Source organism: Phyllobates terribilis, unplaced genomic scaffold (genome assembly GCF_046119375.1).
Source record: "Phyllobates terribilis strain yellow unplaced genomic scaffold, ASM4611937v1 Scaffold_5__5_contigs__length_657084704, whole genome shotgun sequence".
Lineage (NCBI taxonomy): Eukaryota > Metazoa > Chordata > Amphibia > Anura > Dendrobatidae > Phyllobates > Phyllobates terribilis.
This window is the reverse complement of record NW_027362765.1, coordinates 632962713-633106891: the sequence shown is the minus strand read 5'-3', so window position 1 is coordinate 633106891 and position 144179 is coordinate 632962713. Positions and strand designations below refer to the sequence as shown.

At 45.3% G+C, this 144179-nt stretch overlaps 1 protein-coding gene and 1 long non-coding RNA gene across 2 annotated transcripts; one reads left to right on the top strand and one right to left on the bottom strand.

Moving 5' to 3' along the window:
• Nucleotides 1-73460: 73460 nt before the first annotated feature.
• NDUFS8 (NADH:ubiquinone oxidoreductase core subunit S8) lies at nt 73461-112802 on the top strand. Its single transcript, XM_073681471.1, has 7 exons — nt 73461-73562; nt 77758-77811; nt 93002-93064; nt 94322-94411; nt 94505-94677; nt 98069-98197; nt 112046-112802. Exons 2-7 carry the CDS (start codon nt 77763-77765, stop codon nt 112175-112177), a joined length of 636 nt encoding a protein of 211 aa, XP_073537572.1. The 5' UTR covers nt 73461-73562; nt 77758-77762; the 3' UTR covers nt 112178-112802.
• A 21097-nt stretch (nt 112803-133899) lies between these two features.
• LOC141271374 (uncharacterized) lies at nt 133900-135947 on the bottom strand. The gene is made up of 3 exons (XR_012321924.1): nt 135547-135947; nt 135159-135283; nt 133900-134618 (listed from the first exon to the last, which is right to left on the bottom strand). It is a non-coding gene; the product is annotated as an uncharacterized lncRNA (long non-coding RNA).
• Between the last annotated feature and the right edge of the window lie 8232 nt (nt 135948-144179).

Genomic DNA, 144179 nt, shown 5'->3' with positions numbered 1-144179 from the left:
CCGGGTTTCTCAGGATAAGAGGTGTGGAATGAGAGAACCAATCTGGGAGCATTCACCTCTGACGCTGAAACCCACATCCTTTCCTCTGGACCATAGCCTTTCTAGTGCACCAAGTATTGTAGAGAACGACGTTGGAGACGAGAATCTACAATCCTCAAAATCTGGAACTCCAGATTACCATCAACCATTACTGGGGGCGGTGGTAGAGGTGAGGGCTTAAGAGGTTCCACATACTTTTTGAGTAAGGACCTGTGGAACACATTGTGGACCTTAAGGGCCTGAGGAAGTTCAAGATGAAACGCTGCTGAGTTAATCACAGCGGTTATTTTATAGGGACCAATAAACCTAGGTTCCAGCTTCCAAGAAGATGTCTGTAATGCCAAACGTAGAGATCTCCTGCAACCAACTGCAGGACGACTGTCTGTCACCTCTGACACACTCGTGACAGGTATACATGGTTCCCCATCCTGGTATTTATGGCTCCCCCTTCCTGTTATACATGGCCCCCAACCCTATTCTGGTATACATGGTCCCCCATCCTGGTATGCATGGCACCCCTATCCCCATCCTGGTATGCATGGCACCCCCATATTCATCCTGGTATGCATGACACCCCCATCCCCATCTTGGTATGCATGGTCCCGTCATCCCCATCCTGGTATGCATGGCACTCCCATCCCCATCACTCTTCACACATAAAAAAAAAAAGGATTCTTCTCATCTTCCTTCTGCTCCAGCGCTGTGTCCTTTTCTGATGCCAGCTGTTGATCTCAGCTTGTGAGCAGCGCATGACGTCACTGTCATGCGCCCTCACATGCTGAGGTCAGCTGCTCCTCATGCCCGGGACTATGGAAGTGGGGAGCAGTGAATATTCATTCTCCTTAATAGTACGCAAAGTGTCAGCCGCAGCCGCCGGCTCCGGCAGCGGCTCGGCAATCATGTGTGCCAGCTGTTAAAGAGAATAAATATTCATTACTCCCCACGCTTATGGGCGTGGGTAGCAGTGAATATTAATTTTCTTTAACAAGGGGCACAGTGTTAGCTGCAGCAGGCGGATTCTGCCTCCTGTGACCCGCTCCTCTGCCGCTCACCCACTCCCTTCCATCCACAGCTGGACCGTACATCATGACTATAAAACGCACCCCCACTTTCTTCCAAAATTTTGGAGGAAAAAAGTGTCTTATAGTCCGAAAAATACGGTATGTTTAAAAAATGATGCAGATGTAAAGTGGACATGTGGGAAATGTTAATTATTAACTAATTGTATGATATAACTCTCTTGTTTAAAGGCATAAAAATTCATAGTTTGAAAATTGGGAATTTTTAAAATTTTTGCCAAAATTCTTATTTTCATAAATAAACGTAAAATATATCAGCTTAAATTTACCAATAACATGATGAAATATAACATGAAAAAAAAAAAAATCTCAGAACCACTGGGATACATTGAAACATTCCAGAGTTATTACCACATAAAGTGACACTGGTCACAATTGTAAAATTTGGCCTGGTCAGGAAGGTGAAAACAGGCTTTGGGGCAAAGGGGTTAAAGGACGTTTATATTTTCTAGATTAAAACTTATCATTTTTTATTGGATAAATTGGGATTTTTAGCAGGGTGATTTAACTTTTTTTTTAACACTTTTTTACATTTATTAATCCCAAAAAAGAACTTGAACATGCAATCTTATGATCCAGTGCCGTTCTGCTCCTCTTCTGAGTGACATCACAGCTCTGCAGACTCTTCAGGTCACACTGCTCTGCGTGACCGGTAAGTGTCTTTTACAATGTAAGTCTAGTAACCGGTAAGTGTCTTTTACAATGTTAAGTCTATGGAGCGTCAGAACAAAGCTCTATAGGTTTAAAGTGTAAAAGAGACTTCCGGCTCATATATAGAGGAAGCTGGCTAGTTGCAATTTCGGTGAGAAGAGAAGCAGAACGGCGCTGAATCTCCAGGAAAGTAACAGTAGATGAGTATACTAACATACTGACACTACATTAGATGCATGCAGCGCTGGGGTCCTGGGTTCAAATCCCACCAAGGACAACAACTGTATGTTCTCCCCGTGTTTGCGTCGGTTTCCTCTGGGTTCTCCAGTTTCCTCCCACACTCCAAAGACATACTGATAGGAAATCTAGGATTGTGAGCCCCAATGGGGACAGTGCCCATAATGTCTGTAAAGCGCTGTGGAATTAGTGGCGCTATATAAATGAGTAATATAAATAAATAAATACACATTTAATAAAAAAATATATACACTGGAGTGCTGCTTTAGTGAAGCAGCTCTGCCTTCCATATATGGAAATAATATCACATGGTTAAACTACATGACCTAGTTCTAGGCCTAGCACTGAAGGGGAGGAAGCATTATACAGAGAGTCACCCTAGAGAAGCTGAGGAAGCAAGTAGGAGAGCAGCCATTGTGAGGAATCCAATCAAGGTCTCCTCTGCAGACAGTTGGAGGGAGACTGGCAGCTTGTCAATTAGTATAAGTGGGTGTAGTCTGTTTTTCAGAAAGGAGTATACAGACATTTTAATGTGAATTTTTAACCCCTTTCCGCCATGGTCAATTTTCATTTTGCATTTTATTTTTTTCTCTCTCTTCCAAAAGTTATAACTTTTTTATTGTTCCGTCCACATAGACATATGAGAGCTTGTTTTTCGTGGAGGATTGGTTGTACTTTTGAATGACACCATTCATTTTACCACACAATGTACTGGAAAACAAAAAAATATTATAAATGAGGTGAATTTACAAAATAGACAAAAAAAGCAATTCTGACATTTGTTTAGTTTTAATCACATTCATTTTGCAGTAAAAATGAACAGGCATCAGGATTTTTGAGGTCAGTACGATTACGGATACTTCAAACTTGTCCAGTTATTTTAAATTACTTTAGCGATGAAAATAAAAATTTGTAAGAAAAATTTTGTCGCCGTTTTCCAAGACCCATGACGATTTTAGTTCTTGGTCTATGGAGCTGTGTGAGACTTGTATTTTGCAGGGTGAGCAGGGGTTTTTATTGATACCATTTTGATCGCTTCTTATTTCATTTTTTTACAGTATTCCATGGACCAAAAAAACGCAATTTTGTGGTTTTGAACTTTTTTCTGTTTAGGGTGTTTACCATTTGGGTTACCGTAATTAATTTTACATTTTCATAAATTGAACTTTCTGGACACGGTAATGCCATATTTTGTAATACCTTTTGATTTTTATTTTTATGTTTTTTATTATTTTTTTTACATTTTTTTTACTTTTTAGGGTATTCATTAGTCACAGTGTGCTGACACATTGTGTATGTATATGTTTGAACCTGTGATTGTCTGATTGCCTATACTGTATTCAGCAATACTTCAGTATTGCTGGATGTAGTAAATATCAGTCTCTTTTAAATGCTATTCACAGGCTGGGTGTTACGGGTCCGGGTGGTGGAACCTCTGTGCTGTGGTGCAAGGAGGGACCCAGAGGGGCGTGACTAAGTATCAACCCGGACCGACCCTGGTCGTACGGCGGCTAACGACTCCATGACCAGGGAGGGACCGAGCAGAGGGACCAGGTGCTACTCTGGGGACGACCTTGTAAGAGAGCAGGTGACTCCCACGGGTCAGAAGGCAGGGACTGACCGGTATAGCAGATGACACAGCAGGCAGGCTGACGAGTGGTACTGGAGGATGGACTGGTAGGCACGGCAGGTGACAGGCGGGAGCCTCCGGGTAGGCTGTCAGGTGGTCACGGCAAGTAACAGGCAGAAGTCTCTAGATGGACGGTCTGGTAACAGGCAGGTAACAGGCGAGTGCTCCCAGGTGAGCGGGCTGACAGACACGGCAGGTAACAGGTGAGCGCTCCCAGGTGAGCGGGCTGACGGACACGGCAGGTAACAGGCGGGTGCTCCCAGGTGAGCAGGCTGACAGACAAGGCAGGTAACAGGCAGGTAACAGGTGAGCAGGCTGGCAGACTCGGCAGGTAACGGGCAGATAACAGGCTGGCAGGCAGGACGAGGAGTCAGGCTAGCAGTGGAACCTGAGGGCTGAAGCAGAGATAAGTAACTGTGCAACAACTTTGCTCGGGCACCTCCATTTTGGAGGAGGTGCCCTATATATGGGAGGACCCTTGGCTATTGGCCGGGGCCTACTTAGGATGGCGCAGGAAGAGAAGGAGAGCCGGGAGCGCGGGGAGAGAGGAGGTGAGAGGGACGGCGTCTCTGCCTGGCAGGAGGCAGAGACGCCGATGCTACAGGACTGCGCGCGCCGACAGCAGGATGAGAAGGGGAGCGCGGGGAGAGAGGAGGTGAGAGGGACGGCGTCTCTGCCTGGCAGGAGGCAGAGACGCCGATGCTACAGTACCCTCCCCTTTACGCCCCCTCTTTTTTAGGCCAGAAAGGAATTTTTCAAGGAGAAGTGGGGCATGAATGTTCTCCCTGGGTTCCCAAGTTCTCTCCTCTGGGCCAAACCCCTTCCAATCCACAAGAAAAAGGGTCTTTCCTCTTACCCTCTTAGTGGCCAGAATGTTCTCTACCTCAAAAATGTCCTCAGCGGAAACCGGAGCAGGAGGAGTACCTGGATTGTTGGAAAAAGAGTTAAACACAACTGGTTTGAGGAGAGATACATGGAAGGAGTTGGGAATCCGTAAGGTGGCCGGGAGTTTTAACTTGTAGGCCACTGGATTGATCTGTTTGAGAATTTCGAATGGACCGATGAACCGAGGACCCAACTTATAGGAGGGTATTTTGAGTCGGACATGTTTGGAAGAGAGCCAGACTTTATCTCCCGGGCAGAATTGAGGCGGCTCCAGACGTCTCTTGTCAGCATGTTTCTTCATCGCTCGGAGGACTGAAGAAGTGCGGACCTGGTATTCTCCCAAATGGTGGAGAATTCGCTGACAAGAGCCTCCGCGGCAGGGTTGTCCACCGAGGCGGAGATGGGAAACGGAATCCGAGGAAGTTGACCGTAGACCACGAAGAACGGGGATTTTGAAGTGGATTCGCTCTCATGGTTGTTGTAGGAGAATTCGGCCCAAGGTAGGAGCTCCACCCAGTCGGTATGGTGAGCGTTAACAAAGTGCCGGGGGTAGCTGGTAAGGATTTGGTTGATTCGCTCCACTTGGCCATTGGACTGTGGATGGTAGGCGGAGGAGAAATCCAGGGCGACATCCAGTAGCTTACAGGTAGAGATGAGCGTTGTTCGACTCGAACTGTTCGCCAATCTCAAATTCGAGCTGTTTTGGGCGGTGTTCGAGCCGTTCGGCGAACACGAACGATTTGAGAAAAATTCGGCTGTTCGAGGTTATGTTCAATAACTGTTCGTGCACCAAAATCATAACCTTATTTTTTCTCAGTAATGATGAAAATTAATGTTAATACGCAGTTTGAGTGTACAGCGGGGTGGGGAGAGGGGCAGGGGATGGATCTCTACAGGAATAATGAAGATCTCCATTTTTTTTTCTCTTTCCCACATTTACAGTGGGGAGGTGCAATCTGTCAGCCTATCAGCAGCGCACACACGGAGCGAAGTGCTTTTTTTCACACAAGCAAGGGCATGTGTCATTGGCAGTGTATGTCACATGTCCTTGCCCTATAAGACCAAGCCATTTTCCCCGTCGCCACCATTTTCTCAATGCTGCAGCTGCGTGTTAGACGGCACCGCTGTTGCTGTGTGCGCTATACCTTGTTAATTTCAAGCCAATTTTCGCACAAATCTACAGATAGCTTGGGAGTAAAGACTAATTGTAATTGCAGTCCTTTTCAGGACTAGGTTACATCAGTTCCTATCAGTTTTTGCCAGGCAAGTCTGTGCCAGTGCTGTGCAAGTTTTTTTCACAGCATTTGTCTGAATCTAGCAAAGCTAATCCTTTTTGGCCTATTGCAGAGTGTGTTAGTCAGTGGAGTAGCCTATCTGTGTTGCAAGATATACCACCTGTGTATAGAATACCAATTTTTTTACTGCACCTAGTGAAGTAAAATCTTTTGGGCATAGCATCATTCTATTAGTCCATCTATACTGACCTCCATCAGGTTGCAAATTAAATATAATTTTTTTCTGCATCTAGCTCTGAAAAAATATTTGGGCTTCTAGCAGTGTGTGGGACTTGTTCTATTAGTCCATCTATACTGACCTCCATCAGGTTGCAAACTGAATATAATTTTTTTCTGCATCTAGCTCTGAAAAAATATTTGGCCTTCTAGCAGTGTGTGGGACTTTCTCTATTAGTCCATCTATACTGACCTCCATCAGGTTGCAAATTAAAAATAATTTTTTGTCTGCATCTAGCTCTGAAAAAATATTTGGCCTTCTAGCAGTGTGTGGGACTTTCTCTATTAGTCCATCTATACTGACCTCCATCAGGTTGCAAACTGAATATATATTTTTTCTGCATCTACCTCTGAAAAAATATTGTGCTTCTAGCTGTGTGTGGGACTTGTTCTATTAATCCATCTATACAGACCTCCATCAGGTTGCAAACTGAATATAATTTTTTCTGCATCTACCTCTGAAAAAATATTTGGCCTTCTAGCTGTGTGTGGGACTTGTTCTATTAGTCCATCTATACTGACCTCCATCAGGTTGCAAACTGAATATAATTTTTTTCTGCATCTAGCTCTGAAAAAATATTTGGCCTTCTAGCAGTGTGTGGGACTTTCTCTATTAGTCCATCTATACTGACCTCCATCAGGTTGCAAATTAAAAATAATTTTTTGTCTGCATCTAGCTCTGAAAAAATATTTGGCCTTCTAGCAGTGTGTGGGACTTTCTCTATTAGTCCATCTATACTGACCTCCATCAGGTTGCAAACTGAATATATTTTTTTTCTGCATCTACCTCTGAAAAAATATTGGGCTTCTAGCTGTGTGTGGGACTTGTTCTATTAATCCATCTATACAGACCTCCATCAGGTTGCAAACTGAATATAATTTTTTTCTGCATCTACCTCTGAAAAAATATTTGGCCTTCTAGCAGTGTGTGGGACTTTCTCTATTAGTCCATCTATACTGACCTCCATCAGGTTGCAAATTAAAAATAATTTATATCTGCATCTAGCTCTGAAAAAATATTTGGCCTTCTAGCAGTGTGTGGGACTTTCTCTATTAGTCCATCTATACTGACCTCCATCAGGTTGCAAATTCAAAATAATTTTTTGTCTGCATCTAGCTCTGAAAAAATATTTGGCCTTCTAGCAGTGTGTGGGACTTTCTCTATTAGTCCATCTATACTGACCTCCATCAGGTTGCAAACTGAATATATATTTTTTCTGCATCTACCTCTGAAAAAATATTGTGCTTCTAGCTGTGTGTGGGACTTGTTCTATTAATCCATCTATACAGACCTCCATCAGGTTGCAAACTGAATATAATTTTTTTCTGCATCTACCTCTGAAAAAATATTTGGGCTTCTAGCTGTGTGTGGGACTTGTTCTATTAGTCCATCTATACTGACCTCCATCAGGCTGCAAATTAAAAATAATTTTTATCTGCATCTACCTCTGAAAAAATATTTGGCCTTCTAGCTGTGTGTGGGACTTTCTCTATTAGTCCATCTATACTGACCTCCATCAGGTTGCAAACTGAATATATTTTTTTTCTGCATCTACCTCTGAAAAAATATTTGGGCTTCTAGCTGTGTGTGGGACTTGTTCTATTAGTCCATCTATACTGACCTCCATCAGGTTGCAAATTGAATATAATTTTTTTCTGCATCCAACCCAGCCAATAGTTTTGGCCTAATACCACAGTTTGGCCACTCAGCTCTGCTCGGTTCCCATCCATTGTTTTTTTGTGCAAACAACTCCAGAGTTGTGAATTAGTTAACCACCAAAATGAGTGGAAAAAGGCCTGCTGCTGGTGGAAAGGGGAATAGGCGTGTTGGGAAGGGGAAAAAAGGTTGTGTCCGTGGGGTAGGTGTTAAAGCAACAGTAACATCTGCAGAAGAAAGACCATCTTCCAGCCAAACTAAAATGTCTACTTCTTTTAGCGGACAATGTGATAAGATCCCTTTCTTACGGCCACGCCAATCGCTACAAATTCCAGATGAGGCACAAAAACAGCAGGTGCTTTAACGGATATCAAGTAACAAAGAGAATGACGGCACTTCCACTACAAAAACTAGGTGTGAACAGGTGCTTACTAAGAGCAGCTACCTCCATGTATAATGAACAAATAAAGTAGCACACTGTAACACTGAGTATATAGATGTGAAATATGAAATATGAATAGCATAACTGCTGTAAAAAATAGAAATAAATGAAAAATTTTTGAAAAAAATTTTTAGCGCATGAAATATGAAGTATGGAAAATGAATAGCATTACTGTTGTAAATAAATGAGAAATCTTAGCGCATAAATTGGCCAATTCATGTGTACCTGACAGCCGCGGTAAGGCGTTTCTCGATGTCAGGACCTACCAATGTGAATACCTCTCTAAGAGACCTCCGTCTGCTTATGTGTGGGAAAGACAGATCCTGATGCATTTAAAACCACCTGCGGCATGGGGGTGGGGGTGCAGTGCTCAGTCAACGCTAAATCTAGTAACAAAGAGAATGACGGCACTTCCACTACAAAAACTAGGTGTGAACAGGTGCTTACTAAGAGCAGCTACCTCCATGTATAATGAACAAATAAAGTAGCACACTGTAACACTGAGTATATAGATGTGAAATATTAAATATGAATAGCATAACTGCTGTAAAAAATAGAAATAAATGAAAAATTTTTGAAAAATTTTTTTAGCGCATGAAATATGAAGTATGGAAAATGAATAGCATTACTGCTGTAAATAAATGAGAAATCTTAGCGCATAAATTGGCCAATTCATGTGTACCTGACAGCCGCGGTAAGGCGTTTCTCGATGTCAGGACCTACCAATGTGAATACCTCTCTAAGAGACCTCCGTCTGCTTATGTGTGGGAAAGACAGATCCTGATGCATTTAAAACCACCTGCGGCATGGGGGTGGGGGTGGAGTGCTCAGTCAACGCTAAATCTAGTAACAAAGAGAATGACGGCACTTCCACTACAAAAACTAGATGTGAACAGGTGCTTACTAAGAGCAGCTACCTCCATGTATAATGAACAAATAAAGTAGCACACTGTAACACTGAGTATATAGATGTGAAATATGAAATATGAATAGCATAACTGCTGTAAAAAATAGAAATAAATGAAAAAATTTAGAAAATTTTTTTTAGCGCATGAAATATGAAGTATGGAAAATGAATAGCATTACTGGTGTAAATAAATGAGAAATCTTAGCGCATAAATTGGCCAATTCATGTGTACCTGACAGCCGCGGTAAGGCGTTTCTCGATGTCAGGACCTACCAATGTGAATACCTCTCTAAGAGACCTCCGTCTGCTTATGTGTGGGAAAGACAGATCCTGATGCATTTAAAACCACCTGCGGCATGGGGGTGGGGGTGGAGTGCTCAGTCAACGCTAAATCTAGTAACAAAGAGAATGACGGCACTTCCACTACAAAAACTAGGTGTGAACAGGTGCTTACTAAGAGCAGCTACCTCCATGTATAATGAAGAAATAAAGTAGCACACTGTAACACTGAGTATATAGATGTGAAATATGAAATATGAATAGCATAACTGCTGTAAAAAATAGAAATAAATGAAAAATTTTTGAAAATTTTTTTTAGCGCATGAAATATGAAGTATGGAAAATGAATAGCATTACTGCTGTAAATAAATGAGAAATCTTAGCGCATAAATTGGCCAATTCATGTGTACCTGACAGCCGCGGTAAGGCGTTTCTCGATGTCAGGACCTACCAATGTGAATACCTCTCTAAGAGACCTCCGTCTGCTTATGTGTGGGAAAGACAGATCCTGATGCATTTAAAACCACCTGCGGCATGGGGGTGGGGGTGGAGTGCTCAGTCAACGCTAAATCTAGTAACAAAGAGAATGACGGCACTTCCACTACAAAAACTAGATGTGAACAGGTGCTTACTAAGAGCAGCTACCTCCATGTATAATGAACAAATAAAGTAGCACACTGTAACACTGAGTATATAGATGTGAAATATGAAATATGAATAGCATAACTGCTGTAAAAAATAGAAATAAATGAAAAAATTTTGAAAATTTTTTTTAGCGCATGAAATATGAAGTATGGAAAATGAATAGCATTACTGGTGTAAATAAATGAGAAATCTTAGCGCATAAATTGGCCAATTCATGTGTACCTGACAGCCGCGGTAAGACGTTTCTCGATGTCAGGACCTACCAATGTGAATACCTCTCTAAGAGACCTCCCTCTGCTTATGTGTGGGAAAGACAGATCCTGATGCATTTAAAACCACCTGCGGCATGGGGGTGGGGGTGGAAAATTTTTGAAAATTTTTTTTAGCGCATGAAATATGAAGTCAGGACCTACCAATGTGATCTGTCTTTCCCACACATAAGCAGACGGAGGTCTCTTAGAGAGGTATTCACATTGGTAGGTCCTGACATCGAGAAACGCCTTACCGCGGCTGTCAGGTACACATGAATTGGCCAATTTATGCGCTAAGATTTCTCATTTATTTACAGCAGTAATGCTATTCATTTTCCATACTTCATATTTCATGCGCTAAAAAAAATTTTCAAAAATTTTTCATTTATTTCTATTTTTTACAGCAGTTATGCTATTCATATTTCATATTTCACATCTATATACTCAGTGTTACAGTGTGCTACTTTATTTGTTCATTATACATGGAGGTAGCTGCTCTTAGTAAGCACCTGTTCACACCTAGTTTTTGTAGTGGAAGTGCCGTCATTCTCTTTGTTACTAGATTTAGCGTTGACTGAGCACTGCACCCCCACCCCCATGCCGCAGGTGGTTTTAAATGCATCAGGATCTGTCTTTCCCACACATAAGCAGACGGAGGTCTCTTAGAGAGGTATTCACATTGGTAGGTCCTGACATCGAGAAACGCCTTACCGCGGCTATCAGGTACACATGAATTGGCCAATTTATGCGCTAAGATTTCTCATTTATTTACAGCAGTAATGCTATTCATTTTCCATACTTCATATTTCATGCGCTAAAAAAATTTTTCAAAAATTTTTCATTTATTTCTATTTTTTACAGCAGTTATGCTATTCATATTTCATATTTCACATCTATATACTCAGTGTTACAGTGTGCTACTTTATTTGTTCATTATACATGGAGGTAGCTGCTCTTAGTAAGCACCTGTTCACACCTAGTTTTTGTAGTGGAAGTGCCGTCATTCTCTTTGTTACTAGATTTAGCGTTGACTGAGCACTCCACCCCCACCCCCATGCCGCAGGTGGTTTTAAATGCATCAGGATCTGTCTTTCCCACACATAAGCAGACGGAGGTCTCTTAGAGAGGTATTCACATTGGTAGGTCCTGACATCGAGAAACGCCTTACCGCGGCTGTCAGGTACACATGAATTGGCCAATTTATGCGCTAAGATTTCTCATTTATTTACAGCAGTAATGCTATTCATTTTCCATACTTCATATTTCATGCGCTAAAAAAATTTTTCAAAAATTTTTCATTTATTTCTATTTTTTACAGCAGTTATGCTATTCATATTTCATATTTCACATCTATATACTCAGTGTTACAGTGTGCTACTTTATTTGTTCAACGGATATCAAGTGCTCCTTTAAGTGGGCTCTCCTCCACATCAACTTCAACATCACAAATACTCTAGTCCTCAAAGGTGTCACCCCAATCGCACTTGCTTCCTCACAGCTCCCAAATCTCCAGCTGCCCGTCTGAGTATGAGGTAGAACAGATGGTTGAGTCTGCAGAGCTGTTTACTCATACTATAGCCTGGGAATCAGAGGTCGACTCCAGCGCTTCTGTGAATCCAGAAGAGGAAATGATCTGCACTGATGCCCAGAATCTTTATGAGTCGGATCCAGGACCAGACGCAGAAGGTTCTGACCATAATGTAGACCCTCATTCCCAAACTGTAACTCCTGTTGCTGGAGACAATGAGGAAGACGATGATGAGACTCAAATACCTGATTGGAGCGACAACTTTAGTTTTTTGTCAGGGCAGGAACAGGTTGGCTCTGAGGACGACGGGTGTGATAACGCACAGGGTGATGATGATGAGGTTGGAGATCCCACTTACTGTCAACCCACAGTCAGCCAAGAGATGAGGTCAGCAGAGGAGGTGGAGGAAGATGCTAGTGACGACGAGGTCAGGTTGCGCCTTCCTGGACAGAGACGTAGTACTGGAAGCACGTCAACAACTGCATCCTCAAACACAACTCTGCCTCTCACCACAAGTCGTGGTGGCTCTTCAGGTCGCATGGGTGCTAAGCCTTGCATAGCCTGGGCATTTTTTCAGATCGATAAAGATGACCCAACTCGTGTTATCTGTAACATTTGTCAGCAAAAGCTAAGTAGAGGCCAAAAAATACATAGTTTGAGTACTTCATGCATGAACCGGCACATGGACATGAAGCATAAGTTGCAGTGGGAAGCTCAGTGTGCTACAATGCGACCTAGCCGGCCGGGCCAACCACCGTCTGCCATATCTTGTGCATCCGCGGCCTCTTCATCCTCTGTGACTGGGGGGACAGCAGTCACACCTGTTTTGGGGCGCAGACCTGCCACCTCTTTACCCGCAACAGCCAGCGTGATTGGCAGGTCATCATTTTCTTTGGAGGTGGTAACACCAGCTGGTGTTGAGCGCTGTCTGACATCGATAGCACCACCTTTGGATCAAGGCAACCTAACATGTCCGCCTGCATCTTCCTCACAGACCGGCAGTTTGCCGGGGACACCCTTATCAACCCCGTCTAAGCACAATAGCCAGCCCTCGGTCCCTCAGATGTGGACAAGTAAAAGACCATTTCCTCCTAGCCATGAGAAAGCTAAGAGGTTGAATTTCACCATCTGCAGGCTCTTGGCTACAGAAATGCTGCCTTTCCGCCTGGTGGACACAGAGGATTTTCGAGACCTTATGTCCGTCGCAGTGCTCCAGTACCAGATGCCCAGTCGGCACTACTTCTCAAAGAAAGGTGTGCCTGCGCTCCACCAGCATGTCGCACACAACATCACCGCTTCTTTGAGAAACTCTGTGTGACAGGGTGCATTTCACCACAGACACTTGGACGAGTAGGCATGGACAGGGGCGTTACATGTCGCTGACTGGGCACTGGGTAACTATGGTGACAGCAGGACAAGGGGCTGCTGTCCAAGTCTTGCCGTCCCCACGAGTTGTGGGTCAATCCTCTTTATGTCAAAGTTCCTCCACTGCTTCTGCCTCCTCAACCTCCTCTCGGTCTTCCACCTGCACCCAAAGCCTGTCTGGTCATGCCACAAGCTGTCTAACTGCGCAGAAGGGATCCTGCACACCTGCTTACTATGCTGGCAGTAGGGCTCAACGTCATCAGGCGGTTTTTACTTTGAAATGTCAAGGAAATGTGAGTCACACAGCTGAGGAGTTGTGGTCAGCTCTGGAGAACCAATTTCATGAATGGTCATCTCCACTGGACCTGAAACCAGGGAAGGCCGTGTGCGACAATGCTGCAAACCTGGGTGCGGCCCTTCGCCGGGGCAATGTCACACACGTGCCTTGTATGGCTCACGTGTTGAACCTGGTTGTCCAGCAATTTTTAGCCCACTATCCCAGACTAGATGGCCTTCTGCAGAGGGCACGGTCGCTGTGTGCTCACTTCCGCCGTTCGCATCCCGCAGCTCAGCGACTTACATCTCTACAGAAGTCGTTGGGCCTGCCACTTCACCGGCTAAAATGCGATGTGCCTACCCGGTGGAATTCAACTCTGCACATGTTGCAGCGACTGTGGCAGCACCGACAAGCCCTGGTGCAATACGTTCTGACGTATAGCCTGGGCCAACGAGATCCAGAGGTGGGGCAAATCACGCTGGAGGAGTGGTCTCAGATCAGGGACCTATGCACCCTTCTGCACAGTTTTGAAATGGCGACGAAGATGTTTAGTGCTGACGATGCCATTATCAGCATGACTATTCCGGTGATTTACATGCTGGAGCACATGTTAAACAGAATTCGGAGTCAGGTGGTGGCACAAGAGGAGGTGGAGGAAGTAGAGGAGGAGGAGTTGTATGCGGAAGGGCTAACATCTGCAAGGTCCAGACGGTCGGCAGCACCAAGGCGGCAGGCATGTGAGGGTGGGGGAGATGGTTTTACCAGGGCGCATGGTAGCAGCCAAACTAGTGAGGAAGGTGCAGGAGCACAGGAAGAAGTGGAGGACGAACTGATGGAAGACTCATCAGATGAGGGAGACCTTGATCACATTTCTGTTGTGCGAGGTTGGGGGGAGAGGACAGAGGAAGGAAGCATGATTATTACCTCGCCACCAACACAACAGGGACTTGGTGCTCCTGGATGCGCAACACACATGAGTGCCTTCTTGCTGCACTACCTGCAACATGACCCTCGAATTGTGAGAATTAGAAATAATCCTGACTACTGGGTTGCCACACTGTTAGATCCCCGGTACAAAAGTAAATTTGCAGAAATTATTCCTGCCATAGAAAGGGATGCACGCATGCAGGAGTATCAGCAGAGACTGTTGCAGAATCTTACATGTGCTTTTCCACAAAACACCAGTGGTGCACGTAGTGAATCTCACAGTTCCAACTTGCCAACCGTGGGACCGTCAAGTGTTCAGCACTCAAACCGTAACAGAACCACAGTATCTGCTGGTAACATCAATTTTGCGGAATCATTTCACCACTTTTTTAGCCCATCCTTTGCAAGGCCACAGGAGACAAGAAGTCTGACACATAGTCAACGCCTAGAGACGATGGTACAGGAGTATCTCCAAGTAAACATTGAAGCCATGACTGTGTCACTGGACCCTTGCTCTTTTTGGGCTTCCAATCTGGATAAATGGCCGGAGCTAGCCACTTACGCCTTGGAGATCTTGTCATGCCCCGCAGCCAGCGTTCTGTCTGAACGTGTGTTCAGCGCTGCTGGTGGTGTGCTGACAGATAAGCGCACGCGGCTCTCCACTGATAATGTAGACAGACTCACGTTCATAAAGATGAACAAATCATGGATCCGAAACGACTTTTCTACCCCTGTGTCATCCTGGGGAGAGTAAAAGCTTGATGATTGGTTAAAATCACCCTACCAACCGTTTTAAGCTTTCAAATTACTAATCATGTTTATCTGTATCTTGGCTGGAAAATAATTTGGGCTTTGTAGCAGTGTGCAGCACTGATCTAATTAGGCCATCTATACTAAGCTCCACCAGATTTAAAATTAATAATAATTTTTAGCTGCATCTAGCCCGGAAAATAATTTTGGGGCTCCGAGATGCGCAAGACACATAAGTGCCTTCTTGCTGCACTACCTGCAACATGACCCTCATATTGTCAGAATTCGAAGTAATCATGACTACTGGGTTGCCACACTCTTAGATCCCCCAAACTTTTCGATCAACCTTTTCATTTTAATAAAGACCAAAAAAATGGTCATTTTTGAAATTATAAGCATTAGCAGGTTATTAGAAACTGAAATCAAACAGTTTTCAACTCAAAACTTTATTCTAGGTGATGTTACATTTTTCACATAGGACCCCTTGTTCGAAAGGAGCTTCTGAACTCTCTCGTCCATTGAATTTGTCAGGTTTTGGATGGTTTCTGCTTCAATTGTTTTGCATGAGGACAGAATACCCTCCCAGAGCTGTTGCTTAGATGTGAACTGCCTCCCGCCATCATAGACACTCCTTTTGATGATGCTCCAGAGGTTCTGAATGTGGTAGAGGTCAGGGGAGCATGGGGGTCACACCATAAGTTTGTCCCCTTTTATGCCCATATCAGCCAGAGATGCAGATGTTTTATGTGCAGCATGAGATGGTGCATTATCATGCAAAAAAATGATCTTGCTGTGAAATACACGGTTCTTCTTCTTGAACCATGGCAGGAAGTGCTGTTTGAGAAAATCCACATACATTATGGAGTTCATCTTTAGCGCCTTCAGGGATCCTAAAGGGGCCGACAATCTCTCTCCCCATGATTCCAGCCCAAAACATTACTCCACCTCCTCCTTGTTGGCGCTGTAGCCGTATTTGCGTGGGGTGTCCATCAACCAGCCATCCTCCACTCCATCCATCTGGACCATCGAGCGCTGCACGGCACTCATCCGTGAACAAAACAGTTTTGAAATCAGTCTTCATGTAATGTTTGGCCCACTGGAGCCGTTTCTGCTTGTGTGAAGTGGATAGAGGAGGTCGACAGGATGGCGTATGCACAGCTGCAAACCTCTGAAGGACCCTGCATCTTGTTGTTCGGGGGACGTTGGAGGCACCAGCAGCTTCAAAAACTTGTCTGCTGCTATGACAAGGCTTTTTTGCCGTTGCTCTTTTAACCTGACGTAATTGCCTGTAGGAAAGAGTCCTCAATTTGCCCTTATCAGCACGCACACGTGTGTACTGTGAATCAGCTACATACTTCTTGATTGCCAAGACACTTCATCCTGATCATCGCACAATGTTGATTGTAGTCATGCCTTGACCTAAACACTCCACAATTTGTTGCTTCTCAGCAGCCGACCCATCCTTTTTCTTTCCCATTTTGGCAGAAAATGTAGGCTGCTTAATAATGTGAGACAGCCTTCTTAAGTAGTCTTGCCTTTCATTGGACACACCTGCCAAACTAATTAGCACAGGTGTCTGCAATTGCTTACAGTGATATAAAGAGCCCTGACACACATCACCATCAATGAGTTTAACTGACAAACAAACAAATTCTTCCCTTATCACTCCTAAACACTTTTTGCATAATAATTTGGAACACAGTGTACATGTGCTTTTCCACAAAACACCAGTGGTTCACGTAGTGAATCTTACAGTTCTAACTTGCCAACCGTGGTCTGTATGGAGCTGTTCAATAAAGGGCCCAAAATTAAGATAACATAGATGGGAGAGGTCTCTATGAATAGGAATTCCTAAGTATTTGATACCCTGTGAGGGCCAGGCAAAGGGAAAGTTGGACTGGATGGAATCCTATATGGATTTGGGGAGGGAGACATCGAGGGCCTCAGACTTCGCTGCATTGATTTTAAAATTTGACCATGTAACAAAGTGATCTATTTCAGCCATAACAGCATGGATGGATATATGTGATTGAGTGATATATACTAGGACATCATCAGCAAATAGAGAGCACTTGTACTCGGTGCCTCCCACCTCAATCCACCTAATATTGGGGTTATGGCGAATTGATGAGAGCAGGTGCTCCGTCACTAGGATGTATAAGAGAGGGGACAGAGGACATCCCTGCCTTGTCCCATTGGTGATTGTGAAAGGTGATGAAAATGTTCTGATGCACCCCCTGGGCCTTGGGACACCCGGAGCCGGACCCTTTTTGGTGGATGCTGGTGGTTGTAGTCTTCGTGGCGGCAACCCGGTTCCGTGGCTCAGGGTGGTCAAACCAGTGGCGGAACTATTTATGTGGTTTTGATGTTTAAATGTCCGACTACGCCACCCGTGGATTGCTGTCAGAGTGAACCGCCGCTGCAGGGCAGACCGCTGAGGCTGGTGTTGTGGGTGCAGCAGAGCGTAGCATAACTCCCCACGGGAGGAGTATAGCCTCAGAGCAGTGTATGCGGAGGATGGGGGTGATGGTGCAGGGCAGCAGCAGTAACGACTTGGAGTCAGTGATGCAGTCCAGGGCCTTTACTCACAGTTCTTATTATCCAGACCACGTCTGCAGGTAACGGCTGCCCACGTCGTACTGTGCTCACCAGGTGAGGGGCTCAGACAACTCCCAGATAACTTTGGAGCGCTTCACAGGACCCCCTTTGTGTGTCCTTTGTCTGGCCTTTCTTACCAACCCTTCTGTCCGGCTGCCTCGGGCCTCCTCTTGGTAAACTTGGCGCCAGTTTCCCTGACCCTATGTGGTGCCTTCCTAGCGGGTGTAGCGAGGGGCTGCGCCACATAAAATGTCACAGCCTCCGGTTTCTAGCTGAGGGTCATTTCCTGCCTCCACTAGTTTCGGGGACCGGTCTCCCCCTTTGGCCTGACCCCTCCACGCAGGTGGATTCGGGCGTGCGGTGGCGACTCGCCCGTCCGCACCCCTGGGATCCCTTCATTCCTCGTTCCTGGAGCCTTCTCCGCTCCTCTTCCTTCCTTCTCCCTCTTCCAGGCCTGGGCCTCTGTTACTAGGCTCGCCTCCGGAGCAGAGCTCATGCAGAGCCCCTGCTCCCTGCCACTTCTGCTCAGACTTCTCTGCACTGAACTAAGATGGTGCCCACCTTTTATACTCCCTTCTCAATGCACCCAGGAACTGCTTCCTCCCTGCTCCTGCACTACAGGGTTCCCCTTCCTCAGTGTTCCCTCCCCCCACTCCAGCCAGGGACAGGGACTTTCGTGCCCATCTCAGAGGCATATTGGTCGCCCTGCCCCACGGCAATGTGGTGTAATGCATGCAGGTGTCGGGTCCTGATCCACACTCCATCCTTACCTGAGAGTGAGATATCACACCTCTGGGTGAGGTGCAATACCTCTGTAGCAACCGAGCCCTCAGGGTGCTACAGTTCCATTTATCTTCAGCCTAGGTGACGTATTGTGATACAGGGCCGTGATTTTGGCTATAAAAGGGTCCCCTAGACCCCTACCCCAAGCTTTTTAAGAGAATCATATATGGCGTGCCAGGAGACTCTATGGAATGCTTTCGCAGCATCCAACGAGAGTATCTAATTACAAATTTTTAACTGCATCTAGCCCAGGAAATACTTTGTGCCTAGTAGCAGTGTCTGCTAGTCAGCGGATTATCCCGGCTGTTAAGCAAGCTACACCACCTGTAGTTTGGACACTTATTTTTTTCAAAGGAAATGCTTCGGGACCACGGGATACTCAGTGAAGAGCATCAGGAGGCACCCCAAGGCATAGGGGCTGGGACTGGCACTAGGATGCCTTGCGGTGGACAGCCGAGCTCGATCCTTATAAAAGCATTTTAACCGCAGCAGCTTTAGTGGACGCTACTGGAGCTGGAATTACGCGGCTGCTGGCATGAGACTTGCCCTCCAATAGATCCTTGTAAATGGATTTAAAGTGTATTCATTCAAATTAGAGAGAAAATTTAAATTAAAAAGCTTAGAGCTGCCTCCACCACAGGGGGGCTCGCTCGACCCACCAGCGTACAGGCACCAGTATTGGGAGAGGGGGGCTGGCCGTCAGGGTTCACCGCGGCTCTGGCACAAACCCGGCGACACGGAGGTGGCACGGGCAGGAGCGGACTGAACGTGTCGGCTTCTCACTTTTTGGATTTTAGAAGGGCATGACATGCCTATATCTGTGTCTCCCCCTCCTTTTACTCCTCCACCTCTTTTCTTTTCGCATGACTATATGTACTTGTCACTTTTCCATGTGTTAGTTGTGTCTTCTGAGCAGTTTGTCAGCTTTTGGACACCTTTGAAGGTGTTTTCTATGTGTTTCTATGTGTTTTGTTTGCCTGCCATTGGTTTTAACGGTGTTCGAAGGTGTTCGACAAACAGTTCGACGAACAGTTCGGCGAACACACGGGTGTTCGACGAACCGAACCGAACTCGAACACTACGGGGGTGGCTCAACACTACTTACAGGTAGCTCTCCAGAAACGTGAGGTGAACTGAACCCCTCAATCCGACACAATGTGGAGAGGTAGACCATGGAGACGGAAAATATGAAGGAAGAAATCCTTGGCCAACTGAGATGCAGACGGGAGACCAGGCAGAGGGATGAAGTGGGCCATTTTAGAGAAGCAGTCTGCGACCACCCAAATGACTGTACAACCGGCAGAAGCTGGGAGATCAGTAATAAAGTCCATGGCAATGTGCTGCCACGGGGCAGCAGGTACAGGAAGAGGCAGGAGGCGACCGGCTGGAAGATGTCTGGGAACTTTGTTGCGGGCACAGGATGAACAGGCCGAGACAAAGTCTACCACATCCTTGCGCAGGGTAGGCCACTAGTAATGCCGGGTAATGAGCAGGAAGGTCTTCTTTTGGTCGGCTAGTTTAGATGAATGACACCAGTGAAGAACCTTCTCACGATCTGGTACTGCTACAAACGTCTTACCGGGCGGAAGACGAGCAAGATCCAAGGGGGCCACATGCATCACTTTGGAGGGGTCAATGATGTGCATAGGCTCCTCCTCTTGATCAGAGGACAGGAAGGATCAGGACAAAGCGTCGGCTTTGACATTCTTGTCCGCCGGGCGGAAATGTAGGACGAAGTCGAAGTGGGCGAAGAACAAAGACCACCGGGGCTGACGCGGATTGAGTCTTTGGGCATTTTGGAGATATGCCAGATTTTTGTGATCCGTATAGATGATCACTGGGTATAGAGCCCCTTCAAGCAGATAGCGCCACTCCTCCAGCGCCAATTTAACGGCTAACAGTTCTCGATTTGCAATGGAGTAGTTGCGCTCAGACGAGGAGAAGAGTTTGGAGAAGAAACCGCAGGTTACCATTCTCCCGGATGAAGACTTTTGAGTGAGCACCGCTCCGGCTCCGGAGGAGGAAGCATCAACCTCCAGGTAGAATTGTTTGTTGCAGTCCGGACGATGCAGTACTGGGGCAGAGGAGAAGGCTTGCTTTAAGGAAAGGAACGCCTCCTCAGCTTCGGGCGACCATACCTTGGGATTTGCTCCCTTACGGGTGAGCGCAGATATGGGAGCTGTCCGGGAAGAGGAGTGCGGGATGAAGAGACTATAGTAATTGGCGAAGCCCAGGAATCGCTGAATCGCCTTCAATCCCTCCGGACGGGGCCACTTTAGGACAGCAGAGAGTTTCTCAGGATCCCTTCGCAAGCCTGTCTGGGAGATAACATAGCCCAGGAATGGAAGAGAGGTCTGCTCGAAGAGGCCTGAGCCTAAGCAGGACCTGATGAACATCCCTCCGGTGTGTGGGAAGATCCGGAGAGAAGACCAAGATATCGTCCAGGTACACCACCACGCAGGAGTAAAGAAGATCACGGAAGATGTCGTTGACCAATTCTTGGAAGACAGCGGGAGCATTGCAGAGGCCGAAGGGCATCACACGGTATTCGTAGTGACCGTCCCAGGTATTGAATGCCGTCTTCCACTCGTCTCCTTGACGGATCCGGACCAGGTTATACGCCCCACGTAGATCCAGCTTGGAAAAGATCCTAGCGCCCTTAAGATGGTCAAACAACTCGGAGATGAAAGGCAGGGGGTATTTATTTTTGACCGTGTTCTGATTGAGTCCTCTATAGTCTATACAGGGACGTAGCGAGCCATCCTTCTTTTTGACAAAGAAGAATCCGGCTCTGGCCGGGGAGGTAGATTTCCAGATGAATCCCCTAGCCAAATTCTCCTCGATGTACTCCGACATGGCCCGGGTTTCGTCCGATGACAACGGGTAAATACGCCCACGGGGCGGAGTGGCTCCGGGTACCAGGTCGATCGGGCAATCATATGGCCTATGACGTGGCAGTGTCTCTGCTTCCTTTTTATCGAAGACATCTGCATAGGACCAGTAAGGTGCCGGTAAACCGGGGAGATTAGCTGGGGTGAGTGGAGGGCGGACAGGGACCAGGCAGGTCCCATGGCACTCCTGCCCCCAACGGAGAACTTCGCCGGATTGCCAATTCAGCATGGGTTCATCTCTCTGCAGCCAGGGTAGACCCAGCAATAAGGAGTGAGAGAGACCGGAAAGTACATGGCAGGAGATCCTCTCAGAGTACAGCATTCCCACCTGCAGGGTTATAGGCTCAGTGACGAGCAGGATGGATACCGGAAGAAGTCCTCCATCCACGGCGGCGACAGCCTAAGGTTCAGCCAGAGGTTTGGTGGGGATGTGATATCTCTCTACCAGGGACTGGGAGATGAGGTTCCCAGCAGCTCCGGAATCTAGGTGTGCAAGTTCAAAATAGCGGTTCTCTCCCCAGGAGACAGAGACAGACAAAGTCAGGGAAGGGAGAGGATTTACTTTTGCCTAGGATGACCTCTCCGAGCGGTCCTAGACACTGGCATTTCCCGGCCTCACCGGGCAGGAACGGATGAAGTGCTCCTTACTGCCACAGTAAAAACAGTTCCCCTCGGCTCGGCGAGACTCTTGGCGAGATTCGACCATCTTGGTCTGGTCGACCTGCATAGGTTTGGGTGAGCGTGCCCGGGAAGTGGCTGATTGAGAGACAGGTCTCTAGAAGGTAGGGGCCAGACGAGGAAATCTTCGCTCCCGGGTAGTCTCTTTAGCACGCTCCAGGAAACGGATATCAATCCGGGTAGCTAGCGACACCAGGTCATCCAGGGTGGTAGGTATGTCCCGTCCGGCTAACTCGTCCTTAATCCAACCGGAAAGGCCATCCTAGAAAATGGACACCAGGGCCTCGTTGTCCCAGGCGAGCTTAGAAGCGAGGGTACAGAACCGTATGGCATATTGGCCCACGGTGAGACTCCCTTGGCGGATACGAAGCAGAGAAGAGGCTGAAGAGGTTTTTCGTCCAGGTTCTTCGAAGACTTTCCGGAAAGCAGCGAGGAAAGACGACAGATCGGACACCAGGGGATCCCCTCTCTCCCACAGGGGATTCAGCCATGCCAGTGCTTCTCCAGAGAGGTGGGAAATGATGAAGGTCACCTTGGCACGATCGGAGGGAAACTGGTGTGCCAAAAGTTCAAAGTGCAGGGTGCACTGATTTATGAAACCCCGAGCTAGCGCGGGGTCGCCTCCGAAACGAGGAGGTGCAGAAAGCCGTGGACCGGGGCTGGATGCCATGGCACTGGTGGGCAGCGGCACTGCCGGAGTGGGAGTCGTACGAGTCGCGGCAGACGTAGGTGGAACATTCAGTGTGTCCAGGCGGGAGTTGACACTCCGCAGGTAGTTTAGGATGGTTTCCTGTTGGGATCTCTGACGGGAAACCTCCTGGAATAGGTCAGAGAGCGAGGGAACTTGGGTGCCACCGGGTTCCATTGCCCGAGCAAACTGTTACGGGTCCGGGTGGTGGAACCTCTGTGCTGTGGTGCAAGGAGGGACCCAGAGGGGCGTGACTAAGTATCAACCCGGACCAACCCTGGTCGTACGGTGGCTAACGACTCCGTGACCAGGGAGGGACCGAGCAGAGGGACCAGGTGCTACTCTGGGGACGACCTTGTAAGAGAGCAGATGACTCCCACGGGTCAGAAGGCAGGGACTGACCGGTATAGCAGATGACACAGCAGGCAGGCTGACGAGTGGTACTGGAGGATGGACTGGTAGGCACGGCAGGTGACAGGTGGGAGCCTCCGGGTAGGCAGCCAGGTGGTCACGGCAAGTGACAGGCAGAAGTCTCTAGATGGACGGTCTGGTAACAGGCAGGTAACAGGCGAGCGCTCCCAGGTGAGCGGGCTGACAGACAAGGCAGGTAACAGGTGAGTAGAGATGAGCGTTGTTCTACTCGAACTGTTCGCCAATCTCAAATTCGAGCTGTTTTGGGCGGTGTTCGAGCCGGTCGGCGAACACGAACAATTTGAGAAAAATTCGGCTGTTCGAGGTTATGTTCGAAAACTGTTCGTGCACCAAAATCATAACTGGATTTTTTCTCAGTAATGATGAAAATTAATGTTAATACGCAGTTTGAGTGTACAGCGGGGCGGGGGGAGGGGCAGGGGATGGATCTCTGCAGGAACAATGAAGATCTCCATTTTTTTTTCTCTTTCCCGCATTTGCAGTGGGGAGGTGCAATCTGTCAGCCTATCAGCAGCGCACACATGGAGCGAAGTGCTTTTTTTCACACAAGCAAGGGCATGTGTGATTGGCAGTGTATGTCACATGTCCTTGCCCTATAAGACCAAGCCATTTTCCCCATCGCCACCATTTTCTCACTGCTGCAGCTGCGTGTTAGACGGCACCGCTGTTGCTGTGTGCGCTATACCTTGTTAATTTCAAGCCAATTTTCGCACAAATATACAGATAGCTTGGGTGTAGGGAATAGTTGTGATTGCAGTCCTTTTAAGGACTAGGTTACAGCATTTCCTACGACTTTTATCAGGCAGGTCTGTGCTCTTAAATAGATAGATTGTGGGAGTAAAGACTAATTGTAATTGGAGTCCTTTTCAGGACTAGGTTACATCAGTTCCTATCAGTTTTTGCCAGGCAGGTCTGTGCCAGTGCTGTGCAAGTTTTTTTCACAGCATTTGGCTGAATCTAGCAAAGCTAATCCTTTTTGGCCTATTGCAGAGTGTGTTAGTCAGTGGAGTAGCCTATCTGTGTTGCAAGATATACCACCTGTGTATAGAATACCAATTTTTTTACTGCACCTAGTGAAGTAAAATCTTTTGGGCATAGCATCATTCTATTAGTCCATCTATACTGACCTCCATCAGGTTGCAAACTGAATATCATTTTTTTCTGCATCTAGCTCTGAAAAAATATTTGGGCTTCTAGCAGTGTGTGGGACTTGGTCTATTAGTCCATCTATACTGACCTCCATCAGGTTGCAAATTAAAAATAATTTTTTTCTTCATTTAGCTCTGAAAAAATATTTGGGCTTCTAGCAGTGTGTGGGACTTGTTCTATTAGTCCTTCTATACTGACCTCCAGCAGGTTGCAAATTGAATATAATTTTTTTCTGCATCTAGCTCTGAAAAAATATTTGGGCTTCTAGCGGTGTGTGGGACTTGGTCTATTAGTCCATCTATACTGACCTCCATCAGGTTGCAAATTAAAAATAATTTTTTTCTGCATCTAGCTCTGAAAAAATATTTGGGCTTCTAGCAGTGTGTGGGACTTGGTCTATTAGTCCATCTATACTGACCTCCATCAGGTTGCAAATTAAAAATAATTTTTTTCTTCATTTATCTCTGAAAAAATATTTGGGCTTCTAGCAGCGTGTGGGACTTGTTCTATTAGTCCATCTATACTGACCTCCATCAGGTTGCAAATTAAAAATAATTTTTTTCTGCATCTAGCTCTGAAAAAATATTTGGGCTTCTAGCAGTGTGTGGGACTTGGTCTATTAGTCCATCTATACTGACCTCCATCAGGTTGCAAATTAAAAATAATTTTTTTCTGCATCTAGCTCTGAAAAAATATTTGGGCTTCTAGCAGTGTGTGGGACTTGGTCTATTAGTCCATCTATACTGACCTCCATCAGGTTGCAAATTGAATAAAAAAATTTTCTGCATCTAGCTCTGAAAAAATATTTGGGCTTCTAGCGGTGTGTGGGACTTGGTCTATTAGTCCATCTATACTGACCTCCATCAGGTTGCAAATTAAAAATAATTTTTTTCTGCATCTAACCCAGCCAATAGTTTTGGCCTAATACCACAGTTTGGCCACTCAGCTCTGCTCGGTTACCATCCATTGTTTTTTTGTGCAAACAACTCCAGAGTTGTGAATTAGTTAACCACCAAAATGAGTGGAAAAAGGCCTGCTGCTGGTGGAAAGGGGAATAGGCGTGTTGGGAAGGGGAAAAAAGGTTGTGTCCGTGGGGTAGGTGCAGAAGAAAGACCATCTTCCAGCCAAACTAAAATGTCTACTTCTTTTAGCGGACAATGTGATAAGATCCCTTTCTTACGGCCACGCCAATCGCTACAAATTCCAGATGAGGCACAAAAACAGCAGGTGCTTCTACGGATATCAAGTGCTCCTTTAAGTGGGCTCTCCTCCACATCAACTTCAACATCACAAATACTCCAGTCCTCAAAGGTGTCACCCAAATCGCACTTGCTTCCTCACAGCTCCCAAATCTCCAGCTGCCCGTCTGAGTATGAGGTAGAACAGATGGTTGAGTCTGCAGAGCTGTTTACTCATACTATAGCCTGGGAATCAGAGGTCGACTCCAGCGCTTCTGTGAATCCAGACGAGGAAATGATCTGCACTGATGCCCAGAATCTTTATGAGTCGGATCCAGGACCAGACGCAGAAGGTTCTGACCATAATGTAGACCCTCATTCCCAAACTGTAACTCCTGTTGGTGGAGACAATGAGGAAGACGATGATAAGACTCAAATACCTGATTGGAGCGACAACTTTAGTTTTTTGTCAGGGCAGGAACAGGTTGGCTCTGAGGACGACGGGTGTGATAACGCACAGGGTGATGATGATGAGGTCGGAGATCCCACTTACTGTCAACCCACAGTCAGCCAAGAGATGAGGTCAGCAGAGGAGGTGGAGGAAGATGCTAGTGACGACGAGGTCAGGTTGCGCCTTCCTGGACAGAGACGTAGTACTGGAAGCACGTCAACAACTGCATCCTCAAACACAACTCTGCCTCTCACCACAAGTCGTGGTGGCTCTTCAGGTCGCATGGGTGCTAAGCCTTGCATAGCCTGGGCATTTTTTCAGATCGATAAAGATGACCCAACTCGTGTTATCTGTAACATTTGTCAGCAAAAGCTAAGTAGAGGCCAAAAAATACATAGTTTGAGTACTTCATGCATGAACCGGCACATGGACATGAAGCATAAGTTGCAGTGGGAAGCTCAGTGTGCTACAATGCGGTCTAGCCGGCCGGGCCAACCACCGTCTGCCATATCTTGTGCATCCGCGGCCTCTTCATCCTCTGTGACTGGGGGGACAGCAGTCACACCTGTTTTGGGGCGCAGACCTGCCACCTCTTTACCCGCAACAGCCAGCGTGATTGGCAGGTTATCATTTTCTTTGGAGGTGGTAACACCAGCTGGTCTTGAGCGCTGTCCGACATCGATAGCACCACCTTTGGATCAAGGCAACCTAACATGTCCGCCTGCATCTTCCTCACAGACCGGCAGTTTGCCGGGGACACCCTTATCAACCCCGTCTAAGCACAATAGCCAGCCCTCGGTCCCTCAGATGTGGACAAGTAAAAGACCATTTCCTCCTAGCCATGAGAAAGCTAAGAGGTTGAATTTCACCATCTGCAAGCTCTTGGCTACAGAAATGCTGCCTTTCCGCCTGGTGGACACAGAGGATTTTCGAGACCTTATGTCCGTCGCAGTGCCCCAGTACCAGATGCCCAGTCGGCACTACTTCTCAAAGAAAGGTGTGCCTGCGCTCCACCAGCATGTCGCACACAACATCACCGCTTCTTTGAGAAACTCTGTGTGTGACAGGGTGCATTTCACCACAGACACTTGGACGAGTAGGCATGGACAGGGGCGTTACATGTCGCTGACTGGGCACTGGGTAACTATGGTGACAGCAGGACAAGGGGCTGCTGTCCAAGTCTTGCCGTCCCCACGAGTTGTGCGTCAATCCTCTTTATGTCATTTTTCCTCCACTGCTTCTGCCTCCTCAACCTCCTCTCGGTCTTCCACCTGCACCCAAAGCCTGTCTGGTCATGCCACAAGCTTTCTAACTGCGCAGAAGGGATCCTGCACACCTCCTTACTATGGTGGCAGTAGGGCTCAACATCATCAGGCGGTTTTTACATTGAAATGTCTGGGAAATGTGAGTCACACAGCTGAGGAGTTGTGGTCAGCTCTGGAGAACCAATTTCATGAATGGTTGTCTCCACTGGACCTGAAACCAGGGAAGGCCGTGTGCGACAATGCTGCAAACCTGGGTGCGGCCCTTCGCCGGGGCAATGTCACACAGGTGCCTTGTATGGCTCACGTGTTGAACCTGGTTGTCCAGCAATTTTTAGCCCACTATCCCAGACTAGATGGCCTTCTGCAGAGGGCACGGTCGCTGTGTGCTCACTTCCGCCGTTCGCATCCCGCAGCTCAGCGACTTACATCTCTACAGAAGTCGTTGGGCCTGCCACTTCACCGGCTAAAATGCGATGTGCCTACCCGGTGGAATTCAACTCTGCACATGTTGCAGCGACTGTGGCAGCACCGACAAGCCCTGGTGCAATACGTTCTGACGTATAGCCTGGGCCAACGAGATTCAGAGGTGGGGCAAATCACGCTGGAGGAGTGGTCTCAGATCAGGGACCTATGCACCCTTCTGCACAGTTTTGAAATGGCGACGAAGATGTTTAGTGCTGACGATGCCATTATCAGCATGACTATTCCGGTGATTTACATGCTGGAGCACATGTTAAACAGAATTCGGAGTCAGGTGGTGGCACAAGAGGAGGTGGAGGAAGTAGAGGAGGAGGAGTTGTATGCGGAAGGGCTAACATCTGCAAGGTCCAGACGGTCGGCAGCACCAAGGCGGCAGGCATGTGAGGGTGGGGGAGATGATTTTACCAGGGCGCATGGTAGCAGCCAAACTAGTGAGGAAGGTGCAGGAGCCCAGGAAGAAGTGGAGGACGAACTGATGGAAGACTCATCAGATGAGGGAGACCTTGATCACATTTCTGTTGTGCGAGGTTGGGGGGAGAGGACAGAGGAAGGAAGCATGATTGCTACCTCGCCACCAACACAACAGGGACTTGGTGCTCCTGGATGCGCAACACACATGAGTGCCTTCTTGCTGCACTACCTGCAACATGACCCTCGAATTGTGAGAATTAGAAATAATCCTGACTACTCGGTTGCCACACTGTTAGATCCCCGGTACAAAAGTAAATTTGCAGAAATTATTCCTGCCATAGAAAGGGATGCACGCATGCAGGAGTATCAGCAGAGACTGTTGCAGAATCTTACATGTGCTTTTCCACAAAATACCAGTGGTGCACGTAGTGAATCTCACAGTTCCAACTTGCCAACCGTGGGACCGTCAAGTGTTCAGCACTCAAACCGTAACAGAACCACAGTATCTGCTGGTAACATCAATTTTGCGGAATCATTTCACCACTTTTTTAGCCCATCCTTTGCAAGGCCACAGGAGACAAGAAGTCTGACACATAGTCAACGCCTAGAGACGATGGTACAGGAGTATCTCCAAGTAAACATTGAAGCCACGACTGTGTCACTGGACCCTTGCTCTTTTTGGGCTTCCAATCTGGATAAATGGCCGGAGCTAGCCACTTACGCCTTGGAGATCTTGTCATGCCCCGCAGCCAGCGTTCTGTCTGAACGTGTGTTCAGCGCTGCTGGTGGTGTGCTGACAGATAAGCGCACGCGGCTCTCCACTGATAATGTAGACAGACTCACGTTCATAAAGATGAACAAATCATGGATCCGAAACGACTTTTCTACCCCTGTGTCATCCTGGGGAGAGTAAAAGCTTGATGATTGGTTAAAATCACCCTACCAACCGTTTTAAGCTTTCAAATTACTAATCATGTTTATCTGTATCTTGACTGGAAAATAATTTGGGCTTTGTAGCAGTGTGCAGCACTGATCCTATTAGGCCATCTATAATAAGCTTCACCAGATTTAAAATTAAAAATAATTTTTAGCTGCATCTAGCCCGGAAAATAATTTTGGGGCTCCGAGATGCGCAAGACACATAAGTGCCTTCTTGCTGCACTACCTGCAGCATGACCCTCATATTGTCAGAATTCGAAGTAATCATGACTACTGGGTTGCCACACTCTTAGATCCCCCAAACTTTTCGATCAACCTTTTCATTTTAATAAAGACCAAAAAAATGGTCATTTTTGAAATTATAAGCATTAGCAGGTTGTTAGAAACTGAAATCAAACAGTTTTCAACTCAAAACTTTATTCTAGGTGATGTTACATTTTCACATAGGACCCCTTGTTCGAAAGGAGCTTCTGAACTCTCTCGTCCATTGAATTTGTCAGGTTTTGGATGGTTTCTGCTTCAATTGTTTTGCATGAGGACAGAATACCCTCCCAGAGCTGTTGCTTAGATGTGAACTGCCTCCCGCCATCATAGACACTCCTTTTAATGATGCTCCAAAGGTTCTGAATGGGGTAGAGGTCAGGGGAGCATGGGGGTCACACCATAAGTTTGTCCCCTTTTATGCCCATATCAGCCAGAGATGCAGATGTTTTATGTGCAGCATGAGATGGTGCATTATCATGCAGAAAAATGATCTTGCTGTGAAATACACGGTTCTTCTTCTTGAACCATGGCAGGAAGTGCTGTTTGAGAAAATCCACATACATTATGGAGTTCATCTTTAGCGCCTTCAGGGATCCTAAAGGGGCCGACAATCTCTCTCCCCATGATTCCAGCCCAAAACATTACTCCACCTCCTCCTTGTTGGCGCTGTAGCCGTGTTTGCGTGGGGTGTCCATCAACCAGCCATCCTCCACTCCATTCATCTGGACCATCGAGCGCTGCACGGCACTCATCCGTGAACAAAACAGTTTTGAAATCAGTCTTCATGTAATGTTTGGCCCACTGGAGCCGTTTCTGCTTGTGTGAAGTGGATAGAGGAGGTCGACAGGATGGCATATGCACAGCTGCAAACCTCTGAAGGACCCTGCATCTTGTTGTTCGGGGGACGTTGGAGGCACAAGCAGCTTCAAAAACTTGTCTGCTGCTATGACAAGGCTTTTTTGCCGCTGCTGTTTCAACCTGACGTAATTGCCTGTAGGAAAGAGTCCTCAATTTGCCCTTATCAGCACGCACACGTGTGTACTGTGAATCAGCTACATACTTCTTGATTGCCAAGACACTTCATCCTGATCATCGCACAATGTTGATTGTAGTCATGCCTTGACCTAAACACTCCACAATTTGTTGCTTCTCAGCAGCCGACACATCCTTTTTCTTTCCCATTTTGGCAGAAAATGTAGGCTGCTTAATAATGTGAGAGAGCCTTCTTAAGTAGTCTTGCCTTTCATTGGACACACCTGCCAAACTAATTAGCACAGGTGTCTGCAATTGCTTACAGTGATATAAAGAGCCCTGACACACATCACCATCAATGAGTTTAACTGACAAACAAACAAATTCTTCCCTTATCACTCCTAAACACTTTTTGCATAATAATTTGGAACGCGGTGTACATGTGCTTTTCCACAAAACACCAGTGGTTCACGTAGTGAATCTTACAGTTCTAACTTGCCAACCGTGGTCTGTATGGAATTGTTCAATAAAGGGCCCAAAATTAAGATAACATAGATGGGAGAGGTCTCTATGAATAGGAATTCCTAAGTATTTGATACCCTGTGAGGGCCAGGCAAAGGGAAAGTTGGACTGGATGGAATCCTATATGGATTTAGGGAGGGAGACATCGAGGGCCTCAGACTTCGCTGCATTGATTTTAAAATTTTACCATGTAACAAAGTGATCTATTTCAGCCATAACAGCAGGGATGGATATATGTGATTGAGTGATATATACTAGGACATCATCAGCAAATAGAGAGCACTTGTACTCGGTGCCTCCCACCTCAATCCACCTAATATTGGGGTTATGGCGAATTGATGAGAGCAGGTGCTCCGTCACTAGGATGTATAAGAGAGGGGACAGAGGACATCCCTGCCTTGTCCCATTGGTGATTGTGAAAGGTGATGAAAATGTTCTGACGCACCCCCTGGGCCTTGGGACACCCGGAGCCGGACCCTTTTTGGTGGATGCTGGTGGTTGTAGTCTTCGTGGCGGCGATCCAGTTCCGTGGCTCAGGGCGGTCAAACCAGTGGCGGAACTATTTATGTGGTTTTGATGTTTAAATGTCCGACTACGCCACCCGTGGATTGCGGTCAGAGTGAACCGCCGCTACAGGGCAGACCGCTAAGGCTGGTGTTGTGGGTGCAGCAGAGCGTAGCATAACTCCCCACGGGAGGAGTATAGCCTCAGGGCAGTGTATGCGGAGGATGGGGGTGATGGTGCAGGGCAGCAGCAGTAACGACACGGAGTCAGTGATGCAGTTCAGGGCCTTTACTCACAGTTCTTATTATCCAGACCACGTCTGCAGGTAACGGCTGCCCACGTCGTACTGTGCTCACCAGGTGAGGGGCTCAGACAACTCCCAGATAACTTTGGAGCGCTTCACAGGACCCCCTTTGTGTGTCCTTTGTCTGGCCTTTCTTACCAACACTTCTGTCCGGCTGCCTCGGGCCTCCTCTTGGTAAACTTGGCGCCAGTTTCCCTGACCCTATGTGGTGCCTTCCTAGCGGGTGGAGCAAGGGGCTGCGCCACATAAAATGTCAGAGCCTCCGGTTTCTAGCTGAGGGTCGTTTCCTGCCTCCACTAGTTCGGGGACCGGTCTCCCCCTTTGGCCTGACCCCTCCACGCAGGTGGATTCGGGCGTGCGGTGGCGACTCGCCCGTCCGCACCCCTGGGATCCCTTCATTCCTCGTTCCTGGAGCCTTCTCCGCTCCTCTTCCTTCCTTCTCCCTCTTGCAGGCCTGGGCCTCTGTTACTAGGCCCGCCTCCGGAGCAGAGCTCATGCAGAGCCCCTGCTCCCTGCCACTTCTGCTCAGACTTCTCTGCACTGAACTAAGATGGTGCCCACCTTTTATACTCCCTTCTCAATGCACCCAGGAACTGCTTCCTCCCTGCTCCTGCACTGCAGGGTTCCCCTTCCTCAGTGTTCCCTCCCCCCACTCCAGCCAGGGACAGGGACTGTCGTGCCCATCTCAGGGGCATATTGGTCGCCCTGCCCCACGGCAATGTGGTGTAATGCATGCAGGTGTCGGGTCCTGATCCACACTCCATCCTTATCTGAGAGTGAGATATCACACCTCTGGGTGAGGTGCAATACGTCTGTAGCAACCGAGCCCTCGGTGCTACAGTTCCATTTATCTTCAGCCTAGGTGACGTATTGTGATACAGGGCCGTGATTTTGGCTATAAAAGGGTCCCCTAGACCCCTACCCCAAGCTTTTTAAGAGAATCATATATGGCGTGCCAGGAGACTCTATGGAATGCTTTCTCAGCATCCAACGAGAGTATCTACTTACAAATTTTTAACTGCATCTAGCCCAGGAAATACTTTGTGCCTAGTAGCAGTGTCTGCTAGTCAGCGGATTATCCCGGCTGTTAAGCAAGCTACACCACCTGTAGTTTGGACACTTAATTTTTTCAAAGGAAATGCTTCGGGACCACGGGATACTTAGTGAAGAGCATCAGGAGGCACCCCAAGGCATAGGGGCTGGGACTGGCACTAGGATGCCTTGCGGTGGACAGCCGAGCTCGATCCTTATAAAAGCTTTTTAACTGCAGCAGCTTTAGTGGACGCTACTGGAGCTGGAATTACGCGGCTGCTGGCATGAGACTTGCCCTCCAATAGATCCTTGTAAATGGATTTAAAGTGTATTCATTCAAATTAGAGGGACAATTTAAATTAAAAAGCTTAGAGCTGCCTCCACCACAGGGGGGCTCTCTCGACCCACCAGCGGACAGGCACCAGTATTGGGAGAGGGGGGCTGGCCGTCAGGGTTCACCGCGGCTCTGGCACAGACCCGGCGACACGGAGGTGCCACGGGCAGGAGCGGACTGGCCGTCTCGGCTTCTCACTTTTTGGATTTTAGAAGGGCATGACATGCCTATATCTGTGTCTCCCCCTCCTTTTACTCCTCCACCTCTTTTCTTTTCGCATGACTATATGTACTTGTCACTTTTCCATGTGTTAGTTGTGTCTTCTGAGCAGTTTGTCAGCTTTTGGACACCTTTGAAGGTGTTTTCTATGTGTTTCTATGTGTTTTTGTTTGCCTGCCATTGGTTTTAACGGTGTTCGAAGGTGTTCGACGAACAGTTCGACGAACAGTTCGGCGAACACACGGGTGTTCGACGAACCGAACCGAACTCGAACACTACGGGGGTGGCTCAACACTACAGGTGAGCGCTCCCAGGTGAGCGGGCTGACGGACACGGCAGGTAACAGGCGGGTGCTCCCACGTGAGCGGGCTGACAGACAAGGCAGGTAACAGGCAGGTAACAGGTGAGCGCTCCAGGTGAGCGGGCTGGCAGACTCGGCAGGTAATGGGCAGATAACAGGCTGGCAGGCAGGACGAGGAGTCAGGCTAGCAGCGGAACCTGAGGGCTGAAGCAGAGATAAGTAACTGTGCAACAACTTTGCTCGGGCACCTCCATTTTGGAGGAGGTGCCCTATATATGGGAGGACCCTCGGCTATTGGCCGGCGACTCCTTAGGACAGCGTGCGGCCCCTTTAAGAGGGAGGGAGCGCGCGCGCGCGCACGCGCCCTAAGCACAGGGCCCGCGCCGACAGCAGGAAGAGAAGGAGAGCCGGGAGAGAGGAGGTGAGAGGGACGGCGTCTCTGCCTGGCAGGAGGCAGAGACGCCGATGCTACAGGACTGCGCGCGCCGACAGCAGGATGAGAAGGGGAGTGGGGAGCGCGGGGAGAGAGGAGGTGAGAGGGACGGCGTCTCTGCCTGGCAGGAGGCAGAGACGCCGATGCTACACTGGGTTTCAACGGAGCACTGTGATAGCATACATCCGTGTGCCATAACAACCCATTGGTTCGCAGGGAACGTCACGCCCCCGTGCTAGCGCACTGTAAGTGCCGCTGTCAATCTACTTCATTTAACAAATGTGAGCAAAGCTGTTAGGCTGAGTGCCCACGATGAAAATTTAATGCGTTTGCGAAATGCATTAAAATCGCTTGTTAAGAGGTCTGGGATGTATCCCAATGATAATCCTCATGTGCTGTGCACATGCTGTGGAAATTTCCACTGCGGATTATCACTGCGTAAAAAATCTGCAGCACAACCAACTTGGGTGCGATTTCGCGGCGAAATTGCGCCCATTGACTTGCATTGAACCGCATAACATCATGCGGATGTTATGCGGTTCAATGCGCGGATGGTACCCGGGTCTGGAGAAGAGGAGACTGTCATACGACGGGTACCATGGTATCTGCAAGTTAAAAAAGAATTATAAAGTAAAAAATGCCGGTTGCATGGATTTTTATTGTGTGACCAACTTGTCAAGCTCTTTTCCAAGTGATGCTCAAAATCGCTTGAAAAAAACCGCATGCATAAACGCGTGTAAAAATGATGAAAAACCGCATGTAAAATCTGCATGCGTTTTTTTTTGCCAAGGAGATGCAGAAATGCTCAGGAAATTTCTGCTTCAAATCTGCATCATGGGCACATAGCCTTAGACTCACAGTCATTATCTGCCAGGTATGGTGCCGGATCAACCTCTGACCCCGCTCCATACACCCACTTCTGACTTCCGCTGTACTTGTACTGTGGATGTCAGGAAAGGGTTACAGTAAGTAAACTAATCTGAAAAATTGCATCATGACTGAGAAATTTATTTAACCCCTTCATGTCGCTGCCCTTCTCTGTTTTTGTTTTTTTCTCCTCTTCTTCCCAGAGCCATAACTTTTTTATTTTTCCATCAATATGGCCATGTGAGGGCTTGTTTTTTGCGGGACGAGTTGTACTTTTGGTTTACCATATCATGTACTAGAAAATGGGAAAAAAATTCAAAGTGCGGTGAGATTGCAAAAACAAGTGCAATTGTACAATTTTTTTTTTACCATCTTCACTAAATGCTAAAACTGACCTGCCATTATGATTCTCCAGGTCATTATGAGTTTGTAGATACCAAACTTGTATAGGTTCTTTTTTATTTAAGTGGTGAAAAAAAGTTTGTTAAAAAAATTAAAAAAGGCGCCATTTTCCGAGACCCATAGCGTCTCTATTTTTTGGGAGAGGGCTCATTTTTGCGCACCGAGCTGACATTTTTATTGATACCATTTTGGAGTAGATAAGATGTGTTGGAGAAAACTACTGTTTGGGCACATGTCAGGGCTCGGAAGGGAAAGAGTGATGCTTTTGAATGCAGACTTTGATGGAATGGTCTGCGGGTGTCATGTCACGTTCTCAGAGCCCCTGATGTGCCTAAACAGGGGAAATGCCCAATAAGTGCCCCCTTTTTGGAAACTAGATCCCTAATGAATTTATCTAGATGTGTGGTGAGCCCATTGAACCCCCAGGTGCTTCACAGAAAATTATAATGTTGACTTGTGAAAAAAAAACAAAAAACATTTTTTCCACAAAAATGCCCCAAAAAATATTTTCACAAGGGTACCAGGAGAAACTGAAAAAATAAAGAAATGTGGGATCCTCGCCCTCGCTGTCAGTGTTGGAGGCAAGAAAAGCGTATGCTTATATGAGTTGTATGAATAGCGAGTTTGGGATGAGCGGGACATGTTTTGTTTGTGGTGCGTGTGTGTCAGTATTTTATTTAGAGTGTGTGTGTCAGTACTTTATTTAGCGTGTGTGGAAAAAGGAAATACTGTATGTGGTGCAAATAGCGAGCACGAGTGTGGATTGGTGAACTATGTCACCGATCAACACTCGGCGGCTGCTGGATGTGCGCACGGATGTGTGGGGAGTGGGAAGAGGGGAATTGAGGTGGATGAGGGGAGATCAGAGATGGACTTACCAAAGTCTTCTCTGTTCTTCTTTCAGCAGCAGGACCGGCGCAGGAGACCGGGAGCCCAGCGCTGGTGACTGGGAGCCTGGCGCTGGTGACCAGAAACCCGAAGCAGGAGCCTGGCGCTGGTGACCGGAAGCCCAGAGCAGGAGCCCGGGAGCAAGAGCCCGGGAGCCCGGCGCTGGTGACTGGGAGCCCGGGAGCAGGTGACCGGGAGCAGGAGCCCGGAGCAGGAGACGGAGACCAGGAGACGGAGCCCGGAGCAGGAGACTTGGAGCCCGGAGCAGGAGACCGGTACTGGAGCTGGAGATCAGAACCAAGAGAATTAACAGGGACACTGGGGTGAGGGGGATTGGGGTGGGAAGGGGGGTAAAATACAGAGGAATGGGGAGAGGGGGATTGGGGTGGATGAGGGGAGATCAGAGCTGGACTTACCAAAGGGTCAGCAGGATCAGCAGCAGGACCGGAACAGAAGGCCCAGAGCAGGACACCGGGAGCCTGGAGCAGGAGACCAGGAGCAGGAGACCAGGAGCCTGGAGCAGGAGACCGGGAGCATGGAGCAGGAGACCGGGAGCCAGACGCTGGAGACCGGGAGCGGCGCTGGAGACCGGGAGCCCGGAGCAGGAGACCGGTACTAGAGCTGGAGACCAGAACCGAGAGAATTAACAGGGACACTGAGGTGGGAAGGGGGGTAAAAAGATGGGGGAGTGGGGAGAGGGGGATTGGGGTGGATGAGGGGAGATCAGAGATGGACTTACCAAAGGATCAGCAGAAGGACCGGAACAGAAGAACCAGACAGGAGACGGAGCCCGGTGCAGGAGACCGGCGCTGGTAACCGGGAGCCCGGAGCAGGAGACCGGGAGCCCAGAGCGAGAGCCTGCCGCCAGTGACCGGGAGCCCGGAGCGGGATCCCAGCGCTGGTGACTGGGAGCCCGGAGCGGGAGTTCGGCGCTGGTGACCGGGAGCCCGGAGCAGGAACCCGGCGCTGGTGACCGGGAGCTCAGAGCAAGAGCCCGGCGCTGGTGACCTGGAGCGGAGCTGCAGACCGCTGCAGGACGCACAAAAAAAATGGTGGTAAGGGGGGTAAAAAGAGGGGGGGAGGAGGGATTGGGGTGGATGAGGGGAGAACAGACTTACCAAAGTCTTTTCTGTTCTTCAGCAGGATCAGCAACAGGCTCTGGAGCAGGATCAGATTTGAATAGCCAATCACAGTGATCACTGGTGCGGGGGGGGCGGCGACACCCCCAGGGATGACGGCGGCGCCATCTACCCATAGGTAAGATGGAGCCGGAAATTTAATGTGATCACCGCGACTTTGGTCGCGGTGCCGCATTGAAGATTTGACGTATTAATACGTGTCAGGCTCTTAAGTCCCAGGGCACAGATACGTATTAATACTTCTTGGGCTTTAAAGGGGTTAAAATCATCTAAAATCTGATGAAATTTTGAAAAATGTGTAATTTTGTAGAACAACTTGTGTCATTTAGGTCATTCTCTTGATGCATGACCTACAGATGCTGTGACAGTGTCTCTGGAGGGGGCTGTGTACGTATGAGTGGTTGATGATAGAAGTAAGGGGCAGACCTAGCACCACACTAAATTTTAATTATATATTCGTGCCAATGTCCCCATAAATGCAAGCGGGCATGAGGAAAAGAAAAAAGGAGGATTGGGACACATCCAAGGCACCAAATACAATTAATAATTAGATATCTATAGAATTTATATCTAATTTTTAATTGTATTTGGTGCCTTGGATGTGTCCCAATCCTCCTTTTTTCTTTTCCTCATGCCTGGTTGATGTATGAGAGAGAGACTGTCTGTCTTTGTGTCTGTCTCTATGATGAGGAACATACTCATACTTGTGCTTCGGGGCAGGCGTTGGGCAGGCCTTTTCTTGCTGATCTGGCCTAGAGCACCAGGATAAGACCCTGCCTACAGTCCCGCCCCGGAGCACGAGAATCTCATTAACTCACAACTGCAAACACTGATTACGCAAGAACTACAAGATGGATTTCTTCACCTCAGGTATCATTTTAATCAGTGTAACAGCCCCAACATGACACTGCCTGTAGTTTACGTAACAAAATCCTGCTGACAGGTTCCCTTTAAGAGTCAGCTCATGGACAGGGGTCCTGGCATTTTTCTTTAGAATTAGCTGCTATTTATTATTATTTATTAAGCATTGCTTATTTAGTGCTATCATATTCCTCAGGGCTTTACAGACATTATCATCACTGTTCCCAATGGGGCTCACAACCTAAATTCCCTATCAGTATGTCTTTCGAGTGTGGGAGGAAACCGCAGAACCCGGAGGAAACCCACACAAACATGGGGGGAACATACAAACTCTTTGCAGAAGTTGTTCTTGGTGAGATTTGAACACAAGACCCCAGCGCTGCAAGGCTGCAGTGCTAACAACTGAGCCATTCAGAATTCATTATTCCATGAATGCTGCCTGCCATTCTGGCCCAGATGCAGCAAAGCAGGCCAAAACCATGATGCTACCACCACTGTATTTCACAGATGGTATATTTTGGTTTCATCCATTCAAAAAACAGTGACCTTTAGTAAACTGCAGATGAACAGCAATGTTCTCTTTGGATAACAGTGGCTTTTTTCTTGCAATCCTGCCATGCACAATATTGTTGTGTAGTGTCTTTCTGATGGTGGATTCTTGGATTCTTGAACACTAACATTAGCTAATGTGAGAGAAACATCTAGTTACCTTTACAGGTTCCTTTGGGTTCCTTTGTGACCTTGCAGACTATTATACACCTTGTCCTTGGACTAATCTTTGTTGGTTGACCAGTAGAGAGGATAATACATGTAATTCATTTTTGTCATTTGTACACAAACTGTCTGACTGTGGATATTGGGAGTGAAAACTTTTTAGAGATGGTTTTGTAATCTTTTTCCAACTTGATGACCATCGACATCTCTTCTTTTGGAGGTTCTCATAAATATCCTTTTTTCATGCCACAATACACTTCCACATATGTTGTAAAGATCAGACTGTGATAGATGCCTTTTCTTTGAATAAAACAGGTCTCCCACTTAGATTGATTGAAGACACTAAACTCTAATTTTACATTCAAACTGACTTCTAACCCTAAAGGTTCTTCAGCAGATGAAAAAACTTTGACACTCCTATTGAAATAAAGCATAATATTTTATTAACGTATGAACGAACCAAACGAAAACAGATAAGAATTAGTGATGAGCGAGTGTGCTCGTCAGTGCTCAGTACTTGCCGGAGCATCTCACTGCTCGAGATGCTCGGCGAGAATTTCTGGGTTACTCGGGCGGGAGCTCGGGTCCCCACCCTGCATGTTTGGCGCTCTTTAGAGAACCAATAAACATGCAGGAATTGTCTGCCACTCACTGTAATAGAAAAGCAATAGAGTCCAACATTTTACTGCTCCATTTGCTTGTTAGCACTGCAGAATACAGCCAGATCTTTTTCATCATAAGACGTGATCCCATATTACTGCTGTACAAATCCAGAAATTTGTAGAGAACATATAAAATATTCTACTCCATTTAAAGTTTAGCAAAAGTGTGTTGGTGAAGCTATTCACAAGTGGTCGCTGCCAATAATAGTAAACTACAAGGTCGATATTTAAAACAGTGGGCGTCCGTCAGACGTATCCCATATTACTGCGGTACAAATCCAGCAATTTGTAGAGACCGTCCAAAATATTATCCTCCATTTACAGATTGGCAGCAGTGTGGCAGTGAAGCTATTCACATGTGGTTGCTGCCAATAATAGTAAACTACAAGGCCGTTATTTAAAACTGTGAGCGCCCGTCAGGCGTATCACATATTACTGCGGTACAAATTCAGCAAGGACTGTGCAAAATATTATCCTCCATTTAAAATGGACAATTCGTGTGGCAAGGGACGGGGAAGTGCACGTGATCGTGATGGTGCATGCAGAGGCTGAGGCCATGGGCAAGCTAACATTGGGCCACAACAAGCACCCACATCTTGTTGACCTACTTGCCTGTCCCATTTACTAGGGGACTGCAGCACACCACTATTGAACCCAGAGCAGTGTCTAAAGGTTGTTGGTTGGATAGTAGATAATGCTTCCAGTCACTTTGCTGCCACCACCACCCCATCTTGTTGACCTACTTGCCTGTCCCATTTACTAGGGGACTGCAGCACACCACTATTGAACCCAGAGCAGTGTCAAAAGGTTGTTGGTTGGATAGTAGATAATGCTTCCAGTCACTTTGCTGCCACCACCACCCCTCTTTTTCCACTTGGTCAAGTCTCTGTAGACGTGAGTCTGGACCGTGTATTCCTCACCCTGATCCTCCTTCCTCCCATCATACCGTGTGCCCGGAGACAACTGATCCCACACTCGGACACTCCGAAGAGCTGTTCACTTTTCTATTTATAGATTTGGGTCTCTCACCTGGCCAGCTTCAAGCAGGGCAAGAGGAGATTGCATGTAGCGATGTTTAAATATTTGAGCAGCCACGGTCACACAAATGTTATGGTGGGAAAGTTCAATTACTGTTGCAAGAAGTGGATGATGATGAGACACAATTGCAAAAAAGCAACACGTCCTCCCGACGCCAAGGACTGCGGGTCCTGGGTCAGTCAGGGTTGCCCCTATATTCTACAGCTCCTGCACCTCCTCCTCTTCAGCCTCCATCTCTGAAATGACCACATTAGTCAGAAGCTTGAAGCACTGCAGCACTGCCTCGGCCAAGCGGCAACAGGCTGTGATGAAGCTAATATGCTCAGGTGACAAACTGTACACCGATGAAGAGTTGTTGACAGTTCTAAAAGAGCAGGCAGATCTGTAGATGTCACAGCTGAACCTACAGCCAGGCATGGTCGTGTGTGACAATGGCCGAAACCTGGTGGCGGCTCTGAAGTGAGGCAAGCTCACACATGTACAATGCCTGGCCCATGTGCTCAACCTAGTGGTTCATCGGTTTATCAAAACCTACTCGGATTTGTTAAATCTGCTTATCAAAGTACGACGCGTGTGTGCTCATTTTAGAAAGTCAGCTACAGTTTCCACTGCCCATGCCGTGCTTCCAGCTTAACGACTGGTGTGCGATGTCCCCACGCGGTGGAACTCAATGTTGCATATGTCGGGAAGGATTTGTGAGCAGCATAGGGCAGTTGTTGAGTACTAGCTTCAAAACGCCCATCGGTATTCAGATCTCTGAAACGATCGCTGCTCACAATTAAAGAAGAGGCATTGCAGGCGGAGTGCAATGAGATGGAGCAAGGAACCATACAGGGTGATTCCACATAGCCCAGCCTCATCTCATCCCAACGTGGACTGGGTGACAATGAGGAAAAGGAGGAGTAAGAACAGGAGCTAGTTTCCTGAGCGATAGATGGTACTACCCACACAACTGTCATAGTGTCTGTTCAGCATGGATGGCGTGATGAGAGGGAGGAGGATGAGGAGGAGAGCATGGTCAGTCAACCTCTTGGTGAGGACACGGAAGTCTTCCCTGTTAGCAGTCTGGAACACATGGCTGAGTTTATGTTAAGCTGCCTTTCCCGTGACCCTCGCGTTCTCCAAATTTTGGGTGACTGTCATTACTGTTTGGTGACACTTCTAGACCCACGCTACAAGGAGAACTTTTTTATCTCTCATTCCCGCGGCGGACAGGTCTACTAAAATGGTGCAGTACCAGAAGGTACTTGTTGTGGAATTATTAAAAAAATTCCCATGTGAAAACGCTGGCGGCAGAGGTCACAGTTCATTGGACAACCAAAGAGTACAGGCAAGAGAGACACAAATACGATCCAGCAGAGGCAGGGGAACACTGTCAAAGGTCTGGGAGAGTTTTCTCAGACCCTCTCATCGCACAGGCCCTGATGCGCGGGGAAGTCTCACAAGAAGGGATCATTTTTCGAAGATGCTGGAGGAGTACTTTGCCGACCGTACCAAAGTCTTATGGGTATGCAAGCTGGACACGTGGCATGAACTGGCTCTCTATGCCTTGGAGGTCCTGGCCTGCCCTGCCGCAAGCGTTTTGTCAGGGCGGGTTTTTAATGCCGCCGCGGGCATTATAACTGATAGGCGCATCCGTCTGGCAACTGAAAATGCTGACAGGCTGACTCTTATAAAAATGAGCAAGGGCTGGATTGGGCCAGACTTCTCAACACCACCGAATGATAGCAGCGGAACATAAACTCAAATCCAGTGTCTTTTTTTTTGGGAGGTCTATTCCCATGCACCTCTTCACACCCAGACATGGGTATACGCTTCCTGATTTTGTCTATTTTCTGTTGTCCTCCTCCTTATCATTCACCTCATCCTCCACCAACACATCACCAGGGTGACCGTGATGCAACACCCACATAATTTTTTTTAAGGGTGTTTATGATGCCTATAGGGAATTTTTTTTAGAGGCCTACCTCTAACATTCTGTATGATATACAGTATGTTCATGTATACCCCCCAGGGGTAAATGCATGGGCATTACCAGTATAGGAGAGCCACTCCTTAACAATGGTAACAATTTTTTGAATGAGGACCTCCTCTACATGTCTTCAAAGGGGTATTGGAGTGCATCCAATTTTTTGGCAGCCTTTGCATTCACTGCCTGGGCACTACCACTATAGGAGACCCACTCCTTTATAATGGGAACATTTTTTTTTACTGAGGCCCTCTTCTAAGGGGTATTGGGATGCTCCAAAATTTTTAGCAGCCCTTGCATTCACTGCATAGGCAATAACAGTATAGAAGACACACTTCCTAATAATGGGATATTTTTTTTTTACTGAGGCTCTCCTCTATGTCTCTTTAAAGAGCTATTGGGATGCATCCAAATTTTTGGCAGCCCTTGCAGTCACTGCATAGGCAATAACAGTATAGGAGACACCCTTCCTAATAATAGTAATATTTTTTTTACTGAGGCATTCCTCTGTCTCTTCAGAGGGGTATTGGGATTCGTCTAAATTTTTGGCAGCCCTTGCATTACTGCATAGGTAATAACAGTATAGGAGATCCATTTCCTAATAATGGAAACATTTTTTTTACTGAGGCCCTCCCCTATGTCTCTTCAAAGGGGTATTGGAGTGAGTCCTAATTTTTGGCAGCCCTTGCAGTCACTGCATACGCAATACCAGTATAGGAGACCCGCTCCTTTAGAATGGGAACATTTTGTTACTGACGCCCTCCTCTATGTGTCTTTAAATTGGTATTGGGGTTTTTCCTAAATTTAGGCAAGCGTTGCAGTCAGTGAATATGCAATAACTGTATAGCAGAACTGCTCTTTTATAATGGGAACATTTTGTTACTGAGGCCCTTCTCTATGTGTCTTTAAATGGGTATTGGGATGTGTCCAAAATTTAGGCAGCCATTGTAGTTACTGCAAACACAATAACTGTATAGCAGAACCGCTCCTTTATAATGGGAACATTTTTTTTTCAGAGGTCCTCCTATAGATCTTTTCAAAGGGGTATTGGAGTGCGTCTTAATTTTTGGCAGCCCTTGAAGTCACTGCATACGCAATACCAGTATAGGAGACTCGCTCCTTAGTAATGGGAACATCAAAGCATAGCCAGCTGATGGCTCTCTAACAATAGTGAGGGCCGACTGCTGGCCCTTTAAGAATAGTAAGGGCCGCCTGATGGCCCTATAAAAAAATGCTTTGTGACTTTCAGAGTCCCTCCTTCATAAATGAAACAGGATGTGTCTGATCGTGTCTCACACACCACATGGCCAGATAAGGTAGTAAAATGTTAAAATTACATTTACTGGTAAATGTTCCTTAACATTTTTCCCAGAAAAATCCATTTTGGTTTCAATTTTGCAAGTATTTTTGTAAGCTTGTAAAAGTGGCGTCATACTCTTACAACATTGTTCACAGCAGTGACCTGGGAGTCAGAGATGCTTCCAGGGGTCTTCCCCATGCTGTTTCCATGTCATTTGTGCACTGTTCCCATAGATTTCAGCAATTTTTAGGCCCCCAGCAGACCTACGGGGGGGAGCGATGTGACGGAAAAATGCTCAAGTTTCCCGTAGACTTACGTTAGGCTCGTTACTCGGGTTGAGCACCCGAGCATTCCCAATTGCTCAACTCAAGCAAGGAGCACCCAAACATTTTAGTGCTCGCTCATCACTAATAATAATCAACCAACATTTCGGCCATATATGGCTTTTTTAAAGGTACATCTGTGCAGACAGGAAATAAGAAAAAAAATAATTAGGGTCATTTATCAGATAAATTTAATTAAATACTTGAAGATTGTGAGCCCTCGCGGGCAGGGTCCTCTCTCTTCCTGTACCAGTCACTGACTTGCTTTTTGTTCAAGATTATTGTAATTGCTAAACTAAGCAGAGCTTTATGGGCGAAGGCCAAGGAAGAAACCATTGCTGAAGAAAAGACCTAAAAAGGAACGACTGATCTTTGCCAAATAGTACCTTGACAAACCACAATCCTTCTGGGAAAATGTTCTGTGGACAGATGAAACAAAAATAGAGCTTTTTGGCAGTGCAGAGCAACAGTTTGTTTAGAGATGGCACAATGAAGCTTATAAAGAAAAGAACATCTTACCAATAGGCATGAGTGAACATTTCAATGTTTGGTTCGGAAAAGTTCGCCGGACAAATTGATATTTGCAGAATTTATTCGCCGAATGTTCGTCGAACATTTTCGAATCCCATAGGAGTCAATGGGGGGACCAAAAAAATGCATATACAACACATAGAAACGGGACCAAAAGCTGACAAAACACATCAAATTAGGTATAGACACCAAGGAAGTGCCATCAATTCACCCAGAGTACAAGCACTATAATTATTATTACTGTGACAGCAACATTTATTCAGTTGCGCTTTACATGTCAAAAGGGGTCACTGACTGGTACAACAGGAGAGAGGACCCTGCCTGTGAGGGCACACAGTCACAGACGTGGTTTGTGGAACCACTGTGCCACGGACCCCGGAGAGCCTGGAGAGGCGTGACTACGCGAGCACCGGACTGTTCACTACAGCCTCTGATGGTGAGGTTAGACTTGGCTGCTGATGAACGCCAGGTGTCACTCCAGGACAGACCAACGGATGTGCAGCAGCTGGACCCAGTAGGACAGATGGTGCAGCAGGCAGAGCCTGTATCAGGAGTGCAGCAGGCAGAGCCTGTATCAGGAGTGCAGCAGGCAGAGCCTGTATCAGGAGTGCAGCAGGCAGAGCCTGTATCAGGAGTGCAGCAGGCAGAGTCTGTATCAGGAGTGCAGCAGGCAGAGTCTGTATCAGGAGTGCAGCAGGCCTAGTCTGTATCAGGAGTGCAGCAGGCAGAGTCTGTATCAGGAGTGCAGCAGGCAGAGTCTGTATCAGGAGTATAGGAGGCAGAGTCTGTATCAGGAGTGCAGCAGGCAGAGTCTGTATCAGAGTGCAGCAGTCAGAGTCTGTATCAGGAGTGCAGCAGTCAGAGTCTGTATCAGGAGTGCAGCAGGCAGAGTCTGTATCAGGAGTGCAGCAGGCAGAGTCTGTATCAGGAGTGCAGCAGGCAGAGTCTGTATTAGGAGTATATAAGGCAGAGTCTGTATCAGGAGTGCAGCAGGTAGAGTCTGTATCAGAGTGCAGCAGGCAGAGTCTGTATCAGGAGTGCAGCAGGCAGAGTCTGCATCAGGAGTGCAGCAAGGACTGGTACGCAACTTTTCACAACTTAGACTGCACAACAGGAAGGTTCCACTACAGCCAACCCAATAGATGGAGACCCAATCAGGATTCTTCACATTTAAAAAAAATTGTGGCAGACGCCAGCAAAGTGGCATCAATTTCACTACTGTACAAATAGTGTAAATAAGACCCACACCTCTTCCAGTACAGCCAACCCAGGAGATGGAGACCTAACCAGGAGTGTTCACATTTCCCTAAATGAGGGCCTAACACCAGTGAAGTGGCATCAATGTCATCAGACTACAAGTAGTTTAACGCAGATGGAGACAAAATCAGAATTCTCCACATTTCCCCAAATTAGGGCCTAAAACCTGCAGCAGCAGCAAGAGCAGGCACAGAAGCCATATCACAGACTGCGATTTCTAGAGACCAATGCAGCACATGCAAAACGACAACATCACCTACTCTGTACAGTCTGCAATTGGGGTGCAAAAGTCCTTGGAGATCCATGACTTGTTCATTTTGATGAAAGTTAGGCGGTCTACTCTTTCAGGGGACAGCCGGGGTGCGCTTATCCGTCAAGACACTACCTGCAGTGCTGAAAACACATTCAGTGAGAACGCTGACTGTCGGGCATGATAAAACCTCCAAAGCGTGAGAGGCGAGCTCAGGCTATTCATCCATTTTTGAAGACCAAAATGTAAAAGAGTCCAAATCCTCCCTGATGGTATTGATATTCAACTCTAGATACTCCTGCACCATCCTCTCCAGTCGTTCAGCTTGTGTGAGACTTGTACTCTGTTGTACTCGTGCATGAGCTGGTGCAAAAAATGTCTGAAAGGACTCACAGAAATTGCTTCTGCCACTTATTCTGCTGCTGCTAATGTTTTGGTGTTGAGGAACTAACGTGCTCGAGGTTGAAAGACTACAGCTGCGATCCACACTATGTGCCTCACTGTTATCTAAGGGAAAACCTCTATTAAGGTTTCTTAAAAGCTTTTTTCGATACTCCAACATAAGCGGGTCCCTTTCCAGGGCGGGAAGCATCTGGCAAAAATGACTCTTATAACGTGGATCTAACAGAGTGGCAACCCAGTAGTCAGCATTATTTTGAATCCTAACTATACGGGGATCATGTTGCAGATAGTGCATCAAGAAGGCACTCATATGTCGGGCTCTTCCAGGAGGTCCAAAGCCAGGCTGTATTGTGGGCTGCGTAACACTGATGCTTGTTTTCTCCGTCCCCTCCTGCCAACCACGTTCAAACGAGAAGGGATGATTATCCTCTTCATCCTCTGACAGCTGCTCGCCCATCACCTCTTCCTCCTCCATTAGTTCCTCAGCTCTTGCACCTTCACTAACAGTTTGCCTGGTATCACCAAACCCCCTCGATCGCTGTAATCCACCGTCACTTGGAATCCGCCTGTGTGACGACTGTCTAGAAATTTGAGACATTGGTATCCCTTCCGCATCCTCCTCTTCTTCTGGGGCCACCACCTCCTGACGCAGGTTATTCAAAGTTTGCTCCAGCATGTATATGACTGGAATAGTGATGCTGATGACGGCATCGTCAGCGCTAACCAGTTTAGTAGCCATTTCAAAACCGTGCAGAGGTCCTTAATCTGTTCCCACTCCACAAACATGATATGCCCCAAGTCCGTACTGCATTGCCCCAAGCTATACATCATGACATACTGCATCAGAGCTCGTTGCTGCTGGCACAGTTGCTGCAACATGTGCAGAGTGGAATTCCACCGCGTCGGCACATCGCAGATCAACCTGTTAACTGGCAGGGACAAAGACCTCTGTATCGATGCAAGTCGATGACATGAGGGGTGCGAACGGCGGAAGTGAGCACACAGCGTATGTACTTTGTGAAGCAGCTCATCCAGGCCAGGAGAGTGAAGGAGAAATCGCTGTACTACCAGGTTGAGGACGTGAGCCATGCAAGGCATGTGTGCAAGATTGCCTCGGCCTAGGGCCGCTAACAGATTCGCACCATTATTGCACACGGCCTTCCCTGGCTCTAGGTTCAGCGGAGACAGCCATTGCTCAAACTGAGCCTGAAGCGCTGCCCACAACTCTTCACCTGTATGACTGCGATCTCCAAGGCATATTCATTTGAAGACTGCCTGATTACGGTGAGCCCTGACTGCGCAATACGGAGGTGGTGTGTATTCGCTCAACACCCTTGGAACGCGTGTTTGGTTAAGGCAGAGGTTAAGTGCGCAGGTGGAGGCCCTAGAGGAGGTGGAGGACGCAGAAGCAGCGGAGGAAATGGGAAATACAGAGGTTTCTTCTGCAAGCCTTGGGGATTCCAAGATTTGTGGAATAGCCCCTTCCTTGCCTGCCCCCACAGCCACCAGAGTCACCCAGTGCCCAGTCAGCGAGATGTAATGCTCTTGGCCATGCTTACTCGTCCAGGTGTCTGTGGTGAAATGCACCCTGGCACAAGTAGATTTAGACAAGGAAAGGGTGATCTTGTCTGCGACATGCTAGTGTAGTGCAGGCACAGCTTTCTTAGAGAAGTAATGGCGACTGGGTAACTGGTACAGGGGGACTGCGACGGCCATCAGTTTTCTGAAACCGTCTGTATCTACCAGGCAGATAGGCAGCCTTTCTGTGGCCAACAGATTGGAGATGGTGGAGTTCAACCTCTTAGCTTTGTCATGCGTAGGATGAAACAATCCTTTACGTGACCACAACTGCGGGACCGTGGGCTGGCTAAGGTGCTGAGAGGGTGGAGTATGGTGAAACATGCGGTGTTCTCGGTGAAACAAACACAGGCATGTCCAATTCCGTTACAGCTGACGGGCTGTCACTCAGCCTGACTGGAGCGGGTAGAGAACCGCAGTTTCTGCGATGGGAGACCTATGTGACAATACTTGACACAGTAACAGAGGAGGAGGAAGTAGCAGCGGATGCGTTTGATGGGGCAGCTGATGGTTGTTGAGGTGCACTGGTCCGCATTTCAGCGCGGTAAGATTCCCAGCGTAAAGAATGTTGTTTGAGCATGTGAACGTTCATGCATGTAGTAGTCAAATTATTGCAGTTTTTCCCTCTACTGAGTTTTTTATCACAAAGTTTGCAGATAACGTGAGTTGACTCATCCTTTGCAGTGACAAACAAGGCACATGCTAGGCAACCGATGCTGCCCCTGCGAGATGCAGACCCCTGACCGTTGCTGGCCACGGCTGTGGCTAAGGATGCAGTGCTCCTCGTGCTTGCATCACTCCGTGTCGGCGCCGTAGGACAAAATGTAACCTCCTCGTCTTCCTCCTCCACCTCCTCAGATGAGCTACTCGGCTGCGTGACTCTGGGTTCACACCAAGTAGGATCTTCAACCTCGTCATCATCCAATGTGTTATCCCATTCCTCGCCCTCAGAGTGACCCCTCTCCTCTTGTTGCCCTGACAGAACAGTACAATCCGCATGAGCCTCAGGTATCTGAGTCTCATCAGGATCAGCTCCCTCCCCTTTGGTTAACGTCTGGTGATGAGGGTCAGGAACCTGCTCAAACCCTACTTCGTCCTGCCCCGAATCCAAGCTAAAAAAATTTTGGGGATCGGTGCAGATGCTTTCCTGTCCTTGACTCTGTGACTGTTTGGAGTGCACTTCTGATGCTCATGGTGTAGAATGGGTGAAGAGTTCTACAGACTCGCCCATCTGTGGTTCGCTACAGTCAGTTGGGCAGTTGGCCAGTTGTGAAGCATGGGTAATTGGGGTGCCACCTCTGTGGACTGTACTGCGTGTGATGTTGAGGTGGAGGAAGAAGAGGAGAGGCCACTGGAAGCAGAGCTTGCCATCCACTGGAGCACCTGCTCTTTCTGGGCCTTATCAACAAGGCGTATCACTGTGCAGCTGCCAAAGGAAGGGAGTGCAGTAGGCTGTCCACTACCATAAGTTGTCAGTTGTCTTTGGATAGGACCTGTTTGTGTTGGTTCACTAGTGCTTTCACTAACATTACCTCGTACCCCACGTACACCTTGAACACCAAGCCTATTGCCCCTTACACCACGCTCTCTCTTTTTCCCACTCATGTTGGTCAGATACAGTGGTAGAAGCATGCAATTAACTAAAGAAAAATATGTTTTTTTCATGTGCAATAGCTTAGCACACACCTGAATTTCAGCGACACTAAATGACAAGGTAAGATATGACCTGCCGTATAACGTTACTAACAGACAAAAGAAATTTGTTAGTGAGCATGAGGCCGATAAAACCTACGAGATATTCTCCAAACAATTTCAAACTGAGATGTCCCCTGCTGTATTATTTTAGAAACAGAAGAATTTTTTTTTTTGAATGTGGATGAGGCCAGTATGACATAGAATATGTGCTCCAAAATATTTCAAACTCAGATCTAGCCAGCTGTATCACTTTACTCAGAGCAAAAAAGATTTTTGGGTTACTCTCCATAAGCTCCACGTCCAGCTGACTTTGACCGCCACTGACGTAGTAGCTGGCTTATAGCACTGTATGACTTTTGGCATAGGAAAAAATATTTTTTGGACTGGGCCTAGTAGAAGTTTTTTTATTTTTACTGTGAAACCAGGACAAGTTCAACGCCACTAAAATAGGATCTGCCTTTTAGCAGACTGGATCAACTTTGCCACAGTAAAAAACCTTTGGTCGACTCTGCCTGCCAACCAAAAATATTATATAGGTTTGACTGTGCGTACATGCTGAATTTGACCGCCACTGACGTAGTACCTGGCTTATAACACTGTATGACTTTTGGCACAGGAAAAATATTTTTTGGACTGGGCATAGCAAGAGAAAAAATGTATTTTTCACTCTGAAACCACCTGAAGTTCAACGCCACTAAAATAGCATCTGACACTAAAAAAACTTTAGAGCACACAGCTTTCAATATCACAATAGCAACAGGAAAAAAAACAAACAGATTTTGTGCTCTGCAATAAGATGCTCTGCAGACTGGGCAGAGCACAATTTCAACCCCACTAAATGAAAAGGTGCACTAATCACATTAGCAAGTGCAAAAAAAGATTAAAGGTATACTGAGACATGGAGCTCAATACCAGCGGTGCACAGCACTATTGTATGGCATGAGCCCTCTGTTTCTGTCAGAATCTCAGTACTTGCACAAGAACACCAAAAATGTGCTGCACTAGCGGTTGCAGAGGTACACAGGCCAGAAATTATCTACACTATCTGACTACCACACAAGCGCCCATTTATCTAGCTAATATCTCTCATTACACAGGAGAACACTGAGCTGCGTCTGTCTCCAGCAGTGACATGGATATAATGGCGCTGAGGGAACATGGCCACTTTTTATATTGAGAGGACATGTGATTTCTGCAGCCAATTGCAGAAGCCCTTATGTCTGGACAGTGTAGATGCTTCCTGCGCTATGATTGGCTGGCCGAGCTTTCCTCAGTTAAAGTTACCCCTCAAAAAAAACAAAACAGTGCGCTGATGATCTGACCTATTCTAAGCTCTCCTCACACTCACCTGGCACATGTCACCGCTCATCATACACTTGTACTATGCTAACAAAACTGTTCAAAACGCCGTGGTTGCCCAGTATTCGCGGTCCCGCGCAAATTCGTCTAACTTTTCAGATTTTAAGAAAATTTGTTCGCCTTTGTGATCCTGAATCTGAATGTGCCATATTCGTGCCGAATTTGAAACTTTCGAACATTCACTGAACAAATTCGCTCAACACTACTTACCAACAGTTAAGCTTAGTGGAGGATCCATAATGCTGTGGGGTTGCTTTGCTGCATCTGGTACTGGAGGCCTTGACTGTAGCTCAGGAATCAGAAATCAGAGAAACAAAATGGAAGGGAAATAGCTAAGAGAGGAATAAGAAAGAAAAAGACAGGAAGGGTGTGGGGGGAATACAAGTGTTGGCACCCTTAAAATTGTTCAGAAAATGAAGCATTTCTCCCAGAAAATAATTGCAATTGCACATGTTTTTTTATACACGTTTTTTTTTTCTTGTGTGTGTGTATTTGGAACAACACAAAAAAAAACCTGAGAAAAAAAAGGCAAATTGGACATAATTTCACACAAAACCCCAACAATGGGCCATACAAAATTGTTGGCAACCTAAACTTAATATTTTGATGCACACCCTTTGGAATAAATAACTGCAATCAATCGCTTAATATAACCATTAACAAGCTTCTTACACCTCTCAACTGTAACTTTGGACCATTCTTCTTTTGCAAACTGCACAAGGTCTCTCATATTTGACGGGTGCCTTCTCCCAATTTTAAGATCTCTCCACTCTCCAGCGCTTTGTTTCCATCCATTTCTAGGTGCTTCTTGAAGTATTTTTGGCATCATTGTCCTGCTGGAAGATCCATGACCTAGCTTTCTGATACTGGGCACTACATTGCGACCCAAAATCATTTGGTAATCTTCAGATTTCATGATGCCTTGCACACAGTCAAGGCACCCAGTACCAGAGGCAGCAAATCATCCCCAAAACATCTTTGAACCTCCACCATATTTGACTGTAGGTACTGTGTCATTTTCTTTGTAGGCTTCATTCCGTTTTTGGTGCGTTACCAAAAAGCTGTATCTTGGTCTCATCTGTCCACAAGATACTTTCCCAGAAGGATTTTGGCTTACTCACTGTGAGGATCTGAGTTTGTGGGTTTTAATAATCACCTAGACAGGTTAACGATGCAACAATATTTTATTCCTTACATCCATGGTGATACAGTAATTTCAGGTAAATGTCTAAAATACAATTGTCTTAGTCCACAATCCTCCATATGACAGATAAAATGATAAAAGCACAGGTATCCAGTAGCAACAGTCCTTTAAGAAAGTTTAAATCCCAATGACATATCCCACAACTGTAGCCCATATCCAGCCCAGTCGGTACTGATCTCCATATGCCATCAATCCATACATGGTCGAGGTCCTCAGATTAGATCCTCTCCCTTTAACATCATTCCACCAACTCCCCACTAAACATGTGTTTTCTTTTCTCCTTCACTGGGATCAGGCACCTGAATGGGCAGAACTGCTTTCACCTTCACCTTCCAAAGCTAAGTGTGTATTGGTGGAGGTATTTTTCTCAGGTCAAACCCATCACCTGGGTCTGCATGTGAAACTCCCATTGGTGACGGCTCCACTGGATCTACATTCAACACTCACACAAAGGTCCTAGTCGCTGTTTGAACAATGGTTAGAGGCTCCTGAGATACTAATGAGATTACTGGAATGCTGGACACTTTACAAGTGAAATTAGTGCACATACTGGCGAACAAGCAGAACAATAAAACTCTCCTGGTAGTTTTTTTCTATTATGCTGGTCACATGACCGTTTTTGCCTATTTAATCCTGCTCCACCCTTCTGGCCTTGCTGAACTTCATTGTAATTTCTACTCTTAAGAAAGCCAGGTGCTTTGTTTCCTTTCTCAGTCAGTTTAGCTAGGTGTTTTGACCTCTATGTTCTATATTGTTTGTTTGTCTTTTTACTGCTACAATTTCTGCTAGGAGGTGTCCATCTTTCTCCCAGTCCCTAGTTCTTGTAGGGATCCCTCCCTCACATCTATAGGTCTTCGTTCAGACTAGCTGAGGACTTTAGCGGGTCTGATCGCAGGATCAGGTTCCCCGTTACATCATAGGGATCTAGCTTAGTTCTATTGTAGGGACAGATCTCCTGTCTTTCCTTAGTGCTTGTAGCAGATTATAACAGTAAGTCCAGCCTAAAAAAAATTTCTCTAAGGAAAGACCTCCAGTTTCCATCATGGTGTCGGTTCAGGATTTGGCTCAACGCCTGCAGTGACTCTCTCTGGAGGTGGCTGAGCTCCAACAACACGTGAGTAGCTGTTCTGGAGCGCATTTTGTGGAGCCAAAGGTACGATTGCCTGATTTATTTTTCGGTGAACAACAAGATTTTTTTTCCCTTAAAAATGCTTGTTTATTGTATTTTCGTTTGAGACCCAGATCCTCTGGTGATGAATCACAGCGCATAGGGTTCATAATGTCACTTTTGCGCAAAGAACCTCAGGGATGGGCCTTTTCTCTCCAACCTAGTGATCCGTGCTTTAGATCCGTGGATAGTTTTTTTTCTGCTTTGGGGTTGTTGTATGATGATCCTGATCGTGTCTCATCAGCTGAGACGGAATTGAGACATTTGAGGCAGGGATCAGGTAATGTGGAAAATTATTGTACTCACTTCCGTCGGTGGTCTGCTCAGTTGGGGTGGAACGATTCATCTCTGAAAAGTTTGTTTCTTGCTGGGCTAGGTGAAAGGGTTAAGGATCTGCTGATTGCTTATCCTACACCTGGAAACTTGCAGGAGGCAATGCAATTAGCTATACGGGTGGACAGGAGACTGCGTGCAAGGGTTAATGAGAGTAAATCCTCTGCCATGTCAGCTCCGAGTCTTGAGAGGGTCTGTACTGACACTGGAGAGCAAATGGAGATTGGGGCGATGTCACCCCGCTCTCCGGAAAAAGACCGCAGGTTTTCTGAAGGTTTGTGCTTTTATTGCGGCAAATCTGACCATTTCATTAAGAACTGTGTGCTTCGTATGAACAAAGAAAAAAAAAAAAAAGAGGTCACTTACGCCCGTATAGCCTGTTTAAACACTAAGGGTGTATTTCTTTCTGCTACTACTGCAGCTCAGGAAGAATTAATTGAATTTCGGGTATTTGTGGATTGTGGTTCAACTCTGAATGTGATTGATGGGGGATTCTTGGAAAAACTTAATTTAAAACCCAAACCTTTGTCATCCCCTATTGCCGTGGTTTCTGTCGATGGCTCTCCCTTGAAATGTGTTACTCACAAGGTTTATGAATTTCCCCTCACTATTAATGGTAGTCACCAAGAAAATTTGGATTTGGTGGTATTAAATAATTTGCCTTCTCCAGTAGTTTTGGGGTTGCCCTGGTTAAAATTGCACAATCCTGTACTGGATTGGTCTACCAATGAAATTAAGTCCAGGAGCCCTAAGTGTTATGACAAGTGTTGTAACGGGCGCATTGCTGCTGTGGATAAAGGGGAATTACCTGTACCTATTCAGGATTTTTGGAAAGTTTTTTCTGAGGAGGAGTCGCAAATTTTGCCTTCCCATAGAGACTACGATTGTACCATTGAATTTGTCCCTGGAGCGACTCTTCCTAAAAGTCGTTTATTTAATCTGACTATTCCTGAGAGGAATACATACAGACGAGCTTGGCCGCCGGTCATATCAGACCCTCTAAGTCACCTGTGGCTGTTGGATTTTTTTTTGTTAAAAAAAAGGACGGCGGTTTACGTCCTTGTTTGGACTTTCGCGAGATTAATAAAATTACTGTACGCAATCCCTACCCACTGCCATTGACTCCTGATTTGTTTAACCAGTTAGTGGGGGCCAAGTGGTTCTCTAAAATTGATCTCCGGGGGGCATACAATTTGTTGCGCATGAAGGAGGGTGATGAATGGAAGACTGCTTTTAACACTCCTGTGGGTCATTTTGAGAATTTGGTTATGCCTTTTGGTCTTACCAATGCACCAGCATTTTTTCAGAATCTTATTAATGACATCCTTAGACCTTTGATCGGCAAAAATGTGGTTGTGTATTTGGATGACATTTTGATTTATTCGTCTGACCTGGAGTCTCATTGGCGGAGCGTACGTGAGGTATTGCAGTTATTGATTGACAATTCGCTTTTTGCTAAGCTGGAGAAATGTGAGTTCGCTGTACAGAGAATTAGTTTTTTGGGCTACATTATCTCCAGCGAGGGCTTTGAGATGGACCCGGTGAAAGTTCAAGCTGTGCAGGAATGGCCTAGGCCTATTGGTTTGAAATCGATACAGAGGTTTTTGGGTTTCGCCAATTATTACAGAAAATTCATTAAAAAATTTTCTATTATTGTTAAACCACTGACCGATCTCACCAGGAAAGGTTCTAATACGGTTCAGTGGACTACTGAGGCCATTGAAGCTTTTGTGTTTCTAAAGGAGAGGTTCAGCTCTGCCCCCATCCTTATGCAGCTTGATGTGACTAAGCCATTTTTGGTTGAGGGTGATGCTTCTTCTGTGGGGGTCGGTGCGGTGTTGTCTCAGGAAAACAAGGATGGAGTACATCCCTGTGCTTTTTTTTTAAAAAAATTTTTCTAAGACTGAACTTAATTACGATATTGGTAATCAGGAATTGCTGGCTATTAAACTCGCATTTGAACACTGGCGTCATCTCTTGGAAGGTGCTGATTTTCCCATTCAGGTTTTCACTAATCATAAAAATCTGATCTATCTTGATGCTGCCAAGCGCTTGAATGCCCGTCAGGCTAGGTGGGCACTTTTTTTTTCGCGGTTTAATTTTTCCGTTACTCACATCCCGGGTACCAAGAATGTTAAAGCTGATGCTTTGTCTCGCAGCTTTTCTCCCATGGTCGGTGCTGAGGAGGAAGAGAGCATTTTACAAGAAGGTGTTGTGATTGCTGCATTGGACTCCGTTTTGGAGGATGAGATTCTTAAAGCTCAGGAGAATGCCCCATCTAACACTCCCCATGGGAGGTTGTTTGTGCCTAGGACCTTTAGGAGAGATTTGTTTGTTGAGTGTCATGAGTCTCGGTTGGCAGGTCATCCTGGAATTTCTGAGACCAAGAGACTTGTGGGTCGCAGTTTTTGGTGGCCTGGATGGCAGAAGGAGGTCATTAAGTGGGTGCGTCAATGTACTGTGTGTGCTAGATCTAAGTCTTCACATACTCCTGCTGCAGGGTTGCTTTGCCCTCTGGAGGTTCCTAGTGCACCTTGGACACATCTGGCTATGGACTTTATTACTGACCATCCCCCCTCTGAGGGTTTCACGGTCATCTGGGTGGTCGTGGACCGTTTTAGCAAGATGTGTCACTTGGTTCCCTTCATCAAACTGCCCTGCGCTAAGACACTCGCTAAGGCTTTTGTCAAGGAGATTGTCAGACTCCATGGTGTTCCTACTGACATTGTTTCTGATAGGGGACCTCAGTTCTTGGCTCGTTTTTGGCGTGCCTTTTGTGACAGGTTGGGAGTTCATTTGTCATTTTCATCTGGATATCATCCTGAGTCTAATGGCCAGACAGAAAGGAAGAACCAGGATGTTGAGCAGTTCTTGCGTTGTTTTGTGGCAGACAATCAAGAGGGGTGGTCTGAGTTTCTGCCGCTTGCTGAATTTGCTCTTAACAACCATACATCCTCTTCTGCTGGGTGTTCGCCTTTTTTTTGTTGTTCTGGGAGACATCCGTCTTTTGGGTCATTCTCCAAATTGGTATCGGCTGTGCCTGAGGAGGAGAGTTTTTCCGGTGATTTGGAAAGAGTTTGGACGGATGTGCGTGGTAATCTTCAGGAGGCTAACAAAAAATCTAAGAGGTACTTTAACAGGAAACGTCAAGAGGTTTTGTTTATGGTTGGTGACATGGTTTGGTTGTCCTCTAAGGCTCTGCGGTTGAGGATTCCTTCTAAAAATTGGGTCCCAAGTTTGTAGGGCCCTTTAAGGTGCTTCAGGTAGTTAACCAATCTGCTGTTAGGTTGGAGGTTCCTACCTCCTGGAAGATTAATCCGGTGTTTCATGTTTCTCTATTGAAAAAAGCTGGTGTATCAGATAGAGACGCCACTGCCACTGTTCCTCCGGTGGTGGAGGACGGGGAATATGAAATTTCCCGCATCCTTAATTCTAGACGGTATAGAGGGAGTTTGCAGCATCTCGTCGCTTGGAAGGGTTTCGGTCCCGAGGATAACTCATGGGTGAGGGCAGATGATGTTTCTGCTTCCAGACTTGTCAGAGCGTTTCACAAGAGGTTTCCTGATAAGCCTGGGCCTAGGGGATCCGGAGGATCCTCATAGAAGAGGGGGTACTCTTAGAACTCTCCTGTTAGTTTTTTTCTATTATGCTGGTCACATGACCGTTTTTGCCTATTTAATCCTGCTCCGCCCTTCTGGCCTTGCTGGACTTCATTGTAATTTCTACTCTTAAGCTAGCCAGGTGCTTTGTTTCCTTTCTCAGTCAGTTTAGCTAGGTCTTTTGACCTCTATGTTCTATGTTGTTTGTTTGTCTTTTTACTGCTACAATTTCTGCTAGGAGGTGTCCATCTTTCTCCCAGTCCCTAGTTCTTGTAGGGATCCCTCCCTCACATCTATAGGTCTTCGTTCAGACTAGCTGAGGACTTTAGCGGGTCTGATCGCAGGATCAGGTTCCCCGTTACATCGTAGGGATCTAGCTTAGTTCTATTGTAGGGACAGATCTCCTGTCTTTCTTTAGTGCTTGTAGCAGATCATAAAAAAAACACAGCAAGAAATCACTAATAAAACACAACAATATGATCGACGAAAATCAGTGCTACGTGCTGGAAAAGTCTTTAGTAAATGGGCAGCTCTTCATAATCACATACATTTTGGCAAACTGCAATCTAGCTTTTTTGTCTTTGTCAGCAATGGGGTCCTCCTGGGTCTCCTGCCATAGCATTTCATTTCAATTAAGTATCAACAGAGTGTGCGCTGACACTGATGCAACCTGAGCCTGCAGGACAACTTGAACTTCTTTGGAACTTGATTGGGCCTGCTTATTCACCATCCAGACTATCCTGCGTTGCAACCTTTCATCAGTTTTTCTCTGTTGTCCATGTCCAGGGAGATTAGCTATAGTGCCATGGACAAAGGAACATCGATCTCTGGAGAGGGACTTGTAAGTTTGAGATTGTTGATATTGTTCAACAGTTTTGATTCTGAAGTCCTCAGACAGTTCTCTTCTCTTTTTTTCTGTCATTCATGCTTAGTGTGGCACACACACACAATGCAAAGTTTGAGTCAACTTCTCCCCTTTTATATGGTTTCAGGTATGACTTTCATATCGCCCACACCTGTTACTTGCCACAGGTGAGTTTGAACGAATATTACATGCTTGAAACAAAGCTGTTTACCTGCAATTTGGGAAAGATGCCAACAATTTTGTCCGGCCCATTTTTGGGGATTTGTGTAAAATTATGTCCAGTTTGTCATTTTCTTCTGTTTTTTTTTTTTTTTTGTTCCAATACACACAGAGGAAATAAACCTGTGTATAACAAAACATGTGTAATTGAATAATTTTCTGGGAGAAATACTTCATTTTCTGGAACAATTTCATGGGTGTCAACACTTTCGGCCATGACTGTATATACACATGCATTGCACACATACATACAGTTGAAAGCAGAAGTTTACATACACTATATAAAAAGACACATATGCATGGTTTTTCTCAATATCTGACATGAAATCAGAATAAACCTTTCCTGTTTTAGGTCAATTAGGATTACCATAATTTTTAATATTTGCCAAATGGCAGAATAATGAGAGGGACAGAATGTTTTAAGGCATTTTTATTACTTACTGCAAAGTCAAAAGTTTACATACACTAAGATTACTATATACACTAAGATTACTATGCCTTTAAACAATTATGGACTGCTCATATGATGATGTGATGTGTTTAGAAGCTTCTGATAGTTTTTTTTTTGCAACATCTAAGTTAATTAGAGACACACCTGTGGATGTATTTTAATGCACACCTGAAACACACTGCTTCTTTGTGTAGCATCATGGTAAAGTCTAAAGAAATCATCCAAAATATCAGGAAGAGAATTGTGGACTTGCACACGTCTGGCTCATCCTTGGGTACAATTTCAAGATACCTGAAGGTGCCTCGTTCATATGTACAAACAATTATACACAAGTACAAACAAGATGGGAATGTCCAGCCATCATACCGCTCAGGAAGGAGACTGGTTCTGTGTCCCAGATATTAATGTGCTTTGGTCCAACGTGTGCACATTAACCCAAGGACAAAAGCAAAAGACCTTGTGAAGATGATGGCGGAAGCTGGTAAGATTGTGTCAATATCCACAGTGAAACGAGTACTGTATCAACATGGACTGAAAGGCCACTCTGCCAGGAAGAAGCCATTACTCCAAAAGAAACATAAAAAAGCCAGATTAATGTTTCCAAATGCACACAGGAACTAAGACCTTAATTTTTGGAGACATGTCCTGTGGTCTGATGAAACTAAAATTGAACTTTTTGGGCATAATGACCATAGTTACGTTTGGAGGAAAAAGGGAGAAGCTTGGAAGCCTAAGAACACCATCCCAACTGTGAAACACAGGGGTGGCAGCATCATGTTGTGGGGTTGTTTTGCTGCAGAAGGGACTGGTGCACTTCAAAAGATAGATGGCATCATTAGAAAACAAGATTATGTGGCAATACTGAAGCAACATCTCAAGACATCAGCCAGGAAGTTAAAGCTTGGGCGGAAATGGGTCTTCCAAATGGACAATGACCCAAAGCATGCTGCCACAATGGTAACAAAGTGGCTTAAGAATAACAAAGTCAGTGTTTTGGAGTGGCCATCCCAAAGCCCTGATCTCAATCCTATTAAAAATTTATGGGCAGAGTTGAAAAGGCAGGGGCGGGCAAGGAGACTTCCAAACCTGGATCAGTTACACCAGGTTTGTCAGGAGGAATGGGCCCAAATTCCGACCAACTATTGTGAGAAGCTTGTGGAAGGATATCCCAAATGTTTGACCCAAGTCATTTAGTTTAAGGGCAATGGAACCAAATACTAATGAAATGTATGTAAACTTTTGACTTTGCAGTAAGTAATAAAAATGACTTAAAACATTCTCTCTCTCTCTCTTTATTTTAGCATTTGGCAAATATTAAATATTATGATAATCCTAATTGACCTAAAAAGGGAAAGGTTTATTCTGATTTCTTGTCAGATATTGAGAAAAACATGTATATGTGTCTTTTTACATAGTGTATGTAAACTTCTGGTTTCAACTGTATATATAAATAAACAGAGAGCACTATATATACAAGTATACATGTATTATATAGACAGAGAGGCTCAATCATATATCTCTCTCTCTATACTGTATATATACATACATACACATTTATGGAAATTAACAGGGATATGAATATGTTTCAGTGTATATTTATTTGTGTATGTATGTTTGTGCATAGAGAGAGAAATATCCGGCTGTTCCTCGTCCGATTCTCTGCGCTGCTCCCTCCTTTCTTTCATAACTGCACACATAGTGAATCTTCACTCAGCACTGGGGCTTCCAGCGTGAAGTATGCCTCCTGTGTCACAATATGCATTGCCCAAGGAGAAGGCAACTAGATATTTGGTGACCTAGTAGTCACACATATATACAGTATCTCTCTGATTTAAGGGCATAAAAATTGAAAGTTTGAAAATTTTACAATTTTCACCAAAGTTCCGATATTGTCAGAAATAAACGCAAGTCATATCGAAGAAATGTTACCACTATCATGAAGTACAATATGTCACGAACAGAGGCGTATCTAGGGTTTTGGTTCGGGGGGGGGGGACTTCTGAGTGGGCCCCTGACCAGGTAACACTGATTACAACTATGGTGGAGGAATAGTGGACATAGGAGAACCTCAGCAGATGAAAATAACCTCTATACAAAGACCAACACTGATATTACTGCTATATGGTGACCATATAGTGGTAGATACCAGTCCTGCAGAACATACAGTGAAGGAAATAATTATTTGATCCTTTGCTGTTTTTGTAGGTTTGTCCACTGACAAAGACATGAACAGTCTATAATTTTAAGGATAGGTTAATTTTAATATTGAAAGATAGAATATCCCCCCAAAAAATCAAGAAAATCACATTGTATAAATTAGATATTTTTTTTTACATTTTGCAGTGAGAAATAAGTATTTGATCCTCTACAAACCATTACGAGTTCTAGCTCCTACAGACCAGTTAGACGCTCCTAATCAACTCGCTACCTGCATTAAAGATAGCTGTCTTACATAGTCACCTGTATAAAAGATTCCTGTCCACAGACTCAATTAATCAGTCAAACTCTAACCTCTGCAACATGGGCAAGACCAAAGAGCTTTTTAAGGATGTCAGGGACAGGATCATAGACCTGCACAAAGCTGGAATGAGCTACAAAACCATAAGTAAGTCGCTGGCTGAGAAGGAGACAACTGTTGGTGCAATAGTAAGAAAATGGAAGAAATACAAAATGACTGTCAATCGACATCGATCTGGGGCACCATGCAAAACCTCACCTCGTGGGGTATCCTTGATCATGAGGATGGTGAGAGATCAGCCTAAAACTACAAGGGGGGAACTTGTTAATGATCTCAAGGCAGCTGGGACCACAGTCACCAAGAAAACCATTGGTAACACATGACGCCTTAAAGGTTTAAAATCCTGCAGTGCCCGCAAGGTCCCCCTGCTCAAGAAGGCACATGTGCAGGCCTGTCTGAAGTTTGCCAATGAACACCTGGATGATTCTGTGAGTTATTGGGAGAAGGTGTTGTGGTCAGATGAGTCAAAAATTGAGCTCTTTAGCATTAACTCAACTCGCCGTGTTTGGAGGAGGAAGAAGGATGAGTACAACCCTAAGAACATCGTCCCAACCGTGAAGCATGGTGGGGAAAACATTATACTTTGGGGGTGCTTTTCGCAAAGGGGACATGACAACTGCACCGTACTGAAGGGAAGATGGATGTGGTCATGTATCGCGAGATTTTGGCCAACAACCTCCTTCTGTCAGTAAGAGCATTGATTCGTGGCTGGGTCTTCCAGCAAGACAATGACCCAAAACATACAGCTAAGGCAACAAAGGAGTGGCTCAAAAAGAAGCGTATTAAGGTCATGGAGTGGCCTAGCCAGGAACCAGACCTTAATCCAATAGAAAACTTATGGAGGGAGTTGAGGCTCCGAGTTGCCAAGCGACAGCCTCAAAATCTTAATGATTAGAGATGATCTGCAAAGAGGAGTGGACCAAAATTCCTCCCGACATGTGTGCAAACCTCATCCTCAACTACAAACGTATGACTGCTGTGCTTGCCAACAAGGGTTTTGCCACCAAATATTAAGTGCTGTTTGCCAGAGGAATCAAATACTTATTTCTCACTGCAAAAACATTTATCTAATTTATACAATGTGATTTTCTTGATTTTTTGGGGGGATATTCTAGCTTTCAATGTTAAAATTAACCTACCCTTCAAATTATAGACTGTTCATGTCTTTGTTAGTGGGCAAACTTACAAAAACAGCAAGGGTTCAAATAATTATTTCTTTCACTGTATAAGAGATTACAGTACAGTTATAGATGGTGACTTACAGATGATGTTCTTTCTGATGAAATTGTTCACTTTTCCCATATTTTCCACCTGGCCCAGACCGACACGACAACTTCTCCATCCAGGACTCGTCTGCAGAGATTACAACAAAGACACATTTGCGCTATGATGCTACGGTAATATATACCTATAGGGCATAGCCCGCGGTGTCCGCAACTAGGCAAAAATGTATTGAAAAGTGAAACAAAAAATCTATTGCAGTGGTCCTCTTAGGGCTTGTCCCAATCACTCTTATACAAACAAATTAGAAAGCTGAATAACAGCTGTACAAACGTATACCATAGGCTGAGTACTCAGAGCCTGTAAAGGTCTACTACCAGACTGGTTGCGCTACTATCAATAAATTGGTGTACATAGCAAAAAAAAAAGGATTAGTCCGGATCTACTGTCACACGCTGCTGCCATTCTCCTGCACTTGGTTGCATAGCGGCGGGTTTGCAACTGGCCGGGGCTACCCGCATGCCTGGACTAATCCTCGGTGCAGTGAGTGTTTGGAGTCCTTCTCCTCCTGTCTCACTTAATAATAATGCTGTTTTATTGGGACTTTGAATAAGAGAACTCTTGGACTGAATAGCTAGCCTATGTATCTGTACTGTGTTATAGCGGTCATGATTGTTTTATGTGTCTTGCCTTCAGTTATATTCAAATTATTAGTGCTTCATGCACACCGTACTGGTTGGTTAGTTATATAAGTTTTTTCTGCTATATACACTATATGCACCAATTTATTGATGGTAGCACAACCAGTCTGGTAGTAGACCTTTAGGCTAAGTGCCCAAGTAGCAGAAATGCTCCGGATTTTTTCTGCATCTCCCTGGCAGGAAAAATGCATGCAGATTTTACATGCGTTTTTCCTGTCAGGTAGAAGCGTTCTTCACATGCATTTCCGCATGCGGGTTGTAAAGCGCTTTTCCAAGTGATTTTAGCATCACTTGGAAAGTGCTTGACAACTTGGTCACACTATATAAATCCATGCAACTGGCATGGATTTATATAGTGTGACCAAGTTACGATGCTGCAAATGCAGCATCAATAGTAAAAAAAAAGAATAAAATGGTGAAAAAAAAACAAAAAAACATTACTGTATACTCACCTTCCGATGGCCCCTGGTCTCCTTCTCCGGTGTCTTCGACGGCTCGTGGTGGTGTAAAAGGACCTTCTATGAAGTCATTTAGTCACGTGACAGGTCACGCGACAGCCAACGTCAGCGATCGTGTGAACTGTCACATGACTAAATGACGTCATGGAAGGTCTTTTTACACCACCGCGAGCCGCCGAAGACACCGGACGCACCGTACAGAAGACCGGGGCCCATCAGAAGGTGAGTATGTTTTTTTTTATTTTAATTCTTTTTTAACTACAGGTACTATGGTACCCGGGTCTGGATGAGAGTCTCCTCTTCTCCAGACCCCGGTACCATCCGCGCATTTAATCGCTTAATATCCGCATGTGCACGTGTAGTCATGCGGATATTATGCGATTCAATGCAAGTCAATGGCGGCAATTATGCCTCGTTTCCGCAAAATGAATGGACGTGATGTGGATTTTTCCGCAATGATAATCCTCAGCGGAAATTTCCGTAGCATGTGCACAGCACATGCAGATTATCATTGGGGAACATGGCAGGCCTTCTACCAAGCGTTTAAGTGTTTCTGCGGCGGAATTGCCGCTGCAGAAACGCTTAAAAAACGCATAGTGGGCACACAGCCTTACAGGCTCTGGGTACTCAGCCTATGGTATATATTTGTACAGCTGCTATTCAGCTTTCTAATTTGTTTTCTATATAGGGTCTGATAAGAGTGATTGGGACAAGCCCTAAGGGGACCACTGCAATAGATTTTTTGTTTCACTTTTCAATAAAATTTTGCTTAGTTGCTGACCCTGTGGGCTATGCCCTATAGCTATATATTACTGCAGCATCATAGCGCAGTGGTATATTCATTTATGGTTATATCTAGTTCATATTTCACCAAACCAGGGGTGTTGTCACTATTTGCTGCTTTGAGGCTTTTTTTGGGTCATGACACACTAGCTAACGCGGGTGTTTTTTAGCTTTAAAGACACATTTGACTCCTTACATTTCAGGCACCATACCCATCTATTCCCAACCTGCACAAATGCCTCATCATGCTGATACCCCAATACTGAGCCGTTGCTGCCGTGTCCCTATTACTGCACCAGCTGTGTGGTACTGTGCGCCCTCTAAATTGTAAAACAAACCTCTAGACCAGGGGTCCTCAAACTACGGCCCGCGGGCCACATGCGGCCCGCGGAGGACTTTTATCCGGCCCGCCGAGCTGTGGGCAGAGGAGAGCTGTGTCAGCGCCCGCCCTTCCCCCCGCTTGCTCAGGGCCCCGGCAGCCCGATACTTACCTCTCCCCTTGCCTTCGCAGATCCGCTGTCTTCCTGGTCTGCGCTCCCTGTGACGTCTCAGGTCAGAGGGTGCGGTGACGTCTTTCCACCGCGCCCTCCCCTGAGCCGTCACAGGCAGCGCAGAGCGGGACAACGCCGGAGACGCTGGAGTCTGGACCAGAGTAGAGCAGCAGCAGCAGGCAAGGAGGGAGGTGAGTATTGGATATTTTTTTTTTAATGTATGGAGGCATGGGACATAATATTAGGGGTGAGATCCTGCATGTGGCATTATATGGACGGGGGGTGGCATCCTGAATGGGGCATTATATGGGGGGGGGGGGAGGGTGACATCCTGAATGGGGCATTATATGGGGGGGTGACATGCTGCATGGGGCATTATATGGGGGTGACATCCAGCATGGGGCATTATATGGGGGGGTGACATCCTGAATGGGGCATTATAAAGACAGGGGAGTGATATCCTGCATGGGTCATTATATGGGGGGGGTGACATCCTGAATGGGGCATTATATGGGGGGGTGACATGCTGCATGGGGCATTATATGGGGGGTGACATCCAGCATGGGGCATTATATGGGGGGGGGTGACGTGCTGCAATAGGGCATTATAAAGACAGGGGAGTGATATCCTGCATGTGTCATTATATGGGGGGGGGGGTGACATCCTGAATGGGGCATTATATGGGGGGTGACATCCTGAATGGGGCATTATAAAGACAGGGGAGTGATATCCTGATAGGGTCATTATATGGGGGGGGGGGGTGACATCCTGAATGGGGCATTATATGGGGGGGTGACATCCTGAATGGGGCATTATAAAGACAGGGGAGTGATATCTTGCACGGGGCATTATATGGTGGGAGAAAGAGAAATCCTGCATGGGGCATAATAAGGGGGGAACAGCCTGCATAGGGCATTATAAGGGGGAAACAGCCTGCCTATTGAGGACCTATGCTGCCTATTGGGGACATTTACCTGCCTATTGGGGACATTTACTTGCCTATTGGGGATATTTACCTGCCTATTGGGGACCTATGCTGCCTATTTGGGACATTTACCTGCCTATTGGGGACCTATGCTGCCTATTGGGAACATTTACCTGCCTATTGGGGACCTATGCTGCCTATTGGGTACATTTACCTGCCTATTGGGGACCTATGCTGCCTATTGGGTACATTTACCTGCCTATTGGGGACCTATGCTGCCTATTGGGTACATTTACCTGCCTATTGGGGACCTATGCTGCCTATTGGGTACATTTACCTGCCTATTGGGGACCTATGCTGCCTATTGGGTACATTTACCTGCCTATTGGGGACCTATGCTGCCTATTGGGTACATTTACCTGCCTATTGGGGACCTATGCTGCCTATTGGGGATATTTACCTGCCTATTGGGGACATTTACCTGCCTATTGGGGATATTTACCTGCCTATTGAGGACCTATGCTGCCTTTTGGGGACATTTACCTGCCTATTGAGGACCTATGCTGCCTATTGGGTACAGTTACCTACCTATTGAAATACCAGTTGATTTAACTTTACTTGTTCTTCATTTTAAATATTGTATTTGTTCCTGTATTGTTTTTTTTACTACAAAATAAGATATGTGCAGTGTGCATAGTAATTTGTTCATAGTTTTTTTTAAAAACTATATTCCGGCCCTCCAATGGTCTGAGGGACCGTGAACTGGCCCCCTGTTTAAAAAGTTTGAGGACCCCTGCTCTAGACTATAGAAATGCCCTAAAAAACAAAGCCCACATTTTGCCCCCTAGAAAGTAATAGTTCCCTCTGTGTGCCCCTTTGACAGTCACAATAACCTGAGTTCCCCTATAACAATAAGTGCCCACTTAACATTTACTAATGTCCTGAGTCTCCCCCCCATGTACAGCTCCCCTCTACACAGTATTATACTCTCTTATATATAGTATAATGCCTCATCACTGTATAGTACCCTCCACACTGTATACTGACCCTTAGTAGCCTCCAAACTGATGGCTCCAACACTGTAGGCCCCCACACTATACAAAGACCCCACATTATCTCCCACACTGTATGATGGCCCCCTAAATAACCTATATATAGTATAATGTACCAGAAAGTACCCAATATAGTATAATGCACTCCCCATAGGCCTCTATAGAATTATACACTCCCCATAGGCAGACTCTATATAGTAAAATGCACCCCATAGGCCTCCATATACTATAATGCACCCCCTTAGCCAGAGTCTATAGTAAAATGTACCCCCATAGGCAGAATGTATAGTATGATGCACCCCCATAGGCATTCTATATAGTATAATGCACCCCCATAGGCAGTCTACATAGTATAATGCACCCCCATAGGCAGAGTCTATAGTATAATTCACCCCCATAGGCAGTCTATATAATATGATGCACCTCCATAGGCAGAGTCTATATAGTATGATGCACCTCCATAGGCAGAGTCTATATAGTATGATGCACCCCCATAGGCAGAGTATATATAGTATGATGCACCTCCATGGGCCTCCATACAGTATAATGTACTCCCTATAGGCAGACTTTATATAGTATAATGCACCCCATAGGACTTCATACAGTATAATGTACTCCCTATAGGCAGACTCTATATAGTATAATGCACCACCATAGGCAGACTCTATATAGTAAAATGCACCCTCTATACCTCTATAGTATAATGCACCCCCATAGGCCTCCATATAGTATAATGCACCCCCATAGGCAGAGTCTATAGTATAATGTACCCCCATAGGCAGAGTCTATAGTAAAATGTACCTTCATAGGCATAGTATATAGTATAATGCACCCCATAGGCAGTCTGTATAGTATAATGTACCCCCCTAGGCAGTCTATAGTAAAATGTACCCCCATAGGCAGCGTATATAGCATGATGCACCCCCATAGGCAGTCTATATAGTATGGTGCACCCCATAAGCAGAGTCTATGGTATAATGCACCCCCACAGGCAGAGTATATAGTATAATGCACTCCCATAGGCAGTCTATATAGTATGATCCACCCCCATAGGCAAAGTCTATAGTATAATGCACTCCCATAGGCAGAGTATATAGTATAATGCACCCCCATAGGCAGAGTATATATTATGATGCACCCCCATAGACAGAGTCTATAGTATAATGCACTCCCATAGGCAGAGTATATAGTATAATGCACCCCCATAGGCAGAGTATATAGTATGATGCACTCCCATAGGCGGAGTCTATAGTATGATGCACTCCCATAGGCGGAGTCTATAGTATGATGCACTCCCATAGGCAGAGTCTATAGTATAATGCACTCCCATAGGCAGAGTCTATAGTATAATGCACTCCCATAGGCAGAGTCTATAGTATAATGCACTCCCATAGGCAGAGTCTATAGTATAATGCACTCCCATAGGCAGAGTCTATAGTATAATGCACTCTCTTAGGTAGAGTCTATAGTATAATGCACTCCCATAGGCAGAGTATATAGTATAATGTACCCAGGGCCGGCTCCAGGTTTTTGTGGGCCCTGGGCGAAAGAGTCTCAGTGGGCCCCTTTAACACATACCACGATTCATGATGCACAGATACCGCAGAGAAATATATATATAGTACAATGCAAAGATTTCACTTCTTACATTACATGAGCGATATCTATTGTAAATTCCACAATAGCTCTGAAAGCGGCGAATCGCTCCACACAGTATACTGGCCCCCATATAACGCTCCATACAGAATACTGACCCCCATATAACTCTCCATGCAGGCTGTGCCCTCACAAAATGCTCCATGCAGGCTGTTCCCCCCACATAATGCCTCATGCCAGCTGTTCCCCCCACATAATGCCCCACGCAGGCTGTTCCCCCCACATAATGCCCCACACAGGCTGTTCCCCCCACATAAGGCCCCACACAGGCTGTTCCCCCCACATAATGCCCCATGCAGGCTGTTCCCCCCATATAATTATAATACCCCATGCTGGATGTCACACCCCGATCCCTTATAATGCCCCATGCAGGATGTCACCCCCCCTTATAATGCCACATGCAGGATGTCACGCCCCCCTTATAATGCCCCATGCAGGATGTCACACCCCCCTCCCTTATAATGCCACATGCAGGATGTCACACCCCCCCTCCCTTATAATGCCACATGCAGGATGTCAAACACCCCCCTCCCTTATAATGCCACATGCAGGATGTCACCCCCCCTCCCTTATAATGCCCCATGCAGGATGTCACACACACCCCCTCCCTTATAATGCCCCATGCAGGATGTCACCCCCCCTCCCTTATAATGCCCCATGCAGGATGTCACACACACACCCTCCCTTATAATGCCCCATGCAGGATGTCACACACACCCCCTCACTTATAATGCCCCATGCAGGATGTCACCCCCCCTTCCTTATAATGCCCCATGCAGGATGTCACACACCACCTCCCTTATAATGCCCCATGCAGGATGTCACACCCCCCTCACTTATAATGCCCCATGCAGGATGTCACACCCCCCACCCTTATAATGCCCCATGCAGGATGTCACCTCCCCTTCCCTTATAATGCCCCATGCAGGATGTCACCCCCCCTCCCTTATAATGCCCCATACAGGATGTCACACACCCCCACCCCACCATATAATGCCCCATGCCCCCATACAATAAAAAAAAAATCAAATACTCACCTCACTTCTCCTCACCTGCTGCCGCTGCTCTGGACTCCACGCGCCGAGGCGTCTTCCCGCTCTGCGCTGTAACGGCTCAGGAGAGAGTGTGGTGGAAAGACGTCACCGCGCCCTCTGATCTGAGACGTCACAGTGCAGCAGCCGCGGAAGAGACAGGACCTGCTGCGGACGCACGGGGAGAGGTAAGTATTGTGCCGGGGCCCTGAGCAAGCGGGGGGGAGCGGGCGCTGGCACCGCTCTCCTCCACTCTCGGGTCCCATAGGGCGGCGGGGTGCCCGACAGTGAGTGGGCCCCCCACCTGCTCAGGGCCCCGGCACTTGCCCGGGTGCTGACGCCTGCCCTGAATGTAGCCCCATAGGCAGAGTATATAGTATAATGCACTCCCATAGGCAGAGTATATAGTATAATGTACCCCCATAGGCAGAGTCTATAGTATAATGCACCCCCATAGGCAGAGTATATAGTATAATGTACCCCCATAGGCAGAGTCTATAGTATAATGCACCCCCATAAAAAAATAAATACCTCTCCTCGTTCCCCGCACATCTCAGAACAGCGGGCGCCAAATGACGTCAACGAGCCTGGTCAGTGTCTGCGTCATGGGACTGATGGGAGAGGGAGCGTCACGCTCCCTTTCTCATCACTGAACTTGCGGTGAAGGGCGGGGGGCATGGGCGTACCCACCGTGGGGCGGGGGGGAAGCTGCCCCCCCCCCTAGATGCAGGCATGCAAGCCGCACACCAGGGTCGGCGTCAGCACCTGGGCAAATGCCGGGGCCCTGAGCAGGCGAGGGGGCCCCTCACCATCAGCGCCCGCTCCCCCCCGCTTGCTCAGGGCCCTGGCACCCGGCACAATACTTACCCCTCCCCGTGTCTCCGCAGCAGTTCCTGCATCCTCCGCGGCTGCAGCACTGTGATGTCTTTACACCACGCTCTCTCCTGAGGAGTCACAGCGCAGAGCGGGATGAGGCCGGCGACGCTGGAGTCCGGAGCAGCGGCAGCAGGTGAGATGCGAGGTGAGTATTTGATTTTTTTTTTTTTCTATATGGAGGCCTGTGGCAATATAAGGGAGTGGGGTGAGGTGGGGGTGTGTGACATCCTGCATGGGGCATTATAAGGGGGGTGTGTGACATCCTGCATGGGGCATTATAAGGGGGGGTGACATCCTGCATGGGGCATTATAAGGGGGGGTGACATCCTGCATGGGGCATTATAAGGGGGGGTGTGACATCCTGCATGGGGCATTATAAGGGAGGGGGGGTGTGACATCCTGCATGGGACATTATAAGGGAGGGGGTGTGTGTGACATCCTGCATGGGGCATTATAAGGGAGGGGGTGTGTGTGACATCCTGCATAGGGCATTAAAAGGGAGGGGGGGTGTGACATCCTGCATGGGGCATTATAAGGAAAGGGGGGGTGTCATCCTGCATGGGGCATTATAAGGTGGGGTGACATCCTACATGGGGCATTATATCGGGGGGAACAGCCTGCATGGGGCATTATGTGGGGGGAACAGCCTGCGTGGGGCATTATGTGGGGGGGAACAGCCTGCGTGGGGCATTATGTGGGGGGGGGACAGCCTGCATGAGGCATTATGTGTGGGGAACAGCCTGCATGGAGCGTTATATGGGGGCCAGTATTCTGTATGGAGCGTTATATAGGGGCCAGTATCCTGCATGGAGCGTTATATGGGGGCCAGTATTCTGTATGGAGCGTTATATGGGGGCCAGTATCCTGCATGGAGCGTTATATGGGGGCCAGTATCCTGCATGGAGCATTATATGGGGGCCAGTATTCTGTATGGAGCGTTATATGGGGGCCAGTATCCTGTATGGAGCATTATATGGGAGTCAGTATTCTGTATGGAGCGTTACATGGGGGCCAGTATTCTGTATGGAGCGTTATATGGGGGCCAGTATCCTGCATGGAGCGTTATATGGGGGCCAGTATTCTGTATGGAGCGTTATATGGGGGCCAGTATCCTGCATGGAGCGTTATATGGGGGCCAGTATCCTGCATGGAGCATTATATGGGGGCCAGTATTCTGTATGGAGCGTTATATGGGGGCCAGTATCCTGTATGGAGCATTATATGGGAGTCAGTATTCTGTATGGAGCGTTACATGGGGGCCAGTATTCTGTATGGAGCGTTATATGGGGGCCAGTATCCTGCATGGAGCGTTATATGGGGGCCAGTATTCTGTATGGAGCGTTATATGGGGGCCAGTATCCTGCATGGAGCGTTATATGGGGGCCAGTATCCTGCCTGGAGCGTTATATGGGGGCCAGTGTTCTGTATGGAGCGTTATATGGGGGCCAGTATCCTGTATGGAACATTATATGGGAGCCAGTATTCTGTATGTAGCGTTATATGGGGGCCAGTATTCTGTATGGAGCGTTATATGGGGACCAGTATCCTGTATGGGGCATTTTATGGCGGCCAGTATCCTGTATGGAGCATTATATGGGGGCCAGTATTCTGTATGGAGCGTTATATGGGGGCCAGTATCCTGCATGGAGCGTTATATGGGGGCCAGTATTCTGTATGGCGCGTTATATGGGGGCCAGTATCCTGCATGGAGCGTTATATGGGGGCCAGTATTCTGTATGAAGCGTTATATGGGGGCCAGTATTCTGTATGGAGCGTTATATGGGGGCCAGTATTCTGTATGGAGCGTTATATGGGGACCAGTATCCTGTATGGGGCATTTTATGAGGGCCAGTATTCTGTATGGAGAGATTTGCCGGTTTCTGAGCTATTGTGGAATTTACAATAGATATCACTCATGTAATGTAAGAAGTGAAATCTTTGCATTGTACTATATATATATATTTCTCTTCGGTATCTGTGACCATGGCTTGCCCCCCCCCCCTAGTTTTGATCCTGGGTACGCCCATGGCGGGGGGGCCTGACGCTGGCACCGGGGGCCCCCCTCCTGCTCAAGGGCCACATATCAGCCGCCTAGCAGTGCAGGGACATTGAGTCTCCCTGCTCGGCCCCATAGTGTAACTATATCAGCAGCACGCCCATACAGTTGCACTGGCGTAGCTCCTGGTGAGCCCATGAGAGCGCGGGGCCCGGGACCATCGCCCTGGCTACCGGTCACGAATCACTGGGATCCGTTGAAGCGTTCCAGAGTAATTACCTCATAAAGTGACAGTGGTCAGAATTGTAAAATTTGGCCTGGTCATGAAGGGGAAAACAGGCTTTGGGGTAAAGGGGTTAAGCAGTGCTGCCCAATCCTCGCCCCATTTTTAGTCTTTGTTGTGTCCTCACGGTTACAGAATAGCAGCACTCCTATAGTTTGCGTCCATAGGTTTAATACGTTTCCCTTAGCTAGCTCTCACCCATGGACATAGCTTAGTGATACCACACGGAATTAGTGCCATACACTGTATACACAAACGTATGTATGCTTTCTGTATACACACACCCACGTGATCTCACGCTGCCATCCAATGATCTGTAAGCTATGTGTACCGCCTCTTTTCAGACACGCAATCACGATAGGTTAAATCCTATGACAGACAGCTGCATTGACCAATCTCTTATAAGTGATTAGGTCTGATGGACAAGGAAGCTATTCTGTTTCTCAGCGGTTTGGCCGTGATAGGGCGTGGCTTGGGGATGCTAATGAGAGTGCCGGAAAAGAGGGGTCAAAACCGCCTTTCCGTTTGATTGACAGTAGCCTCGACCAATAGCTGCATTCCTAGCGGCCCCAGCAGCTCACTTGCAGCAAGGTCAGCGGCAGCTGTCAGGTACGTATAGTGGGGATTTGCTTGTAGTAGAAAGTGCTATAACGCATAACGGGCAGTGTCTAGGGCCCGGGGAATCTGCAGGCGGCCACTGCTTGTCTGAATTCAGTCTTTCCTCAGCCTTGGTCCTAATTGTGTCATGACTTGTGGAACGCAAAGACGATTGCCACTGCGCATGCTCCTTCACGCTGGATTGTATACTGCGCATGCGTTAGTGGTCTTTTTAAGCCAAATGTGCCTGGTGTTCGGTTTAGTGTTGTGAAGTCTGCCTTCTTATATAAAGTGTGTAAGAAGTGTGTTCTGCAGACAGAGCAGGCACAGGTGGCACTGTGCTGCCAGTCACTCGGTCAGGGCGCTCACCTACTGTGGCTTGTGTGTGGCCTTCAGAGTTCTGATTAGATTTTCCCTTACATGTGGCTCTGAGATGACAGGATTCATGAACCCTAAGTAAGTTGTCCCAATGTCCAGCATCCCGCGCTGTTCCGACGTTCTGTGCCATGTTGTGGCAGCAGTGAGCGTCACTATTGGTCTCTATTCAGGATTGGTCGGAATACGTTTTTTTTGGACATTAATTATTCATCAATTGAAAAAATGAGTTTGAGTTTACACTGTGAGCATTTGTGAGAATCAAATAACAGGGAAATGTCTGCGGTAAGGGCAGGATCGCGGGGCCAAATCACAGGGGAAATGTCTGCGGCACGGGCAGGATCACGGGGCCAAATCACAGGGGAAATGTCTGCGGCACGGGCAGGATCGCGGGGCCAAATCACAGGGGAAATGTCTGCGGCACGGGCAGGATCACGGGGCCAAATCACAGGGGAAATGTCTGCGGCACGGGCAGGATCGCGGGGCCAAATCACAGGGGAAATGTCTGCGGCACGGGCAGGATCGCGGGGCCAAATCACAGGGGAAATGTCTGCGGCACGGGCAGGATCGCGGGGCCAAATCACAGGGGAAATGTCTGCGGCACGGGCAGGATCGCGGGGCCAAATCACAGGGGAAATGTCTGCGGCACGGGCAGGATCGCGGGGTCAAATCACAGGGGAAATGTCTGCGGCACGGGCAGGATCGCGGGGTCAAATCACAGGGGAAATGTCTGCGGCACGGGCAGGATCGCGGGGTCAAATCACAGGGGAAATGTCTGCGGCACGGGCAGGATCGCGGGGCCAAATCACAGGGGAAATGTCTGCGGCAAGGGCAGGATCGCGGGGTCAAATCACAGGGGAAATGTCTGCGGCACGGGCAGGATCGCGGGGTCAAATCACATGGGAAATGTCTGCGGCACGGGCAGGATCGCGGGGTCAAATCACATGGGAAATGTCTGCGGCAGGATCGCGGGGTCAAATCACATGGGAAATGTCTGCGGTAAGGGCAGGATCGCGGGGTCAAATCACAGGGGAAATGTCTGCGGTAAGGGCAGGATCGCGGGGTCAAATCACAGGGGAAATGTCTGCGGTAAGGGCAGGATCGCGGGGTCAAATCACAGAGGAAATGTCTGCGGTAAGGGCTGCCTCGCGGGGTCAAATCACAGGGGAAATGTCTGTGGTAAGGGCAGGATTGTGGGATCGCTAGATGGGAGCCGCAATTTTCCCTTTCCCTGTTGGCCTCTGCAGGGTGATGCACTCATGATTTGACTGCATCATGGCTGAGTGATGCACACAAGTGTCGTGTCAGCTCAGCTAATCAAAAGAAGAGCTGCGGATGCCGTCAAGTAAGAGACGGTTATCAGGGATCCTGTCCAGCAGTCACTGTACACTGACCTGGCTGTGGACTTGTTCCTGCAAATCAAATCTCCCCGCTCGAATTGAAACCTTAGTGCCGAGTTGTCAGCACAATTGTACATGTGTAAACAGTGGTATGTGTCTGTAGTTGCTCCCCCCTCACCCAATCAATAACAATACTTTTTTTGCCGAAATTCAAGGTGCCAGCCATGAGTAATCAGAATTCTGATGCAAATGTGGCCAGAAGTGCATTATTGCATTTGGAAGGAGCAGTCCAAGGGCTTTCCCTCACCTTTAGTGCACTTCCAGCCTGATTTCTCCAGACATGGAATCCACATTTATCCCTTGATGACAAATCATGTAAATATACCATTAATGTCTGAGATTTAGTATCCCTTAAAAGTGAGTGTGCACCTCTATAGCATGCCTCCACCCATGGTTGGAAAGCTAAAGTTTTAGGATAGTACTTCATTATTGTGTTTCCGTAAAATCACCCACCCCATAGGTCCAAGAAGGAGATATCTGGAGATTTATGCTGCTGTATGTAGGTTTAGACAAAGAAATATGATGGCTTTTACCTGCCTCCCCGAATCCAGTTCTGCAGTGTCAGATTGTGTACATGACAGGCCACATCTCAGGCACCCTAGGAAAGGAGAGAGAAAACACTTATTGTAAAATACCAAGGTCCATTTAGGCACATTGTATGTATAAATGGTAAATCTGTATCTGCTTTTTGTGCTATAGACTTTTCTGTATACAGTTATATGAAAAAGTTTGGGCACCCCTATTAATCTTAAGCTTAATGTTTTATAAGAATTGGTGTTTTTGCAACAGCTATTTCAGTTTGATATATGTAATAACTGTTGGACACAGTAATGTTTCTGCCTTGAAATGAGGTTTATTATACTAACAGAAAATGTGCAATCTGCATTCAAACAAAATTTGACAGGTGCATAAGTATGGGCACCCTTATAATTTTCTTGTTTTAAATACTCCTACCTACTTTTTACTGACTTACTAAAGCACTTTTTTTGGTTTTGTAACCTCATTGAGCTTTGAACTTCATAGCCAGGTGTATGCAATCATGAGAAAAGCTACTTAAAGTGGCCACTTGCAAGTTGTTATACTGTTTGAATCTCCTCTGAAGAGTGGCATCATGGGCTCCTCAAAACAACTGTCAAATGATCTGAAAACTTAGATTATTCAACATAGTTGTTCAGGGGAAGGATACAAAAAGCTGTCTCAGAGATTTAACCTGTCAGTTTCCACTGTGAGGAACATAGTAAGGAAATGAAAGAACACAGGGACAGTTCTTGTTAAGGCCAGAAGTGGCAGGCCAAGAAAAACATCAGAAAGGCAGAGAAGAAGAATGGTGAGATCAGTCAAGGACAATCCTCAGACCACCTCCAGAGAGCTGCAGCATCAACTTGCTGCAGATGGTGTCACTGTGCATCGGTCAACTATACAACGCACTTTACACAAGGAGAAGCTGTATGGGAGAGTGATGCGAAAGAAGCCGTTTCTGCAAGCACGCCATAAACAGAGTCGGCTGAGGTATGCAAAAGCACATTTCGAGAAGCCAATTTATTTTTGGAAGAAGGTCCTGTGGACTGATGAAACCAAGATTGAGTTGTTTGGTCATACAAAAAGGCGTTATGCATGGCGGAAAAAAAACACAGCATTCCAAGAAAAACACTTGCTACCCACAGTAAAATTTGGTGGAGGTTCCATCATGCTTTGGCGCTGTGTGGCCAATGCTGGCACCGGGAATCTTGTTAAAGTTGAGGGACGCATGGATTCCACTCAGTATCAGCAGATTCTTGACAATAATGTTCAAGGATCAGTGACAAAGTTGAAGTTACGCAGGGGATGGATCTTTCAGCAAGACAATGATCCAAAACACCGCTCCAAATCTACTCAGGTATTCATGCAGAGGAACAATTACAATGTTCTGGAATGGCCATCCCAGTCCCCAGACCTGAATATCATTGAACATCTGTGGGATCATTTGAAGAGGGCTGTCCATGCTCGGCGACCATCAAACTTAACTGAACTGGAATTGTTTTGTAAAGAGGAATGGTCAAAAATACCTTCATCCAGGAAATCATTAAAAGCTACAGGAAGCGACTAGAGGCTGTTATTTTTGCAAAAGGAGGATCTACTAAATACTAATGTCACTTTTCTGGTGAGGTGCCCATTCTTATGCACCTGTTAAATTTTGTTTGAATGCAGATTGCACGTTTTCTGTTAGTACAATAAACCTCATTTCAAGGCAGAAACATTACTGTGTCCAACAGTTATTACATATATCAAACTGAAATAGCTGTTGCAAAAACACCAATTTTTATAAAACATTAAGCTTAAGATAAATAGGGGTGCCCAAACTTTTTCATATAGCTGTATTAGTCTTTGGCCTTTATATGATACCATTTGAATTTGTGCCTCCTATAATATGTTATTCATTCTTATTTCTGTAGAGAACATGAGCATGTTGGGAACTCGACTCCTCTACAATGCTGTCAAGCAAGCAGGTATGATTGTAATCTCATTGTGTGACTTACGGAAGAAGGTGGGGTAAATGTAACCTACAGTGGGGAAATAAGTATTTGATACACTGACGAATTTTCAAGTTTTCCCATCTAAAAAGAATGGCGAGGTCTGTAATTTTTATCGTAGATACACTTCACCTGTGAGAGACAGAATCTAAAAATAAAAATCAGAAAATCACATTGCATGATTTTTTAAATAATTTAATTGCATTTTATTGAATGAAATAAGTATAAGGATAATCATGCACTAAGGTTACTAAGGTAACTGCGACCTTTAGGGTAATCTTGGGGTAAATTTACCGGAATGTCCACCTCGAGGGAGATTTTCAACTGACTTGACTCTTGTTTCACTGCAGAATGGACTTAATAGTTTGAAAATGGCCTTATAACTTTTTCTTAGATTGATGGGGTGCAACAATTGCTTTTCTAAGATCCTTGCTTATGTCTTTCCTTTTGGCTTCTTAAAGGGTTTGGCCACTGATGGCCTGTCCTAAGGTGATTGATAGGTGTCTCCCTATGTAGACACATTTGAGAGACCTGTCAATCACGAGAAGCAGAGCTGGGACAATCCAGCTGGGGGTGGCTCCTAACTAGTCTTGCCTATTACTATAGACCCTGATTCAATTCAACAGGGGCATAGCGAACATGGTCTCAGAGGTCGTGACCGGGCCTGTGCGGGTGGCGACCCTCCGACTCCAGCATAAGCTCAATTGGATGTGTGTCATCAGACACACAACCAGTTGAAGTGCATAGCGGCACACAGACACATCGGGTCCATGCACGGCAATATACGCTGCCTATGGGCTATGCACTATATTATATGGAGGACTATGGTGGTTGCATTATACTATGGGGAGTGCATTATACTTCAGCTATGGGACCCCTTGACTTCTATGTACTCCCCTAGTGAGTATAATGGTTTATTTTTTTTCTATGCTTTAAAGAAAAGCGGCAGAACTGGGGACATATGCCAGAATGAAGGCCATATATACCATAATGAGTGACATGTATACCAGGATGGAAGATTACATATATTACAGTCCTGCTCATCATTATTGACACCCATGAAGTTTAAGTACATAATAGTAACATGGTTTTTAAGGTTGAAGGAAGACTAAGTCCATCTAGTTCAACCCATAGCCTAACATGTTGATCCAGAGGAAGGCCAAAAAAAACCCATGTGGCAATCACTAAGCTCCACATTGGGGAAAAAAATTCCTTCCCGACTCCATACGACAATCAGACTAGTTCCCTGGATCAACGCCCTATCAAGGAATCTAGTATATATAACCTGTAATATTATACTTTTCAAGAAAGACATCCATGCCCTTCTTAAATTTTAATAGTGAATCACTCATTACAACATCATGCGGCAGAGAGATCCATAGTCTCACTGCTCTTACAGTAAAGAATCCCCGTCTGTGATTATGATTAAACCTTCTTTCCTCCTGACGTAGAAGATGCCCCCTTGTCCCCGTCTCTGGCCTCAGAGTAAAAAGATCAGTAGAAAGGTCTTTGTTCTGTCCCCTTATATACTTGTACATAGTAATAAGATCACCCGTAAGCCTTCTTTTTTCCACAGTAAATAACCCCAAGTGTAATAAGAGACCAGAACTGTACACAGTATTCTAAGTGTGGTCGCACTAGTGACTTGTATAGAGGTAAAATTATGTTCTCCTCATGAGCATCTATACCTCTTTTAATGCATCCCATTATTTTATTTGCCTTTGCAGCAGCTGCCTGACACTGGTCACTAAACGTGAGCTTGTCGTCCACCAATACACCCAGGTCTTTTTCAGTTACAGTTTTGCCCAGTGTTGTACAATTAAGCATATAATTATACATTTTATTTCCTCTGCCCAAGTGCATTACCTTACATTTATCCCCATTAAAGCTCATTTGCCATTTATCAGCCCAACTTCTAGTTTACATAGATCCTCCTGTAATATAAAATTGTCCTCCTCTGTATTAATTACCCTGCAGAGTTTAGTGTCATCTGCAAATATTGAAATATTACTCTGTATGCCCCCTACAAGGTCATTAATAAATATGTTAAAAAGAAGGGGGCCCAATACTGACCCCTGTGGTACCCCACTGTTAACTGTGATCCAGTCTGTGTGTTTTCCATTAATAACCACCCTTTTGTTTCCTATCACTGAGCCAGTTCTTAACCCACATACATATATTTTCCCCTATCCCCATTGTTCTCATTTTATGTATCAACCTTTTGTGTGGAACCGTATCAAAAGCTTTTGAAAAGTCCATATACACAACATCCACTGCATTTCCTTGGTCCAGTCCAGAACTTGCCTCCTCATAAAAACTGATCAGATTAGTTTGACAGGAACGGTCCCTCGTAAACCCATGTTGATATTGGGTCATGAGGTTATTCTTCTTCAGACACTCTAGCATAGCATCTCTTAGGAAACCCTCCAGGATTTTACCCACAGTAGAGGTTAAGCTTACTGGCCTATAATTTCCAAGTTCAGTTTTTGTCCCCTTTTTGAATATTGGCACCACATTTGCTATACGCCAGTCGTGTGGTACAGACCCTGTTATTATGGAATCTTTAAAGATTAAAAATAATGGTCTATCTATGACGTTTCTTAATTCCTGCAGTACTCGCGGGTGTATCCCATCCAGGCCCGGGGATTTGTCAACTTTAGTGATTTTTAGACGCCGCCGTACTTCCTGCTGGGTTAAGCAAGTGACATTTAATGGAGAATTTTTGTCATCACTAATCATGTTTTCTGTCATGCGATTTTCTTGTGTAAATACGGTTGAAAAAAGAATCATTTAGCATATTGGCTTTTTCCTCATCCACCATTTCACCCAGACTATTTTTAAGGGGGCCAACACTATCCTTTTTTATTTTTTTTTTACTAGTTATGTAGTTAAAGAATATTTTGGGGTTATTTTTACTTTCTCTGGCAATGATTCTCTCTGCCTCAATCTTTGCTGCCTTGATTTTGGTTTTTACAGAATTTATTTAATTTTCTATATTTATTTAATGCCTCATCACTACCTACTTGCTTTAGTTCTCTAAATGCTTTCTTTTTGTCACTTATTGTGCCCCTTACAGCTCTATTTAGCCATAGTGGTTTCCTCCTATTTCCAGCATGTTTATTCCCATAGGGTATATATTGTGCACAGGTCCTATTCAGGATGCTAATTTGCTTTGTGTAGTTTTATGTCTCAGGATATCGTCCCAGTTTATTGCACTAAGATCATCTCTCAACCATTGGAAATTTGCCTTCCTGAAGTTTAGTGTCCTTGTAACCCCTCTACTACACATCTTATTAAAGGTTACATGAAAACTTATTATTTTGTGATCACTATTACCCAAGTGACCCCCAACTCGCATATTTGATATGCGGTCTGGCCTATTGGTTAATATTAGGTCTAGCAGTGCCCCCCTTCTTGTTGGGTCCTGAACCAGTTGTGAAAGGTAATTGTCTCTCATAGTTGTCAAAAACCTATTACCTTTGCTTGAACTACAGGTTTCTGTCCCCCAATGTATTTAAGGGTAGTTGAAGTCCCCCATAATAATGACTTCTCCTTGAGTCGCTGCTTCATCTATTTGCTTTACAAGGATATTCTCCTCTGCTTCCATTATTTTTGGAGACTTATAACAAACCCCTATCAGTAATTTATTATTTTTCCCCTTATCTCCACCCACAGGGACTCTACATTTTCATTAGATTCACATATATCCTCCCTCAAGACGGGTTTTAAGGATGATTTTACATATAAACCCCCCCCCCCCCCCCCCGCTTGTTTGTACTGTCATTTCTGAACAGACTATAGCCCTGTAAATTAACTGCCCAGTCATGGCTCTCGTCCAGCCACGTCTCAGATATCCCCACCATGTCATAATTATTTTCCAACAAAATTAATTCTAATTCCTCCATTTTGTTGGTGAGGCTTCTGGCATTAGTGTACGTGCATTTTATGTATCTCTCTGTACCTCTATTCCTTCTTACTATATTGACTGTTCTAACCCCACCCCCAATTTCTTTATTAGTGCAGATAGTGACCTGGGCACAATCTTCCCCCACCTCTAAAATGAATACCCCCCCCCCAATCCATAGTTTAAACACTCCTCCAACCTTCTAGCCATTTTCTCACCCAGCACAGCTGCACCCTCCCCATTAAGGTGCAGCCGGTCCCTAGCGTAGAGTCTGTAGCCAACTGAGAAGTCAGCCCAGTTCTCCAGGAACCCAAATCCCTCCTTCCTACACCAGTTCTTGAGCCACTTATTTATCTCCCTAATCTCCCTTTGCCTCTCTGGCGTGGCACGTGGTACCGGTAGTATTTCACAGAATACCACCTTGGAGGTCCTTGCTTTCAGCTTGCAGCCTAATTCCCTGAAATCATCTTTAAGGACCTTCCACCTACCTCTAACTCTAATGTGGAATATCTCCTGAAAAAATTAAGTGAAACAGTTTTTCTGTATCGAGCACTCGTGTTAAATACTAAAGTGCAAATGATAAACAATAATTTAAAACTAAAAACAATTGGAGGGAAAAATAAAAAAAACCCTAAAGCTTGCTGTGACACTGTGACCATTTACATTAATTTAGTATGGAAACACATTTTGACTCTGCTCTGGTAAATCAAAAAATAGATTCTGCTGTGATTGTCAGCTCCCATGTTACATGAATTGACCAATGAATGATGACTTCAGTGTTTTAAAAAGGCACATGGTAGGCCCTGTTCATTTGTCACAATGGTGAAGACAAAAGAGCTGTCTGAGGATTTCAGAACAGCTATTATTAGCAAACACAAGACTTCCAAAGAGTATAAGGCCATCTCCAAAGACCTTGATATCCTAGTTTCAACAGTGCGCAATGTTATTTAGAAGATTGCCAAGTATGGAACCATCAAGAACCTCCCTGGACGTGGGGGAAAGAGGCAAGAGATGTCTTTGAAGGTTGGTGCGAATGGTAGGAAAAACGCCAGATCAAACATCTGAAGGCCAACCTGAGGTCATGGTTTCAACAAGTAACATAAGCCTCACACTAAACCAAGCAGTAGGCCAAGAAAGAAACCATTGCATAAAAAAGACATTAAAAGGAACGACTGATCTTTTCTAAAGAGTACCCTGACAGAACACAATCCTTCTGGGAAAATGTTCTGTGGACAGATGTAACAAAAATAGAGCTTTTTGGCAATGCAAAACAGCAATTTGTTTACAGACGGCGCACTGAAGCTTATAAGGAAAGGTATACCTTACCAACAGTTAAGCATGGTGGAGGATCCATAATGCTTTGGGGTTGCTTTGCTGCATCCGGTACTGGAAGCCTTGACCGTATCACAGGAATCATGAAATCAGAGAATTATCAAGAGATTTTAGAGCGAAATGTCCTACCCAGTGTAAGAAAACTTTGTTTGAGTCGAAGATCATGTGTCCTCCAGCAAGACAATGATCCAAAGCACACATCCAAAAGTACACAGGAATGGTTGAAAAAGAAAAAATGGACTGTTTTAAAATGGCCAGCAATGAGTCCTGACCTCAATCCCATTGAAAATCTTTGGGGTGAGCTGAAATCTGCCATTAGGAAAAAGAACCCTGGAAACATTCAAGAGCTTGAATAAACTGCAAAGGAAGAGTGTGAGAAAATTCCAGCTGAGAAGTGCAAGAAGCTTATAGATGGCTACAAGAAACGTTTGAAGGTTGTCAGCAATGCCAAAGGGTGTGCAACAAAGTATTAGGGCTTGCCTTTATTGCTGCACCCCTAATCTTCTTTGAAATTATTTTTCAACTTTCATGTATCAATGTTTTATTGTTGTATTACTTTGGACCACTAATTAAAAAATCCTGAGGATATAACTTTGGTACATTACCATTTATTTCTGAAGATATTGTACAGTGTATGACAAAAGTGAAGGGGTGCCAAATAATATTGACCAGCACTGTATAAAATAAATACAATATATGCATAGATATTGCATATTCAGGATGGGGTGGGGGTCGGTCCAAATCTTGCATCGGGGCCCATCAGACTCTAGTTACGCCATTGCTCTTCAAACTATATTTTGTCTGATTCATGCTACCCATGGATTTTCAGTAGGAATCAAGTGACAAGTTCCCTTGATTTGTAGGAAGGTTCGCCTTGAGCTACACATATTTTCAAATGGCGCCTTTTGGGAGTTCATATTGATGAACCGTAATTTTTATTTTTTTTCATTCAGAAGAGCAATTCTAAATGTTGCATACACTTCCTACTTTTTAACAATAATATGATTTATATAATGATGCAGAATTCCAAGAGCCAGAGCTTTTTATTTATTTTTTTTTTTCCCTTTCCTTCTAATTTAGTAAGTTATATTTGGGCTTTTTTTTTTTTCGTGAGTTTTATATTTTAATACTATTTCATGTTACATACAAATTATTGGATTCTACACCCTCAGCAGACTTCCACTACCTACAAAAATCCACCCCTTTTATAGTGCATTGTGAAAGTATTTGGCCCCCTTGAACTTTTCTACCTTTTGCCACATTTCTGGCTTAAAACATAAGGATATAAAATTCTAATTTTTTGTAAAGAATCAACAAGTGGGACACAATCGTGAAGTGGCTCGAAAATTTATTGGATATTTTAAACTTTTTTTAAAAAATTAAAAACTGAAAAGTGGGGCGTGCAATATTATTCGGCCCCTTTACTTTCAGTGCAGCAAACTTACTCCAGAAGTTCAGTGAGGATCTCTGAATGATCCAATGTTGCCCTAAATGACTGGTAATAAGTAGAATCCACCTGTGTGTAATCAAGTCTCCGTATAAATGCACCTGGTCTGTGATAGTCTCAGGGTTCTGTTTCAAGTGCAGAGAGCATCATGAAGACCAAGGGACACACCAGGCAGGTCAGAGATACTGGTGTGGCGAAGTTTAAAGCCGGATTTGGATACAAAAAGATTTCCCAAGTTTTAAACATCTCAAGGAGCACTGTGCAAGCGATCATATTGAAATGGAAGGAATATCAGACCACTGCAAATCTATCAAGACCCGGCCGTCCCTCTAAACTTTCATCTCGAACAAGGAGAAGACTGATCAGAGATGCAGCCAAAAGGCCCATCATCACTCTGGATGAACTGCAGAGATCTACAGCTGAGGTGGGAGAGTCTGTCCATAGGACAACAATCAGTCGTACACTGCACAAATCTGGCCTTTATGGAAGAGTGGCAAGAAGAAAGCCTTTTCTCAAAGATATCCATAAAAAGTCTTGTTTGAAGTTTGCCACAAGCCACCTGGGAGACACACCAAACATGTGGAATAAGGTGCTCTGGTCAGATGAAACCAAAATCTAACTTTTTGGCCACAATGCAAAACGATATGTTTGGCGTAAAAACAACACCGCTCATCACCCTCAAAATCCCATCCCCACTGTCAAACATGCTGGTGGCAGCATCATGGTTTGGGCCTGCTTTTCTTCAGCTGGGACAGGGAAGATGGTTAAAATTGATGGGAAGATGGACGGAGCCAAATACAGGACCATTCTGGAAGAAAACCTGTTGGAGTCTGCAAAAGACCTGAGACTGGGACGGAGATTTATCTTCAACAAGACAATGATCCCAAACATAAAGCAAAATCTACAATGAAATGGTTCAAAAATAAATGTATCCAGGTGTTAGAATGGCCAAGTCAAAGTCCAGACCTGAATCCAATCGAGAATCTGAGGAAAGAGCTGAAAATTGCTGTTCACAAATGCTCTCCATCCAACCTCAATGAGCTCGAGCTGTTTTGCAAGGAAGAATGGGCAAAAAGCCTCTCGATGTGCAAAACTGATAAAGACATACTCCATGAGACTTGCAGCTGTAATCGCAGTAAAAGTGTACGCTACAAAGTATTAACTCAAGGGGGCCGAATAATATTGCACTCCCCACTTTAAAGTTTTTAATTTGTTAAAAAAGTTTAAAATATCCAATAAATTTTTTTTTCCACTTCACGATTGTGTCCCACTTGTTGTTGTTTCTTCCCCCAAAAAAATAGAATTTTATATCTTCATGTTTGAAGCCAGAAATGTGGCAAAAGGTAGAAAAGTTCAAGGGGGCCAAATACTTTCACAATGCACTGTAAATGGCCCTCTAAATCCCTATCAAATACTTAGGGATTAAGGTCACCAATAACCCAGAACTACTATACCAAAACATATAAGGGTACCAAAAATATAGTTAAAACTTATATACTTCCCAAAATTTTGTACATTTTAAATATGTTTCCTATAAACCAGCACCCCCCTTCCTTGTTTTCCTCAACTAAACAGATCATCTCTCAATATATCTGGAAATACAAAAATTAAAAATTCCATATAAACCCTTCTCTCTCATCCAAAACAGAGTGATGGCATTGTACAGGTGGTTGAAACTCGCTAGATCCTCGAAGCAGGCCGATAAAACAAATATAGAATTCCTTCTCTTTGGAAAGAACGCTCAAAAGTATATCTGGACGGAAGTGGTGCCCCCCTCTGAAACACATTGTGATATCATCACTTCCACAACTCTAACCATTAAACGGTCGATAGAAAAAACCTGTTCCCTCACTTCAACTCGTTCAGCACATGTTCCTATATCTAGTATACTGTATTTTCTGGACCCTAATTACTCAGACCCTTTCAACCTATGGTCTGGCTTACACAATTACTCCGTCTCTCACCTTTTAACCAATAAAATACCTATGACTGATTCTTGGCCAAATGAAACTATTCATCGCCCTTGTAATTTTCTACAACGAGAACATTCAACCCATATCCTATCCTCTTTTAAATTTAAAATTCTCAACTATTAGAGGTTGTTCCTGGCTCGATGTGCTTTTCAAATTCTCTTATCCCATCCCTAAAGGGATCTCAAAAATATACAACCATTTGATAGCAACGCCATCGTCTCACAAACCAACTTATTTGCTCTCTTAGGGATATATTTAGTTATTTTTCCCCATCTGACACTGAAGTGGGCTTTATCCTATCTAATTCCCATGGTTTCTCCAGATGCACACATCTACAAGAAAACTCGTATAAAATCTTATCTCATTGGTACAGAACCCCAGAACTTTTACACCACTTTGGTTTGTCAGAAACTAAGTTATGCTTGAGATGTAAAATACACAAAGGGACCCTTTCCCATAGCCTTTGGTTCGGACCTAAAATAATATCGTTTTGGGAAGAGATTGAATCAACCTTACGAAAGTTAGACTTAATTACTCATACTCTAACCCAGTCAGAAGTCTTACTATCTCGTCCATCAAAGATCTTTTAAACCTAAAAAACATGACCTGGTAACATTCCTACTAGGAGCCGCTGAACACTTGATCCCTGGAAGCAAAAATCACCTCCTCCACTCACTTAGAATGGAAACTAAAAGTAAACTTGATTCGTCGCTTTGAGGAACTCACTAGTTGGGAAAATCATACTCGTCCACAATTCCTCAAAATATTGGAACGCTATACCACCGTTACCCAAACCTAAATAGAAAAAAAAGACTAAAAAGGTAGCAACGTAAGACCTCCTATCGTATTGCCCACAGATTAACTCCAAATAACCTTTATTAATTTAATCGGTCTTCAAATTCAGCAACACACAATTATACTTATAAGGCAATCCAGCCTGTTCCAATTTTAACCTTAGAATAAGAATCATTCTCTAGGTATTTATTTGTTATTTTGTTATTGAGTTTATAGTTATTTTTGGTGACAATATAACGTAATAATTATTGTACAGGTTGGGTCATTTATATGGATACACCTAAATTAAATGGGAATGGTTGGTGATAGCAACTTCCTGTTTGTGGCACATTAGTATATGGGAGGGGGAAAACTTTTCCAGATGGGTGGTGACCATGGTGGCCATTTTGGATCCAACTTTATTTTTTTCAATGGGAAGAGGGTCATGTGACACATCAAACTTATTTAGAATTTCATAAGAAAAACAATGGTGTGCTTGGTTTTAACGTAACTATATTCTTTCATGAGTTTTTTTACAAGTTTATGACCACTTATGAAAATGTGTTCAAAGTGCTGCCCATTGTGTTGGATTGTCAATGCAACCCTCTTCTCCCACTCTTGACAAACTGATAGCAACACCGCAGAAGAAATGCTAGCACAGGCTTCCAGTATCCGTTGTTTCAGATGCTGCACATCTCGTATCTTGATGGTATGGTGTGGTATATGGGGTACAAAGATAGTGGGGCCATTCTTCATCAATGGAAACCTCAATTCCACTGGATATCAGAAATTGTTACATGATGATGTTTTGCCCTCTTTATGCACTGAAGATGGCACGTTCCCCGAGTTTTTCCGACAAGATGGTGCACCACTACATTATGGGTGTCAGGTCCGAGCATTCCTACGTGAACAGTTTCCGGGAAAGTGGATTGGTCGTCGTGGGCCAGTTGAATGGCCACCAAGGTCTCCCGATCTGACCCCCTCAGGCTATGTGCCCACGATGCAGAAATGCTGCATATTTTTTCGGCTTCTCCCTGGCAGGAAAAACTCATGCGAATTTTACATGCGTTTTTCCCGCCAGGTAGAAGCGTTTCTCAAGCGTTCTTCACATGCATTTCTGCATGCGGGTTATCAAGCGCTTTTCCAAGCGATTTTAGCATCACTTGTAAAAGTGCTTGACAACATGTTCACACTATATAAATCCATGCAACTGGCATGGATTTATAGTAGTGTGACCAAGTTAGTTAAAAAAAAAAAGAATAAAAATGGTAAAAAATAAAGATTATACTTACCTTCCGATGTCCTCCCGTGTTTTCTCCGCTCCGTCTGGTCTGCTGTATGGGTCGCGGTGTTGTGAAGGACCTGCCATGACGTATACTATTTATTTTTTATTTTAAATTCTTTTTTTTACAGGTTCTATGGTACCTGGGTCTGGAGGAGAGTCTCATCTTCTCCAAACCCGGGTACCATCCACACATAGAAACGCATAATATCCGTGTGTACAAATGTACCGACACGGATATTATGCGTTTCAATGCAAGTCAATGGCGGCAATTACGCTGCGTGTCCGCAAAATTAATGGACATGCTGTGGATTTTTCCGCAATGATAATCCGCAGTGGAAATTTCCACAGCATGTGCACAGCACGTGGATTATCATTGGGGACCATGGGGCACGTATTACCAAGCGTTTTTTAAGTGTTTTCGCTGCGGAAATTCCGCAGCAAAAAACGCTTGAAAAACGCATAGTGGGCACGCAGCCTTAGACTTTTATCTTTGGGGTCATCTGAAGGCAATTGTCTATGCTGTGAAGATACGAGATGTGCAGCATCTGAAACAACGGATACTGAAAGCCTGTGCTAGCATTTCTTCTGCGGTGTTGCTATCAGTGTGTCAAGAGTGGGAGAAGAGGGTTGCATTGACAATCCAACACAATGGGCAACACTTTGAACTCATTTTATAAGTGGTCATAAACTTGTAAAAAACTCATGAAAGAATAAAGTTACGTTAAAACCAAGCTCACCATTGTTTTTCTTATGAAATTCGCAATAAGTTTGATGTGTCACATGACCCTCTTCCCTTTGAAAAAAATAAAGTTGGATCCAAAATGGCCAACTTCAAAATGGCCGCCATGGTCACCACCCATCTGGAAAAGTTTTCCCCCTCCCATAGGTGCCACAAACAGGAAATTGATATGACCAACCATTCCCATTTAATTTAGGTGTATCCATATAAATGGCCCACCCTGTACTATGCTTATTAGTCACCCTGTTTTGTATTCACTGTTTATATAAGTAAAAAAAAAATAAAAAATTTTCAATAATTGGATAACTTATTTTTTGATTTTTTGCGTGATGGAGAAATAGGAAAATAAGCAATTCCACTGTTTCATAAACCAATAATATTTGTATATTCGTGAATTCTGAAACACTGATTCTTGTACGATTTTTCTTCTTTTTTTTAAGCACATTTGAAGAACCCTGGCATCCGAGGCCTAATTACAATGTAATGTGACACTTCCTTTGCTAAAATGATGACACTTGTCGTCTTGCATTGTGTTTTTTTTTTTAAATTTTTTTGTCACTGTGTTTTCTCCCATCATCTTCAAACTCCATTAAGAAATACACAGGAAAACATTGTATAAAAAGCGCAAGTGATTTTTTTTTTTAAATATAATATTACTATTTCTTTTCCAAGCCCAATTTGCAGCCATAATAGTGATGCTGGCCCCGTGGCCAATCGCTAGACTGTACATGAGAGTGGTAAATGGTTCGCACGTAGGATTAGACCCTCTGTGTGCGGTGAAGTGTAGTGGTCAAGCCTTACAAGGTTAATACTGTCATGGGCACTAGGGCGGCTTCTTAATATGACATTGGGCTACAAGTAGAATATAAATACAGCGTCAGGACTGCTTACCATGGAGAAGCCTTGTAATGCCCCTGTCAGATGGGCCACCTGACCCTCCATGTTATGTCACACAATCACAGGAGCAGATTATTGGCTAATAGCCTGTAATCCAGCAAGACAGAATAAATACACACCGAAAACTCCTCCACATGTTGGAATAATTATCTGGTGAACTTGTAAATGGCTGCCATGTTTCATCACAGGTCATGCCACCCAACAAGTGGAGCAGATCATAATAAACATTACGTCCCATCACCCTGAATCCAGATGGCGGGGCTCTGTGTACATTCTTTCAGCTGCCAGTCACTTGAGTGCTATTTCATCATAGAAACAGACACCCATTTTTATTTTTTCCTCTTTATTTTGCGTAAGTTATGTCACAGAAGCTCACCTTCTCGTAACATTCTGACTCTGCTACTTAGCCAGACCAAGGAAAACCGTTATTTCTATGGTTTACTAGAAAGATTCCCAATGCAAAATAGAAGCTCAGAATGTACTCACAAGGGCCAAATTACAAGGCAGAAAAAAGATGAGGAAAGCCAAAGTACCTTCAGAGTCAGGTAGCCGAGTTGAGTTTATCCAGGGACAACAAAAGTGAGACTGTAGTCCAAGAATAACAAAGCAAAGTTTATTACCGTCACAGTTCTAGGGTCCAGAGTCGGGCATGCAATGATGGAGGAATCACGTCAAATTCTTCACACTGTAGACCTTTTGTTTATTTTTATATACTACCCTTTCATGATGAGTGATGAATTGACAGCATTTATCCATTGTAATGTCCTAGGAGGGCATCTGTCCATCTATCATGTCGCTAGTAGTACTTTCTAAAGTTTCTAATTTTCCTTTCATGCTACAAGGCACATTCAGTGATCTATTGCCCTCCTGTATTACTCTGACAGTAGGAAAAGGCTGCGTGGCACTCTGAGGGTGCTCAAATAGGATACCACTCCAATAATTATCAGTAAATAGATTTGGCACTCCAAAAACATCATGCAGAAAAAATATATTTATTGTGCAGGACAATCCAGTTTGTTGCCAATATATGTTAATCTTTCGGCCTATTTATTGGCCTTCTTCAGAACTATAAGTAAAGTATAATATACATATGTCAATACATCAAGTCAAATAAAGTACAATTTAGTCATGGCATTACATACAAACAAATATGAAAAAACTAGGTATATAGTATGGCAAAATGCATATATTCATACTTGAGGTAAAGGGAAACACTGAAGCGCTATCATAAAGTAGCATATCATATCTGGAGTCATCTAGAGAAAGGGGGATACTCATCAGCAAAAAAAATAAAGAAACCACCATTACCAGAATGTTGTGGCTGAGTGAATATGGCTGGAGGAAAGCTGTAACAGAGTGAAGGACTGAATCAAACTATTGCCCGTAATTTAATTGTGAGTGGAAAACAGGTATAGAAATGTGAGCTTACCCAGGGAGTGCTAGCAAAGAGCCTACATCAGAGTCCTGTATGGCGTGGTGGGGAAAAGCCCCAAAGTGCTGTGAGAAATGCGCTAGTGTCCATGTGGCTTTTTATATGGTTCGTATGATAAGGAAAGGACCTGTCATAGGCCGAAACGTTAACATATATTGGCAACAAACTGGATTGTTCTGCACAATAAATATATTTTTTCTGCATGATATTTTTGGAGTGCCAAATCTATTTACTTATAATTACTCTGACAGTAGTTTAGGGGCTGTGTATGTGATAAAGTTCCCACCAGGGCTCTGGAGTCAGAGTTGGCATTGGAGTTGTTATAAAATGGACCGGCTCCAATTTCTAAAATGTATAATAAATTGGTTACAGTAGTTCAAGGCAGTTTGTGGGGAATATTTTTTCATAAGAATTTGGGAAAGTTATGAAATGTCCTATAAATATCTGTCCTATTCCTGATCTAAGGGTCTAGACTTATAGCTGAGATGAATCTGTACTACAGTAAATGTATCACTTAAAAATGAGCCATGTATGAGGGAGTGGGAGTCGTGAAGTCTGTGTCATGGAAATTGAGGAGTCGGAGGTTTGGCTTAAGGCCCCTTCACATATAGCGACGCTACAGCGATCCCGACAACGATACAACCTGTCTGGGATCGTTGCTGCGTCGCTATGTGATCGCTGGTGAGCTGTCAAACAGGCAGGCTCACCAACGATCAGGGGAGCAGCGACATCGTGGAAAGAATCTTTCCACGATGTCCTGCTCCTGGTTACCAGCCTGCTGAAGCAGGAGCAGGCTGGTAACTATGGTAAACATCGGGTTACTAAGGGCACACGCGCACCTAGTAACCCGCTCGGTTACCGCTCACCGTAGCGTGGTAACCATGATAAACAGCGGGTTACTAAGTGCACGTGTGCCCTTAGTAACGCGCTGTTTATCATGGTTACCAGCCTGATCGCTGGTCCCGCTGGTCACACACAGCGATGTGTGCTGACCAGCGGGAGGGCAAAGACCAAAAAATGGTCCAGGACACTTTGCAGCGATCAGCGACCTCACAGCAGGGGCCTGATCGCTGCAAAGTGTCACACATAGCGACATCGCTGGTGAGGTCGCTGTTGCGTCACCAAAACCGTGACACAGCAGCGATCTCACTATGTGAGACGGGGGCTTTACCGACTCCACAGCCCTGGTTCCCAGTACTCAAAGCTGCCCTTACGAACTCTGTAGAATAGATGAAAGGAGCTGCTGCATATGAGATGATCTGTACATGACTTGGTACCTCTAACCTATCTCTTCTGTATAATTGTGACCTGACTTTTGGAGCCGGGTGGTCATGGTTATCATACTGCACACTGTGACACTTTTGTCCTTGTTTTTCTTTCAAGGTCCTGCATGTTCTCTGACACTGGTGAGGCCATTTGGCTTGGCACCCCAGCTGCATTCATTCAGTAAGTTACCGACCTAAAATTAGCTGTGATTATATAGTCACACTTGTCTACAGATTGCATCTACATTTATTAGGCTATGTTCACATGTCCAGTAATCATCCTTTAGAACAGATCCAGCAGCAATCCGCAAACTTTTTTTGTCCTTTTTTTTAAAAAAAATATTTCAGCTGGATATGTTTTTTAACATTGACGTGCATGGAAAATGGATCCGTTAAATGGAGATCTGTTTTTCTTTCATTTTAAAAGGATCTGATTTTTTGCTTACTGGTCCGTTTCAAATGGAAGAAAATGGCTGGCTATTTAACGGATCCGTTTTCCAAATACTTGATTGTTAAAAAAAAACAGATCCAGCTCAAATTATTTTTTTTAAAAACGAACAAAAAAGTTGTTAGTGCACAACTTTTTTGCCATAGAACTGCTGCTGGATCTGTTCTAACAGATGATTACTGGACATGTGAACATAGCCCTAAAGAGTCGATGCACAGCTGTGGAATTTTAAGGGGTACTGGCAACTTGACGAAAAATGTCTTGTGTACTAGAAATGTCTTAAATTTTATTCCATGTCGATAGTTTGTCAAACCTCATAAATTCTATTTTACTGTTTATGTTGCTTGTCTTTAAGGGATTGTGTAGTTAATTTAAGTTTCATTAATTTGATGTAAGTATATAAAAGATAATTTTATTTTTAAAACTTTTCTGCCGGATGTGATATTACAAGCACACGCAGTCTTCTGCATTGTTTGTAATGATAATATGCATGGTGTGTCTGCTTTATGACAAGTGAATAGTAGTCAGGAATGTCACGGCCCCCTCCGTGGTGTGGTGGGGGAGACCACATTATAGTTCTCAGCAGTACACCCGGATTATACGAATGACTGCCCAAAGCCTTTATCTTTGGCAGGATCAGACATCCCATTGGTATCAGTAGTGGCATGCATCTAAGGCTATTTTCACACTTCCATTGGACACAATTCCTGGCCTAGTATTACCTGTTTGGCGGGTGGTGGTAGTGGAGGACATGTTGGCAGCGGCTTATCCCCAGCTCCTTGTGTAAGAACACAGGCATGTTGACCAGCAGCTATTGAAGCTATGAGGCTACTGCCTATTCTTTGTCTTACCTCTATGCTAGCAGCTGAGCAACAGCCAGTTACAAGCGGCCGTCATTTTTGTCTGTAAAAGTTCAGCTATTTCAGAGGGCTTATTTTTAAAGTGAGAAGTTGTTTAATAAAATCAATGTTTTTTTCTCTCCTTCATAAGAGTATGTAAATGCCCGAGAAGAAGAAACAAGCCTCAAGGCTGTGACTGACCGGGCGGCCCAAACATTGCTTTGGACGGAGCTATTCAGAGGTGAGACGCAGTAACTCTCTGCTATCATTGAGGCTTTATTTTTTTGCTCTCGTTTGCAGTATTCTCCATTTCGTAACGTTTTCTTCCTTTCAGGACTAGGAATGACCTTAAGCTACTTGTTTCGGGAACCAGCCACTATCAATTATCCTTTTGAGAAAGGTCCCTTAAGCCCACGATTTCGTGGTGAGCATGCGTTACGCAGGTACCCATCTGGGGAGGAACGCTGTATAGCATGCAAGCTCTGTGAAGCCATCTGTCCTGCTCAGGTAACAAGGCATGAGCACTAATGACAATACCTCATAAAAACGGAAGAGAACATTTCCAAAGTACTTACATTTTATGAAACCCCTGTCTTTATTTTTCGGAGTGCCATTCCAATGCTGCTGACCAACCAGAAATATCCAATGCAAAAAAGAGGTGGACATGCATGTCCAATATTAAAAAATCTCCAAGCTTTATTCCAAATATATATCATTAAAAATCCATACAAGGATGATGTGGTACAGGAACCGCTCTGACGCATTTCTGACGCCTACTGTGCCCTTAGTCCTAGAGCATGAATACTGAGGTGTACAACCACATTAAAAAAAAAATAAAATCTTGTCATGTGCTAATTAATCAAATCATGTGTAGCAATCATGAGGGAACACCCTCCACAGTCAGAGCAGGAAAAGAAGAGAGAAAAAAATGGCTTCCACAATTGGTGTTAAAAAAATGTTCCTGTGCTGAGATAATGTTATAAATGCTCCCCTGCTGTGTACTGTGTAATGGCCGTGTCTGACCGTGCAGGAACATGGTCTGATCATACCACAGCTCCTGGACCCTGGAGGAAGCAAAAGACAATACAGACAGGACAGCAGGGGATCACAGCTGATTCTTTCTGTGAGGTAAAACATTTCACTGCGGTTTTTAAGCAATGTTTTACCTCAAAGAAAGAACCATTTGCTTTCCTATGCTGAAATGTCTGTATACTCTTTTGCTGTGGTATGATCAGACCATGTTCATGCAGGGTCAGACACAACCATTACACAGTGCACAGCAGGGGCACATTTATAAGATTATACATTTTTTAAACACCTCCAATTGTGGAACTTAATAATAATAATAATAATAATGATGATGATGATGATGATAATAATATTCAAAGATCTATTGATTAAAATTAACTTTGTTCGTGGGAAAACCTCTTTTAAGTCAACTTTTTCACTGTATAGGGAGAAGTACACACTGCCAATGAAAATTGTCTAACCTTTTTTTTAGTCCATGTAGATGTTAAAGGGGTTTTCCCACGAACAACAGTTGATTTTAATCAATAGATCTTGGAATAATAATAACTTCCACAAATGAATGTGTTGAAATAAAAGGCATAAACAATAAACAAGATTCTGTCGGCCGAAATGTGGCAAAATTATAGCTCTCAAAATATGGCGATGCAAAAACTAATCTTTGCAAAAATGCGTCTTTTCGTGTGTTGCAGCTATCAATCATAAAAACCCGATATGAATCTGGTATCTCTGTAATCGCACCGACCCGAAGAATAAAGACGTCTAATCACTTATACCGCACGAGAATTGGCGTAAAAAATAAACTCTAGGGTTAGAGTTGTGCTAGGGTTAGGGTTGTGATTTTTTTCAGTAAAGTAAAAAGTAAGTAAAGAAAAAAAAAAAAGATAATATGGCGACTAGTGCTGAGCGCAAGTGCTCGCTACCTGAGTTTGCATCGGGTGCTCGGGTATGTACAGAGTATCGCGGGTGCTCACGTGACATGCTCGAGTCTCCGCCCCATATGCTTCGTGGCCAAAAAAAGTTGCATGAATTGCCTGCCATGCACGAGCGATCCCCGCATGTTATTTTTTTGGGGGTGTCTAATAACCGTGAAACATGTGGGCGGGGACTCAAGCATGTCACTCGAGCACCCGTGATACTTGGTGCATACCTGAGTACCCAATGCAAACTCAAGTAGCGAGCACTTGTGCTCAAGACTAATGACAACTCATTCAATATGATGACCTAATGTTATCAAATTCAGTGTCGTACCTCTGGGTTCAAAATGTTCACTATACCCCTTTTGAGGGATCTAGTCTCCAAAATGGGGTCATTTGTGGGGTGTTTCCACTATTTAGGCACATCAGGAGCTCTCCAAACGCGACATGGCGTCTGCTCTCAATTCCAGCCAATTTTGCATTCAAAAAGTCACACCGTGCTCCTTCCCTTCTGAACCCTGCTGTTCGCCCAAACAGTGTATTTTCCCCACATATGGGGTATCAGCATACTCAGGAGAAATTGCACAAGAGTTTTTGGGGTCCATTTCCTCCTCTTACCGTTGTGAAAATAAAAAAATATGGGGATAAAACAATGTTTGCGGAAAAAGTTTGATTATTTTTTTTTTTTTTCACAAAAAAGGCTCCATGTTATAAACTTCTGTGAAGCACCTGGGGGTTCAGGGTGCTCACCACACATCTAGATAAGTTCCCTGAGGGGTCTAGTTTCTAAAACGGTGTCACTTGTGGGGGGTTTCCACTGTTTAGGCACATCAGGGCTCTCCAAATGCAACATGGCGTCCGCTAAATTTTACATTCAAAAAGTCACATGGCGTTCTTTCCGTTCCGAACCCTGCCGTGTGCCCAAACAGTGGTTTTCCCCCACATATTGGGTATTGGCGTGCTCAGGAGAAATTGCACAACAAATTTTGGGGTCCATTTTTCCCTGTTAGCCTTGCAAAAATAAAAAAATTGGGGTCTAAAGTAACATTTTTGTGAAAAAAGTTAAATGTTCATTTTTTTCTTCCACATTCAAAAAATTCTTGTGAAGCACCTGAAGGGTTAATAAACTTCTTGAATGTGGTTTTGAGCACCTTGAGGGGTGCAGGTTTTAGAATGGTGTCACTTTTGGGTATTTTCTATCATAAAGACCCCTCAAAGTCACTTCAAATGTGATGGCCCTAAAAAAATGGTTTTGTAAATTTTGTTGGAAAAATGAGAAATCGCTGGTCAACTTTCAAACCCTTATAACTTCCTAACAAAAAAAAATTTGGGTTCCAAAATTGTGCTGATGTAAAGTAGACATGTGGGAAATGTTATTTATTAACTATTTTGTGTGACATATCTCTCTGATTTAAGTGCATGAAAATTCAAAGTTTGAAAATTGCGAAATTTTCTAAATTTTCACATAATTTCCGTCTTTTTCACAAATGAACGCAAGTGATATCGAAGAAATTTTACCACTGTCATGAAGTACAATATGTCATGAAAAAAACAATCTCCGAATCAGTGGGATTGGTTGAAGCGTTCCAGAGTAATTACCTCATAAAGTGACAGTGGTCAGAATTGTAGAAATTGGCCCGGTCATTAACGTGCAAACCACCCTCAGGGATAAAGGGGTTAATATGAAAAATTTAGTGAAAGGTCCTCTTTAACATGGCTTCTTGTTCTTCTCTCCTCAAAAAAAAAAAATGGAATCTCCCCCATTCGACCCAGAAGATTACAACTTATCCTGTAAAAAAGTAGCCCTTGTTCAACCATGCTGATGGAAAAATAAAAATGATGGCTTTTGAAATGCAACATTGAGAGAACTAAAAAAATTGATGTGTTAAGTGGCAAGCACTGCTGTGTTCTTAAGGGGTTTATAAAGCTATATATATTTTTTTCACTTTTTAAAGGCTATCACTATTGAAGCTGAACCCCGAGCAGATGGAAGCCGTCGAACTACAAGATATGATATTGACATGACCAAGTGTATTTACTGCGGCTTTTGTCAGGAGGCATGCCCGGTGGATGCTATAGTGGAGGTGGGTGCTCCATAAATTCATGCCGTGGCGTCAGGAAGGAAAACTTTCACTTTTATACCATGTGTGTCAAGTATTTTGTGTTTGTTTTTTGACTACCTGGAATCAAAGCTAGAGTGTTCATTGTTCTCATTGTGTCCCATGAGGCCCTCTACATAGTGTGTCCACATTATCTTTGGTGTTATACTAAAGCCCCCGTCTCACATAGCGAGATCGCTAGCAAGATCGCTGCTGTGTCACGGTTTTGGTGACGCAACAGCGACCTCACCAGCGATGTCGCTATGTGTGACACTTTGCAGCGATCAGGCCCCTGCTGTGAGGTCGCTGATCGCTGCAAAGTGTCCTGGACCATTTTTTGGTCGTTGCTCTCCCGCTGGTCAGCACACATCGCTGTGTGTGACCAGACAATCAGGCTGGTAACCATGATAAACGTCGGGTTACTAGGGGCAGACATGCACCTAGTAACCCGTTGTTTATCATGGTTACGAGCCTGCTAAAGTGAGCGGTAACCTCCCGCTCACCGTAGCAGAGTGGTAACCATGATAAACAACGGGTTACTAGGAGCGCGTGTGCCCCTAGTAACCCGATGTTTACCATAGTTACCAGCCTGCTCCTTCTTCAGCAGGCTGGTAACCAGGAGCAGGACATCGTGGAAAGATTCTTTCCACGATGTCGCTGCTCCCCTGATCGTTGGTGAGCCTGCCTGTTTGACATCTCACCAGCGACCACATAGCGACGCTGCAACGATCCCTGACAGGTCGTATCGTTGTCGGGATCGTTGCTGCGTCGCTAAGTGTGACTGGGCCTTTAGTCATTCACCACCATAGAGGCTTGTAAAAGATTTCTCTTTCTACAATAGACCAAGATATAACACAGTAGGTCTTGTCTGATATTAACCCCTTCCCTACATTGGAAGTACCAGTACATCCTATTTGCTAAGGTTTTCCCGCACAAGGATGTAACTGTATGTCCAGGTGATCTTGTAGCTACATTAGCAGTGTCCAGCACGGTAATAGTAGGAGCTTGACTAAAGTGACAGCCTAGCTCCTACAGAAACAGAAGAAGGTTAAGCAGCCAGGATCGATCCATGGTCAATAGCAACTGTGGCATTAGGATGGTTATGAGAGGGAGGGGGCTCCCTCTTTAAACCTACTGGCATCCCTGCTCCACGATCCTGGGGTACCATTAGTAGGCAACTGGTCAGTTTTTTTGTTTTGTTTTTTTTTGTATCAAAAAATCCACCTCCAGGCCTGCTAGGTACTGTGGCCTGTAAAGCCCTGCCATAAGTAGGGTGTAACCAGCCTTCTGTTAAAGGGAATCTGTCACCCCTGGCATTTATCTGACCTCTAATATGGGCATACAGGTGACAGAAATGTAAATCTATACCTACCTGTATGCCTCATATTAGAGGTCTTGTTGCTGTGAAATGTCTTTTATTCCTACAGGTTTCTGATGTGTTCCAGTCCAGGAAAATGGAAGAAATCCCCGCCTCCTGTGTGAATTACAATGCTTCCCCCCTCCCCTGCAGGTCACAGTGCCTGGATTTGACTGCCGCAACTGCACATCACAGGGCACTGTGACATGCAGGGGAGGGGGGAAACATGGTAATTCACACAGGAGGCGAGGATTTCTCCCAGTTTCCTGGACTGGAACACATCAGAAACCTGTAGGAACAAAAAGACATTTCACAGCAACAAGACCTCTAATATGAGGCATACAGGTATGTATAGATTCACATTTCTATCACCTCTATGTCCATATTAGAGGTCATATAGTACACTGCGGGACGCCGAAGAGAGAGGACGTGGCCGGGAGCAGACCGGGGGCCGCCGGAGAGGTGAATATACAGGTTTTTTTTATTTCTTGTTTTCACTGCGTGGTAGCTGGGATGAAGAGGAGTTGTAGTCTCCTCTTCATCCCGGGTACCACACGCACCGCGATTACGATGCAAATTCGCGGCCATTGAATTTAATTGAAACGCAGCAAATCCACATATGCCTGCGGGTTTGCTGCGTTTCAATGTTCCTCAATGGTCATGAATTTGCAGCGTAATCGCGGTAGAAATGGTCACGCTGCGTTTTGCAACGCAATTCGAATTTGGCGCCCAAATTAGCGCATCATGTGCACAGCACATCCAAATTCACATTGCTTTGCATGGCAGACTGTTTTACAAGCGTTTTCGCAGCCGTAAAAACGCCGCAAAAACGCTACAAAAACGCTACGTGGGCACATGGCCATAAGGGTCCTTGTGCAAAGTAGCAAAATTGGGTCCCAGTATTATGACAAGGGATATGACCAGGGTAGAAGAATCCGTCCCTATCTAAAGTGCTAACAGGTCCCCAAATGTAAATTATTGCTCACCCATACTGTATCCAGGAGTCGTGCGTCCCTCCGTGTCAACGTGTCATATTTGTATATGGAGTAGAAGGCCCTTCCTTAACTATGTTGACATCCTGGTTGTGTCCTTTTATTTATTATAGTTAACTACGCTATTGTGCATCTTTACAAAGGATGAGTCCAAAGTTAAGCCCCCGTCTCACATAGCGAGATCGCTAGCGAGATCGCTGCTGTGTCACGGTTTTGGTGACGCAACAGCGACCTCACCAGCGATGTCGCTATGTGTGACACTTTGCAGCGATCAGGCCCCTGCTGTGAGGTCGCTGATTGCTGCAAAGTGTCCTGGACCATTTTTTGGTCGTTGCCCTCCCGCTGGTCAGCACACATCGCTGTGTGTGACCAGCGGGAGCAGCGATCAGGCAGGTAACCATGATAAACATTGGGTTACTAGGGGCACACTTAGTAACCCGCTGTTTATCATGGTTACGAGCCTGCTAAAGTGAGCGGTAACCTCCCGCTCACCGTAGCAGAGTGGTAACTATGATAAACAACGGGTTACTAGGTGCGCGTGTGCCCTTAGTAACCCGATGTTTACCATGGTTACCAGCCTGCTCCTGCTTCAGCAGGCTGGTAACCAGGAGCAGGACATCGTGGAAAGATTCTTTCCACGATGTCGCTGCTCCCCTGATCGTTGGTGAGCCTGCCTGTTTGACAGCTCACCAGCGACCACATAGCGACGCAGCAACGATCCCTGACAGGTCGTATCGTTGTCGGGATCGCTGTAGCGTCGCTAAGTGTGACGGGGCCTTAACTCACCCATTTCATTGATTGTTTCTGTCTGAATCACAAATTTAGATGTAAACTGTGACATATAGTACCGATCAAAAGATTCTCCTTGCCTGTTCATGCAATGCTTTCCGTGTTCTTATTTGAATGTGCACATTGTAGATTCAGATTGAAGACAACAAAACACGAAGGGGCACATATGGAAACAAGCTAGAATATGTGTGAAACCTTAAATTTCTCAGAGTACCCCCTTTTTACTCTAATGACCACTTTATACCCCCTGGCATTCTCTCAAGCAGGTTCATCAGATTGTCACCTGAAATGGCTTCTACCTGAAATGGCTTTCCACAGTCTTTAAGGAGTTCCCAGAGGTACAGAGTGCTTGTTGGCTGCTTTGCCTTCGCTCTGTGTCCAACTCAGCACAAACTGTCAGTTAGGTTGAGGTTGGGTGATTGTGGAGGCAGTGCCATCTGACACAGCACTCAATCCCTCTCATTCTTGATACGTAGCTTTTACATAGCCTGGAGGTGTATTTTGAGTCATTGTCCTGTTGGTATACAAATGATAGTACCACTAAGTGCAAACCAGATATCATGGCATGTCATTGTCGATTGCTGTGGTAGCCATGCTGGGTAAATATCTTAAATTTGGAATAAATTACCAAAAGTGACACCAGCTAACACCCCCACATTATCACACCTCCTCCTCCATGCTTCTCGGAGGGCATTACACATGTAGAAACCATGTGTTTCTCATAAAGACATAGCTTTTGGTAGTTAGTACCAAAAATCTCAAATTGTGACTGATCTGACCACAGTACAGATTTCCACTGATCTAATGTCTAGTCCTTGTGTTTTTTGGCTCAAACAAGTTTTAATGTTTGCTGTCCTCAGTAATGGCTTCTTTGCAACAAACTGACCATAAAGGTCTGCTTTGGACTGTCATTTCTCATTACTTAGTTGAGTGGTTCTTGGTATAGTCTGGCTTAGAACAGTTGTGGAATAGGGCTCAACACTGCCTCTGCAATACACACCTGAATGATCGCAAACACTTTCTGAAAGCCGATTTATTCCACAAATTAACTCTTTATGAGACATACCTGTTCATTGGAAGCCATTATAGGTGACTACCTGGTGAAACTGCTTGAGAAAATGCCAAGGGAGTGTAAAGCTGTCAGCAGAGTAAAAGTGGGTATTCTGAGAAGTGTAAGGTTTAACTGGCTTGCTTCACACGTGTTTCTTTACTCCTTATTTTAATATGAGTACATTGTGGTTTTGCTGCCTTCAGTCTGAATCTAAAATGTGCACATTCCAATAAGAACAAGGAAAAGCATTGCATGAACAGGTGCGTCCAAACTTTTGATTGGACTGTAAGTGCTCTGCTTGGAGCATAAGGAATATGTGAACCTAGCCTTAAATGCAATCCATAATGTTATCTACCCCAAAATTCTACTCATCCTGCAAATAAAACAAATATTTACTCAGATCAGTAAATGGAAAAATAGGTAGTTTACACATTTCTAGTAAATCAAAGGCTCTGTAAAGTGACATATCTTTCTCCCCCCGCAAAGAATACGTGCTCAAAACCAAATTTCTGATCCCCACAGTGTGTTCAAACCGCAGTTAGCGTCCGCATGTATGGCATTGTTGTAGCAGGAAGAATCTGCTTAACAATTTATGCTGTGTGTGGGTCTCCAGAAACACAAGCTGGACACAATGTATTGGTCACTAAAACAGCAATTTCACTTTGTAATATCCACTGCGAACTTATTTCTGGAAAACACCTGTGGGGTTAAAATAGTTACAACTCCCAAAGATGAATTTCCGGAGGGGTGTAATTTCCAAAATGGGGTCATTTATGGGCTCGTAAAGTCAAATATCGCTCTCTTCCTCTCGAGCTCTGTTGTGTACTCCAACTGTATTTTCAGACCACATTGGGGTATTGCTGCATTAGGGAGATATTGCATGGGGTCCATTGTGGAATCCATTTTCATTTGACTCTTTGTAAAAATCTGTTGCTAAAACAATTAAGTGGAAAAAAATAAAAATTTTTTCTTCATGGCCCAATAGTATACAATTCTGTGGAACACTTGCGAGTTCAAGATCCGTAACACACTTGGAGATTAATTCCATGAGGGTTGTCGTTTCCAATCTGGGGTCACTTGTAGGGTGGGCCTGCTGTTTTGACACCTCAGGAGCTCTGCAAATGTGAATTAGCTCCCGCAATCCATTTCCCTCAAATAGCGCTCCATCCCTTCCGAATCCTGGCGTGTGCCCAAGTGGTAGTGTCTGACCATATATGGGGTAGCGATATATTCGTGAAAAATTGCCCAAAAAATTGTGAGCTTCATTTTTTGTCAGCCTGTAAAAATAAAAATGTAAATTTATTTTTTTTACTTCCTATTTGCATTAACTCTACTGAAGCACCTGAAGGGTTAATAATCTTCCAGTTTGCATGTCAAGGATAACATCAGGGAGATCAAGCAGATCCCACCACCGTCACCAGTTTGTCAGGGGATTCAGCTCCACAGCCTCCAAACATCAGGACAGTTACGCAATTGACTGACTAGTGATGGACGCGGCTGCTTCCACTACTAGGCCAGTTATTTGAGAACTCAAAGTGAGCGTATGGTACATACACTTCCGATTGCAGCTCATGAATAAATATATATACAGTATATCACAAAAGTGAGTATACCCACTCACATTTTTGTAAATCTCTTCTGAGTGGAACCTGTCTTGTTAAACCGCTGTATTGTCTTGGCCACTGTGCTGCAGCTCAGTTCCAGGGTGTTGGCAAAATTCTTATAACCTAGGCCATCTTTAGAGACCAACAGTTCTTTTTATCAGATCCTCAAAACTTCCAGTCACCAGTATGAGAAAGTGTGAGAATGATAACACCAAATTTAACATACCTGCTCCCCATTCAAACCTGAGACCTTGTAACACTAATGAGTAACATGACACCGGGGAGGGAAAATGGCTACTTTGGCCAATTTCACTTAGAGGTGTACTTACTTTTGTTGCCAGCGGTTTAGACCTTTAATGGCTGTGTGTTGAGTTATTTAGAGGGCACACCAAATTTACACTATTATACAAGCTGTACACTGACTACTTTACATTGTGTCAAAGTGTCATATCTTCAGTTTTGTCCCATGAAAAGATTTACTAACATATTTACAAAAATGTGAGGGGTGTACTTACTTTTGTGATCTAGCTTGTGTGTTTGTGTGTGTGTGTATATATAGATAGATAGATAGATATATATAGATGTTGTAAGGTTGCAGCCGGACAGGTCGTGGACGGGATGTACGTGTTCCCAAGGTGCCAAACCTTGGTGATGTAGGACTTGGAAAAGCAGGCTCCAGCACACATAGTGCTGAGAGGTGATTAATTGGCCCGGATTTTACGAGCAGCTGAAAGAGCTGGCGGGGGGGGGGGGTTCATCTGCTCACTTACCTCCAGTTCAGGTCTTGGAAGGGGGGTGGCTCCCAAAAGAAGGGGACTAGATCCTTACTGGGTGGGCATCCAAAGCCCCCGGAGTCCGCTGAATCGCAGCTGGGGAATCAGTCCCATTCCATCCTCTGTTGGAGGTGTCATGTCCCTGGCCATACAGCCGCCCGGTGTCCCATGACACTGAGTCAATGGACTGCAACATAGGCTGGTGTTGCTCCTATTTGGCCTACCCCGCCTGCATCGCAGTTCCTCAACCTGGTGAGGGCCCTCAGGCATGTTCAGTATCCGTAAATGGGATACGAGTGACTGGACTGTTGGACTCAGGAAGTCTGGTGACTCTGATAAGGGCCACACTCCCTTATCGGCTAGTTCCTGGGAAGGTGGTGGGTGTCCGTTGTATCCATGGGGAAGCTAAGAACTATTTTGTGGCCCAGGTGGATGTAAGCACAGACTGTGGCACCGCGTCTCATGAAGTGAGGGACTTATTGCACCCCATAATAATTGGATGGGACTTTGTATTGTTCTAGGACATGTGAAGGAAAATGTGAATGCCTGGTTGCTCGGACGACAGCCAGATCACCCCTGAGGAAGCTTTGCGGCAGACCATAGTTGACAAGTTTCCCATGTGTGTACTTGTTGGTGATGAGAATAAGGCAGCATCCCCTGAGGCCAGTATCCCTGAGCTGGAGGTGTCCGAGGGAAACTTTGGAACTGACCAACTCAGGGAGTTAGCTCTTAAAGGGGCATTAGAAAATGTTACAGTGTTAAATGGGGTGCCTCAAGAGCTGGGGGCAGACGGTCTGTTCCCTCATTTTGCTGTGAATGGAGATTTGCTGTATAGAGTAACCAAACCAAGGGGTGAGGTAATAGAGCATGGCCCTTAGACGCAGGGTGTTGGACATGGCTCATTCCCATGTATTGGGTGGTCACCTGGGCGCAGATAAAACCCAGGAACGGATCCTCCAGAGATTCTACTGGCCAGGGTGTTGCAGGGAAATAATGAGATTTTGTCGTTCCTGCCCCACATGCCAGCTAACCTCCCCAGTGGCCCACTTCCACTGTCCCCTATTGCCGCTACCTGTCGTCGAGGTCCCATTTGAACGCATAGTGATGGGTCTAGTGGGACCCCTGGTCAAGTCCACCCGTGGGCATCAGTATATCCTGGTGGTGTTAGATTATGCTACACGGTATCCAGAGGCCGTACCACTGCGAAACTCCTCCACCAGGTGTATAGCCCGGGAGTTGGTCCATATATTTTCCATAACAGGGTTGCCTAAGGAGATTCTAACGGACCAAGGGGCTTCATTTATGTCAAAGGTCATGAGGGAATTGTGCAACACACTGCAGATTGCACAACTGAGAACTTCCGTGTACCATCTCCATACTGACGGACTGGTCTAGAGGTTTAACAAAACATCGAAGGTCATGTTGAGAAAAGCAGTGGAGAAGTGTGGCTGAGACTGGGACTGTCTGCTTCCCGATCTGTTCTCCATCAGGGAAGTCCCCCAAGCTTCCACAGGCTTCTCCCCGTTTGAACTACTCTATGGCAGACACCCTCGAGGACTCTTAGATGTGGCGAAAGAGTCCTAGGAAGCTGAGACCACTCCCTATAGGAGTGTGGTGGAGCACATTGCCCAAATGCAAGAGAGGATTGCCAACTTGATGCCCATTGTGAAGGAGCACCTCCTCAAGGCACAAGAGGCACAGTCCAGGGTGTATAATAGGTCAGCCAAGTTGAGACAGTTGAACCCAGGAGATCGAGTACTTGTGGTAGTGCCCACAGTGGAGAGCAAGTTCATAGCCAAGTGGCAGGGCCCCTATGAGATGGTAGAGAAAGTTGGGTTAGTCAACTATAAAATCCACCAACTGGTGAAGAGGAAGCCCAACCAAATTCACCACGTTAATCTGATTAAATCGTGGCAGGACAACAAACCCATGGAAGCTCCTTGTCTTGTGGCTGAGGCTGATGCCTACGTGAAAGAGGTCAACGTGGCAGAGTCGCTGTTGTGTGTCCAAAAGCAACAGTGCAAAGAGTTGCTACATCGGAAGAGAGACCTATTCTCAGTGCTACCCATCTGTACTCAAGTCATAGAGCATGAGGTTCTGACCTAGCCTCAAGCCTGGGTAAACTTGAAGCCGTATCGGATTCCCAAAACCCGCCAAGAGGTGATCTCGAAAGAGGTGAAGCGGATGCTTAGCCTGGGAGTCATTGAAGAGTCCAAGAGTGGCGGGTCCAGTCCCATAGTCTTAGTGCCGAAACCAGATGGAGAATGGCGATTTTGCAACAACTATAGGAAACTGAACAAGGTCTTGAAGCGCGACGCCTACCCAATGCCTAGGGTAGATGAGCTTATTGAAAGGCTAAGACCCGCTCGGTACATCACCACCTTGGACCTCGCCAAAGGATACTGGCAAATTTCCCTGTCTAAAGAGGCCAAGGAGAAAACAGCCTTCTCAATGCCAGATGGATGTTATCAGTACGTCAGGATGCTGTTTGGGTTGCCGGAAGCTCCGGACACTTTCCAGAGAGCCATGGAACGGATCTTAGCACCCCACAAAAAGTATGCAGCGGAATACCGAAATGGCATCATCATATTCAGCCTGGACTGGGAAAGTCATCTTGGCAAAGTTCAAGCCATACTTGACGCCCTAAGGAAGGCGGGCTTTACCATCAACCTGAAGAAATGTGCTATGCGGATGGAGGAAGCCAAGTATCTTGGCTACGTGGTTGGTAGAGGGGAAATAAAACCACAAATACATAAGGTCGAGGCGATCCTGAACTGGCCACAGCCCCTCTCAAAGAGGCAGGTCAGGGCATTTCTAGGCATCGAGGGCTACTATCGAAGATTTGTCCCTAACTTTGCCCTGATAGTAGCCCCACTGACTGATCTTCTGAAAGGGACGAAGTCGGCTATGGCTAAGTGGTCCCCGGAAGCAGAAGCGGCCTTCTAGGAATTAAAACTGGCCCTCTGTAAACAGCCAGTCTTGATGGCGCTCAACTTTTCCAAAGAGTTCGTGGTTTGACGCATCGGATGTCGGCCTGGGAGCAGTCTTGTCCCAGGATATTAACGGAGAGGAACACCCGATAATGTACCACAGTCGGAAACTGTCCACGTGTGAAAAGAACTACTCCATAGTGGAAAAAGAATGTTTAGCCACCAAGTATGCGTTAGACACTCTGAGGTATTACCTGTTAGGTAGAAGGTTCAGGTTAGTGTCGGACCATGCCCCACTGAGGTGGATGCGAGAAAAAAAGGGGAACAATGCCCGAGTAACTAGGTGGTTCCTAGCCCTACATGATTTTAGTTTTGAGGTGGAGCATAGGGGTGGGAAACAACGTGGGACTGCTGATGCCCTATCACTAATCTATTGTATGTTGGCAGAAGGTGCCAAAGCCCCTGGCTTTGGGCAGAGGGGGAAGTATGTAAGTTTGCAGCTGGACAAGTCGTGGACGGGAGGTATGTGTCCCCAAGGTGCCAAGCCTTGGTGATGTAGGACTCGGAAAAGCAGGCTCCAGCACACATAGTACTGAGAAGTGGTTAATGGGCCCGAATTATAGGGCCTTGTTTTACGAGCAGCTGAAAGAGCTGGGGTGGGGAACAGCTGCTCATTTACCTCCAGTCCAGGTCATGGAAGACCTGATTTAAGACACCTGCGCCTGTCTCAGCCAGTTATGTTTTGTTTTTCCTGACTGGTTTATGGACATTTAATAAACCACCAGTTTGTTTTGAACCTGCGGACTGTATTCCTGTGTGAACCTGCGTCTGCCCCAGAGCTGATCCTTCACAATATATAGATATAGCTAGATCTATAGATATATATCTATAGACAGAGTGGTATATAATATCCACACACACACACCGGTCACTGCCAACTCCACCATAGCAAAAGGGAACTGCTAGCTGCCACTATCAGTCGTTTATACAAGCCGATTGGACAACCGTTACAGGTAGCATATAGCTTTTGGGGTGCGTTTTACAGAGCAAGAGGAACTAAATTTTATATATTTAATCTGGAAAGGTAGGCAGTGTTTATCTAACAAAATATATACAAAGATGACAAAATGGGAACACAATGTGGAATATACAATTTTCATAAACTAATTAGGAATAGCGAAAGATAAATACTAAACCTAATGTTGCAGGAATGGCTCTTATCTTTATGGAGGGAAGCGCTCTGATTAGGAAAAATAGAACACTCTCACAGTGAACTATGTCTTCCAGAATGAACATTGACAGATTCCCAAACTCATTTTTATTGGATCAAGGTTACTCCTACATACCTCCCCTTGGTGAGCTCATATGGGGGCAGATTGTGGAAGTGCTAGGTCTTTTAGCAGATTGACATCCCCAATTTACAGGATAATTTCGCCCCTAGAGGTCCCAAGCGGTTGATATTGTCATCATGTTTCCTGTTGCGATTTTACCTTTCTATAGAGTTGAAACATAGACCGATGGATAATGCTATCCACGCCGATATTAAGTTGGAGGGGTTAGAATTGCCTTACGGTGATGTGAGTAAATGCGTTATGTTCGTCCCTTCTCTACGACGCTGAAAATATATCTCACAAATATCAGATCAATGCAAACCCCAATATTCATCACTGACAGCTCCAAAAAGTCTATGATCCGTGCTTTGATCAGAGGAAGCTCATGCCTTGGAAGTGTACTTCTCCGCCTCTGAATAAACTAATCCCAATCTTAGTGTCTCCTTCTCAGAGCAGATCTCCTGTTGTAATTATCTGGTCACTGCAGAAGGTCCCTACTTCAGTAGAAGTAGAAATGTCAGGTCTCTCTCACTTCTCCAATTATAATTAGTTTATATCTTCCCCAGTTAGAATTAATCTCGTCTCACTTCCCCAATTATAATTAATCCCATGTGTTTAATGTGAGGGTGATATGTCCCCTCTCTGGAGATGTCCTTTATGGATTTAAATTTTTCGCTACAACACACTGTTTTGAATACCTTGAGAGGTGCAGTTGTTAAGATTGAGTCTTGTTTGGGGACTTTTCTGACATATGGACCCCTCAAAGACACTTGTAAAATGTAGTGAACCCTAAGAAAAACAGGTTTTATCTATTTCATTTAAAGAAAAAAAAAAAAAAACTTTGTTAACCCCTTCATGATCATTTTTTGCTCCCCTTCTTCCCAGAGCCATAACTTTTTTTTTATTTTTCGGTTAATATGGCCGATATGTGAGAGCTTATTTTTTGCGGGACAAGTTGTACTTTTGAACGCCACCATTTGTTTTACCATATCGTGTACTGGAAAATGGGGAAAAAACTCCTAGTGTGGTGAAATTGCAAAAAAAAAGTGCAATTCCACAGTTGTTGTTTTTTTTTTTTGTTTTTTTTTACCAGGTTCTCTGAATGCTAAAACTGACCTGCCATTATTATTCTCCAGGTCATTACAAGTTCGTAGACACCAAACATGTATAGTTTTGTTTTTTATTATTTAAGTGGTGAAAAAAAATCCAAAGTTTGCTAAAAAATAAATAAATGGTGCTATTTTCCGAGACCTGTAGCGTCTCCATTTTTCGAGATCTGGGGCTAAGTGAGGGCTTATTTTTTGTGTACCGAGCTAATGTTTTATTGATACTATTTTGGGGTAGATATGATGTTTTGATCGCCAGCTATTGCATTTTATTGCAATTTTGCGGCAACCAAGAAAACTTTAATTCTGGCGTTTAGAATTTTTTTATCGTTACACCATTTACCGATCAGATTAATTCTTTTTTTATATTGATATACAGGTTCTGAACGCGGCGGTACCAAATATGTGTTTTTTTTTTTGTTTTGTTCTTTTTTTTTTACCATTTTATTTTGAATGGGGCGAAAGGGGGTTATTTAAACTTTGTGTATATATATATATATATATATATATATATATATATATATATATATATATATATATATATATATATATATATATATATATATATATATATATATATATATATATATATATACATACATACATACATATATATATATATATATATATATATATATATATATATATATATATATATATATATATATATATATATATATATATATATATATATATATATATATAATTTTACACTTTTTGCATGCTTCAATAGTTTCCATAGGAGACTAGAAGCTGCAGTTATCTGATCCCCTCTGCTACACACAGGCGATGATCAGATCGCCTGCGTGTAGCAGAAATGCTCTCTTGCTATGAGAGAGCCTACCACTGGGCAGCACTCATAGTAATCTGGCAATGACAACCACAGGGGTCTACTGCAGACCCCGGGTTGTCATGCCAATCCATCTGTGACCCACGATCATGTGACGGGTTGCCGATGGGCGGGGCCAATGACACTCTTCACGGAAGCGCGAGTTAAATGCCGCTGTCAGAGATTGAATTAAATGCTTCTGTCAGCTGACATGTGCCCGGAAAGGTGCGGGCTCAGCGCCTTTTCAAAAATTATGCTGACTTAATAAATCACAGTCTGCTTTAACTATTTTGTTTGACAAAACTGTTTATAAGAGAATACAAATTAACATTTTTTAAAATTTTCAAATTTTTGTTAAATTTGATATTTTGATAAATAAACGCAAATCATATTAACCTAAATTTATCACTATCTAAGTACAATGTTGCATGTAATAATAATCTTAGAATCACTAGGATATGTTGAAGCATCCCAGAGTTATTACCACAAAAAGTGACACATATCTGCCAATATAACCTTCTGCGATAGGGCATTCCACAGTCTGACTACTCTACCTGTAAAGAAGCCTTTCCTATTTAAATGCCGGAATTGCCCTTCCTCCACATGTAGCAAATTGTTTCATAATCCTTTGTAAGGAATAAATCTGCCAGTCATTTGTATTGACCTTACCACATATTTTTTACATGTAAATGAGAGAACATTTTTTGGGTTATTTTTTCTGAAGCTGAGCAATTTTTTTTCAAACCTCTCACTATTAAATGGGAAGGAAGTATCTCTTATGTAGTTGCCGCCTTTGAACTGACTCTAACTTCTAATATCCTACTTAGATTGTGGAGCTCAACACTGGATCCCATATTCTAGATGTGGCCTTACAAGAGATTTATAGAGGGGTAACAATACATTGGGATCATGAGACTTTTAACTCTTTTTATACTCTAATATCTTCCTGTAATATTTCACAATTTAGTAATAACTTTAAGAAAGCCGATGACGTTGACATACATTAATAAATAATAGTGATGTGTGAATTACTAGCTATTGTCTGCATCTCATCTTTTCTCTTTATTGCAGGGCCCCAATTTTGAGTTTAGCACAGAAACCCACGAGGAACTCCTGTACAACAAAGAAAAACTCCTAAACAACGGTGACAAATGGGAGACAGAGATTGGCGCAAATATCCAGGCTGACTTCCTCTATCGCTAAGCAGTCTTCTCCCATCAGATACGCAAGGCTGGCTTCTAGAATTTCTTTTCATGGAAAACTCTCATTTATTCATGCATACATACATACATACATACATGCCTTCCTGCTCCATAGTGTAGTCCCTTTACAGAAGACCCACTTCAGATCCAGAGAAGATAGAAAGACAACCTGAAGCTTTGCGGCTTGTCGTCCACTAGAGAAATGTCTGATAGTTAATAAATCAGATGATGAGGCCGTCCTACCATCCAGTTAGTTACTTGCTGCTACCTCCTGATTTCAGGAATGGAATGATTTCTTGTATTCCAAGTTTAGTAAAACCAGAGGTGATCCTATGTGTTGGAATAATTTTCTGAGTGTGCTATGGAGCATTGTTAAATGTATATTATTACATGCATTGCAGGTAACTGATTAGTATTAATTACATGGTGGCATTAATCCATTTTATGACAAAACTATTACATTGATAAGTGGTTGGAGATGACATAACTCACAGCATTGATCTGCAGTCTTTATGTATAGGATTCTGGGAGTGAAGCTTTGTGTGTGTCAGACAGTAGCACAGCATAATTATGCCTCTGCTAAATTTAATGTATTTCTTAATAAAATCTGATTTTGTTTGAGTTTAGGCTATGTACTGTGCATTAGCCCTGTTCCATACCGAAATACAACATTTTAAGTTTTATATGCCCTGATGCTGAATAGACTGTTTCCAGCCTAGCTCAATACACTTGCATTGAGCGAGGCCGCGTCCCTCTAGACGGAATGAGACCGGGAGTATTCATTTCACATTCCCAGCCTCGGAGAATCCTCACAGTCCTCGTGATGTGAGAATTTACAAGTCTGCAGTTACACAAACTACAAGCCTGCAGTTAATCTATGTCCAGACAATCCCTTTAATTCTCTGCTAGTTACTGGACCCTTTTATTGCATTAGAGCCCAAGAGTTTTATTAGTGGGACACTTATGAATAAAAAGCAGTAGTAAAACAGTATGTATGGAAAATGAAATGTGCATGGTTGTTCTGAGAGTGCAACATGGTAGATGCAGTGACCACCACTGTAATTTAGCATTTAATAATGAAGGCTGAAGCTGAGCAACAGCCTCCGATTGACTGAAGTGGTCACATGCCATATCAATCATACACGTACACTTTGATTAGTGAATATCGTATTTTACGACTATAAGACGCACCTAGGTTTTAGAGAAACAAAATAGAAAAAAAAATTGGAGCAAAATATGTGGTCATGATGCACTGTTATGGGAGGGGGGAGTATGCTGCTGGCACTGTTATAGTGTGTGTGTATGTATGTGTGTATATATATATATATATATATATATATATATATATATATATATATATATATATATATATATATATATATATATATATATATATATATATATATATATATATATATATATACATACTCCATCCTGTTATATATTCCCCCCATCCTGGTATTCATGGCACATCCCCATCCGGGGCTCTGAGCAGGCGGGCCCACTTGCCGTCGGCACTCTGGCGCGCTATGGGGCCCGTGAACTGAGGAGTGTGGTGCCAGGGCCTGTGACTGGGCTCCACCCCCGCTTGCTCAGGGCCCCGGCACAGTACTTAACTCTCCCCGTGCCTCCACAGGTCCTGTCTCTTCCGCGTCTCCTGACTGTGACGGCTCAGGTCAGAGGGCGCGATGACGTCTTTCCAGCGCGCCCTCTGCTGAGCAGTCACCACGCAGAGAGCGGGAAGACGGCGACGCTGAGAAGTCCGGAGCAGAGCAGCAGCGGTGAGGTGAGTATTTGATTTTTTTTGTATGGAGGCATGGGGCATTATATAGGCCCATTATGTAGGGAACATTTATATGGGGCCCATCCTGCATGGAACATTTATATGGGGCCCATCCTGCATGGAACATTTATATGGGGCCCATCCTGCATGGAACATTTATATGGGGCCCATCCTGCATGGAACATTTATTTATATGGGCCCATCCTGCATGGAACATTTATTTATATGGGCCCATCCTGCATGGAACATTTATATGGGGGCCAGTATTCTGCATGGAGCATTACATGTGGTGCCCATAATACTGTATGGAGGACTATACTGTCCTGTCTGCACTGTGTGCTGGGAGGATTCGCCGGTTTTTGAGCTACTGTAGAATTTACAATAGATATCACTAATGTAATGTAAGAAGTCTGTGAAATCTTTGGCATTGTTCTACATTCACACTGAAGGCATCAAAACTATGAATTAACACATGTGGAATTATATACTTAACAAAAAAGTGTGAAACAACTGAAAATATGTCTTATATTCTAGGTTCTTCAAAGTAGCCACCTTTTGCTTTGATGACTGCTTTGCACACTCTTGGCATTCTCTTGAAGAGCTTCAAGAGGTAGTCACCGGAAATGGTTTTCACTTCACAGGTGTGCCCTGTCAGGTTTAATAAGTGGGATTTCTTGCCTTATAAATGGGGTTGGGACCATCAGTTGTGTTGTGCAGAAGTCTGGTGGATACTGAATAGACTGTTAGCTGCTTTTTTTTTTGCCATAATACAAATTCTAAGTAAAGAAAAACGAGTGGCCATCATTACTTTAAGAAATGAAGGTCAGTCAGTCCGAAAAATTGGGCAAACTTTGAAAGTGTCCCCAAGTGCAGTTGCAAAAACCATCAAGCACTACAAAGAAACCTCCTCACATGAGGACCGCCCCAGGAAAGGAAGACCAAGAGTCACCTCTGCTTCTGAGGATAAGTTTATCCGAGTCACCAGCCTCAGAAATCGCAGGTTAACAGCAGCTCAGATTAGAGACCAGGTCAATGCCACACAGAGTTCTAGCAGCAGACACATCTCTACAACAACTGTTAAGAGGAGACTTTGTGCAGCAGGCCTTCATGGTAAAATAGCTGCTAGGAAATCACTGCTAAGGACAGGCAACAAGCAGAAGAGACTTGTTTGGGCTAAAGAACACAAGGAATGGACATTAGACCAGTGGAAATCTGTGCTTTGGTCTGATGAGTCCAAATTTGAGATCTTTGGTTCCAACCACCGTGTCTTTGTGCGACGCAGAAAAGGTGAACGGATGGACTCTACATGCCTGGTTCCCACCGTGAAGCATGGAGGAGGAGGTGTGATGGTGTGGGGGTGCTTTGCTGGTGACACTGTTGGGGATTTATTCAAGATTGAAGGCATACTGAACGGGCATGGCTACCACAGCATCTTGCAGCGGCATGCTATTCCATCTGGTTTGCGTTTAGTTGGACCATCATTTATTTTTCAACAGGACAATGACCCCAAACATCTCAAGGCTGTGTAAGGGCTATTTGACCAAGAAGGAGAGTGATGGGGTGCTACGCCAGATGACCTGGCCTCCACAGTCACCAGACCTGAACCCAATCAAGATGGTTTGGGGTGAGCTGGACCGCAGAGTGAAGGCAAAAGGGCCAACAAGTGCTAGGAATCTCTCAAGATTGTTGGAAGACCATTTCCGGTGACTACCTCTTGAAGCTCATCAAGAGAATGCCAAGAGTGTACAAAGCAGTCATCAAAGCAAAAGGTGGCTACTTTGAAGAACCTAGAATATAAGACATATTTTCAGTTGTTTCACACTTTTTTGTTAAGTATATAATTCCACATGTGTTAATTCATAGTTTTGATGCCTTCAGTGTGAATGTACAATTTTTATAGTCATGAAAATACAGAAAAAGCTTTAAATGAGGTGTGTCCAAACATTTGGTCTGTACTGTGTGTGTATATGTGTGTGTGTATGTATGTGTGTGTGTGTGTGTATATATATATATGTATATATATATATATATATATAATATAAAAATATTTCTCTGTTGTATCTTTGCATCATGAATTGTGATATGTGTTAAAGGGGCCCACTGAGACTCTTTCGCCCGGGGCCCACGAAAACCTGGAGCCGGCCCAGAACACATAAAAATAATAAAGGATTTTACTCACCTCCCCCTCTGTTCCAGCGCTGTGTCCTGTTTTGATGCCAGCAGCTGACATCCGCGTGTGAGCAGTACATGACGTCACAGACATGCGCCCTCTCACGCTGAGGTCAGCTGCAGAAGATTCACTCCTCTCCATGCCCGGTACTATGGGCTTGGGGAGGAGTGAATATTCATGCACTTTAATAGCTGGCATACTAGCAGCCACGACTCCTGCAGCTGCTCAGCTATTGTGTGCCCGCTACTAAAGAGCATGAATATTCACTGTTCTCGACTCCCATGGGAGTGAAGAACCTTGAATATTCATGTTCTTTAGTTGGTTGCACACTAAATCACCGAGCAGCTGCAGGAGGCGCGGCTGCAGCTAACAGTGTGCCCGCTATTAAAGAGCATGAATATTCACTCCTTGCTCATAGTACCTCCCACCCCCAACTCCAGTGTATAGAGGTGGGAGGGACTATGGGCATGGGGAGCAGTGAATATTCATTTTCTTTAGTAGCGGACACAGTGTGAGATGCAGCAGGCGGCTCTACATGTGCCCAGACCTGCCTCAAATGGGGAGGAGATAGGAACCAGACTTAACTCGTAATGAAGCATTTTTAGTAGTGTTGTACGCAAGTGCTCATTACTCGAGTTTGCCTAGGGTGCTCGGGTATGCACCGAGTATCGCGGGTGCTCAACTGACATGTTTGAGGACCCGCATGTTCGCAGCTGTTAGACAGCCACAAAATATGCGACCGCGGGGACTCGAACATGTCACTTGAGCAACCGCGATACTCTGTGCATACCAGAGCACCCTAGGCAAACTCTAGTAACGAGCACTTGCGCTCATCTCTAATTTTTAGGAAAGATGGAGTCAGTGGTGTCTATTCTGTTTCACTGAAGTTGTCTTAATTGCACAACACAGAAGGTAAGTTTGTACTGTACTTTTTAATATGTAGCTCTCCTGATGGTTTTTAGCCTATGATGCTCTATTAAACCTTTTTATATATTATGTTTACACTATAAATAGAGAAAAGGTTCCCAATCTAATGACATTTTGCACAATAACCGCCATCAAGCATCATGTTACTGAGAGAGGGGTGAGGAGAGTCACAAAGGTTAGAGAATAAAGGTGTAGGAAATAGACCCACTCAGCACTGAATTTGTAACCGTACAAGCAGACCTAGGAGGCTGGCTTCATACAGGCAGGGTTGGACTGAGGTGTCTGGGGCACAAAAGGGCAATGGACCCTATGGGCCCACTCTACAGCTATATGCAAATACCTGTTAGTTATCTTTGTTATAGTGGAGCGTCGACTGTAAAACACAGGAGGCTCCTGCACATCTACTGTGCACCACTATAACTAAGATGAGATGTACAATTACAGTAGTTTGCATTAAAGGGTTCTTTGGTGAAAACAAGCTATCACCGATCCATGGGTTAGGTAGGTGATAACATATTGATCGGTGGAATCAGACCATTGGAAACCGCACTGATAAGAAGAATGGGGAACTTGTATTCCTGACAGGGCACATTTATCCCCATTTTAAAATGGAGCTGTAGGTGGGATGTCTGACCACAGCTCCATTAATCCTCTTTGGGGGTGAATGGATAAGTGGTCGAGTGCCGCTCCATACTAATGAGGATAAAAGTTGCACATTCTGCAGATCACTGCAGGTCCCAGCAGTTGGACCCCCACCATTATTATTTATTATTATTATTATTTATTATTATAGCGCCATTTATTCCATGGCACTTTACATGTGAAGAAGGGGTATACATACAAGAACAATTACAATAATCTTGAACACAATGTGACGGCGACTGGTACAGGAGGAGCAAGGACCCGCCCGCGAGGGCTCACAGTCTACAAGGGAAGGGTGAGGATACAGTAGGTGAGGGTAGAGCTGGTCGTGCAGCATTATTTGTGGAGTGGTGGTTACTGCAGGTTGTAGGCTTGTCGGAAGAGGTGGGTCTTCAGGCTCTTTTTGAAGGTTTCCACGGTCGACGAGAGTCTGATGTGTTGGGGTAGAGAGTTCCAGAGTAGAGGGGAAGCACGGGAGAAATCTTGTATGCGATTGTGGGAGGAGGAGATTAGAGGGGAGTAGAGAAGGAGATCTTGTGAGGATCGGAGGTTGCGTGCGGGTATGTAGCGGGAGACTTGGTCAGAGATATATGGAGGAGACAGGTTGTGAATGGCTGTCATGGTTAGGGTTTTGAACTGGAGTCTCTGGGCAATGGGGAGCCAGTGAAGAGATTGACAGAGAGGAGAGGCCGGGTAATAGCGGGGGGACAGGTGGATTAGTCGGGCAGCAGAGTTTAGGATGGATTGGAGGGGTGCAAGAGTGTTGGAAGGGAGGCCACAGAGCAGGAGGTTGCAGTAGTCAAGGCGGGAGATGATGAGGGCGTGCACTAGTGTTTTTGCAGATTCATGGTTGAGGAATGTGCGGATCCGGGAGATATTTTTGAGTTGGAGTCGGCAGGAAGTGGAAAGGGCTTGGATATGTGGTTTGAAGGAGAGTTCAGAGTCCAGGGTTACCCCAAGGCAGCGAACCTGAGGGACTGGGGACAGTGGGCAGCCATTGACTATGATGGATAGGTCAGTTGGGGGGTTGAATGAGATGGCGGAAAGATGATGAATTCTGTTTTGTCCATGTTAAGTTTTAGAAATCTAGCAGAAAAGAAGGATGAAATAGCAGACAGACATTGTGGGATTTTGGTTAGTAAGGAGGTGATATCAGGTCCAGAGAGGTAGATCTGTGTGTCGTCAGCATAGAGGTGATAATGAAAGCCATGAGACTCTATGAGCTGTCCCAGGCCTAAGCTGTAGATGGAGAAGAGCAGAGGTCCTAGAACTGAACCTTGGGGGACACCGACAGATAGGGGGTGAGATGAGGAGGTGGTCTGTGAGTGAGAGACACTGAATGGTCCTGTCTATTAGATATGAGGAGATCCAGGATAGGGCCAAGTCTGTGATGCCGAGAGATGAGAGTTTTTAGTAAGAGGGAATGGTCCACCGTGTCGAAGGCAGATGACAGGTCTAGGAGGAGGAGGACAGAATAGTGTCGCTTAGATTTGGCGGTTAGTAGGTCATTGGTAACTTTTGTCAGTGCAGTTTCAGTAGAATGGTGCGGTCGGAAACCAGATTGTAGGCGGTCGAAGAGGGAGCAGGAGGAGAGGTGGGAGGACAGCTCAGAATGGACGTGTTGTTCCAGTAGTTTTGAGGCATAAGGGAGAAGTGATATGGGGCGATAGCTAGACAGAGAGGATGGGTCAAGGGAGGGCTTTTTGAGGATGGGTGTGATTAAGGCATGTTTGAAGCATGAGGGGAAGACACCAGTTGTTAGTGACAAGTTGAAGAGGTGGGCTAGGGCTGGGATGAAGATAGTGGTAAGGTTTGGGATGAGGTGGGACGGGATTGGGTCAAGTTTACAGGTGGTGAGGTGTGATTTGGAGAGTAAAGAGGAAAGTTGATCTTCCGTAATGGTGGAGAATGTGGTTTTGGAGGAGGAGGGTTGAGTAGGTGTGGGGAGGGGCTGTGGGGGCTTTAGGTAAAAGCTTTGTCTGATGGTGTCAATCTTCTGTTTGAAGAATGAGGCAAAGTCTTCGCCTGAGATAAGAGGAGAGGAAGGAGGCGCTGGGGGACGGAGGAGAGAATTGAAGGTGTTGAATAGTTGTTTGGGGTTGTGAGACAGGGAGGAAATGAGAGATGAGAAGTATGTTTTGCTGCAGTGAGTGTGGACTTGAAGGTAGTGAGGGACTGTTGGAATGCGATGAAGTGCTCATTGGAGTGGGACCTTTTCCATCTACGCTCCGCAACCCTGGAGGCCGTCGCAGTTCTTTAGTTAGGCTGGTGTGCCAGGGTTGTCTGTTGATTGTGCGAGCTTTGGTATGTGTGAGGGGGACGACCAAATCGAGAGCTGCAGCTGTTGTGGTGTTGTATAAAGTGGCAGCAACATCTGCATCATGTAAGGAACTAATGTCTGTAAGAGGGAGAAGGGATTCAGAGAGTGAATGTAGGTCAAGGTGTTTGAGATTTCTGCTAGGGTATGCAAGTTTGTGGAGTGGGGATTGTTGCCCTGGAGAGGAGAGGGTAGAGAATGTGAGTAGGTTGTGGTCAGAGAGAGGGAGAGGTGAGTTAGAGAGGTTAGATAGGGAACAGAGGCGGGTGAAGATGAGGTCCAGCGTGTGGCCGTCTTTGTGGGTGGGTGTGGAAGACCACTGGGTAAGACCAAAGGAGGAAGTGAGGGATAGAAACTTAGAGGCAGCTGAGAGGGAAGTGTCAATGGGGATGTTGAAGTCGCCCATGAGGATAGTGGGGATGTCAATGGAGAGGAAATGAAGTAGCCAAGTGGTGAAGTGGTCAAAGAAAGTGGTGGCTGATCCTGGGGGGCGGTAGATAACAGCCAGTTGGAGGTTGGAGGGGGAGTAGATGCGCACGCAGTGCTCTTCAAAAGAGGGGAGAGTAATTGAGGGCGGCAGTGGGATGTGGGTGAAGGAGCAGTCTCAGCAGCAGATGGAAGGAAGGGAGACACAGTCATTACTAGTGGGTAGGCGGAGCCCACATAGGATAGAACACCTCAGATTAAAAAAGAGTGTTGTCCGGCCCCTCCAGCTTGGGCTCCTCCTACTCCAGCTCTCCAGTCTAAAATTTGAGGTCACAGAGGATGGTCGCTGCTGGAAGCAGCTCCTCAGAAAATTTTTTTATTTTTATCGGACAGAGACTTGGACCCCCGTGGTCTTGAGGTCTCAGGGGTCTCAGCGCTGCTGGACCCCCACCCCTCCCTTGGCGGATCTGCATTACCCTTTGAGAGAGGTCCCTGCAGAACCCTGCTGGCCCCGGGGGATGAGGGATGCTTCCCTGGCGGGGACGCAAACCGCGCATCTGGGGTCACTGCGTTCTCCGCCCTGGGGGGAAGCTTGGGCACAGCGCCACAAATCCCTGGGGGTCCCTGTGGCGCTCAGCTGGGTGAGTACTCAGCATGGCTGCTACATGTATTCAGGTGGTGACTTGTGTTTTTTTGTCCGCAGGTGGATGCCTGCAGGACATGGAAGCGGGGCAGGAGCGGAGAGCGGAGGAGTCGCGCGCGCTTTTTTTGAAGCCGGCGGGGGGCGTGGCTTCGCGCCTTCCCGGTCTTTCGCGGGCAGGAAGCGCTCTGAGCGCGCCTTTTCTACTGCCCCTCCTCTTCCGGCTTCTCTCTCCTCACAGCGCGGCGGCCATTACTGAACGGCTTCCATCGGGCTCCTCACTCTCCTCTCCTCCCGACAGACCGAAGGAACACTGCACCGCGGCCAGCTGGGTGAGTCGCTTCTGCCTGTCAGGGCAGAAGCTTAACCCCTCACCCCCTCAGCGCAGGGCAACTTTCTGAGGCACAATAAGGTGGCAGACTGTGCTGTCCTGCAGCTATTACCTCATATAGAGGTTCCTTTTTTTGTCTGGGGCTCGCACATCCTTTTCATTTCACAGAGGTTGTGGGGAGTCTGCGACATTAACCCCTTATTAGGCGGTTATCCCTTAATTGGGGGTCAGCTGGGGTAGCTCTCTCTTTAAGAGCTTTAACCCTTCAGCTTTCTTTTAAGAAACCACACTGTCCTACTTACTGACAGGTTTAACCTGCCATATACTGTGTGAGGGCATGTCAGATCAGGGTCCAGGAGGTGCGGACCGTCTCCCAGGTCCGCTACAGGATCAGTCTCGCGTGTCTGACACGCAGGCGTCCTCGACGGCGTCAAGCGCAGCGGTCGGGGGTTTCGGTGATGGGGCAGTGGTCAAAATGGAGGCCCTCACTCGTTCTATTGATGGCCTGTCTGACCTTCTAGGTTATTGGGTGTCAGCTAGATCCCCTCATGGCAGGAAGCGCCACAGGCCGGTACTGCCCTCCCCGCGCAGCGACTCGGAGATCTCTGTTATGGAGGGTTCCCCTTCAAGCTCAGATGGGGAGATGTCCAATTCGGATAAGGAGGATCGGCAGGGGCACTCTGCCTCTTTTTTGGGCCGTGCAGAGGCTTTTATTGGAGCCATGAGGGAGGCGTTACAGTTTCCGGAGGAGGTAACTAGACGTCCTGGTAAGTCGGCCCGAATGTTTCAGGAGTCGCATAGGTCACGCTTGGCATTACCATCTCTGGATGAGCTTAATGGGGCAGTGGAGAAGGAACGCCTGTGTCCAGATAAACGTTTTCAGGGGACACGGTTTTTTTGAGGCACTGTATCCGTGTTCCACGGAGTTGATTGATAATTGGATTCCTTCTCCTGAAGTGGATGTCCCTTTATCCCAGCTTAGCAAATCCTCATTACTGCCTGTTAAAGGGAAGGCGAGTCTGCAGGATCCGCTGGACAGAAAAACGGAGATGGCGGCGAAATCCATCTACGAGGCCGCGGGTCATGGATTCAGAGCGGTGCTAGGATCCATGTGTGCTTGTAAAGCTTCCCTAAGCTGGTTGGACCGTCTACGGACGGCGTGGCAGGATGGATCCCCGCTATCCGAGGTAGATGGGCTTTTCAAGTTGTTGGAGGATGCGGCCCGATATGGCAGTGATGCAGGTTTGGATACCGCGTCACTGCTGTCCAGGGCACAATCCTCGGCGGTCACAGTCAGAAGAGCACTGTGGCTCAGACAGTGGACCGGGGACGCGGTTTCCAAGCAAGGTTTGCTATCTTTAGCTTACAAGGGTGGTCAGTTATTTGGATATGACCTCACGGAGCTGATTGTCAAGGCAAAGGCAAAAGAAGCGGCCTTACCACAGCGAAGAACTGTGGCTTCTGCGTCGGGCAGGCCTAGTGCCGGTAGTAGTCGGCGGCCCTTTCGGTCCAGGGGACGGTCCGGTCAGCCCTCTTGGGGATCGGGTCGTCCCTCTTTTTCAGGAAAAAAGGCTTCTCAGAAATCCCGCACTCCCTGGAAACAGAGCTTCCGTCAAGACAAGCGGGAAGCTGACAAAAAGCCCGCTAAGGCGGACTGACGCCAGGTTTTCACTCGAGGGCTCTCGAGTGGGGGGTCGCCTGCTCCAATTCGAATCGACTTGGGCGTCCCGCGTTTCGGACGCCTGGGTGACGCGGGTTGTGTCAGCAGGCTACTTCATAGAGTTTCTTTCTCGACCCCCGGACAGGTTTTGCCGATCTCGCATTCCGTCAGAGCCCGAGCTAGTTGCCGCTCTACGGCAGGAGGTCGATTCCCTTCTGCAGAAGGGTGTGGTGGTACCGGTTCCGCCGGAGGACCGGGGAAGAGGGTTTTATTCAAACCTCTTTGTGGTCCCCAAAAAGGAGGACAAATTTCGCCCCATTCTGGATCTCAAAAGATTGAATCGGCATGTCCGCACCCGGAAATTCCGCATGGAGTCGCTTCGCTCGGTTGTGGCGGCCCTGTCGCAGAACGACTTTTTGGTGTCAATCGACATTCGCGACGCTTATTTGCATGTTCCCGTCGGAAGGGCCCACCAACGCTTCCTTCGTTTTGCCATAGGTCAGGACCATTTCCAGTTTGTGACCCTACCATTCGGGTTGGCCTCTGCGCCCAGAGTTTTTACAAAAATTCTGGCACCTCTCATGGCGATCCTTCGAAGACAGGGGGTTACGGTTCTTCCCTACCTGGACGACCTTTTGATTGTGGCGTCCTCAAAGGAGGAGGCGGTGACGGCTCGCAATCTATCCCTTCAGCTCCTGGAGGACTTCGGGTGGCTGGTCAATTGGAAGAAGTCGTCTCTGGAACCGTCGCAGTCAATCCTGTTTTTGGGGATGCATTTCGACACGGTACGAGCAGTGGTGTCCCTGCCTCCAGACAAGCAAGCAAGTCTTCTTCGACATGTACAGGTTATGAAGTCTTCGACAGCAATGTCCCTTCGAAGGTGTATGCGCCTTTTGGGTTTGATGGTAGCGTCAATGGAGGCACTTCCGTTTGCCCAATTTCATTCCAGGACTCTCCAAATGCTCATTCTGAACCGTTGGGATCGATCACAGGCTTCGCTGGATCGCAGTGTCATCATCTCCCACAGGGTGCGAGAGTCTCTAGAATGGTGGTTACGTCCGGAAGCGTTATCCCTGGGGAAGTCCTTCCTCCTTCCGAGGTGGTCGGTCATAACCACCGATGCCAGCCTGTCAGGCTGGGGGGGTGTCTGGAACGATCTCTGGATTCAGGGAGTATGGTCGTCGGAAGAGTCTGTCCTGCCGATCAACATCCTGGAATTGAGGGCGATTTTCCTTTGCCTCCAACACTGGACGATCCCTTTAAACGGTCTGCCAGTCCGAGTGCAGACAGACAACGCGACGGCGGTCGCGTATATCAACCATCAAGGTGGAACGAGGAGCTCCAGGCTCATGATGGAAGTGTCTCGGATCCTGGTATGGGCCGAGGCCAAGGTGCCAGCCATCTCTGCGATTCACATTCCGGGAGTTCAGAATATCACGGCGGACTTCCTCAGTCGCGAGAAGGTGGATCCCGGAGAATGGAGTCTTCACCCAGAAATTTTTGCACAGCTGTGCTCCCGTTGGGGAACTCCTCAAGTGGATTTGATGGCATCAAGGTTCAACACCAAGTTACCGACGTTCATGTCCAGGTACAAGGACCCGAAGGCTGTGGCGGTGGATGCTCTGGTGGCTCCGTGGGACCAATTCGATCTAATCTATGTGTTTCCGCCGATATCCTTGCTTCCTCTGGTGTTGCGTCGGATCAGACTGGAAAGAGTCCCGGCTATGTTAGTAGCCCCAGACTGGCCAAGGAGGACGTGGTTCTCGACGCTGGTGTCGCTTCTGGCTGCGCCTCCACTTCCTCTCCCTCTTCGCCCGGACCTGTTAACCCAAGGGCCCGTTCGTCATCCGGACCTGAAGTCTCTGCGTTTGACGGCGTGGCTCTTGAGACAGAAATCTTGACTCGTCAAGGTTTTTCAGCCGAAGTTATTGCCACTCTGCGAGCTGCCAGGGGTCCTGCCACTACTAGGATCTATCACAAGACTTGGGAGGCCTTCTTTTCATGGTGTTCGGGTTCTTCAAGGAACCCGAGGATTTTTTCCATTCCCAATTTGTTGGCATTTTTGCAGTATGGCCTGGACAAGGGTTTGGCAGTTAGCACTCTGAGGGGTCAGGTTTCTGCTTTGTCCTTGCTGTTTCGGAAGGCTATCGCCTCGCGTAGGGACGTTCGTTCCTTTTTTCGCGGGGTAACCCGTCAGTTTCCGCCGCGGAAGGCGCTTGTGTCCCCTTGGCGGCTCAATCTGGTCTTGGAGGCTCTTCAACATGGGCCTTTTGAGCCTATGGACTCCGTTAGCCTTTCTTTGCTTTCTTGGAAGGTTGCCTTTTTAGCGGCAGTCACCTCTTTGAGAAGGGTTTCTGAACTGGCGGCTCTTTCTTGCTCGCCTCCTTTTCTGGAGTTTCTCCCGGATCGCGTGGTCCTTCGCACACGGGGCGACTTTCTACCTAAGGTGGTGTCACAATTTCATGTTAACCAGGATATTGTGTTGCCCTCGCTCTGTCCGGAACCGAGGAATGCGAAGGAACGGGCCTTGCACTCATTGGATTTAGTGCGGGCTTTGAAGATTTATTTGTCTATTACTCAAGGTTTTCGGAAATCGGACTCTCTGTTTGTGATTCCAGCAGGTCGTCGGCGTGGTCAACGAGCTTCCAAGGACACTATAGCTCGATGGATTCGGTTGGCCATTTTAGAGGCTTACCGACTCAAAGGCGAATCTTGTCCAATTAAGATTCGAGCTCACTCCACGAGAGCTGTGGGTTCATCGTGGGCTTTTCATCAAGGGGCCTCGGCAGCTCAATTCTGCCGGGCGGCTACCTGGCGCTCCGTCCACACTTTTTTACAAAGTTTTATAAGGTGGACGTCAGTGCTTCCGCTGATGCAGCCTTAGGACGTAGGGTCCTGCAGGCGGCTGTAGTTTAAGTTATCGTTAACTTGTATTTAGCGCTAGTTGCGCATTTTTCTAGGTTGTTGGGATTCTGCCTCTTTTGGTTTTTTCCCACCCTTAATTTTTGGACTGCTTTGGGACGTCCCACTAGTAATGACTGTGTCTCCCTTCCTTCCATCTGCTGCTGAAAGACGGATTTTGGTAAGACCTTACCTGTAAAATCCTTTTCAGCGAAGGAAGGAAGGGAGACACAGCTCCCTCCCATGGCAGAAGTGTGTTGTTGTGTTTTCAGATGCAGCGTGACCCTTCTCTGATAGCGATTATCTGGGCTGAGGTCGGCGCGCTAAGGCTCTGTTCCAGCATTGCCAGCTCATCGCAGTGGTCAGGTCCAGTGAGTAGTACCTGGGACTGTGTGGTTTTTCTGTTATATACATAACCTGTCTCTTGTTTTTTCTCTGAAGTTCTTCAGAAGGGGTTATGTTGCTCCGCTGGTGATATTTGCTCTTCCTTAGCTTGTGTACGGACTGGAGAGCTGGAGTAGGAGGAGCCCAAGCTGGAGGGGCCGGACAACACTCTTTTTTAATCTGAGGTGTTCTATCCTATGTGGGCTCCGCCTACCCACTAGTAATGACTGTGTCTCCCTTCCTTCCTTCGCTGAAAAGGATTTTACAGGTAAGGTCTTACCAAAATCCGTCTTTTCTGAGAGGAGGAAACCTATTCTTCCACCGTGCTTGCCGGTGGGGCGGGGGGTATGGGAGAGGTGGAATCCGCCATACGAAAGTGCAGCAGGAGAGGCCGTGTCAGAGGGGGGTGAGCCAGGTTTCAGTGATGCCAAGGAAGGAAAGCTTGTTGGTGATGAAGAGGCCGTGAATGTAGTAAAGTTTGTTGCAGACGGAGCGAGCATTCCATAGAGCTCCTGTTAGGGGGATTGGGGAAGCGGGGGCTGGGCGGATGGGTATAAGGTTAGAAGGGTTACAAGAGTTTGGGATAGATCGTGGGTAGGAGGTGGAAGTGACTGTGGGGATGTGGTGAGGAGGGCCAGGATTTGGAGAGATGTCGCCGGCATTGAGGAGGAGCAGAGAAAGCGTTAGTAGGTGGGAGCAGGAGAGGGCATGAGGTGGCTGTCTGTGTTTGGAGGCAAAGGATTGTATGTTGAGGAATAGCTCTGAGGAGGAGGTGAGATGGGTGGGGAGAATGGAGGGAGAGAGGAAGAGTTCCTTACTAGGTGTAGGGATTAGGGGTGGTTGTAAGAAGTGAAGGATTAAGGTGGTGAGAGTGAAAACAAAGACAAACATTGTTTACTGTGACTTGGTATCCAGTTACCTTCAGTTCACTTCAGATTCAATTCAGAATTAATTCATATTTCTCACACTTCAGCTAATGGACACTTAAGGTGATGGACACAGACTAAAGTCTGACACAGACTCATTGCTCTCAATATATTTGTATATATTATTTATATTATATTTATATTATATATTGTATTTTATATTATTTATATATTCAATAACTTATCACTTAACCTTTGGCCATGTTTACACTTTCAGTATTTGGTCAGTATTTTACATCAATATTTGTAAGCCAAAACCAGGAGCGGAACAATCAGAAATCAGAAAAGTGTAATAGAGACAGGTCACCCCTTCTGCATTTATCACCCACTACTGCTTTTTGCTTAGAAATACTGATGTAAAATACTGAACGTTTGAACATGGCCTTAGGATAGGTAATTACTTGTTTTCACCGTAGAACCTGTGTAAGTGCACATTTGCTACTGTGAAATAGTCACAGGTCAGGGAGAGGTTAAACATCCAAGTATTTAATCTGTAATGGAAATCAAGAATCTTCCCCTTATTGATATCAGAGAGAACAAGTGACCTTCATACACAATTCAATCCACTATACCAAGACCAATAATACCACATACAAGGAACAAATACCGCCACACTGTGACAAAATAATACCGCATATAAGGGATAAATACTGTCACACCATGACCAGATCATATATATTACTACAACATAGTGACCGAATAATACCACTTACAGGGGATAAATACCGCCATGCTGTGACCAGACCGAATAATACCACCAAACCATGACCAGATCATATATTACCACCACATAATGATCAGTATTGTAGCATTCGGTCACTAATAAAAACCATAATACTAATAACACTAATATTACCACTGGTGATACTATATACAGTGCTCCTGTGTATAATAAGTGTACAGGTAATGCAATTATCACCAGTGACATTATACACAGTAGCTCTGTATATAGTATACAGGTAATGCAGTGATCACCAGTGACATTATACACAGGAGCTCTTTTATATAGTGAATAGATAATACAGTGATCACCAGTGACATTATACACAGGAACTCTGTATATAGTGTTAGTGTACAGGTAATACTGTGATCACCGGTGAAATTATACACAGTGACGCCCTGCACAATAACAAGATCCCCCTTTTGTTACCTCACACGGAAGACCGTATCTTCAAAAGAAAATTAAAACAATAGATTTCCTAAAGGGGGAAGAAACGTGGTGCTATCTAAGTGTAGTAAGATTTGATCAATTAAAAGGGTGAGTATCTATAGGAAATTGCTCACCTCATGTGGTTGTGCAAACAGGCACAACTCCCCCTTGAAGTATGGATGAATTTGCAAAAGACTGCAGTCGACCTGGTGAGGTGGGATTGAACCTTGAGACAGGAGTATCCCACGGCGAAGATGCCAAAAAGGAGAACCAGGTGATATACCTGAAGAAGGCTGAAAATACCAAAACGCGTTGTGTATATAGTTTTTATTTGTTTTATACTAGTGTGAATAAAACAATTTAACTTACAAGCAACTTGAAGTTCCTGCACCTTGATCTCACTTGCTGGCAAAGACAGAGCCATCACCTGGTTCTCCTTTTTGGCAAAAGTAAATTAAATTACCGCAGTAACAATGTCCCCTAATTGGCCCCTACAGTAATTATGTCCCCACTTGCCACCGTAAACCAATAATGTTTTTTCTCAACCTGACCCCTATAAAGTAATTGTCACCCCTTTATTTAATAAGGTCCCGGATCCTGGGCCTCTTTATTTAGTGTACCCATCCTAGAGCCCCTATGTTGCCCCCATGTTCACTTTAATAAGGTCCCCATCCTGGGCCCCTTTATTTAATAATTTCTCATGCTGGGCCCCTTCCAGTAGTAATGTCCCAACCCTGTGCCCCCCTGGTATGCATGGCCCCCTCATCCCCAAATCCTGGTATGTATGGTACCCCTCATCCCCCCCAATCCTGGTATGTATTGTACCCCTCATCCTCCAATCCTGGTATGCATGGTCCCCTCATCCCCCAATCCTGGTATGCATTGTCCCCTCACCTCCCAATCCTGGTATGTATGGTACCCCTCATCCCCCAATCCTGATATGTATGGTACCCCTCATCCCCCAATCCTGATATGTATGGTACCCCTCATCCCCCAATCCTGGTATGTATGGTACCCCTCATCCCCCAATCCTGGTATGTATGGTACCCCTCATCCCCCAATCCTGGTATGCATGGTCCCCTCACCCCCAATCCTGGTATGCATGGTCCCCTCATCCCCCCAATCCCCAATCCTGGTATGCGTGGTTGCCTCATTCCCCCAATCCTGGTATGCGTGGTTGCCTCATTCCCCCAATCCTGGTATGCGTGGTCCCGTCATCCCCCCAATCCTGGTATGCGTGGTCCCCTCACCCCCCCCCCAATCCAGGTATGTGTGGCCCCCTCATCCCTCAATCCTGGTATGTATGGTACCCCTCACCCCTAAAATCCTGGTACATGTGGCCCCCTCATCCCCCCCAATCCTGGTATGTGTGGCCCCCTCATCGCTCATTCCTGGTATGTGTGGCTCCCCTCATCCCTTTCACGCTGCATACATACAAAAAAAATACTCACCTTTCTTCCCTGTGCTCCAGCGCTGGTGTGTTCTGTTCTGCCTCAGGGCGGGGGAGGAGTGCGGCACTGGAGCACCGCGCTGTCCGGCGCCATTTTGCTGAATACACACTGCAAAGGTGCCTTCAGTAAAATGGCGCCGGATAGCGCTATGCGCATGCGCCGACTCCGACACCTTCACTCCGCCCCCGGTCTCCGGCGAGAAGAGAGGCGCCGCAGCAACGCTACTCCCGGTCAGGTAAGTATGGCACCGGAGATCGCGGTATGCGTTCAGTGTCTACGCATACCGTGATCTCCAGCACCATACACTCCTCTTACCTGTAACGGCTTCATGCGTTCTCCTGTCTGGAGCCAGACTGCGCGTCGCGCATGCGCAATCTATAGAGGCTTCAGACAGAGGGACGCTTGGCCGATTATATTATAGATACCCGTCAATACTAGAAAACAAAAATTTAAAGAGTAGACAAGTCGTCCACTTATCTTTTTGTTGAGTACCCCATCCCGACGCATGTCTCCTCCTGTGTGTCTCACAAGGGGTTCATCAGGGGATTTTTAAGGGAAAAGAGAAGCCTCTGTCCAGCTCCTATTCAGACATGCTCGCTTTGTCTCTACTTGGGGTATAACAATGTAAAGGCTTGATTGCACCTGTGATTAAACACCTGATGCCTTGAGGAATTGACCTATAAGGGTATAGCAGTTTGGATACCACAATCAGTGGCATCTATCACACGTCATTATAATCTATATTTGTGAGGGATAAGTGGCACATGTGCAAGGCATATAGTATCACTCTCTCTCACATATGCTGCATATGGCCTATACGAGTTTGACATAATGGGATTGTTATGAAATGGGACTTTGTCAGAGATAGAGGACAACTAAGTTCTAGATGTGAACAAACGTTAGTAAAACATCAAAATGCACATATAATCATAGGCCACATATAGGCCCAAAACAGAGCCAGTCAGAATTTTTTAAAGCACTTAAGCACTTTTGTTGAGGGGTGGTAGCGGCTTTTCTAGGAAGTTCCTAAATAGGGCCAGTGAGGGGCTCCGACATGGAGCGGGGGGCACCATGTCGGTTCCCATAGGGTGCCAACCTCCTCTGATAGATGGTGCTTAATCCTCCGTTTCCCTTCCTATCTCCCTTAGAATTTTCTTTGTACTAATCTTATATCTAAAAGAAATGTGTGATTTAACAAGTGCCCATTTTGCCTAAGAGACTCCCTAACTAGAGTTTTTGTGATTATTAGACTTGGTCCTTTTAATGAAGGAGTAAAAGTTAATGTTTATAGGGTTCTTTTCTTCTTTGGTCATATATACATATTTAGACCCTTTTTATATATCGAAATTGGTTGTGTCCCTTTAACACAATACACGATTCATGATGCATAGATACGGCAGAGAAATATAGGTATAGTACAAGGCCAAAGATTTCACTTCCTTCTTGTATTACATGAGTGATATCTATTGTAAATTCTACAATAGCTCAGAAACCGGCAGATCCTCGCAGAGCACAGTGCGTGACCTGGGGGGATTTAAAAGTCTGCAGCCACACAGAGTGACTCCATACAGTATTATGGGCCCCATATATTGCTCCATATAGAATAATGGGCCCCATATATTGCTCCATATAGAATAATGGGCCCCATATATTGCACCATACAGTATAATGGGCCCCATATATTGCACCATACAGTATAATGGGCCCCATATATTGCTCCATACAGTGTAATGGGCCCCATATATTGCTCCATACAGTATAATGGGCCCCTATATTGCTCAATACAGTATAATGGGTCCAACACAGTGCTCCATAAAGTATAGTGGCCCCATATAATGCTCCATACAGAATAATGGGCCCATATATTGCACCATACAGTATAATGGGCCCCATATAGTGCACCATACAGTATATAATGGCCCCCATATAGTGCACCATACAGTGTAATGGGCCCCATATATTGCTCCATACAGTATAATGGGCCCCTATATTGCTCAATACAGTATAATGGGTCCAACACAGTGCTCCATAAAGTATAGTGGCCCCATATAATGCTCCATACAGAATAATGGGCCCATATATTGCACCATACAGTATAATGGGCCCCATATAGTGCACCATACAGTATATAATGGCCCCCATATAGTGCACCATACAGTATAATGGCCCCATATATTGCTCCATACAGAATAATGGGACTCATGTATTACTCCATACAGTATAATGGGCCCCATGTATTACTCTATACAGTATAATGGGCCCCATATAATGCTCCATACAGTATAATGGTGCCCATATAATGCTCCATACAGTATAGTGGCCCCATATATTGTGCCATACCGAATAATGGGACTCATGTATTACTCCATACAGTATTATGGGCCCCATATATTGTACCATACAGTATAATGGGCCCCATATAATGCTCCATACAGAATAATGGGCCCATATATTGCTGCATACAGTATTATGGGCCCCATATATTGCACCATACAGTATAATGGGTCCCATATATTGCATCATACAGTATAATGGGCCCATATATACTCCATACAGTATATAATGGCCCCAAGATATTGCTCCATACAGTATAATGGGCCCATATATTGCTCCATACAGTATAATTTGCCCATATATTGCTCCATACTGTATAATGGGTCCCTTTATTGCTCCATACAATATAATGGCCCTATATATTGCTCCATACAGTATAATGGGCCCAACAGAGTGCTCCATAAAGTATAGTGGGCCCACATATTGCTCCATACAGAATAATGGGCCTCATACATTGCTCCATACAGTATAATGGGCCCTATATAATGCACCGTACAGTATAATGGACCCCATATATTGCACCATACAGCATAATAGGCCCAATACAGTGCTCCATACAGTATATAATGGCCCCCTATTTTGCTCCATACATTATAATGGCCCCATATATTGCTCCATACAGAATAATGGGCCTCATACAATATAATGGACCCCATGTAATGCACCGTACAGCATAATGGGCCCTATATATTGCACCATACAGTATAATGGGCCCAACACAGTGCTCCATACAGTGTAGTGGCCCCATATATTGCACCATTCAGAATAATGGGCCTCATATATTGCTCCATACAGTATAATGGGAACCATATATTGCTCCATGCAGTATAATGGGCCCCATATAATGCTCCATGCAATATAATGGGCACCATATAATGCTCCATGCTCTCATACTCGTATGCAAGGAAAACTGACGAATGCAATCCGATAAAAAATCGGATTGCACTCAGACCAATGTTCTATGAGGCACATCTCATCTGCGATTTTTTTTCTCAGCTGAAATCTGATTGAGAAAAAAATCGCAACATTCTGCGTATTGCCGCGTAGCTCGTACGAGACTCGCCAATGTACGTCAATGGGTGCGTGAACAAAATCTCACGGTACTCGGGCCATGTGAGTGCCGTCCGATTTTCACGCACTTGTCTCCTTGAAACCCGATAATTCATCAGCCGCGTACAGTACAAACACAGCGGTAAACGACAATTTAGAATAGAGAATAGATATACATACATAGAATAGTTAGAAAGATGTCACTGACATATATAATAAGTACAGTGACTGAGTTGGTTACTGTACATGTCATTTATTGTTAAATCAAAGAATTTATGAAAAAAATGGCGTGGGATCCCTCGCAATTTTATACTCTAGCAGAGGTTAAGCGGACAGCTGGGGCAGATGTTTTACCCAGGCAATTAATATCAGCCCCCAGCTGTATACTTAGCCTTTACTGGCTATTAAAAAGGGAGACCCCCAAAAAAATTGACGTGGGGCCCCCTATTTTAGCAGCGAGTGAAGGCTAGGCAGACAGGTGGAGGCTGATATTAATAGTGTAGGAAGGGGCCATGAATTTTACCCCCCCCCAGACTACAAACACCAGCCCCCAGCCACCCTAGAAATGGCGAGTACATAAGATGCGCCACTTCTGGCACTTAGCCTACGCTCTGCCCATTGCCCTGTGGTGATGGCAAGTGGGGTTATAGGGCTGTGGTTGATGTCAGCTTATAATGCCAGCTGACATCAAGCCCAGGTTAGTAATGGAGAGGCGTCTATAATGCTGTCACTGCGAGTCACTGAGGAGCGCTAGCATGCGCTCCTCAGTGTCTCTGCAGGATGGCAGGCTGGATAGTTGCAGCAAGTTACTATGCCATCTAGATGTTGGTTTATTATTTTATTTTTATTACAGGTGACATGGGATTCAGGGGAATGGGCATAATGGTAAGTAGGGTTTAATTTATAACTATTAAAGGAGCTGTGTGTTTATTTCAAATAAAATATTTTATTCTGGGTATGGGCATTTTTTTTCATATTTCATTTTCATTCTTCCTGGCAGTGTGGCCTTTCAGTCCGTGTTGATACAGTACTTGTTTCGCTGTGGATATTGACACAATCTTACCAACTTCCGCCATCATCTTCACAAGGTCTTTTGCTTTTGTCCTTGGGTTGATATGCACATGTCAGACCAAAGCACGTTCATCTCTGGGACACAGAACCCATCTCCTTCCTGAGCGGTATGATGGCTGGACATTCCCATCTTGTTTGTACTTGCGAATAATTGTTTGTACAGATGATCGAGGCTATTTTCAGGTATCTTGAAATTGTACCCAAGGATGAGCCAGACTTGTGCAAGTCCACAATTCACTTTCTGATATCTTGGCTGATTTCTTTAGACTCTCCGAGATGCTACACAAAGAAGCAGAGTGTTTCGAGTGTGCATTAAAATACATCCACAGGTGTTTCTCTAATCAGAAGCTTCCAAACACATGACATCATCATATGAGCAGTCCATAATTGTTTAAAGGCATAGTAATCTTAGTGTATGTAAACTTTTGACTTTGCAGTAAGTAATAAAAATGCCTTAAAACATTCTCTCTCTCTCTCATTATTCTGGCATTTGGCAAATATTAAAAATCACATGACACTTGCATGGCACTCGTCCGTTTTTTCGGTCCAGATGTCGAATGTTTTTTTTCTCACATATGGGTATAAGCCCTTATTCTGATCCTCAAAATCGGACCAGAAATGGACATGCTCTGAGTTTGGCAGATCTCATTCTCAGATACGTGAATGGATCTGTGAAACTCTGAGTCCATGTACTGTCCACTAAAAAAATCTGACAGCACAAGGACATTTAACACAAATATAAGAACGTGGCCTAAGGGAAGTTGTTTTACAAATAACAGAATTACTCCAAGTTGCACAGTATAAAGAATAAATACTTACATCCAGTGACTGCTGATGTCTCGTCTGATTAGAGCGATTTTATACTGTTTCTTCTCTATCTGGTCAGAACTTCATGTCGACATCTTCCTACCACGACTCGTCTTGTCACACTGATCACTGCAGCCCTGAAAATAACAAAGTCGCATATATTGTATAGATACATTTGTCTCCCCCACACTGCGCCCCTGACTACAAATATGTACCCCACCATTTATATATATATTTGCAATGCGCCAATCAAAATATAAACTGATCAGCCAGCACTGTGCTCTCCATTTGCTATAGTCTCCGACGCCCAATAAATATAAATTGATCAGTATTCTGTCCCCACGGCCTGTGGCTGTAAATATGGCTCTGTGAGATGCTGGATCTCTTCACCTGTACTTACAATTGGCGACGGTTGCAGATAGCTTAATTCAGCTGCAGGCACACACGTTGTGAAGAATTCAGAAGAGACTTTGATTTCCTGAAGAACTCTTGTTAAATGCACACATAGCAGCAGCAGGTAAAAAAGACTTTGTTCAGACAGGCTGAAAGCACATGAGCTTCCTATGGTGCCAAGATGGAGAATGAGAGAAGCAGCAAGAAGAAAGATATAGTGACATCACTCCCAACAAAGGGAAATGGGGAGAGAGAAGGGAAAAACTTCAGGGACAGTGAACCTTACAGCTATGCCATACACAACAGTAATGAAATAAAACAGCAGTACATAACAACTATAAGAAAGTCCATAAATGTCCCATTCATGGGACAGAACACTCCCTGTCTGAAATCTTTAGATTTCAATAATTACTTGATGTGGTGTTTTTTGGGGATGTCGCAGTAGACCTGAAAGACAAAGAGAAAACAAGCATGCAACAATAACCATTGTAGTCCAATTTCCAGTTGGAGGAGTGAAGTCCTCAACAGCCGCATAGTCAGAGTCCAAATGGAAACCCATCTTTGGATTGGGAAGCCGCAACGTATGGCGGTAAGCTCCCCGCCGTATGCTGTGCCAGAAGTGATGTCCTTCATGTGATGCCTTCACCCATGAAACACTTGGCGCTATAAGTAAGGCGAATACTGACCTGCACAACCGGTGACCAGCTCAAGAAGCGTCCTGAGAGATGAGACCTCAGCTTCAACTTTGGAGTCACAGGTATTCTGCGTGTATAGATGACGAGTCTGGTCTCTCCGTCAGCGACTAATTCCTAAAATTCAAATGTGCTTCCAGCATTGACAGAACAGGGGTCCTTAGTAACAAAACTTGGAAGTGACGGCCAGATGTCACGAAGGCTGGGTACAGCCACGAGTCCTTTTTCTGGGTGAGTTGGATGCAAGTCAGTGGAGATGTGGTGCAACGGTTCAGGGGCAACTTCGTTAACCTCCACTGCCAGTACGGCAGCACAAGGACCGAGTCTTGGTGCAGTGTGAGCAGGCCTTGAGGATAGTATGGTCCTGTCCAGGAAAAATTCACAATGTACTTTGTTGACGGCTTCTGAGGTCTTCGGGTAGGCTACTGCAGCTATGACCCTTGTAGGTGCACCAGAGAGAATGTGGACTCCTCTTCTTGTGGCGGCTGGAAGAGACTTTAAGGCAGAGCCAGATAGGAACGAGATGGGGTGATCTAAGATCTTTGGATATGTCTTCCATGTTTCCCACCTTTTTGGCTTCTGGGACGGTAGTGGAATGTTCAAATCCGTGTTCTCAGCAGTCAACTATCTCAACAGAATCTTGCCTTGAATGGTGATGGGTGCTATAAACCCGAGAGGATCGTAAACGCTGTTCACAACAGGTAATACTCCTCGATTAGCGAAAGGTTTAATGCAGGCTGACACCTGGAATGAGAACATGTCCTGTTTAATTCCCCAGAGCAGACCAAGGCTGCATTGCATAGAAGGAACGTTGGAACCCAGATCAAGATCCTTTATGCTCGTTGTACGGTCTTCAGATGGAGATGTTTTCATTACCTCCTGGTTGATGGAGACAATCCTTTAAGGTCTAAGGTTGGCTGCTAACAACATTTCCTGTGCTTCAGAGAGCAGATCAATTGTCTCTTCACTTGTGGGTAGAGGTTTAAACACATCATCCACATAGTTCTTCTCCACAGATAGAGGAATATCAGGTCCATACTCTCACCTTCCTGGGTCGTCTGTCTTGGTTCACAGGTTGCTGCAGCAATTGAAAGGCTGTTCCCGAAGACATGTACCTTCGTCCGGTAGTCTATGACCTTGTTGTGGACAACATTGTCCTTGTGTCCTTGGAACCCGAGATAGTTTCCACTGTCTCCTCTTGCAGGTACCAGCCGGTTGTCTTAGCTTGAAGAATTGAACACTGTTGACCTGAGGTTGTCATCACAGAACAGGAACATGTTCATGTTGTCAGAGGTTTCTTGTTGCCACTTACTGTTACTCGGCTTCTCTTTCACCCAGTAATGATGTGGGCATGGTAGAGGGTGAGTATTGTAACCATTTGGTGAGACATGAGTCTTACATGAGAAGATCCTTGCAGGTCTCTTCGTCCATTCCATGGAGACATCACCTATGATAACCCAGCCTAGATCAAAGCATTGAGCAAATGGAGCATCTTGTGGCCTGTTGATTTGCCAACGTACCTTGTGTAGCCGCAGAATGTCAAGCAGAATCAGGATGTGCGTGCTGTTGTCAAGAGCTGGAATCTTGTTGGCTATAGTCTTTAGATGGGGGTGATAAAGAGCAGCCTCTGGGGTAAGGATCTCCTCTCTGTTGGATGGTATCTGGTTGAACTCGACCAAAGTGGGTAGGGGTATCTTCACATTGTCCTCAAGAGAAGATACTATGAGTCCATTAGCTCTTCTCCCTGAGACCTCTGTAACACCACTGTCAAGGTAAAATATATATATATTTTAGAAAATCAATTAGTTTATTTTAATAGATTACCTAATCAGTGTGAATTAATATAGGGATGATGGAATAATCTATGTGTATGTATGTATACAAATGTGTATATGCACATGGATTATGTTAATAGTTAATGAATATACAGTTAGGTCCATATATATTTGGACAGAGACAACATTTTTCTAATTTTGGTTCTAGACATTACCACAATGACTTTTAAACAAAACAATTCAGATGCAGTTGAAGTTCAGACTTTCAGCTTCCATTTGAGGGTATCCACATTAAAATTGGATGAAGGAATTAGGAGTTTCAGCTCCTTAACATGTGCCACCCTGTTTTTAAAGGGACCAAAAGTAATTGGACAGATTAAATAATTGTAAATAAAATGTTCATTTCTAGTACTTGGTTGAAAACCCTTTGTTGGCAATGACTGTCTGAAGTCTTGAACTCATGGACATCACCAGACGCTGTGTTTCCTCCTTTTTGATGCTCTGCCAGGCCTTCACTGCGGTGGTTTTCAGTTGCTGTTTGTTTGTGGGCCTTTCTGTCTGAAGTTTAGTCTTTAACAAGTGAAATGCATGCTCAATTGGGTTGAGATCAGGTGACTGACTTGGCCATTCAAGAATATTCCACTTCTTTGCTTTAATAAACTCCTGGGTTGCTTTGGTTTTATGTTTTGGGTCATTGGTCGTCGTTTCATGCTACAGATGAACAATCAGTTTGGCTGTATTTGGCTGGATCTGAGCACACAGTTTGGCTCTGAATACATCAAAATTCATTCGGCTGCTTCTGTCCTGTGTCACATCATCAATAAACACTAGTGACCCAGTGCCACTGGCAGCCATGCATGCCCAAGCCATCACACTGCCTCCACCATGTTTTACAGATGATGTGGTATGCTTTGGATCATGAGCTGTACCACGCCTTCGCCATACTTTTCTCTTTCTATCATTCTGGTAGAGGTTGATCTTGGTTTCATCTGTCCAAAGAATGTTCTTCCAGAACTGTGTAGGCTTTTTTAGATGTTTTTTTTGCAAAGTCCAGTCTAGCCTTTCTATTCTTGATGCTTATGAGTGGCTTGCACCGTGCAGTGAACCCTCTGTATTTACTTTCATGCAGTCTTCTCTTTATGGTAGATTTGGATATTGATACGCCTACCTCCTGGAGAGTGTTGTTCACTTGGTTGGCTGTTGTGAAGGGGTTTCTCCTTCACCATGGAGATTATTCTGCGATCATCCACCACTGTTGTCTTCCGTGGGCGCCCAGGTCTTTTTGCATTGATGAGTTCACCAGTGCTTTCTTTCTTTCTCAGGATGTAGCAAACTGTAGATTTTGCCACTCCTAATATTGTAGCAATTTCTCGGATGTTTTTTTTTCTGTTTTTGCAGCTTAAGGATGGCTTGTTTCACCTGCATGGAGAGCTCCTTTGACCGCATGTTTACTTCACAGCAAAAGCTTCCAAATGCAAGCACCACACCTCAAATCAACTCCAGGCCTTTTATCTGCTTAATTGAGAATGATATAACGAAGGGATTGCCCACACCTGTCCATGAAATAGCCTTGGAGTCAATTGTCCAATTACTTTTGGTCCCTTTAAAAACAGGGTGGCACATGTTAAGGAGCTGAAACTCCTAAACCCTTCATCCAATTTTAATGTGGATGCCCTCAAATGAAAGCTGAAAGTCTGAACTTCAACTGATTTCCTGGGAACGACGTATGCATGTGCATGGCTGATAACAGAGACAAACTCACCTCCTCCCATCAGCATTCCTAAGGCGTTAATAAGGCCAAAAGATACATGGATGAACAAATTGCAGTGTGCCGAGTTATAAGAAAAAGCAAGGAATTTTACTAATCCCACCTAGAAGGAGAATACTATTTAACCCCATGTCTACGTAATAAAGTATGCCATTTTGCATGGTTCAGTCTCTGAATGAAGTTTTTCAACCAGATTAGCAGATTTGGTTAATTAGCTTCTCTGCATGCACTCGGACAGACTCCCTATGGCGTTCTACAGAAGAATCAGACAAATTCAACAAACTTATTCAGCCACTTGGAAAGGTCTTCATGAAATCACTAGCATTAAAGAGGGAGATGCCTTCTGGCCAATAATTCAAGTAGCTCTGAATGACAGCCACGTGACAGACCAGGAGACTTACCAATCAGGAGGAGCTTTTTGTCAACATCTTCAGCAATGGGCCAAGGAGCAGCTCACAGACTCATCTACCAGTGTATTGGACTGTACTCAAGAATCAGGGGAGAATGTCAAAAAACTTTACACCAGAATCTATACTCTGTTCAAGGATCAAGGGTTCTATGAAGGTCAGAGGATCCAACAGAATCTGCTAGTCACTTCATTTGTTAGGGGACTCAGAGAGGAAATCTCAGCAAAGCTTACAGACTCCAAACCAGAATATGTGGACATGCCCCCGCGAAAGGTACTCTTCATTGCTAAAGCTATAGAGAAACAACTGAATGCTGTACCAAGGCCTGCTCCAAAGCCTGCTCCAGCACCTGCACCGACTCCTGTTCCTGCTGCTCTAGCAGTCTATCAACCTGCAGATAATCAACAAGAACAGTTGCCATATCCCCCAGGATACCCACAACAACTATACCGCTCACCCCCATGATGGATGGGTCCTCAACAAATGTACAGAGGACCGAGTTTAAGACTAAGGGAACCAGTCTGTCACCGTTGTAATCAACCAGGTCATTTCAGAAGAGAATGTCCAGAGAATAGAGGGGATCCTTTCTATGGCTCGATGCCACTCTCCTAAAACCCGCAATTTGAAAGAAGAGATTCTTCACGCTACCAAGGGAATCCACGGTACTCCCGCCAAGAGTATAGACAGCCATCACGGCAGAACCCTGAAGTCACATTGATACAATATGTCGATGATCTACTCCTCTGTTGTCCCGACGACCAAACTTGCCACAGGTTCAGGTATTCTTTGCTCCAATTTCGGGCCACCATCGGATGCAAAGTTACTCTGCGAAAGCTACAATGGTGTTGTACCAAAGTTGTGTTTTTGGGTCATTGCATATCCCAAGGTACCAAGCATCTCACTGAAGAGTGGATAACCGCCATCCGTGACATCCCATACCCGAGAACTGTCAAACAACTCCAAGCTTTCCTGGGAATGGTCACATACTGCAGGCTGTGGATCCCTAACACGTCAGTTCTCATGCAACCTCTATATGATCAAGTCCACTCTTCTGAGCTTGACCTGCATTTTGACCAAGAAGCTGAAGATGCAATGGACCAGTTGAAAAAACTCATCATTTCAGCCCCTGCACTGGGGATTCCCAACTATGAATTTCCATTCTTTCTATTTGTCTCTGAAGCGTGTGGCCATGCCTCAGGAGTTCTGGCACAAAAAACATGGAGGCCACATGAGACCCATCGGATATTATTCCAGTAAATTGGATACAGTGGCGCAAACAGCTCTAACATGTCTCAAAGCAGTGCTGGCAGCTACAGAACTCCTCCACAGAACAGCAGATGTTGTACTTGGCCATCCTACAACTATACTGGCCCCTCATGATTTGATCTTGTTTAGGGGGCCACCTAGAATGGGTTGATATTACCCAGAGCAGCTTAGTTCAGGGAATGATAAGCTTGTGAATTTTGTTGTCGGACTTGCTAAAGAGTTAAAACTAACACATGCTACAGTGTACTCTTCTATTCCAGACTCAGATCTTGAACCAGGTACTCACAGCATCCAGCCTGGAGATTTTGTCTGGATAAAGAATCACGTGCGAGGCACACTGGATGCCAGATTTGAAGGGCCCTACCAAGTGTTGCTTACAAGGTCGAAGGCCGAACATCATGGGTCCACGCATCCCATTGCAAGAAGGCAGTCTCAGACCCACAACCCTGATGTTACTTTTTATGATGACAATAGCTGGGGGGGAAGCCTTTGTTACTGTAACACGTGCATTCCAAGCAATTATTACTAAAGAGAATGATATTCCAGTTTTCTGGTACAACACTTCCTTGAATGTGGTGACATGAAGATTAGGATTAGACTGGAGGGCAAATGGACTGGGACTGGGGAATGTGCCTTAACTAAAGCAATAATGCCTGTTTACCTTATATCTGAGTCCCAGGAATCCAAAAAGGAAATATAGGCTGCGTTTGCAGGTGCATACAGGGCCAAGAGAGAAGTTAACCCCAAAGGCAGTTTTGACCCACATATATATATATTGAAGTTCTCGGAGTGCTTAGGGGGGTGCCAGACGAATTCAAGGCCCGAGACCAAGTGAAGGCGGGATTTGAGTCCATAATACCCATAATAACCATTAACAAGAATGTAGATTGGATAAATTACATATATTATAACCAATAAAGATTTGTCAATTACACCAAAGATGCCTTACAAAGGGATAGCTGACCAACTAGCACCCACATCTAACATGGCCTTCCAAAACAGAATAGCTCTGGATATGTTACTTGCAAAAAAAGGAGGGGTATGCAAAATGACAGGTGAGCATTGTTGTACTTATATCCCAGACAATACCGGACTCAGAGGGAAATTTACTAAGGCTCTCAAAATCTATGAACAAACAGTTCCCCTTAGAACAAAAGTGTTGTACCAGAGAGATTACCGGAAGTAAATGAGTTTGTAAAGTTAATATCCATATTTCTGTGTTAGGGGTGGCCCTCGATTACCCAGTCACTAGATCTTTTATGGTCTCCATCCCTTTCCTGTAGGTCTTCGTATGAGTTAGATTTAGGAACGTCTGTGGGTCTGTCCAAAAGGGACGGGGCGCCCGTCACATCACAGGGTTCCAGAATAGCCTTAACATAGGGTCAATTCTTCTCCCCCTATGATTTTCAGCATATGGATATTAAAAGCAAATAATTGATTTTAGGGGGCTCTGTCAAGGTAAAATATATATATTATAGAAAATCAATTAGTTTCTTTTAATAGATTACCTAATCAGTGTGAATTAATATAGGGATGGAATAATCTATGTGTATGTATGTATGCAAATGTGTATATGCACATGGATTATATTAATAGTTAATGAATATATAACTAACAGTTTCTATTCTTATTGTAGAAATGATTTCCTGGGAATGACGTATGCATGTGCATGGCTGATAACAGAGAGATACATGTCGAGTTGGCAAAGATGGCGCTGAGAGACAAACTCACCTCCTCCCATCGGAATTCCTAAGGCGTTAATAAGGCCAAAAGATACATGGATGAACAAATTGCAGTGTGCTGAGTTATCAGAAAAAGCAAGGAATTTTACTAATCCCCCCTAGAAGGAGAATACTATTTAACCCCATGTCTACGTAATAAAGTATTCAATTTTGCGTGGTTCAGTCTCTGAGTGAAGTTTTTCAACCAGATTAGCAGATTTGGTTAATTAGCTTCTCTGCATGCACTTCGACATCTTTAGTTTGGAGGAGAGCAGTGTATAGGGTTTGGTGAGGTGCAGGTTCCTGGTACATTCCGGTGCACGTAGGAGGCTCAGGATGCAGCGTATTGTACTGACCTTGAATGCAGGATTCTGATAAACACTCTGTGTCCTGTTGCCTTAGAGGAACGTCTGTGGCATCGGGAACGATTGCTGGAGCTGGGGTGCACTATTCTGACTTTGTACGTAGTCTCTGGTACGTTTAAGAGGGTCTTCAGTATCAAATCACTTAAACTGATGCTGTCTCTTTGGCTCCCAGTGATGGCATGTTCCAGGACCTTTAATCTTGCCATGGCTGTGGCGTGTTCACATTCCTTTTCTAGGGCCTCTATTTCTGCCTTTTTGCGTGCTGTTCCGGCTGCTTCCATTTCCATTTCTGCCTTTTGGCGTGCTGCGCTGACTTTCATTTCTGCCTTTTGGCGTGCTGTGTTGGCTGCTTCGCTGGCTTCTGTGCACTGCTTTGGCTGCCTCTACTTCCATCTCAGTTTTCTTTTGAGCAAAGGGAGCTTGTACCTTAGTGGCCTCAGCTTCTGCGCATGCTCTTATAAGTGTTCGCTGAGGGTTGAAGATTTTGAAGAGCGTGACTTAGATGATCGCTTTGACCGCCTGGCTGAGCCAGAAATGCAAGATTACTTCTCGGCCATTAGTGCTATTCTTGCCTCTGTCTTGGCTTTAATATCAAGCACCATGCTTTCTCTTTCAGAGTTAAAGGGGTATTCCCATCTCCAAATTC

What these genes read in the sequence shown, in the direction of transcription:
- NDUFS8 (XM_073681471.1), top strand. Translation starts at nt 77,763, where the DNA reads ATGAGCATGTTGGGAACTCGACTCCTCTACAATGCTGTCAAGCAAGCA. An exon ending in CAATGCTGTCAAGCAAGCAG is followed by an intron (nt 77,812 to 93,001) that starts GTATGATTGTAA and finishes TTTTCTTTCAAG; the next exon opens with GTCCTGCATGTTCTCTGACA. An exon ending in ACCCCAGCTGCATTCATTCA is followed by an intron (nt 93,065 to 94,321) that starts GTAAGTTACCGA and finishes CTCCTTCATAAG; the next exon opens with AGTATGTAAATGCCCGAGAA.